This window comes from Lathamus discolor, chromosome 4 (genome assembly GCF_037157495.1).
Source record: "Lathamus discolor isolate bLatDis1 chromosome 4, bLatDis1.hap1, whole genome shotgun sequence".
NCBI classification, from domain to species: domain Eukaryota; kingdom Metazoa; phylum Chordata; class Aves; order Psittaciformes; family Psittacidae; genus Lathamus; species Lathamus discolor.
This window is the reverse complement of record NC_088887.1, coordinates 35,371,770-35,506,674: the sequence shown is the minus strand read 5'-3', so window position 1 is coordinate 35,506,674 and position 134,905 is coordinate 35,371,770. Positions and strand designations below refer to the sequence as shown.

Genomic DNA, 134,905 nt, shown 5'->3' with positions numbered 1-134,905 from the left:
TAGAGAGCAGTTATAACTACCGTATGGGGTCTGTGCTGGTATCTGTTCTGTTTTAATATTTCCATCAGTGACTTAGAGGAGAAAATGAGTGTGTCCTCATCAGGTCAGTGGATGACACCAAACTGGGGTGGCTCACCTGATACACACAATGGCCAGGCAATCATCCACAAGGACAGGCTGGAACCTTGTGAAATTCGGCAAGGACAAAGTCAAAGTCCCACCCCTTGGGTGGACCGGCCCCTGGCAGGGCACAGGCTTGGCAGGGGAGCAGCTCTGCAGGTAAGGCCCTGGGGTCATAGTAGGCAGCAAGCTGGATGTGGGGCCACAGTGTGTCCTGGGAGCAAAGAGGGCCAACTGCATCCTTGGTGGGATGAACAGGGACAACCAACAGGCTGAGAGAAGGGAATCACTTATCCCCCTCTAGTCAGCACCCATTAGACCACACTTAATACTGTCTATTGTTTTGAGCCCCTGGTATGGAAAAGACATCAGTAAATTGGAGTGAGTTTGGGGTGCTGGAGAGGACTTCCAAGACAGCCAGGGGTTGGAGTGGTGGCCCTGTGAGAACAGGCCGGGTGAGCAGGGCTTGCTTAGCATAGGGGAAGAATGACTGTGGGGGAATCCAACAGCCGTCCCTGTACCTTCAGGGAGGTCAGCAACAGGAAAAGTCAGGATCTTCACTTGAAGTCTTAAATTGACAGAGGGGACATACCAGATGGGTCTAGGAAGAGCACTTTCCCTGTGAGGACAGTAAGGCACTGTACTGACTGTGCAGCCTCTGTCCTGGGACGCCTTCAAGACTGGACTGGACAACGCCTGAGCAACCTGTCTTGCTATCTAGATGGACCCTGCCTTGAACAGGAGGCTGGGCTGCAGATGGCCCGAGGTCCCTTCCAGCCTGAGCAATGGTGGTGTTCAGATGTTCAGCCTAAATCGTTACTGCGGTAACTCTGACCTTTTCCACTTTCTCCTGCTCTGAAGGAACATGAAAAATGGTTCATCCCCCTCCTCATTTCCCTTTAGCTCAATGAAGGCAGTTCTGCCTTTTTTCAGACTTCCCTTTTCTGAACAACTGCACTTCTTCCAGCTGTTACTCCAGGGCCACGTATCTGCCCCTTCTTCTTGTGCTTCTCGGGCCATGTCCCACATGGGCTGTATCTTATTTGTTAAATGCAGCACTCCAGATGGGACACGGTCCCTCCCCAGAGCACACCAGTGCTGAGAATGCCATGTGTCCTGCAGGCTATATTCCTGTTTGCATAACCCTGCAAAATGTTTGCTCTTTTCTCAACAGCAGGGCCTTGTTGACTCACATCGAGTTTGCCTGGCACTGCACTCATAACCTGCTCTCTACACAGCTGGTGTTCAGACAGCGGCTACTCCAGCATTGATTGCTCCTGCCTAGCTGTAAAATTTTGCATTTATCCTTCCAACAACTTCCTATTTGACTTTCTCATCTCATTTCTCCAGTCCATCAAAGAGCATTTTGAACTATGATTCTGTCTTCTGAATTGTTCGTGGCATTCCCATGCAGTTAAAATGTGGAGCAGCTCTTCTTGGGCTGCTTTTTCCTCCCTTTGTACAAAAACACTTCCCTGAGCTTGTATGATAACCCTGTGTTCTCCGTTCCAATAAGGGCTCTGGATATCACCAAGTCACCATTGCTTCTTTGGGTAACTTCATTAGTTACTCCCCAAAAGCCTCCTTCTTCCTACCACAACAGCATTTGCCTTTTTTCCCTCTCCCTTTGATCATTGATTGCACTTGTCCAACCTTTCAGTCCTCATCATTGACACAAGAAAAACATCCTCTGCTTGCCATTCCTAAACAAGCTCTTTATTTCTATGTTAATATTCCAGTCACTGTCACATTGATCAGGCACTACACTGTTGGTGTATACCAACCCTCACCACATCTGCTCTTGTTCCTTAGGAAAAAAATAATTGTAAGTGGTGTCAGATCTCACGAAATGGCTTAAGTGGCTCCACGTAGGAAATTGGTGGTGACCTGCTGCTTTATGGGAGTTATTCGAAAGGTTGGGCTGAAGAGCAGTTCAAGTATTCCATTCATTGGGCTCAGCCATAATGGGTCTAATTAGTGGGCAGTGAGGCAGGGAAAAGCTTTGTGTGTTCCTACCCGGCCACCACGGCTATTTTTAATGCCACTAACGCCAGTGGCACAGTGTTGGGTCAGTGTTGATATGGGTATCTTTTAAGTACTTTTTTTTAATCAAATCTCATTTCTCCCATAAGTGTTGCTTGTTCACCTTCACCTGGCTGCTGCCATGGTGAAGGAGATTGAATTTTGAGTACAGAGTTGTGGTGCAGTTACAAATCCTTCCCATTAGCCTCACACATTCTGTTCAGATAGTTTCCAACATGCCTAGCACTGTCACTTGGTCTTACAAGTCTCCTCTGAGGTATCTATTTTACATTTTACAGGATCTAGCAAACCCATCTGTGCTGCCAATTTCACGTCTCGACACCCATCTGCCTGAAGTTGCAGCGGTTGATGCAAGGCTGGCACTTCTATGCAGAACATCTGACTCAATGCCTCTTCCCTCAGTCCTCCCTTCAAGGCATACAGGTATGGTTAACCCTCTTTGGCTACCAACTGTGGTTACTACTGCAGTTTCAAACATTTGCACTCATTCTGTTCCAAATATTCATGATTTTTAATTTGCTGCGCTTTGTGGCCAGGTCTCATGTGTGTCCTCGTGTCTCATGGTGTTTCTGGTATCCATTTCAAGGGTCAGGCATTCTTAACTGCACCCTTTTCAAGCTCTGTATTCCTCTTGTGCCATTCTGTAATTTAGCTGTGCCAAATGCAAGCTAGAATCTCATTCTACGCACTTTTCCAATCAATGTTTTTCCAGTGGGGCTAATGGTTACTTGCGCAAACCTCACTTTACGTGTATATTTCCAGCATAATTACGTGGGTAAACTGTGATTTAAAGTAAAGAATTATCCTGTTCAACAGCAGTATTGTCTAGTCAATCACACCTTGTCTATGGTATCATACTATGTCTAGTAAAATTTTAGGAAAATAACAACATGGAATTCAAAGTAGGTTTACATCGACTTTGATCCAAAAGAGGCAGGGAAAAATCAATGTCATTTGTCAACAACATGGATTTTTCTAACGTATGTGGATTTTTATCATGTGTAATGAAGCAGCTGCCTCAGTGTTGCTGTTTATTTAAGGCCAGTATAAAATACCTGGCTCTTCTCTTGATTTATTTTGAATTGCTCAGTGTTTTTCCTATCTTCTTTCATAAATTTCACAGTACAGTCTAATCATGGTCCCTTTTCTTACCACAGAGACTTTGCTGATTCTAAGACTGGTCATTCAGCTTTAGACCAGTCACTTCCAATTATAAAAATCTTATCTGTCATTTTTACCATTTGATTAAAGCATCCTGTTCCTTTTATTTTTATACTGCATGCAATACTCTCCAAATAGCTATGCTGTGTGGTATCCGTATGTACAGATGGAGACACACAGTTGTCCCTACTCCTTCGATTACCTAAAACATATGGAATACTTCAGGGTGATTTATGTTCTAAACTAAACCTACCTTGAATTGCTTTTCTCTTTATTGGTATTTTTTACAGATACAGAAGATACTGCTGCTTGGACTTTTTAGAGCAGCAAGCTACATTCTGGAGACATTTCTCTCCTGTAAGCCTTTTCGGTTTCTCTTGCTTTCATGCAAGGATTTCTGTTTTGTTTTATAACTTCCTGTATAATCTGGAGTGTGTTGTAGTTGCCAAGAATTGCTCTGAGACAATTTGCACTGAGTGTTATTAAACAGACCCACACCCCCTGTTACACATCATAAAGCTCTGTTCACAGCAGTGCAGGTGCAACAGTTGTGACACTGAGTGACTTTCCAGGCAGATACCTCATTATCATATTCTCAGACACCATCAGAAGTGTAATAATATCAGAGTATAATAACTATTCATTGCACTGGTGCTGTAACGATCATGTAATGGATAGTTGAAGCCAACGGAAAGATGAAGCCAATTCGGCTAGGACGCAGCCCCACCATGAGGCTCAAGATGGCTGCTACTTCTTCACAAGCAGTAATCACAAGCAGTGCACAGGCTATGCCTGTGCCAGCAAGTGCATCAGCAGACAAGTGCTAAATTGTAGGCAGCAAAGGAGCTTCTAGCAGAGGAAGTTTTAGGTGTTTTCCAGAGCCATGCTTCAGGCTTGGCACCTTTTAGGATAAACCCATCTCCTGATTTGTGTCCCAGCTACTGATAATGAAATCACGGAACCATGGAATTGGTTGGAAGGGACCTTTAAGACCACCTAGTTCCAACCCCCCTGCCATGGTCAGGGACACCTTCCTGTGTGGGGCAGCCACGTCTTCTCTGGGCAACTTGTTCCAGGGCCTCACCACCCTCACAGGAAAGAATTTCTTCCTAATGTCTAATCTGAATCTACCCTCTCTCAGTTTAAAGCCATTGACTCTTGTCCTACCACTACATGCCTGTAAAAAGTCCCTCTCCAGATTTCTCCCCCCTTTAGGGACTGGAAGCTGCTCTAGGGCCTCCCCAGAGCCTTCTCTTCCCACAGCCTGTCCCTGTAGCAGAGGTGATGCAGCCCTCTGATCATCTTTGTGGCCTCCTGTGGGCTTGCTCAAGCAGGTCCAAATGACCAGTGTGGGTTTGTTTCAGTGGGACACTTGCACTTACTTTCCACAGCACCATTTCAAGCCTGCAGCTGCCAGCTGTGGGATTCACCAGCTCCTCCATGCCTCCGGCTGTATATTTACAGGCTTTGACCTGAGCCTGAGAGATGCTTGGGCCCTTTTTACCCCTCGATGCCAACCCGGGCAGGCTGGGGCAGCCTGCAGTGCTGGCAGCACAAGGCCCAACCCAGAGGCCTCCACAGGGGGTTCAGGGGATAGAGATGCGGACCCAGCTGTGGAACTCCCCTCACAGCTGCTCCTCTGCAGTGGGTATGGTTTTGGTGGTTTTCTGCCAAATTATACAAGTATAATGGTGTTGCTTAAGGTTAGCGCATGAGGACAGCATTTTTGTCGGCAATACTTGTGGTGGCTTTTTTGTCTCTCTCCTCACTTTTGTTCAGAGTTGTAGTGCCATTACTGAAGCTTCTTATCGCCATTCTAAACACGAGAGAATCTCACAGCTCAGTTGAAGGCAATAAATACAGCTTTTCCTGCTTCTGCTGTTCCTAGGTCAAGAGGTGGAGGGTGTTATTAGTGGGTTGTGGGGGTTTTGCCTTCTGATAGAGGAAGTGAGAGTGAGGTGGTGTTGTCTTGTGTAGTCGAGTGAATCCTTCACAGGGCAGCTATTGGAAAGCCATAATTCTAGGAACAAATACCTGTTTATTTTTTTTAACCCGTATGGGGTTTGGTTTTTTATCCACAGATTATACAAGCAGCGCTCGGGAGCGACCAGCAGCTTACATCCCTGCACTCCCGACGGCCGGTGCCCATGGGCCTGGGCACGCCCCCTCGGGCCCGCACCCCGTGGCGCCAGCAGGGACCTCAACGCTGTCCCGGCGAAGCCCGTTCGGGCAAACCCATCCCTTCTGCCCCACGTTTCCCCGCAGCGCTCCAGCCGGCGCACGGCCGCGAACCCGCAACCCGGCCATCCCCGGCCTGGCCGCCACGCCTCTGCCAGGAGGCAGCGCCCCGTGGCCCCGCGCCGCCTCCCTATTGGCTGTCTCTGGCTCGCCGACGCCTCCGTGGGTGCCAATCGCCGTGTGCGCTCCCGCTCTCTCCCCTCGGTGGGCGGGGCCGGGCCGGGACACGCGGGCTCTTCCTCCTCCTCCTCCTCCTCCTGCTCTCTCCCTCTCGCCGCCCTGCCGCAGCGCGGGTTGTCGCTGCCGTCCTGCGGAGCGCCCGTGGGTGAGGTGGTGGCCCCGTGTGGGGACAGGGAGGGAGGCGGGTGGGTCCCCTCCGCGCCGCCCTGGGCATCATCCTTGCGCTTGGAGTGGGCTGCGCCTCAGCGGCGGCCGCCTTGAAGCCATAGCTCTGAGGGGGCGCTACTTCAGGCGCAGGGAAGGACGGCGGGCAGCGGCTTGCGGGGTGGATGCGGTCCTGCTGCGCGGTTTCTCTTTGTACTTGGTGAGGGAGGTAGGGATGGGCAGCTCGGAGCCGTGCTGGGCAAGCGGAGACCTGGAGCCAGCGCTGGTGCCGGTGTGTCCGCCGCGGGAACCGCGAGGGCAGCAGCCCAGGGGATGCCCTGGGCAGGCCGGAGGGTGGCTGCGGAGTGCCTCCGCCCGGCAGGGAGCGGGAGGAGGGAAGATCGGCTTTCGGCTTCGCAGACGGGCTTGCGAGGTGACGGTGTGCCTTTTGTTTGTCTTCTCCGGGTTTGGCCCCAGCTCTTCTACTGGCACAGGCTGCCCAGAGAGGTGGGAGATGTGCCATCCCTGCAGACATTCAAGGCTGGATGTGGCTGTGGGCAACGTGTTCTAGTTAGAGGTGTGCCTGCTTTTTGCAGGGGGGTTGAACTAGCTGGCCTTTGAAGGTCCCTTCCAACCCAAACCATTCAATGATTCAGCTGTTCTTGGCCTGTCATCCATTGTTTATTTGAGCGTCTCTTGGCAATGTTTTCTTGTCAAGTCTGGCTAATGCAGTGGAGCAAGAAGCTTCTTTTCTTCATGTTTTATTTCATATATTGCCCTTCTCCTGTTGGGAAGGGTCTGAACTTGACTAAAACCTGAGAGAGCAACTCCAATAAAAGCATTAGTAATGCTGCTGGCATACTATTGAACGAGCCACTACTTGAAAAGCAAGTGGTTCTTCTCTTGTTCCTGTTTGAATAACTAGTCTTCTGTGTATCTCCCTAATCCTGAAGCCTTTGGCCATAGAGGTTTGGAGTGCTGGGCCCTAATCATAGAATCATAGAACAGTTAGGGTTGGAAAGGACCTCAAGATCATCTAGTTCCAATCCCACTGCCATGGGCAAGGATACCTCACACTAAACCATGTCACCCAAGGCTCTGTCCAACCTGGCCTTGAACACCACCAGGGATGGAGCATTCACAACTTCCCTGGGCAACCCATTCCACTGCCTCACCACCCTAACAGGAAAGAACTTCCTCCTTATATCCTATCTAAACTTCCCCTGTTTAAGTTTTAACCCATTACCCCTTGTCCTGTCACTACAGTCCCTGATGAAGAGTACCTCCCCAGCATCCTTGTAGGCCCCCTTCAGATACCAGCAAAGTTGCTCAGACTGTTTACACTTTTAACGAGTCTGTTTGCTGATGTGAGGCATGAGAGCTCCGCATTCTGCAAAACATGTGCTGCAGAAGGGAGGGAAATCTCAGAGTATGGGAATAGGCAAAATCTGGGATTTTATGTGAGGGAGGAAAGGTATTTACTGGGAAACTGAGGCTGGCCCAGAGCCTGGCATTTCTTGGCAGGAGAATGGCTGTAGTGAGGTCACTACTCATGAAGTACCGTTTAGGGTGCTAGGTTAGGTCCGGTACTTATGGTGTTTGGACAGATCATCCTTTTTGATATTAGTTGATAGCTCTTTAGTACCCTATCGTGGCCTCTCTGAGTGCGAGTTAATCGGCCTGCTTTCCGGGAGCTGGAGCAGTACTTCTCAAAGTTGTGGTTGGTAGCCAGGGTCATGGGGAGCCAGCTTCCTGGAGCATACATGCTGGCTCAGGTGTGTCACTCTGGCACTGGCAGCTGTCAGGATAGGCTGGCCTCTGGCTATTGGCAGGTACCTGCTGTCTGCATGTGAGACCCACAGGAACTGGGCAGACAGCAGGCTGTACCGTGCTCTTGGTTGCACCGTGGATGCCTGCCAAAACCTCCGCAGATGTAGCCAGAGTGGGTGTCAGTTGGTCCTTCCCATGAAACATGCATGGGCCAAAAAGCTGGCTTCCTGCCCAGGCAGTGGTGACTACTGGTTTCCTGCCAGCCTTTATGAGAAGTCCCTGACTTGATCAGAGGTCCCCAGGCTAACAAAAGGTCTTATGCCTCGCAGTGGGGCAATGTAATGCTGGGGAAGGGGAGCTGTGCTTCCGTCTATTTCATAGTCCTGGTTAGAAATTGAGAGCAGAGCTCCCTCTCACTCTTTTGTCATGATGGGCAACTTGTTCAGTCTCTGAGCCTCTCTTACCCTACCTGTAATGCTTCTCTCCCTGTACTTGGTGAGCTTGGCAGATCAGGCGCACTGGGCAGGCTATAGTGTTGGTCCCTCTTTGTGCTGGCTAAAGAGAGGGAATTGGAAGCAGGGAAAGAAATAAAGAAAGCTTCTGACTGCAGCAGGTAAAAATGCAGATAAGGTATTCTCTGGTCTTTAATACCGTTTTGCTCCTTGGAGACGTCAGTCTTCCCTTAGAATACCTACCAGGTGAGTCCAGACAGGCTTGAAATAAGCCTAGAAAATGGGGATGTCAGAAGACACCTTTGCTAGGGCTGCATGCACAGCTTCCCTCATCAGCTCTGTAGAAGAAAATGGAAATAAGACTTTCCGTTCTTGAAGGATCTTTTCCTAGAGCCACAGTGTTAATTAATAACCTGGTTACTTTGGGTCACTTGATGCCTTCTGACACAGGAGCTGCCTGCCACTGAGGAATTAGCAAGGGAATGGACACACACACACTCTCACAAAAACCCAACCAACAAACCAAACAAAAAAAACCCCAAATGTCTGCCGTCTCCTGAATCACTTATAACTATGGTGTTTCTGAACAGCTTTCAAAGGCTGGATGGGTACTGCTTCATCTGGTAACCTGTAAAGATCCTAAAGCTCTCTAAGATTCTGTGATACTCAGAGTAAGCAGAATAACTGGTTTGTAGTGGTTTACTTGTTCACACAGTAAAGTACCTGCTTAACATCAAAGTTTCCCATTCTCAGGCCACAGCAAAATGCAAAATAATCTCCTCTCTTGCTGAGCTGTCAGCCCTTGGGGCATCTCTCTGATTCATCTTTTACATGTGCCTTTTGGATAGCTTCATGTCTGCTTCAGACAAGACTCAAGTTAACTAGCTTCTTACATGCATGATACTCTTTAAATATCTACATTAGTGCTGACATACACTGTAAACAGCCTTAGAAACCATAGCTCCTGACATATCTATAGTGTGAGTTCAACTGAGGCTGTTTGAGGATTAATTTCACTCACTGGCCTTCAGTCGTGCTCTATAGGAGCTGAGAAATAGTTTATGTCTTGGGTTGTGGAGATGGATCCAGAGATGTGAGCCTTGCCCATGAGGCTTCCTGGATGTCATATTTCTGTCTATGTCTCAATCCCGTTTGTGACTTAGTTTTAAATGGATCTGTGAATTCTCTCTGCAGAGCATGAGGCAGAAAAATCAGATTTAATGACAGAAGTTAGTCAGGCTTTTCTAGTTAGACTCTGCCCACACCCCCAGCTAGACATGGGAGTGTTCCTTTTTACAGCAAACTTAAATTCAGGCTGGTGGAATTTATTTCCTGAAAATGGGCAACTCTTCCTGCAGCTTATCTCCCTCAAACTCTTTGGAGTGGCACTCACTGCAGTTAGAAAAGCAGAATTGCCATTCTTCTGTCCTGTCTCCCCAGTCTGTATCTCCAGAAGAAAGACTGAGGAGAGGGTCAGGCTAGCAAAGAAGTTGCTGTCAGCTTCTGTTTCAGTGATTTCTGATCACCCCTTTTCCTTTGTTCCCCAAAAGTCTCCCCAGTAGAAAGATGCACCAGCTTCCTATGGCCTGATTTGGGCCTGTGGGCAGGATCATGGGGGGAATAATGAGTGGTGTCCCTCAAGGATTGGTGTTGGGACCTGTCTTGTTCAACATCTTTGTCAGTGACATGGACAGTGGGATTGAGTGCGCCCTCAGCAAGTTTGCCGATGACACCAAGCTGTGTGGTCCGGTTGATACGCTGGAGGGAAGAAATGCCATCCAGAGGGACCTTGACATGCTTGTGAGGTGGGCTGGTGCCAACTTTATGAAGTTTAACCATGCTAAGTGCAAGGTCCTGTTACACCTGGGTCGGAGCAATCCCAGGCACAGCTACAGGTTGGGCAGAGAAGAGATTCAGAGCGGCCCTGCAGAGAAGGATTTGGGGGTGTTGGTCAATGAGAAAATGAACACGAGCCGGCTTCAGTGTGCGCTCGCAGCCCAGAAAGCCAACCGTATCGTGGGCTGCATCAAAAGGAGCGTGACCAGCAGGTCGAAGGGGGTGATCCTGCCCCTCTACTCTGCTCTTGTGAGACCTCACCTGGAGCATTGTGTGCAGTTCTGGTGTCCTCAACATCAAAAGGACATGAAACTGCTGGAACAAGTCCAGAGGAGGGCCATGAGGATGATCAGGGGACTGGAGCACCTCCCATATGAAGACAGGCTGAGAAAGTTGGGGCTGTTCAGCCTGGAGAAGAGAAGGCTGCGTGGAGCAGCCTTCCAGTATCTGAAGGGGGCCTACAAGGATGCTGGGGACGGACTCTTCATTAGGGACTGTAGTGACAGGACAAAGGGTAATGAGTTCAAACTTAAAGAGGGGAAGTTTAAATTGGATATAAGGAAGAAGTTCTTTCCTGTTAGGGTGGTGAGGCAGTGGAATGGGTTGCCCAGGGAAGCTGTGAATGCTCCATCCCTGGCAGTGTTCAAGGCCAGGTTGGACAGAGCCTTGGGCAACATGGTTTAGTGTGAGGTGTCCCTGCCCATGGCAGGGAGGTTGGAACTAGATGATCTTAAGGTCCTTTCCAACCCTATTCTATTCTATGATTCTAATACGGGTGTCATAGGCTGGCTACCTCTGCCTCCCGATTTGCTGAAGTTACACCATTTAGGGCTGTAAGCAATATTTGGATGTTCTGGGTGGCGTGCCAGGAATCTCATGAGTAGCACTGAAGGAGGTGGAAGACCTGAAGTCTTCCTGTTGGTCCTGAACACGACAGGTCACTCTTGAGCTCTTGACCTGTTTCTTAGGTATAACTGTAAGCCATTGCAGGTGCTATTCTGTCTCTGTTGACTGCTGTAGTGAGAATTCCCCTTGTAGAACAATGAAGTCTGTCCTAAGATTTTGCCCTTCAAAACCATAAGATATTAGGTTGACCATAGCTGGTCAACTTTATCATAGCTGGGACTGACTATAGACTAGCATGATTAGAATTTGGCTTAATAAATGTACATGTTTACCTGTTTACTTTATGCTGGATGGGCGTGGGGTTATTTAAAGTAATGTCTAATAAAATTATTTAAAAGGATTTATTGAACAGAAGCTTGTGTTCCTTCCAATGAATGATGTTGCTTAATGTTAGCATCTGGGGACAGGATTTTTGTTGTCAATGCCTGTGGTAGCTTTTTTCCTCTCTCCTTACTTCTGTTCAGAATTCTAGCCCCATTGCTGAAGCTTCTTATTGCCATTCTAAACATGAGAGAATCTCACAGCTCAGTTGAAGGCAATAAATACAGATTTTCCTGTTTCTGCTGTTACTAGTTCAAGAGGTGGAGGGTGTTGTTAGTGGATTGTGGGGGTTTTGCCTTACAATAGACGAAGTGAGAATGAGGTGGTATTGTCTTGCCCAGTTCAGAGGGAATTCTTCACAAGGCAGCTTTTGGAAAGCTGGATTCCAGAACAAGCATTTATGGAATGTTAGTTTTCTCCGACTGATGTCTCTCAGTCTAGTCCTGGTCAGTAGTCTAGGTCAGGATGTAGTCCATCTTGGCTTTTAGGCATGTATTAACCTAAGTAAAGTAGAATTGTATCATTCTGGTGGCATGGAAGTCTTTGTATCTAGAAGGAGAATTATTTTAAGTCTTAGCTGAGAAAGCTGGCACTTCTAAAGGCTTTTTGTTCCTAAAGGAGGGCAATTTAAATGCCTTAGTCATTTTCTTCAAATCAGCACGGAAGAAAGGAATTGGTGCGCATAAGGTAGTAGTGGTTACTGGTGCATACTAACTTGCAGAATCAAATGCTGAAGTTCACTGATCCTGTGATTCAGATTCTATTTTCTTTTTTAAGTATATCACCAGACCATCAACTCTGTCTGATCTAAGCTGTGCCTGGTTTGTGTGCACTTGTCAGAAGAAGGAAGAAGGAGGGACTGTTTCCAGGCTTAGTGCAATTCAGCAATGGAAAGAGCTGAAGCTTGCTGCAAAAGGGTGATTAGAAAAACAAATATTGGGGGGAAACACTACACTTTCCAAGTCTTCAGCCAGGTCTTTGTCTTCAATGGAAAGGAAGCAGGCAGGCTGTATGCACTGGCTAGGGTAGGAGAAATGAAATCTCTGCTTGCATTTTATATTTGCTAATTTCTGAAACAAGAAGCCTGATAGAAGATTTCTTTGCTTTTTTTTTGGTTGGAGTGTTTGTGTTATATCCAACATCACTATGTTTGTGTGTGCAACAACAACTCAGTTTGGATAGGAACTTGTGAGATTTTGGTCTTCTCAAGGGTAGAGAGGCCTTTGAAATTGTTTCTGGATGAAGGAGTTTCCTAAGATGTGTACAGGGTCTTTTGGTGGTAGCACCATAAAGCCCTTTCACCTTGGTGTCTCTTAGAAGTACATATCATGTGAACTGGAGTATTTGCTATTGCTTTATGTAGCTTTCAAGTTTATGGAATTGCAGTCAGTCCAATAGAAATTTTGTTTTTGCTCACTTCCCTGGACCTGAACTATAGAGGGCAAGGCAGAGGGAAGATAAGGTAACGTGGGAAGAGCAGAGTCAGGATACCCTCCATTGTTCTTGTGCAATACCTCTGCTGCATGATTGTTATCTTTTTTAATCGTATTTATACAGGTCACTTTTACTTTGTTTTCAGCTGCTTTTTTTCCCTAAGAAAGCAAAAGGTGTGTTTTGCCCCTAGAAGAGACTCTTTCCTGATTGATTTTGTTCTGTTTTTCCCCTAACTTGCATGATCTGCAGCTTTGAAGAGGGTTCCAGTCTCGTGACCCACAGTACTCAGTCTTCTGAAGAAAGTCCAGTCTACTGTGCTGTCACCTTCACCAAAGAACATGGAGAAGCTGACGTTCAAAAGGCCCTTTGTTCTGCCTAAGGTACTCAGTGGCTTCTGGGGAATATTGTTTTCTGGGGAATATTCTTTCTGTCTCCAGAATTTGGGAAAGTGAAATCGCCAGAGGGATTTCAATGTGTGTTTGTTTGGTGTGGGTTTTGCGTTTGGTTTTTGCCCTTTTTTGTTTGTTTGTTTGGGTTTTTTTCTTCTTTTTTCTGGAGGTAGGTGCTATTGAAACCAGAGGCCTTTCTGGAAAAGTTCTTCATGACCACAAGGAACAATGCAGGATCTTCTGGCACCATTTTCTAATTAGTCACCCAGTAGCCTTCCTGTGTTCCTTTCTGCTTGGAGTGGGGAGGTTTTATTTCAGAGAGCTGCTTTTTTCAGTGTGGGAGGGGCGTCTCCCATGAGACTGGTCCTGTTTTTCTTGATATTTGTGGAGCATAGTTACAGTAAGCATATGCTTCAGTGTGTTTATCTTCACGCAGGGTACTTTTGCACTCAGTGTTGCAGGGTAAGATTCTTGTTTTGGCAATAAGGATTTAGCAAAGCAAAACTATTCTGAAATGCTTTCCCATCTTCACAGTACGATGGAAACACCAACTGACTGTGAAAATACTCATTTGTTGTGACCTTTTTCATATAAAGGGAAACCAAGACTGGGACACTTGATAACTGTAACTGAGACATACTATGCTTTTTCCCCTACTGCCTGGGTCTTGGGTACAAGTGGCAGGATCTCTTGTACCTGTTCTTGGGTGTTAGCAGTAGTTAGTTAGTTAGGGTGTTTCAGTACTTATTCTTGGGTGTTAAAAGCTGCTTGTGTCCATTTTAGCTTATAGGCAATACTGTTCTCCTGAAAACTGCCACCAGGGTAGTTGCTGTTCAGGCTTCCCTCAGAAATACTGCATGCTGAAACACTAGGCTGACAGTAGATATGGTGGTGAAGGGGCAGAGACAGGAATAAGGACTCCTTATTAGTAAAATGATTAAAAATCATTTTAGGGGGGGCAGTGACGTGAATGGGGGTTCTCCCGTGGTGCAGAACTTTGATAAACTCAAAGGATGCTTTGACCTTGTTACAGCAAGGCATATGAATTACTCTCTCCCTGTTTTTATTTATTTTTTTCCTCCGTCCCCAAGGATGAAATGCCTATGGTTCCTTCCCAGGAGAAGCCAGATACAAATTCATGCCCTCATGCACCTGGCAAAAACTGTGTCTCTGGTGAGAGGAACAATGGGAACTGCAAAGCTAATGAGAAGGAAAGGGAGTGGATCCGCCCTGATACACCTAGCAAATGTACATGGAAGCTGGGGAAACCCCTCTCTGCCTCACCCCATCGTCACACTACTCTGTAAGTATTACATATAGTTGATAATTTTCAGTGCATCACTAATCCAGGACCCCTCAGAGCTATGCGGATTTAACAAAAGGTGACTGATTTAAATTGATGCTGTTTAGCCTGTATGCTAGTGCTTTTAATTTCCACGTATAAGCAAAGCTAAGAATTCAGATTAAGCATACAAGGGGCCTTGCACCAAAAATGTAAACCTACATGGACTAAACTGCCTTATTTTAAGTAACCTGGCAAGCAGTTCCCTGACTTGATGAAAGATTGCACTGTTAATGCCTTTTGCTTGTAAAATAGCTGCCTCTGAGCAGTGTTAAGCTACTTCATGCCATGAGGAAGTACAGAGCACTTAATTCTTGCCTCAGCACTTGGCTTGCTGTCTGGTTAATCCTTGTTTTGGATCAAGGACTGGATGTTTTGTGAATTTGTATCCAATGGACATTTTTTTAAACTAAAATATCTACAAAAATTACCCCTCATGAAAGGGAGGGAGAAGGGTGATTGAAAAAGCATTGGAAATACAGTGTTACTTTTGTGTGACCTGCCTGTGGCTCCTTCTGTGAATAAACTGACTTGGTTTGTATGTGTACCAGGCCAGAGCCTCTGAAAATCCTGCCAAGCATCCTGGATAAAGTTGGCAATACACCTTTGGTGAAAATCAACAAGATTGGGAAGCAGTATGGGCTCAAGTGTGAACTCTGTGAGTACTGCTGCAGGCTCAAATTCAAACGTATGAAGTTTATGACTGCTTCTCATATTCAGAGTATTCACCAGTGTGTGCAAAATACAGATCTGTAGTTATCACTGAAGATCACAGAAACAATTAAAGTAATGAAACTGTCAGTGAATGGTTTGCTGTTTGTTTAAACCCCAACTATGCTGGAGATACCTGGAGGCTCTGATCAGAATCCTGAAAGGTGGTGTTTAGCACCACTGAAAGGATTAATGCTGGGAGTACTGAAATGAAAGTGTAGGCTGAACAAGGGGAGAAATTTCCAGTTTGATCAGAAACTCTTTGGCTGAAGAATGTACAGGGGAAGAGGTGAGGTGTGTTGGTGGAATTCTCTTCCCCCATGCTATTGCACTAGAAGAGCCAAGGGGCTTTTTATCTAAATGACTGGACTGTAATAAAGAGTAAAGATTAAAGGAGAGGTCATATTTTGAGGAGATTGACAGAATATGAGTGGCTTGGCTTCTGTGGCCAGCATCAAGTACCAAACTTGCCATGTTGTTGTGACCCATAACAGTGGAGATGCTGTGAACTGAATCCCCATCTCTGGTGGTGTGAAGCAGGGAGGTGAATTGGACAGACATGTTAACGTTGTTGCTCTTGCAGATATTTTAGGCATAAGCAGTCTATTTAGCAAATTACTGCTCTTTAAGAACTCTGCTTGGTTTCTTTGTTTCCAGTGGCAAAATGTGAGTTCTTCAATGCTGGGGGCAGTGTGAAGGACCGTGTCAGCCTGAGGATGGTAGAGGATGCTGAGAAGGCTGGGATCTTGAAGCCTGGGGACACGATCATAGAGCCAACCTCGGGAAACACAGGTAGGGAATGGAGAGATCTTAGCAAAGTGTGGGGGAAAATGCTGGGATGGTTTTCCTGGAAAAGGCAAGGCTTGAGATTGGAGCATGGAGCCTGTCTGTGCAGGGAAGAAAGAGGATCTCTTCCTGCTTGCATGGTGTAGGGAGCAGTGCCTCTTCCATCTCACACAAGGAACAGTTCTGCAATGTCCCGTGCTGACCAGACTATGCAGGTGGGAAACAGGCCTGCTCAATTTGCAGGGGCTCTTTGCTTTAAAATAAAAGAAGTGTTAGCACAGATTCACTAGGATATTCAGAAATTAAAGTCTGAAATTATTGGGGAAAAAAGCACCTAAAGACTGGTGTGAATCTGGATCTTCCCCTTCTGAGGTCATACTATGATATCCTGCTTTCTGGTCTATAGGTTTTACATGATTCTCCTTGCCACAGAACCTAAAAGATAGAAAGAAGGCAGAACTGAAGCAGATACAAAACGATTACTTCAGAAAGCTGTCTTTTCATGTAAAAGCAAAGACCAGGGCAGACAGTAACCTGAGAGAACTGGCTTTTGCTCTAGACAGCTGCTCAGAGTTACTGAGTATGTTAAATGTGAGACCTAATGTATTATATTTTTGTCCTCTCTGCATCCCACTTCTCCCTCAGCCAAAGTCCTGTTTTGATGTTTGTTGCATTTGCAGGTGAGTAGCAGAACCTACAAAGTGGTAGAGTTCAGGTCTCAAAATATTTTCTTCATCACAGACCATAATGGAAAGAGGGAAAGTGTTGGATGGCTTCTCTGCAATCCTCAGCCTTAGTGAAGCCTTTGCTGTCTTTTTTTTTCTTTTGGCATCCTTATTTATCTGTAATATGCTGGGAAAAGTTTCTTTGGGCTCACCCCCCTAGTATTTGACCACTACTTGATTTACTTGAGGTGTAAGTTATTCTTCTCTTACAGGAACAGTTAAAGACTAATTTTTTTTTCCCCCACCCCTAATCAATCCAGCCCAATCTAGAAACAGAGCCAGCTTTGAACAAGCCAGTCTCTGTGTGGGGTGAAGTGCCTGTGAGGCATTGTCATGGGCATGTGTTGGTATTGTGCCTGGTACCCATATCAACTAACTCGATCTGTTTAGCTTATCCAGCAGAAAGGTTATCTGATGACAAGTGTAAGCTCCTCTTCTACAGGGGAGGCAGTTCTGAGCTTAGCTTTTCAGGTAGGCAGACAATGACAAGCTAGAGGGCAGAAATCAGGCTGGAGGTGCAGATTTTTAAAGTAGAAATGAGGTGTCTGTCTCTAACTGTCAAGGTACTTCACTGTGGTAGCAAGTTGAGGCAGTGCATTAGAGCCTCAATCACAAACAGCATCTAAATCACATCTTTTCTGAAGGACTTAGTTTCAGCCCATTGCAGACTAGGGATTTAATGCAGAAGTGGGTCTCTAATGCTTGTCTGACAGTATCAAAATGGTTGCTCTAGTCTTCTTTAGCTTAAAGCTCATTCCTTTACCAGATGAAGTGGCTGAGACAGGAGAAAGGTGATAGGCATGTGTTAAAGCTAGCAGTTTGTACAAGTCAAGTTTTCACAGCCTTGGCTAAACTTTATGTTGGTTGTGAGCCTCAAAGAACTAGCAGCATCTGTAAATCCATTTCTCCTCAATAGCCAGCAACGTTCCTTTTGCCACACCTCTAGAGACACTGTACTCAAGCCTCTGGTGAAAAATCTGATTAAAGCCAGGGCATGCCAAAGCTAGCATTGTGGGTTTTGCTCTTTGTTGCTCCTCACTGAATACTCTACATGTCTCTGCTTGCAGGAATCGGGCTGGCCTTGGCTGCAGCAGTGAAGGGTTACCGCTGTATCATTGTGATGCCAGAGAAAATGAGCATGGAGAAGGTCACATCTGTTTTTATTTTCAAGAATTTACAAATAAGCAGGTTTGCACTTGCAGAGTTCCTGGTGCAGATGAGTGCTGTGCCTTTAGCAACCAAGGTTTAGGCATTTGGTCTCCCAACTCTGCTGAGGAGCTGTTGCCAGAGCCCAGAGAAATCCATGGACAGAAAATATCTTTAAGACCCATCCCCACAGCACTGTCACTTTGAAAACGGACATAGCTGGTTTAAATACAAATATCAAGGGAACTTGAGATTTACCTAGCCCACTGAAGTGACTACATGTCCCTGGATTAGCTCTCTGAGCAAAGGAGGATGAAGGAAAGCAATGCTGAAGCTTGGAATGTTCTGTTCTGCACTGGGCTGAGCAAGGCTGTGAGAAAGCCTGTTGAAATCCTCAGGTTACGCTGAGCGGTAATGGCAAGCATCTGAGTTGTGTCACCACAACAACAAAGGGGAAGGAAAAGGTGCCTGAGTAATGCCGACTTACCTTCACTGTGGAAATCACAAAACATCTAGCTCTAGACCAAGCACTGTCCTGTGGTGCTACAGCTGCAGCCAGAAGAATAGTAGAGAGTAGAGATCCCGCGTGACTCATAGTTGAGGCAGCAAATTGTCAGTAAAACTGCTTATCTCCATTCAAACACTTCCAGTGTTCCAGCTGAAGGGCAGTGTCGCAAATAAGAACAATATCCCCTGAAGGCCTATACCTATTGTTTGCTCTTATGTGCTGCGGAGGGAGAGGTACTGCATAGCCATTGGTGGTATGCAGCACCAAAGGCCTCCCTCCTTTCTGAAGACAGGCTTTGCCTTATCTCAGTGTCATCAACTTGCCCTTGTGAGTGGTTGCAGTTGAGTGGTGCATAGGGTCTTGGAGGATTTAGTTTGCTGCCTGTGTCCAAAGGATGAGGTAGATATGCATAATTTGCACTTAAAATACTGGGCTAACAGCACTGTTGGAGTGCAGAAAATACGTGACCAGCATGAGAGGAGATGGTGTTTTGCCTCAGTAAGTCTTCTTAACATGTAATAATAGTCCCTACAGGCCTGAAGGCCTAGGATAGAGGCAGGAATTTGACATCTATATTCCCAGTAAACCTTTTTTTAAGATCAAGTGACATTAAGGATTTGGATCCATGTGATGTGAGTGATGGGATTTAGGAGAACTCTTAAGGAGGCTGTTGCAGGCAAGGCGAAAGGAAAGATGTTTTCTTTCCCCTGTATCCTAGTGAAGTCTCTGTGCGGGGAGAGTGTTTTCTGGAGTTGTGACCACCTTTATTTGCTACAGGTGGACGTCTTGAGAGCTTTGGGTGCTGAGATTGTGAGGACCCCGACTACTGCTAGATTTGATTCTCCTGAATCTCATGTGGGTGTAGCATGGAGACTGAAAAACGAAATCCCCAATGCGCACATACTAGACCAGGTAAGAGCCAAGGCGTCGGGCATGGCATGGGAAGAGGTATTGCATCCTTGTTCTTTAGTGCCCTTGGCTGACTGTTGAACGCGTGAAGTGTGTATCTGGAGGAAAAGATGTCTGAGGTCTGAAGTTGAGCAATCGCCATGCTGAGGGGTAGCAAGTTTTTATAGTCATTAGAGGGCAGCAACGAGCCCATGTTTGCAAAAACTGCAAAACAGGGGTTTTGCTGCTGAGTAGGGACTCCTCTGCAGAAGCATGGGCACAACGGTCATGCCGTTCCTAAGAGAAACTGTCCCACAGACAGGACTGATCATGGCATTAGTGGGTGCTGGCACGTTAGAACTCTTAAATTAGGTCACTTAGGAAGGTTGTATCTCCCCTCAGGCACTCTGCCTAGGTCCAGATAATAGATAAGGAAGCAGTCTAGAAAGGGTATATGCAGCTGTCGTGGGGCTTTGGGAATTTTAACCATGTTTCTGAAATACCTCACAATGTGAATTTTGTCTTTCTGGTCTACTTAATTGGCTATTTTGTCTTTCAATATAGTACCGTAATGCCAGCAACCCCCTGGCACACTATGACACCACAGCTGAAGAGATCCTGCAGCAGTGTGAAGGTATGCTTGCTTTTCAGTGGGTCCCTAGTAGTCTCTTATTGTTAGGTTCTTGGAGAATGAGTGCTGAGGTGGATGAGAAATGCATGGATTTTGATATAGCAAATCCCATACATATGCTGGGTGTCATTAGAGAATTACCTTATTTGGGTAGTTGTAGTAATGATTTTTTTTTCCCCATTAAAGAAGGATGCTTTAATTTTTAGACTCCTTTGCTTGTGATCAGGTGGAGAAAACAGTGATGCTTAAGTTATCCTATAAAAAAAAAAAAAAGAAAGCCACAGATAGACTGGCATGAATGAATAGGGTCATTTTTCTCAGCTCAGAAATACAAATATAGGTACAGCCTCAGACCAAATACTCAAGCACTCTGGAAGCTTCTTCATTTCGGAGTCCTCAGGAGTAGAAACTTCTCTGTGTTGCAGATGTCACCAGTAAGACCTTTTTAGTCTGCACGGATGACTTCAATGTTAGCTCTAGGCAGCTGAGTTGGAGTACCAGAAATGGTTGAAGTGTGGCAGCAGAGAGCTTTAGCTGGGCTGACACCCTGCTGAGGAATTGGCTTGACAGCTGTTGGAGGCATTCAGTATGATGAATGGGCTGCAGCCTGCTATGTAAGCATTTGCCATAGCCGGTAGAATGAAGTAATATAAGAGGCTAGTGAGCTGCCTTATAAAATAGTGCTCATGACAATGACCAAAACAGTATTTATCACGTGAAAATGAAAGAGTAGTTGTGTTAACAGTTCTCTAAAATGGTGTCTATCCCATGCACTTGGCACTCATTCAGTAAATTAACTAATATAATGGGCTGTCCATTTTAAGTTAGAAAATTAATTATCTGTGTCAGGAAATACAGTAACAGTAAAACTACAGGTGTCTGCTCTATGAGCCACCTCCATCTGTGTCCAGAGTACCACAGATTGGTGCCTTGCCAGCCCAATGGATGTTTCAAAACCACTGCTGAGGTTGAGAAAGGTGGTCTCAAGGTAGGTCTCATAACAGCTCTTGGGAAACAAAGAGCCTTTTCTGACCCTTATTGCATTTTGTTGAAGAAAATCCATACTTGGAGTAAGTGGGTTTTTAATTCCCCATTCTTCCCTGGAAGTGTTTAAGGTTGGATGGGGCTTTGCGCAACCTGGCCCATGGCAGGGGGATTGGAACTAGATGGTCTTTAAGGTACTTTCCAGCCCAAGCCGTTCTATGGTTCTGTGATTCTGGGGGAGATTTTACAACTGCTTTCTGTCCTTGAACAGGAAAAATAGACATGCTGGTGGCTACAGCTGGCACAGGAGGCACTATTACTGGCATCTCCAGAAAGCTAAAGGAGAAGTGTCCAGGTTGCAAAGTAAGTGGCAAACCTATTTTTCTGTAGTGGGGTGAACTCCAAACTGTTCCACTTGGCCCATGCCATTCCTTGCAAGCCTCCCCTGGGTCTCTGTGGGAAGGTCATGGATGTTCTCAGTTAAAAGGTAGTTCTAAGCAGCAAAGAAAAGTTGTCAAGCTGTCTGAAATAACGACAGGTCGGTCTCGCTGGTGACCAGAGTTCAGGTTTGTCTCAGCAGATGAAAACTTGCCCTCGGATCCCTTCATGGGGTGTCTGAGAATCTTCCTTCACTGGTGTGTATTGCAGTTTTGTGTCCCCTTTCAGACTGTGCCTTCACTAACTTATCTGGAGCTGCCCAGGTTCTACCCAGTGAAATTTTCTCTGCACGCATCAACCTATGTGTCTACCTGTGTGCTGTGTTAGATTTCCTCACAGAAGTTGGTATTGTGTTTCAATTGTGAATATTTGCCTACAGACAGGGAGTGGTAAACAAAATAATAGTTACCTGCTTACACTTGTCACAGATATATCGGCTGCAGTGGTGCCTGACATGTGAAGAAGGATAGTCTTGTTTCACAGAAACCCCGTCTTCTGTTTAAACCAAGCAGAGCCCATGTAAAACAGGATGGTGCCCTTCACTTAGTGTCCACAGCCTGAGGAAACGGGATGGGTTGCCAAGGGGCCAGAAGCAGCAAAGCATTTTGCTCACAGAGGAGGTGAATGTTGCCAGGAAGAAATGAATAGGAGACTAGCTTGCTGTTAGCTTGGCTGTGTGTGTAGCCAATGTGACACAAACAGCTGTAAAGAGGCCAGTGCTCATGAGTAAATAGCTGTGCTCTCAAAAGCAGTGTATCATAGTAGCCAAAGTGAAAACTGCTTCTTCAGATTATAGGTGTTGATCCTGAAGGCTCCATCCTTGCTACACCAGAAGAACTGAACAAGACTGACAAGACAATGTATGAAGTGGAAGGAATTGGATATGATTTTGTCCCCACGGTGTTGGATAGATCTGTAAGTCACATTTCTTGGTTTACTGACTTTTGTCCTCTGTTGGGATGCAGAAGTGATGTGAAAGGTGGAAGTAAAACTTGGAGAAATATTTCTTTGAGCTGAAAGGTGAGGGCTAGCAGCCAGAGCTATTCCCGTTCTTTCCATCAGCAAAAGGAGTCTGTGGAAAGTTTCTGCAATGGCCACACTAGTTCACAGATACTGCGAGCAGATAACATTTTCCTAGAACACAGAACCTTTCTTTTTTTCTTTAAACCCAGCCCAGTCAATCAATTAAAATAAACCCAGAACCCCAAGCCAGAACCAACCAACAGAGCACCCCAACCCCTCCTGGCCAAAAGTGGTATGACTGTTGTGAACAGCTCTTGTGTTCCCGGGAAGCCCTCCAAGATGGGAGGAAACTGATGCTCTTTGTGTCTGTCTCGCCACAGCCTGTTCTCACAGCGAGGTTTCAATAAGGAGTCTGTTGTGTTAATGTGATCATCTTACCTTGGCGAAAAAAAGCCACTTGGCATTTGAAGGATGGAAACCCAGGCACATGGCTAGGGCTCAGTTGAGCAGCTGTTACCTCAAAGAACATGAGTTGAATTCACACTAGTTGTGTAGCTCCCCTAGTCTTCCTCATTTAAATACATCCTTGTTTCTGTCATCCTGCTGCTTCCCAGACAGTGGACCAGTGGTACAAGAGCAACGATGAGGAGTCGTTCGCTTTAGCACGCATGCTGATCCGAGAGGAAGGACTGCTGTGTGGTAAGAGCAGATGAGAATCCTTTGAGTTTCTCTGAACAGCGTGGGAGGCTGAAGCCTTGTGCAGGCCCGGGAGACCTCCTGCCACTTCAGAAGCTGTCTTCCTCACCCTAGGCTCCTCTGTGGTCTCTCTTCTCATGCTTTCTCATTTCACTTACAGTTTGACAGTTTTGTTTTTGATCTGCATTTTGACAGGTGGCAGCTCAGGCAGTGCCATGTCTGTAGCTGTGAAGGCGGCCAAAGAGCTGAAGGAAGGTCAGAAATGTGTTGTTATCCTCCCTGACTCTATCAGGAACTATATGTAAGAACCTGCTTGCTTTCTGTCTGGGAAAAGGGTGAGGCAGTCCTTCAGACCTCCTTATAGCAGTGGCAAGTTGAATACATATTTTTTACAGTACCCAGTTACCCAAGCAAGGAATGTGTCTGGGACGCAACTTCTGAGGTATCTGGAAAGGATCTGACATGAAGCACAAATGAGCTTAGGCCTCTGAAATCTGAGCCACTCCTTGTGACTGACTTCAGTATATAACCATCACTGGATAGGATCTATCACAGCAAAAAGCTTGCTTTCACTGTTTACCATGGGTATTGTCCCATTACTGGAAGGGTCCCTGTAAGGCTGTCTGCTCTCTCTGCCTGTGTCCACAGCAGAACACAGCACTATTGTAGCAGCAGCCAGTGTTGGAGTCAGTTTACAGGCAGAAGTGTGAGGACTTTGAGCTGTGCTAAGAAGTTTCTGTCCTACCACAGTGAAACATATCCCAAACCACAGTGGTTTTAGTTGTTTTTCCTGACTTCCGTTGCATCCAACACAACACTAGACAACTAAAAACTAAGATAGACCTTGCCTGAGTACAGGTTGGCACTTCACCGTTCCAGGCTATAAGTCTATCATATTGCAAGAGGCTCATGTACTTGAAACTGTTTCCTATGGGATTCCTTTTTCTTAATGTCCCTGGCTGAGTGGGTCAGTGTCCCATAAGGTTGGATGGCAAATGGCAATATGTTTTCCATTACACTCTAGTTGTTAGTGGTAGTGAGCTGAAAACAGTTGCCTCTGTTCTAATATGAAGTTTGCTGTCAGATGTTCAGCCTGCTAATGAGCTTTTCACTTCCTGATACTTTCCAGGTCCAAATTCTTGAGTGACAAATGGATGATTCAGAAAGGGTTCATGAAAGAAGAGGACCTTGGCAAAAAACCTTGGTAAGCATGTCAGATCCATTTGGATTTTCATGAGTCTATTCAGTTGACTTCATGGCAGTTGCTAATTTAAAGCTATTTCAATTTACACTACCTTTGATTTAGCTAATATTTCATGCTATTGTGTTGATGCATAATTGCAGCTATTAATCGGGTCTGCTTAAATTATTTGATATCCTTCCTTGAGTTGCATGGCAGCAAAGGAAAACTTGGTACTTGATGATTTTTTTTCCACGGAAAGGGTTGTATCTGAAATGAAAAAGTAGTTCACAGAGAGCCCTTCTGAGATCAGCATTCTTGAGTGCAAAGCACTGTGAGTCTACGTAAGTGGAAGAGGATCTGACCTAAATTGGTACCTATAATGACTGTAAATATGGCTGGCTCTTGGAGTAGGAGCACAAAATTTTCTGTTTAAGGTATAAATAATGAAACAAGAGAGATCAGTACTCTCCACCAACTATCTGTAATCTTAGGAAGTAGATGAAATGAGGAAAAGACTTTTGGTCTTACAGCCTTCTCACACTGCAGTGACTTTCTGATACTGGGGAGCAAACTTGAGAGCCTTGAAGCTTGAATCCTGACTCTTCCCTGCAGCCTCTTGTCATCTCTGTAGTGTTGAAGGCCACTGTACGTGGATAACTGGTTTTGTTCTCTCTGTAAGATTTGTGTGGGTTTGGTTTTTATTTCATCCCCAGGTGGTGGAACATCAGTGTTCAGGAACTAAGCCTCTCTGCTCCCCTTACTGTGCTTCCAACTGTTACCTGTGCAAAGACTATCGAAATTCTGCGGGAGAAGGGATTCGACCAGGTACCAGTTGTTGATGAATCTGGGTATGTCCACATATATCATTATTCATCTATATGTATCACTTCCCTCACCAGGTCCCAAGGGATGCCTTTTAAGTGGTTACAAGAAGTATAATATCCTGTCACTCATCTTTCTTCAGTTACAGTAACACAGTTCAGAAATGCTACCTTAAACACACCAAAGCTGGACTTAATATGTTGCCATGCCTGGACTGTCCTCCCCTTCACGTAATAAGCTTCTAATGATTATTATGATATACTTACTGACTGCGTTTCTGCAGGATATTTTCATTGTTTCTTATAACAGCTGTTTAACTTAACAAAGCAAAACTCCATATTTAAAACAAACAACCCCAAACCTACCCATCTCCACAACAGCTTTCAACTAGTTTCTTCAGAACTGCATTATAGTGCTGATTCAGAGAAAACTCCAGGAACAAACTTGCCAACAAAGTTTTCAAGCTGACAAACAAGTATTCTTTATTGCAGCGCCAGGAGACACGGGGGATAGCTCCTCCTAACGTGTGTCCCCGTATTGCTACACAAGCCGTCCTTCTATAGCCACTGGGCACACATACATATTCATGAGGCTATGTATGGATTACATCATTTTCCAGGAAGTTCCCCGCATGCGTACAGAATTGTGGTGGTGGTCTCTGAGGGTCGTTTACTTCTTACAGCAATCTGCATCACTTCTGGCAGCCTTCGAAGCATGCGCAGTAGATGCTCGTACCACCTTAATTGGTTCGTTAGCACCAGAGACGTAATAATCCTCCTATCCTCCTACTTATCAGTTAAACTGTAGCCCATCCTGGACACCTGCCGTTCCCAGATACTCCATATCACTGTGTCCTATTCTTCTAGACTGTTTTTCTTAAAACTATGTCAACTACAATGGTTTATCTTGCACAAGAATTCTCGGTATGTTCTCTAGCTGTACTCTATTTTTTTTCTGTGTATCATGCACCTCAGTAATTTTCCATTGCTACTGTTACAAAGCCATCAAACTTAACATTACTTAAAACTGATTCTAAAGGTTTATATATTCCATTTTGTGATTTTGTGCCCCCCTTGTCTCAGTACAATGTTGTAGTGACCCCTATAAAGAGATGAGGGGTTAAAAGAGTGAAGTTGTGCTTTTCAAAAGCTGTCTTGGATTGCAAGAAACTCCAATCGCAAGGACTAGAGATACAAAGGGCCTGATGTTCAGAAGGGCCAGGCACCCTGCTGACTTCTATGTGACACTTCAGAGCTTCTGAGAACTGGACTTTGCCTCCTGCAGAGGCAAAGAATCCAAGTATACCATCACTAATGTTGCTTTATATCATGAAGCAGTTGAACTGACTTCTCCAGGCTGGCTGCGAGCTGATGCTTTTATCTACAGGAATACCTGAGGCTTTTATGTTGATTATCCTTATAATGTTGATTATCCTTATCTTCTCTCTCTCTTTCCCCAGGGTGATTTTGGGCATGGTTACCCTGGGTAACATGCTTTCTTCACTGCTTGCTGGAAAAGTTCAGCCTTCTGATGAAGTCAGCAAAGTAATCTACAACCAATTTAAACAGGTAAGCAGGTATATTCTACAACTCCTGGTTCTATGGTTCAAAGTACTACTATTGTACATGTCCTAACACTACAGTGGCATCGGGTTGGGTAAGGTTACTGAGCACAGATGTACTAGGTTACTTAATAGCTCCCAGGTTTGTGTTGTGTCTCTACATAATTCTATTCCATTACTTCAACAGGGCTTCTTCTAGCATGCTTGTCCTTTCCTCTTTCCCCCATGTCGTGATTTAAACCCAACCACAAACCTCGTTCACTCACTCCCCCCCCTTCTTGCCCTCCCCCTGCTCCTGGAGGGACAGAGGGGAGAATCGAAAAGAATGCAACTCCCACGGGTTGAGATAAGAACAGTTTAGTAACTAAGGTATAACACAGATCACTACTGCTACCACCAATAATAATAATGCTAAAGGAAATAACAAGAGGAAAGAATACAACACCTCAGCACCAGCTAACTGATAACTTGCCCCACTCCCCCCAGCCGAGCACCGACCGATACCTCCTCCAACCCTGCAGTCCCTTCCCTTCCCGGGTAACTCCCCGTTACATCCTGGGCATGACGTGCTGTGGTATGGAACACCTCTTTGGCTAGTTTGGGTCAGGTGTCCTGTCTCTGCTTCCTCCCGGCCTCCCCTCCTCCCTGGCAGAGCAGGAGGCTCAGAAAGTCCTTGGCCAGACCAAACATTTGAGCAGCAACTGAAAACATCGGCGTTATCACCACTGTTCCCAGGCCAAAAGATCAAAACACAGCACTGCACTAGCTCCTAAGAAGGAGAAAAATGACTGCTGCTGCTCAACCCAGGACACCCCAAAACCCTGGCACAGATCTGGCAATGTAACCAGGAGAAGTGAGAGGGAGTTGTTGAAACAACTCTTCTAAATAATTTCTGTATCGGCCAGAAAACAAACAACTGTTTGCCTTTTGCATCAGATGCCTTCCTGAAACACAAGGTGGCTGCTGAGACCTAATGTCAAGCTATGTGAATTTTGATGTTAGTCACTTTCACCTGTTCATCCAATGTGGTATGCCAAGATACCACAACTTCCCAGCTCTATGGGTGCTCTTCTAAAATACATTTGTTGTTACTGTTGCTTTGCTTCTCTTGCAGGGAAAGGATTTTGTTTTTAACACAGAATGCTTGACCTAGTTTTCACCAGGCTTTAGTTTCAACACTGTCCCACACTAGATGAGGTGCTGTATTCCAGAAGTATATGTAATGTTTCCATTCAGTCCACAAACTACCAAGTCCCTGAGGTTGAGAAAGGATGCTAGTTCTTTATGGACAAATGTAAATATATTTTTTTCCTTCCCAGACAGATAATCAAGCATCAGGTGGAAATGTGGTGCGTAACAAAACTGCTTAGTTCATATTCTCCCTCAACCTGGACACCTTAAGGGTTTCTGGGGCTGGTGGTGTGCAGTTTTGTAGCTACACTGGTGTTAGCTGCAGTAGCCAATTCTCTGCACTTCTGAGGTTGTGGCTTTTTTCCATGGGCAGCTTGAAGTTTCTTATGCTTCTTCTGTAAAGAACAGCTTAACCTTTTCATTTGCCTTTAGTTTTGACTTTTCCTTGGTGGAGGATGCAAGGGGAGTGACACAAAAGTGGTGTTATTGCTAACATGCTAACTAGAAGTGTCATTCTGTGCTTATTTTCCATTTGAACTGATGATATAATGAAGCAACACAGTTAAATGCGCATAACATCAGAAGTATTGTGGATTTTGCTTTTCTTACCACTGCAGTCAGGCTTATTTGACTTGTTTATTGGTGAAATTGGGAAAACAGATCATGTCATGAAATGACTTTTGATGTGCTACAGTTAGGATCTGTACCACAGCCTGCACCAGTAAGAGGCTGGCTTAACCTGTGACTACCAAGGCAAAGCTATTCTTTGATGTGACCACCACAATTATTTTGTGGAGGTCTTTTAGAATGGAAGAGTAATGGTTATAACTTTTTTTTAAAGTCTCCAGTAGAATAGAACACTAGGGCTTTGAAACATTAGCCACAGGATAATTTGCCAATCCAAACAAGTGCTGTATGTTAAAGGAGAGGAGGGCTGTTCTTGTGTTGTCAGGTGTTAGTTCCAGTTTATGTCTTCGTAGTTGTCCCAGTGCTGCCTGTGGGCTCCTTGTCTTGGTTATCTTTAGCCTACCCTGTCCCTGAAGACAGGTTTATTGATTATACACAATCAGATGGCAAGGGGCTCTACCCCTTCAGTGACCTTTGAACTTGAGTTCAAAAGCTAGGCTTTGCATGCATGATTGCACACAAAACTGCTTGTCTGTCAGTGGTGGTGACTGACAGTTGACTTGATGTGGCAGTAGGTCCAGATTTCCCTCCACCCTCACCTGGTCCACAGCTTTAAGGACTGGTGTTTCGGCATGCACTGTAGCCTGCTCGTCCCTTAAACAGGCTACTGGGGGTCCTTTTGATCTCTTCAACATCTCTTACAGTATGTTAATGAGAGCTCTGTGTTCCAGTGCAGCCCAACTGTTTATGCTGCGGCACTTATTCCTCAGTTACAAGCTGAGCTCATGGCAGGATAAAGGCATTTTAATCTGTGGTGCAATACTTTGCTGTAAATTCTTTTAATCCCCTTTAATGAAAGTATGTCAGATGGTGGGTGCTGCTGTTACCTGGGAGAGTCACCTGGATAATGAACCTGTTACTGCTGCTTCATACATTAAAGAATGTAGGAAGAAGAGTTTTGTACATTCTTCCAAATGATTCCAGCAGGGGATTAGCTAAGTATTTTAGAAGGATCTGTATTCTTTCTGTAGAGTCAACACAGGTGCTTTCTTGTCTAGCCTTAGCAATGTCGGACCTCACTAAAAATGAATTTTTAATTCCCAGTTCCTTGCTTTGCACCTGAATACAGTGTTAGCTGAGCAATCTTTACTCTTGGTTTCAGCTCGTTTGCGCTTTTCTCTTCCCCTGCCTCCTTTGTAGATTGTATTCGCTTCCACAATGATTGACTGACAGATTCATTCACTTTTTCCCAGTCTTGCTAGAGTAGAATCACCAAGTATAATGAGTTTTAGGGTAACTTCTTTTGTGAGACACGTGGAACACTTGGCCTTCTTCCATCATTAACATTTCTCAGATGTTCAGGGTGTTCGGCATATTCATTATGTTTACAGAACCAGAATGAAAAACTTCATGTAGTGCTTCAGTTTTTGTTCTATATTCTTGAAATCAAAACCAAAGAAAACTGATCTTGTAAGTTGGCCTTGATTTGTTATTTTGCAATTGCTTTGCAATACTCGAGATGGGAGCAGTATATAATGCTGATGTATTGTTTTAATACTACATAAAGTATATGGGGGTATACTTTATGTATAAAGGACTGTTTTAAGTTTTGTAACTCTCTCCTCAGATTAACCTGAAAGACAGCTTGGGGAAACTCTCTCATATCCTGGAAATTGACCACTTTGCTCTAGTGGTTCATGAACAAATTCAATGTGAGTATGATGTTCTGCGGCTTGTAAGAGATAATCTTTGAGTAGTAACAAAAAGCAAGTACAACTGTGAAGGTGTAAACAGGTTCTGAAGAAGCCAAATTCTCTTTCCGTGTATGGAGCTATGTGCTACAAACACTTAGTACGACAGTAGCACTTTAGTTCTTGCAGAGTAAATGTTAAATCCATGAGTAACCTCACATCCTGTAATTGCTTTTGGAGCAAGTTACTGCTCAAAACTGAATGCCTGAGTCTAGTCTGTTGTACCACAGGTTTGTTAGTAGCAGTAAGCCAGTGAAGGAGCTCCTGCAGTACAATTGAGCTGTGCTTCTTCCTACTCCTGTCATACAACTTCCAGCAGTTCCACCACACTGAGTGCCCCAGGTTAACTACATTTGTTTTGCCTTTCTAAAGCAAAACCTTTATTACAACTTCATGAAGTTTGGTAAGATCTGGATGTCAACACTGACATCACCATTACAAGACAGCTTGGTATTTCTTATTCCTGCTTATTTTGTTTAAACTAACTTGTTCCCCTTTACTTTATGTTTTTCCTCCAAACTCTACTTTTCGTCAGCCTTCTCGAAACTCTTTACACTGCCTTCTTGATGACTAAATAAATATTCAAAGCTAGAGTATATGTGAACAATATTTTTTCCTGGTTTATCTTTATAGTGGGCAACTTGCAAATTAGCAAGCACTGAGAAACTAGACTAAAAACAGTATTAAGACTCACCAGATAAATTTATCTGACACCTGTCTCAGTTATAACTGTGAATGAAGAACAGACATCAAATCTGGGCTTGTTCCTGATAATCTCCATAAAGATGTGCTCTTGACTCTGTGCTAACTATTCATAAACCTAGAATCTCCCTGGAAGCTTGCTATGGAACAAAGATTGAATAACTGAAAAGTTCAGGACAATCCAGCTGGCTGAACAACGGAGGATGCAAGTAGGCTAAACATCTCAAGACAGCTAGACTTTAGGAACCGGCAACTTAAACCACAGATAAAGGTCACTTGGCCACCTGGCTCCCAGGTCAAAGGCTTATGCTCACAATGAAATATCACTTGAACCTGCACTCTCAATGCAGCAATGATTAGATGGTTAATAAGTCATTTGGATATAAATGGAAAAATGTTATATTGTGATTTTTACACTAATTCTGTACTTGGTAGTAGTGTAGGAAGATAGATGGTAATGTTACATGTCCTCAGCTAGTGGCCTGTGGTTCTAATAGGATAATATCAGTTTGCAGCTGTTTCGAGTAGAGCCACAGAAACTAATGGATGAGGAAAATATCTTTAATAACAGAGGATTTGGTTTGAATTTTCATGTCAAGAAAAATAAATCTGATTAACCCTTATCCTTCCTCCCATCACCAGTTTCAGTTTCTGTAGCTTTTTTGCTGAGGAGCCTTTCTGAAATGAAAATCCTTGCCACTTCTCTGTGACTGTTGGTCAAGGTGCCCATTCCCCCTCGATGTACAAGGGTCATCAGTGATGACAATCGCGACCAACAAGCCCTGACACGTGGAGCTGGGATGGCTTGGCACGTGCCTTTACAAACAGTGCCATTAAAGTCAAGCGGGATGTTTGTGGTTTTGTGGCTCCTAAAGCCAGAATCCCCTCTTTGTTTCTGTGTAGATCACACTGACGGTTCCTCTAGCAAGCGGCAAATGGTGTTTGGCATCGTTACAGCCATCGACCTGCTTAACTTTGTGACTGCACGAGAACGGGAAAGAAAGTCCACCTAAAGACAAGCAGCAACATGGAGCCTCTTCAAGAACATTTTGCAATCTCCAGCAAAGAATCAGGTTTATTTCCGAGGTAGAATCGTCTGTCCTTATGGTGTTTATTTTTTCTTAAATTCTGAAAATAAGCAGTCAGCTGTTCTGGTGTCAGCTACACAGCCAGTGCATTTTGCTGTATTACACAGCTTCTGGAGGCTTGTTTCTTAGGTAGGTTACACAATATTTCTCACCAAGACAATTTATTTTTTTTACTTATATATATATATGTAAAAATAACACCTAAATTAACTGGTATGTTCCTTACTTGCTACGTCTGAAGTCTGGTTTTTCAATACTTGTTTCAGATTCTCAAAATGTGTTCAAATAAAGAGTTACAGAAGCAAAGAAGCAAAGGCCCAAGAAAGCTAAACTTTTCTTTTGTTCTTTTTTTTTTTTGGTGCAAGGGTCTTAAGTTAGATAATAGCTGTATGGAGACAAAAATGGGCCTGGGGTGTGCTGAGAAGAAAGAGGGGTTTCCCCTTTGGTGGTGACAGCAGAGTAAAGAGGAAATCTTGAGGGCTGGGGCTGAGGGTTGTTTCAACCAGCTGCTCTGGGGTAAAACTGACCTGAGTGGAAGCCTGGCGCTGAAGTGACAAACACAAACTAGTGACTTTGTTTTACACGGTGCACCAGCTTTCACTGCAAAAACAGACCTTTCTTTTTTTCCAACTGTATCCTGACTAGTAAGCACAAGTGAAAAGATTAAAAGGTAAGATCAACCTTCTTGCCTGAAGGTTTTTGAAAATCACACTGTTTCATCTAGTACCCTCCCCCTAGCTCCCCACCTTCTTATTTATCTTAAAGTGCTTCTTTTTATGCCTGCATTAGAAGAGCCAAAGGTAACCTGTCAAGAGCTGTAAAATCTTTCAAGTCTTGTTCAAGTGCTCCTATGCTGTAGTGCCTTATTCCAGGACAAAACCCTGTTAGTATTTGGATTCACTGGAGGCAAGCTTGGCAAAAACTGGAAAACATCCTTTGAACTGATAGTGTCAGAAGTACACAAGAGTAATGCACAGTAGGTGTGTGCAGCTACAATTTTTGGCCAACTTCTGTAACTCTGGATCCTTCAGTAATGTTTGACATGCATAGCCTTGGCACAGTTTGGCACTAGCAGCCACATCCCTGCACTGCTGTGCTCAGGCTACTTACTGCTGATGAATGGAATCACTCCATGGTTACAGGAGAAAAGTAGTGGTTCCTCATCTTCATTAAAGACTACTCTGGTCATTTTCTGACTGGCCTCTTGCCAAGTATGAATGTTTTAACCAGCAAGGGTGACATTTTTTTCAGCTTGTCCCTTCACTGAAGTAACAAAAAAATACTATTTAGTCTGGGGTTGTTGCTGTTAGGATATCAAAGTTGTTGGGTTTGGGTTCTTTCTGTGTGTGTTGGGTATTCTTGTGGTTTTTTGGTTTTGTTAAAGCTAAAGGCAGTTGTAAGTCAGCTAAGAGAAAACAAAATGGTTATTTAAAAATCACAGTTACTACCTCATTTATATATAGATTTCTTTCTACCTTGCTGGCCTCCCTGTGGCAGTGAAATTTGCTGTACATTTTGGAAGTGTGTGCTCAGAGGAGAGAGGTGGCGGAAGCCATCCTGTCCCATGTCGGTGCAGAGCAAAGAGCATCAAGCAGAGCCTTTGCAGTTTTGCTGGCCTGGAGGAGGGAGGCAAGAGCTCAAAGCCAAAGAAGCAACACCAGTGACAGTGCCTGCCTGCCAGCAGTGTGACAGCCTTGTTTGTTTTCTAGCTGTTTCTATCTCACCTTAAATTTGTGAAAGTTAAGAACTTTGTTGTAATAATAAAAAGCCTCAGACTGATTTCTGCTAACTCTTTAATGCCATGCTGCTGAATGCAAAGTTTATTCTGCTCTTGTTCAGTTTATTTCCTTTGGCATTGACTGTCCCTTCAGATTAGGGCTATTAGTGAAGTAATGTGACTCATACTTACCTTAATCTGTGGTTTAAGCATTAAATTCGTATACTTCCTTAAGATTTAAGACAACTTTTCCCAAGGCTCTGGAATAAATCACTAAGTCTAAAATGTGTGACTTTAATAATGTTTCTAAAGGACGGATGATTTTTTTTGTTCGGTTGGTTTCTTGTTCGCTTACCCTTATGCTGTGTAGTGATTTCTTCCTCACTGCTCCCCCTCACTGTAGTAGCAGCCCCAGCTTGAGTGCCGTAACTTGTGGAAGGCTGAACTAGTGGGAGAATCAGATGTGTGTACCTGTGTATTAAAGAGGCTGTTTTCAAATCTGGTTTGGCTTTTCTAGGCTGAACAGCTTTGTCTTACCTCTGTTGCTGCTTGGCAGAGCCTAATAACTCATCTTTCAAACTGTACTTCCGAGCTGCTTCCCAAGAGGTCATAAATAATTTAGCAGAGTTAAGGGCATGGTCTTTGATCTTAGCACTTTTAACATCCGTGATGTTTCTTAGTGCAGAAGGAGTCAGTGAATGGTCTTCCTTGAGACATCAGTATTTCAGACAAGTTCCTAAATCACTTTCCCAATCATTTCAAATACTGTAGACAAATATATTTTCATATCTATTTTTAATCTACAGGGAAGGCCAGGAGAGAGTTATTTCTATGATTACTTCTATTTTCGCTGCATCCTTTGATTACCACACTGTCAAAAGAAATGTACTTGCACTGCTCTGCCTGTGTGGTTTGTCAAGAGCAGGAGCTGTCTCCTGTTCTGCTCTGGCACAGAGAGGTAACAATGGCCACCAGCCACACTTGTTCACAGCAGCAGCCCTGTTTGACCAGAGAAACTGGGTAAATAAATGCAGTTGCTGAATGGCTGAAAATCTTTCCAGAGATCTTTCCCATAGTTGAGAAGAAGGCAGCAAAGAGAAGGGGACAAGAATTATGCAGGGTTGAATTTCTTCTCATACAAAAGCTTATGAGAGTGATGATTTTTCTGCATGTGTGAGAATGTTGTTACTAGCCTAGTCTTGGCTAGTAGTAGTAGTGTTTTATTAACGCTGGACTCCTCTCCTTGTTTGAAACACTTTGAGGACTAAGAAAGACATTGCAGGGTGGGTGGTTGGTCTTTGACCTGAAGTTCAAGCCTAGAGCTTGAGTAGAACTGTACTTTTTTTCTGAATTAGGTGCCTGTATCTTCTATTTACCTGTGCTGGTGGTATGGTTTAACCACAGCCAGCAACTAAGCACCACACAGCTTCTCGCTCACTCCCCTCTGCCAGGATGAGAGAGAGAATCAGAAGAGCGAGAGTGTGGACTCATCCACAGGTCACAGTCCCTTCAACTTGGGCTCTAACCTGTTGAGTACAGCAGCACAGAAACAGTAGTGATGCCCTGGCCATCTGCCAGCCCAGGTGCATCGCCACGGCTGTTATCAGAATGTTCCCAGGCACAGCAGAGGAAGATAAGAAGAGCAGCAAAAGCAAAAAAGCAGCCACTAACAAGCATGGGACTCCTTTACAGTAAGCCAAGCAAGCCCTGTGGCAAGCACAGAAACCTGCCGATTAATGGCTAAACTGCAATAACGCCTACAAATTTGATTTAGCATATTCCAGTCATGTTGGGCACCAAAAAGGACTGCCATGGTTCAACCCCGAATGGCAACTAAGTCTCACCCAGTTGCTCACCTCCCACCTGTTAAGATGGGGGAGAGAATCTGAAGGGTAAAAGGGGGGACACTCTTGGGTTGAGATAAAGACAGTTTTTAATAGGTAAAGCAAAAGCTGTGCATGCAGGCAAAGCAAAACAAGGAATTCATTCACACGTCCCATTGTCAGACAGGTGTTCAGCCATCTCCAAGAGAGTAGGGCTCCATCACGTGTGACAGGTACTTGGAAAGACGAACACATCACTCTGGACATTCCTCCCCTTCCTTCTTCTTCCCCCAGCTTTACATGCTGAGCATGACCCCATATGGTCTGGGATATCCCTTGGGTCAGTTGGGGTGAGCTGTACTGGCTGTGTCCCCTCCCAGCTCCTTGTGCACCCCCAGCCCTTGCTGGTGGGGTGGTGTGAGGAGCAGAAAAGGCCTTGGCTCTGTGTAAGCAACTGCTCTGCAGCAACTAAAACATCCCAGTGTTATCAACACCGTTTCCAGCACAAATCTGAAACATAGCCTGTACCAGCTGCTTTGGAGAAAATTAACTCTATCGCAGCCAAAATCAGCACAGCTGATTACGGAAGTGCTGACTAAGCCTGAAAACTATTTTGCACATGGATATTCATATCAACAGTTTTGCTGTATTTGTTTGTCACTGGAAGACAATATCAGTACTTTTGGTCTAATGTTGGCTCTGCAAAAATACTTTTATTTTCTCACCTGGAGGCAATTATCCAGTAAATTCTGTATAATATTTTGCAAGCAGTTATCAGGCAATGACTTCGGTATCATTTTGAAGCTGTTGCACCCAATGTTACTTCCCACTTCTTGCACAAGCTGTGGCTGACTCTAGAGCTCTGTCCACCTGAGGTTCCTCTAAGCAGCCAGACCAGTTCCATCTACTGCCCTCCGAGATCGTCACTGAATGGTTTGTGAAAACGTGGCCTGTCGTTATGGATTTCACGCAAGCTGCTCGCTGTCAGGAGTTGCCCAGCATGGCCACTGCCATCCCAAAGGCTTTCTTTGTGGTGTCAACGCATGACCATGACAAAGGTAAGACTTATGTGTTAAGAAGCTGGGAAAAATCAGTACTATGTGCTGTTATTGCATAGATATTCACAAAAGTGCAATGCGAAGAGTTCAGTAAAAGATGTTTGATCGCACAGGGACTCTGGCTTTTTAATGCCAGTTCAATTTGACAGTGTTAGTCCACAGGCTGTGAAAAATATTTGTTGGATGCAGAAGACCTCTCACGTTCAATGTGTTGACTGCAAGACTGCACTTCTTCTGTCTTCAGAGAGCTGCCAGTATGGCAGGACTGATGGGGGGCTGGCCCAGCATTTGCTTCCCATGGCTGGCATCTGTATAGGGCAGGAAAGGAAGGATGTAGAGCTAAGGCTCAGATGCCACTGCTGAAGTTCCTATAAGCACCAGGTGTCCATGGGGTCAATTGGATAATGTTTCTGAATAAATGCAAGGGCTACAGGCCAGCCTGGGTTAAGGCAATGTCTTTTGAGATAAATGGTGAAGCTGTAATGTTAAAAGGTGTACAAATTCAAGTGAGGTGTATGGGTGTTGTTCTGTGGATAAGGAACAGCTGGGAGAAACCATATGGGCTGGCTGTGTTATTTCAGAGCAATGTATTTGTGCTGTCACTTAGCTTCTTGGTCAATTGCTTAAGTCAGACTGCAGTGAAGGCTGTTCATGTCTGCTAGGCGAGTGAATAAACACCTTATCCCTTGGTTTTCTTCATGTGGTCAGCCTCATCCACACAGCAGAGGACCATGTTGACCAGGGTGTTGTTCCATCTCCGAGACGCAGTGATAGGCCAGTGGGCAGAGAGGTGCAGGGGGGCTTCCTCTGCCAGCCTCGGGTGCCAGGCCAGCCCCGCATGTGCGTGGCATGAACTCCTTGCTGGCTCACTCGCCTGCATGCCAAGCGTTCATCTACCTCCTCAGACAGCGTTCTGTTCTCAGCTTTATCTTCTTGCTCCTGATCCAGTTCACTCTTCAGCAGGAAGGGGTGACTGACACAGCAGGCAAATGGTACACTAAACTTTTTTTGCCTTGCACATCCTTTCTATGTGACAGTTGAAATGCTGTTGTTGCCAGCAGGAACTGCAGATCATCACTTTATCTTCACCTTTTGGCAGAAAGGATCCTGATATTGCAGTCTGATATGTAGAAGGCTGATGTCGCTCCCTGGCTCACCCGTGCAAGGAAAGAGCATTCTAGCAGAAAGGCCAAAGGCTAACCAACCAAGCACAGAGAGCAGCAGGCAGCACAGGGGATCAAGTTCCACCTACCAACAGGCTAAAGGCACATGCCTGCCCCAGCCACGAACCCTGCTCTGTGCTGCGGGCTGCCATCCCGAACAGGGACATGCACTGGTTAAAACCTACCCTAGCGAGGCAGATCAGGAGAGGTTTTAGCCAGTGCAGCTACTGAGAGAGACATCCAGGGCTCCTCGGTGTCATCCACTTAGCAGCAGCCCCAGGGTTTGAGCATTGCCTGCAGGGAGTCATCATTTTTGGGGACACCCCATTTTTGCAGGAGGAGGCTTGGCTTTGCCTGGGAGCTGAGGCAGTGCCTGGCAGCTAATGGCACCTCTGGGAGACTGAACTGGCCCCAGCTGTGGAGCTGCCCCTCCTTGTGGGTCACCAGCACAGGAAAATTACTGGGTACAATCTGCTGTTCTGGCTCGGGAGATAAACGGAGGACTTCAGTCCAGAAAGGTACCTTACAGAAGCAATAAATTCTCATTGGGAACTAAAAAACAAACAACAACCACACTTGTATTGCTGATGGAAATGCACTAGCTTTTGCCACTGCAAAGTAAAGGTAGATCTGTCTGAGCTTTGCTCATTAAATGTGCCTGAAGGCATTCTTTATCTATATGGGCTTATTGGAAATGGAGCTTTGTAGGGAAAGTGGCTGTGTGCCATGGCTCAAGGAGCCCAGCCTGCACCAGGGCGCTTGTCCTGCTTGCTGTGGGGTTAAATACATACACTGGGGATGTTCTGTTTGTGTGGGGGTCCCACAGAGCCCAGGCCCTCCCCCTCAGTTGCTGCCAAAGCTGTGCTATAGCCATGCCCATGCCCAGCTGGGAACGCAGTCACCCCGTCTTGCCTGCTGGGGCCCCAGCTTGGCCTCAAAGCTGCCCTGACTCCGCACAGTGAGCTGCACTGCAGACTACACCCAGCTGAAACACGGTTTTCCCCACACACCGCTTCATCAGTGAAGTCAGGTTTGTGGTTTGTTTTTCTAGGCATTTGTTATGGAGGAAGCAATGTATGACAGGGGTGGCTGGAAGGGGGATAGGAGGGAGGACTGCAGCTTCCTGCTCAGCTGGGTATAGCCACTACATCAAGCAGCAGCTCCTGCAAATCTGGGCCATCCCTGTGCCTTCCTCAAGGTTGGGGGGAATGATGAGGGAGACCCACGTGTCATGGCTGTGTCCAACCACTGCTTTGGTTGGTGCCAAACTCTGAGTCACCTGGTGGATGTAGTGCTAGAGGAAGGTGAGTGAGGGGAGAGCCTGCAGGACCTGACCCATGATGTGGCAGTAAAGCACAGCCAACTCCCCTGCCATCACTTGTGCTCCCCTGCCATAGTCATAGGAAAAAACCTACCCCTATTCAGGGGAAAAGCCAAGTGCTGTTTGCACTACAGGTTACACTACTCTTTCCCCAGCTAAAAAGACACCGTAGCTGCTTCAGACAAATACATCTTCTTTCACACCTGCCAACTCTCAGGCTTCGGAAAAATGCTGCCTCTTCCAGTGGTAACCAGCTGGATTTGTATGGCCAGACAAACAAGCAAGTGGCCTGCATGCACCAACCACCCTTATATTCCCTGCATTATGTGGTTTGTAACAGACACTTCATATCCATGGGAAAAGGGGAGTGAAGGCCACGTGCTGATTCACAGTCACACCACTCTGCTTTTTGGACTCATCAGGATACAGGAATGTGCTGACCAGGGCAAGCAGAATAGGTCTGACCTGTGAAAGGTGTGAAATCTGGTGAGTTTGGAGCTGCTTGTGCCTTGGGCTCCTTCTACTGTCCTCCTAAGCATGCCTGCTCTCCCCCTGAAGAAAAGCATGTCTGTCTCTGATAGCTCTCTTACAGCCACCAGCAGCAGATGTACTCAAAGTGTTTGTGGGTTGCACAAGCAAATGCTGACCTCTTGCAAAGCAAGAGGGCCTGAATGGCTTCCTCAGCGCAGTAACGAAAATGTAACTTTTTTAACCCATTTCAGTCTTGGACTGTGCAAAGCCATTTTGATTTTCAAATTACATGGAAGGGGAAAACACGGATTTCTTCCCACTTGGTAGGTACATCAGATCCAGGAACGTGATTTAAAACCTGAGTGTCCCCAGATAAAAATTCACCGAAGGGGTGCCTCTGTGGTCACAAAAGATGTCCCAAGCACCCAGAAGTAAAACCTGAGTGCTGTGTCCCTTCCTGACCCTGCCAAGGTGAGTTCCATGAAACCACCTCTGCAGAGTCTTTTTGATGACACTTTAAAAGCAGAGGTTCTCTCCCAGCGCACGGGCACGAACTCTCTGCCACACCTTCCTGGGAGAGCAAGGGGCCATCCCAGTGTTCCCCGCCACCCCTGTCACTCCCTATGCCTCCCTCCCTCTCTTTTTATGGCCCTGGCCAGTTCTCTCTGGTTGCTGCTTCCCAACCTGAGGATGCTGCTGTTTAGTCAGCGGGATCCCGCAGGGAAAAAGCCGCAAGGTAACTGTTCAGATAAAGGGCAGTATGGTGCAAGCTGGAATGGAAGGCTGTGTGATGTGCTCTTGTGTGCTTTTTCATTCGTAGCGCTTACACAAGCACCACAGGATGGCAAGGTAGGTTTAAGTACCCACAGGACATGTTTTTACTATGTGCACAGGCTGTGATGCCCCTGGTGTGCCTGTGTGGAGTGGAGGCATGACCATGGATGCCAGTGCAGACCAGCCAGTCCCCCATGGGCCAGCTCCTCCTCTGCGCTCAACCCAGGCACAGGCAAAGCAGGAGAACCCATGTCAAAATGCCCGCTGTCCTCACCTGCCCGGGGCAAAAACCAGTCACTTGTGCCAGAGCAGCTGATGATGCTGAACACAGACCAAATAGCAGCTCCAACAGCAGCAGGTGGCAAATGACTTGAGCATCCTCATTGGATGTAGCTACAGCTTTTACCTTGCCCCAGATAAGGGGAAGTGGGGGGATTTTCTATTTGCCCCAGTCTCCAAACTTGCTATTTACACCTTTTCTGAAAGAACTTTCATTTAAAAAAACTACTTCTCTAAACAAAGTATTTTATCTAAAAAAGATCTTCTGTCCCTCCAATACCCATCTAAATCTGGGTTTAATTTTAGGTTGAAAAGATCACCATTTCTTGCTGTTTGGTCACTGAAGGGAAGAACCTTAGTTTTCAACGGGGCCTCACTTGGAGCACACGCTGCTTCAGGAGGTAGCCAGGAAGGGTGTCTGGGTTATTCTGTAACTGCAGTGTCCAGAAAACACAATTCTTGCAGGGGTTAGGGTTATTTGCAGCCTCTTTACAAGAGACCTCCATGCTCTGCGTCACATCAGATAGCCCGCAAGAGTCTTCTGCAATGGATTACCTCTGGCAATGTTTTCCAGAGAGTTCATGTATTGCAAAAAGACCAAAGGTAATGTCATTCCTGTGCTAATACCGACACCAGTTGTGTCTTTGAAAGGTTTAGTTCCAAAATAAGCATTCCAAAAAGCCTTATTCTCGCCTGAATGTCTGAATAGATGTGAAGTTTCCTTCATGACTGTGTTCTGGGGCTGCACAGCCCCAGCCTGGGCCATGTGGCTCTGTGCACTGCCCTGGCTTTGGGAAGGAGCAGGTAAAGGAGGGATTGAAATTCCTATGGGCTTTTCCTCTTTCAGTAAATCTGCACTCACACAGTGTCCTAAACACCCAGCCAGCATTCAGGAATCACCATGGAGCAGAAGCTGTTCACTGCTCTTGGCTCTTTTAATGGTAAAGCAGCTGCATGAGGAGCTGGAGCTAGTAAGACAAAGAGGTTTTTAGAGCTGGAGTTGGTGTGGAGACTAACCACAGGTTTCCAGAGGACACAGACAATCTGTATCAGACAGTGTCTAATGTAATATGCCATAGCTGTCATTGCTTATACCTGATTCAGCAAGGCACATGCTGACACAGACGAGCAGGGTTTAAGCACAAGACACGGAATCAGATCAGAGACTAAAGTATAAAACCACAACAGGATCACTGAGAGATGGGTTGACAGCACTTCTGAAGATAAGTGTGAATTAAAACTAACCATAAATTGCTCATCTTTTTTTATACCCCTATTATTCACGCTTGGAGAGCAATCAGGTGCTGGGTATTCTTAGGCGTGGGGCAGGACCCAATCAGCGTCCTTGTGCAGGGTGCTTACCGCAGCCCATTGGTGTCCCCTGCCACCGGGTGCATATAAGCTCAGCACTGGAGTGCAGCGAAGGCACGCAGCTGATACACTGGAGGTGGTAAGTATGGCTTAGCTATTACAGAACACTGCTTTTCCAATGGCAGAGTGCATGGGAGCCATGCCTACTAACCAGGTAACCTTGCTGTGGAAAAGCATGCTAACAGGAGGAATCTGGTAGCCTTCGCTTCTCAGCCTGTTCAAAGGTTGACGCTGATCCAGGGAGTGTCTGTGCTTTCAGAGAGGTCTGCATGAAGCTGAAATGTGGGGAGGTTCTGGCTTTGTGCTACAAGGCCAGCCGGGTGGTGGAGGCGGTTGTCTGGGGAGCTTGTGCAGCCTCCATCCATGGAGGTTTTCAAGGGAAAAAAGCCCTGATCAACCTGGGCTGAAGGTAGCACTCTGAGCAGGAGGCTGGACTGGCACCTCACAAGATCCCTTCCAGCCTGGGTCACTCCATGATTCTGTTGAACTGATGTTGCGTTTGTCTTGCCCAGTGACAGCAGTGCTGGGGTTTTCTTTAAACAGAGCAAGAAAATGTCATTTCGCTTTGGACGGCGCAGGTTCGCCTGTAACTCTCTGTGCCCTGCTGAGTTCATCTTACTTTCCCTGCATTTGAATTAATGAGTGCCTTGATTTTCTTCCTTTTGATGTTATCAGTGCAGTCTGATAACCTAATAATTACAATCTGCTATCTGCAAAGTACTCTATAAACATTAGCCTATGCTCTTTGTCATATATTTTCAGTGAGCAGCAACAGCTACAGGACTGTTACATGCCTGGTATCTTGGCTTGCCTCCCAGCTCCAATAGATATTGCCATTTATCCTTTGTCCAGTGCCACATCAAGCTTCTCTATCTGAGAAGCAGCAAGGCCACCTACCACAGGTCAGATGTATTTGACAGCCTGATCAGATGATCAGTTTCATCAGATGAAGTTTCAGGCAGGGGTTAGGAGTAGTACTGGGACAGGGCGGTTGGAACTAGATGATCTTAAGGTCCTTTCCAACCCTAACTATTCTATGATCCCATGGTAGGTGAAAGTTTTGGTAATCAAGAGACGACGTATCGTTGATTTATGGCATAAAGTGACTTAAAACTGCACTGGAGGCAGTGTGGGGAGACGTTTGCACTGGATATTGCTCCTTTCAGCCATTCCTGGCTGCAGTCAGATTGTCCATGCCCCTTTCTGCCCACATTTGCTACCCAGCCTGCATGTTTATGGAAGTGACTGCTGAGACCATCAGCAAGTGAGCAGCTCACTGGTGTCATGTCAAGGCCTCCAAAAGATAGGGGAAAGTCAGATTCTTCCCGTTGGTACTGTACCAGGTCATCTGCCATCTCATACAGACAGTATTGGGGTTCCTAGAGTTCAGGTGATTTCTAAGGTTACCTTCAGAACCACAGTGGTTTCAGACACATCTTAATTCAAATCCAGACCCTGGGCACAGTGATGCAGAGATTTGTGAAGTGGTTCATAACTAGGAGGAGATCCGTGCAGTGCTGCAGCACCACACCAGGAACTGACCAACCCTCGAGGAGATACATGAGAAATCCTCCAGCGGAGAGGAATGTAGGTGTTGACAAGAGCCAGGTCTTGTTTCTTTGCTCTCCAGGCATCTAAGAAAGCACATCTGTATCTGCTTTGGGTGAGCAAACAAATGAGAAGCCCATTCTCGCCATTTTTTTAATATCAGATGTTAAGGGAACTGAACACAATGAGCAGAATACAATTGTTATTTTAGAAGGCAGAAAGCCGGTAATGCTCTTCCTTCCATGCAGTCCGCCAGGACCAGCCACCTCAGCGTGGCATGGTGGCATGCTGCCTCCATCTCTTGGCTTGTGGGCCAGGATGGATGCTCCAGGCAGGGGCAATGCTGCAGCCTGTGGCATTCTGGGTGGCAGCAAGGTAGGAGCTTGGATGCTGCTGTCTTCAGGTGGGTGTGTGAAGGGCTTCAGTGTGCTCCTGAGCCCTCAGGGGAGCCCCTGGGGAAGATGGGGCACAGGCAGCATGCCCACATAGTTGGGGCTGAAGGGAAAAGGGGGCTTATGTGGGGCCCCACAGACAATGTCAGCCTCCCTTGGGCTGATGATGTCAGCAACATGCTGGCAAAGAGGGAAAAACCCCACAAAAGCAGCTCTAATAATGTCAGCCCCCTGCCTTTCCTCTCTTCCCGCCCCACCGTGAAATGGTCAAGATGGGCATCACCAGGAAAAAGAAAACAAGAGAAAGAAAGATACTTGTAAACCAGCTTGCCTCCAGTTTGGTTGGTAACCAGTGACCCCAGTTGTGAAAGTGTGCAAGTGCCTCTGACACACTGCGGCTTATCCTTTCTTTACCCACAGATGACTTTTGCTCCTTCCCAGTTAATTCATTAGGTAAACACGGATTTGCCGGGGGAGGCACACTCAAGGCCAGCACAAATCCTGGCTTGCAAGGGAATAACATTTTTATTGTTTTTCCTTTGATCTTCCCAAGAAGGAGCAGATTCTGGGAGCAAGAGCACTGGGAGATAAAGTTTGCTGGAAGAGTTGTTGTTGGCTGCAGGGCCCAAGCCATTTTGGCATGAGCATCCTTGCACCTTTGTGGTCTCTCTCTGCTTTGTGAGACTGGGGTGGTGTGTCTGGAGGAGAAAAGGCAGCTCAGTGCCTGATGTGAAGGCAATCCAGGGTCTGCTGCCTGCTGCCCTGCTTCAAGCTGCAGTCGTGGGGCCAGGCGGCAACATGAGGTTGTTGACGTCCACCCTCAGGGATTCCCTAGGGCTTCCGGTTGAGAAACAAGCCCGACCACAGCCATGGTGCTGCTCGAACACCAGTGTGGTGTACTTTGTGTTTCAGGGACAGCCCAACACCCAGGAGCAAACCACAGCCACATCCTCCCGGCCAGTGTGGAAGCCACCGGGAAAGCACGACGTTGACCTCAGGTAGTCCTGACGTGCCACTTCCAAGGAGCTCCAGCCAAGTGGGTGAAACGGGCAAGCGAGCAGGAGGAGGATGGCAGAAACGGTAATTCAGGCTGCCCTCGGGCTCACGTGTGGAGCCACAGATAAATTAGGTCATGAGGACCCAGCCACAACAGCGCGCTGGCTTCTGGTCTGGCCGCTGTGACTTAGCTGGGCTCTGCAGGCACAGCAGGCAGCCCGCGTAGCCAGGGGCGGCAGAGCCGTGCCTTTATGGCCTGGGGTGAAGATGATGCTCCGTGGAGCTGTTGGCCTCCACTATCTGAGCTGCATGTGTTGGCTCCAGCATCCTCCTGTCAGTGGCCTGAATTCCCTCCTGCAGGGCAGTAGCCAGAGTGGCTTTCCCACACCCACTCCACTTCAAGTGGCTGCAGACCTGGTCCTTCTGCAGGCAGCCCTCTGCATTTAGAACTTGTTTAATCCTTTTATTTTTCCAGTTTTACCCGCTCTGCTCCTATAGTTGTTCCTGATAATTTTCTTTTGCCTTATTATTCGATGCTGAGAACCAAAAAAGTGCTTCTCAGTCACCCAAAAATTCCCCCAGGATCTACAGCCTGCTCTCACCACCAGAATCATTCTCTAAGCTGTTTTACTGTGGAACTTGCTCTGTACCCCTGAGCACCTTTGCTGCCCTTCCCTGGTGTTTTGTTTCTATCAGTTCTCTCTTTTCTCTTTTAACACACTAAGATGCCACAGTATGGGTGTCCTCTGCTGCTCTGAGGCCATTCACTACCTCCACACAAGTATTCTCAAATGATTGCTGGGTAGACTTACCTGCAGTTTTTTCAGTGTTAGAGTGAAAAATGCTGCTCTTGACAGAATAATTAATTACAAAGCATTAAATTTTCTAGTGGGAGGAATGCTTCCATGTACATTAGAGCAGCGGAAGACTGACTGGAGATGGTGGCCAGATGATTATTTACCATGTACATGGCCTAGTATACCACTCCGAAAGAGCAATTCTACTGTTAGAATCAGGTGTTTGAAATGCCAGTAGCGACGCCCCATGCAGGCTGCCTTCACACCCAAATGTCACTTCTTGCCTTCCACAATGATTGCCAAGGTGCCTGCCTGCTTTTCCTGCCTGCTTGTCCTCCCAGGTGATGGTGGGTCTCTATTTCCACAACACAGGAGCTGACCAAGCTGTGTCCGCTCATGAATGGCAATTGTGTGGGAAATCATGAAAACAAAGCTGACAGCTCCTGGATCCTTCCCAACTTGCCCAGTAAGTGCACGTGGACACCTACAACGCCTGCCTCCAAGTCTCCACACTCCTGCGTGCCCTTGTAAGTAATTCTTACATGCTGGTTATTTCAGAGTGCAGACAGTATCTTTTTCTGAAGATGAAGTATTATTGTTACACCAGGATGGTCATGACCTGAAGTCGGTAGTTACTTGTCCGTATGAAGCAGTTTGGAGCATCTTATTTTAGAAGAATTCAGATGAACATGTTTCAGAGGTAGATTTCAACCAGGGTCTTGTACACATCTGCAAAGTGGACTCCACGAAGTCTGGTGCTGCACAGCATAACTGAAGGCACTTCCAACACGCTGGAGGAGGTGCAGTAATGGCTCTCCTGCCTGCAGTATAATGCATGCTTAAGCCGCGAAGCTGTGCACCCATCCTGCTGTAGAGCACAGTCAGTAGCAATCACGCAGTCATCAGCTGAAGGGTTGCGGTTTAGCTACCCTTCTTCATTCAAGCAGTCTGAAGCTGTGTGTCAGAACATTTCAGATCGCCAGCAATGTCTTTACTGATGGCTAAGAGACTTTCATGAAAACCAGGGCCTGGGCTTTAAAATACGCTGAAAATGGTCCACACGGAGGATGCCCACTATGTGTAAGCAGCACAAGAGTGCAGTGCAAAAGCAAAGTCATTGCTCTGAGCGGTTCTTGTCCTCACAGCAGCGTGTTTCTTCCCAGGGTGAGATAAGCCTGCCAAAGTGCTCAGACTAGACTCAATGAGAGGCGCTTTAGTAGCCTGGCAGAGCAGACACAGACAAGCTATTAAAGATAAGGCTGTCTTATAAATGTCCGGGGAGCAGCAGACACGTCCCTGCGGTGCCAAAGATGTAAAACATGACTTAGCTCAAGCATGTGAGGAACCGGAGTCCATGGGAGGTGCGGCTCTGCTCTGCATGGACGCCTGCCAGCCAGGAGGCAGCTGGAGGAGCGTCACACCACGTGCCCGGCAGGACATGGCCAGAGCACAGCCACTGGTGTGTGTGGAACCCAGAACCACCTCTGGCTCTGGCTCAGGAACTGCAGAAGAGTGGAATCCGCAGCCTTATTGCTGATATGGTAAACATGCATCCAGGCATGCACTCGGTGCGATCCCTGTAGCTGCTGCCCAAGGATAGGACCAGCTCTGTTTAGTCAAACTGGGGTTTTTCTCTCAACCAGCTAGGACAGCATTTCTGGCTTTTAACAGTTAAGCATTAGGGTGACAGGAGACGGGCAGCTGGAGGAGGGGGGCACTGCGGCAGCCCCAGGTTCAGGAATCAGGCCCTGGGGTCTGGATGAGGGGCCCGTGCAGCATCGCTGGGGCAGGGACTGAAACATAACGCAGTGTACAGCAGTGAAGAAAATACACCAGGACACATCTCACCATTTGGTTTACGTTGCAGCAATGAACGGAAGGGGTGGTTTGGTTTCTCCTCTAGCACTGAAGTAGCAAAAATCTCTGGATTTTCTGAGATTCCTGTGTGAAATTTGGTTGATTTTTGGGGGTGAAAGCAGAGGATGGGGGCAGAGGGACATGTTATTTCAATTAAGAAGACAAGATGTTATTTTAACTAAGACTATTAATTATTTTTTTCTTTTCCAAATATACAGAGCTAGACTGGCTCTGAAATCCCTCAAGTCAATTCTGACCCACCATAATCTCAACAATGATCACTTTGTTTGCTGGGATTGTTTTTTTTTCCCTGGACATCTTATGGAATAACATGCCACAAGTAAAAGCAGGAATCCTGGGAAAATAACATCCTTGTCCTCTGCAATCCTGAAAGGATATCAGCAGCTGCAGGACTAGAGTGTCTGCACTGCATCCTTCAGGAGCACCAAAGGCGTTTGCCACAGTCACTTGTATTCCCATAGACCTGCTGCCTACAGGCACATGCAGCTGGGGAAGGAAGCTGACCATGCTATGATTATTTATCATCTAGTAAAATATGGTAGTGATTAGGAAAGGTATTTGATGGGAGCCGTAGAAAATCTGCTGGTGGCAATGCAAAAGAGCAGGCCAGTGTCTGCTTCCCACCTCCAGCCTCCCAGCAAGGCTTACCCCGGCATGCATCCCCTTCTCCATCCCCTTGCTAGGGTCCGCCACTGCAGACCCCGCAGCTGCACAAGCGTCTCACCGTGCTGTATCACGTCTTGCTGGGGTTCACGTCTTATTCACCACAGTTATTAGGTGAAGGCAAATAAATGGCCTTGCTTTCTTCTCTCAAGCTGTCTTCCTGCAATATAGATGTGTAGCGTAATACACATCACTCTCTTGAAAGGCCGTGTTTAACTCTCTAGTTAAACATAGCCTGAAGGAGCTGGAGTCTCCCCTTACTGTGGCTCAGCCCCACTGAAATCGCTGAGCATTTGGTGGCTTTTAGAGCAGATGGGAAATGGCTGCAGCAGTGGGGGAAGCTCATTTACTTTATTGCCTCACATTTATCAGCACTCGGTAGAGGTTGCAATGTGTGCAGTAATACTTTTCACAGAGGGAGAGGTAACAGCACACGAGTAATACTCCATCTTTTCTGGGCTTGAGATGTAAGAGGGCTGGCTCCTTTTGGTGGTAAAGACCTGCACTAAGCCACTACCCCTGTACTCTTGCAAAGCAAGAAGTGTTTGTTTCATTCACTGTTGCAAAACCCAGAGGGAGGTGTGTGTGTCTTTAAGTAAATCTGCACGTCATCCCTGCACCACATGGACTTTCTCAGCAGACAGCCATCTGCCTGGCTGTGATAGCTGACAAGGATAACTTGGGTTCAAGGTTCAAAGGATGATAGTAGGCAAGAGCTGTGCAAAGGAGAGCTGAGCAGTGAGGGAGTGGGGCTTTGCACCCCACTGAGAGAGAGACATGCTGGCTCCCAACCAGGGGCAATACATTCATGGCCTCAATAAAAGCAGCCTTCATCAGTCTTTCCCCTTTGTCTTTTCAAAAGCTCAAGGACACGAGTCCTCTCATTGCATGGCAAGATGCACTGGCTTTGGGCAAACAAGTCCTTCATTCTGGTTTCAATTGCTTTGACGTGGTTCTTGGCTTCTGCTGGAGCCTGAGACTGGCAGAACTGGAAGGCTGGACTCCACTGATCCAAGGGGTTGGTTTAATTATTTGCAGAAAGTACCCTCCGGAGTGTTCTGTGGCTTGGGCCTCTCAGATGGCTGGGAGCCATCCATGCATGTGGCCAGGCAGCAGCAGATGGCCCTGAGGTAGCTGAAAATGTGAAGAGCAGAGGTGGCGACGGGGCCGGTGGAGGAAAGAGGAGGAGCCTTGTACTGTGCATGGCCTTCTGGCCATCTCACCCACTGCATCGAATCCCAGGGCTTGTCAGCTCTTCTCACTGCTCTTAACTACAGGCCTGGGCCAGGACCTTGCAGAACAAGGCATTTCAGAACAGCCCTGAAAACTAATTACCTTATTTTTTATGAAGAAGAATTAATAACTCACTGTAGGAGTGATGGAAAACTATCACTGGCTCCTGTTGCCATTAATTGTCAATGGAGACGTTTTCTCTTGGAGTCAGGCTGTCTGTCAGTGGCCTTGCTAAAGTTGCAGAAACTCACTCAGATTTTATGTTGGCTCATGTCACATAATAGTTGCTTTGATTTGATGTATTTCTTTTTTCTCCATTTCAGACCAGAAGAAAAAAAGATCTTGCCCAACATCCTGAAGAGAATTGGCTGCACCCCAATGGTCCGAGTCAACAAGATTGGGAAGTCCTATGGGCTCAAGTGTGAGCTCTGTGAGTGTCCCCTTTCCACCAGGTTTTTCCATGCCATAAGGTGAGGGTAAGGGGTGGTGTTGGAAGAGGGCTTCAGAAGAGGCTCTGTGGAGAGCAGACACAGATGGGGAGGGCCAGAGGTGGCACATGTTGGGTTCTCCCACTAATTAGGTTACACCACAGTCATCTGTCAGACCAGATAGGATGGTTTCAAGCTGCAATGAATGGGGCTAATGGTAGCAGAGGCATTTCTCTTCCCACATAACTGAAGCATAAGCTCAGAGCAGATCTGGGCTGAACTTGTGGGTGGGTGGATGACATCCTGGCAACAGGCAGGGATGCTGCAGCACCTGCAGTAGTGTGCTGTGTGCACAGAAGACTGGCCAAGCCTTCATGAAACGTGGTGGCAGGGACGGGGTGAAGGGCACGGTGGGATCCTTCCCACAGCCTAGCCGGGCAGAGGGAGCATCTCAGGTTGCAGGGACACACACCAGCATAGCCCCTGGCTGCCAGACTGAGCTCCCATGCAGCAGGGACTCTGCTCTGCTGCGGCATCATCTCCACCAGGTCAGCTGGAGCCGGGCCAGGCGCTGCTGTCTGCTGCATCTCTGTCTGCGGAGCAGTGACAGCTTCCCTTGGGGGCCTTCCCACCGTGCAGCCAAGGGGCTGGTTGCCAGGCCAGGTTTTCCAGCAGGACCCAAGTCTTCCCTCTGTTGGGATGTTAGCACAACGCTGCTGCTATCTCATGTAACAGTTGGTTTTAACCTGGTTGCCTTCAGACATCAGGAGAGTAAGATTAGGCTCTCTTTGTGAATACAGACCTCCCAGTCTCCTTTCCGACAGCTTTTAATGCTATTAAATAATTTCAGACAAATTAGGCACAAAGACAGATGTTTTGGAGGCAGTCGGATTCATGAGTATTACATAGCTGGGTGTGAAGGAGTGACTTGATGAGTGCTTGCAATAAAATTGCACAGTGGGACTTTGCAGTCCTGTCTGGCAGCTGGGAATCCACACACAAACCCGCTGCCACCGGGCACATGGCTGTGTGAAGCGTGTTGTGCTCTTTGACCAGATCCTCTCTCAGGGTCTGAGATCTTCGGGCCCATAACCCTGCAACTTCCCCTTTGCACCACCTCTCACTTCCCAGAATGAGACCTCAGGGCATGTTAGGGGACAGTGGAACAGAGGTGCTAGAGGCAGGAGGACAGGTCTGCAGTGTCTGGTCCCCCTCTGGAGAGGTCTGTCCCTTGGAGGATGTCGCCTCAGGGACACGGGAAGCTTTGGTGCCAACAGCAGCCGGGCAGCCAGGGGGGACCCCGTTTGCTGGGACGGTGTCTCCCTCCCCTGGCGCAGGAGGGGAAGGAGAGCAGGGCAGGCAGAGCAGCTGCATGGTCCTCCCTGAGCTGCAGGTCAGCACAGAGCCTCTTACCAAGCAAATGCACGAATGCAGCACTGCCACATCGAGGGAGCAGTGACGGTTGGAGGTAATTACCTGGTAATCCCTGTGCCTCCAGGGATCCCTGTGTGTAGCTGGAGTTCTGGCACTTTGCATTACAACATGTAACGATGAGCACAAGGGGTTTTATCCCCATTCTGTCTGCTCAGGTACTGGGCTGATTTCTCAGCCTCACGCAGCTGTCTCTGCTAGGATGAAGTGAATGATGCCCAAAAGTACCCATTTCTCCCTGTTGTCTGTAAAACAGAGCTCAGTATCACCTGTTCAGATGTAGATGCTCATCAAAACATTGGTAAGAAAAGCCCTGCCACAAGCATCAGCTGTGTGGGGGGCCTGAATAGGAACTGCGGTGTGCCTTGTGGTTTGAGCGTGCCTTGGAAAGTCTCCCTTTCTTGTTGGTAGCTTAGTGAAGAAGTTATAGTTTTGGCTGACACTTAAAGGTGCTCTTTCTGTTGTTTGTTTTTCTTTATGGCTCCCCTAAAGGGGACCTTTTTAGCCATGCCCCAAGAAAGATCCTGAAACCTTACTGTTAACCCTGATAATACTGTGCTCAGAGTAACCACTTATGTCCAACTGATTTTAAACCCATCCTAGACTTACCAGCACTGACTGCTGCCTTCAGGGTGCTGCAGGTATATGAAATGTAGGGGAAAGATGGACTTTGAGCATCCCATAGTGGGTGATTTAATGGTGGGTAATGCTACGACAAGCTGTGGCACCCTGTAAGCAGATGGATGTGCTCACCTGCACAAAGGCCCATCCTGAAGGGGGGGAATGGGTGTCTTCAAATGACTGCAGCAAGGGCTGGGGGAGCAAGTAGCTGGTGCTCCCGGCTTCAGCTTGTCGCTGATGGAGCCCGCTCTTTCATTTCCAGTGGCAAAATGTGAGTACTTCAATCCGGGAGGCAGCGTAAAGGACCGCATCGGCCTGAGGATGGTGGAAGATGCAGAGCGAGCCGGGATTATAAAACCAGGAGACACGCTCATTGAACCCACTTCAGGAAACACAGGTGGGAACAGCAGGGATGATCCCAACAGCTGGGTACCCAGCAGGGTGGCATGTCAGAGGGGCAGGAATTCAAGGAGGTCTTGCACTTCGAGTTACGTGGTCAGCCTGGGACCCCACAGCGCTGGCTCCATTCCCAGTGGCCATGGGCATCTTGGGGTACTGAGGTGCCTTGCTGCTGAGATTAGCATGTACACTTGCACGTGTGTGCTTGTTGGACTACCTGTGGCAAGGAAAAGAGCCTCAGGAGCTGGAGGAACTCAGGCAACCCTGGATGTTTTCAGGCTGGGAAGTTCTTGAATACCCAGAGGTTCCCAGGGAGAGTTTCCCTGATGCACTAGAAGATAAATCATCTGTATTGTTTCACTGCCATCCTATTCAGGCACCAGATTACAGTGGGGTGCGAAATGAGGGGGGACAACAGAGGAGCCTGCACTCTATTCTGTAGCCTGTGCAGAACCATTGGTGCAAGTTTCCATGTCTCTGCTGCACCAGCATCCTCACCATGGCAGGGACACGTATGTGCACAGCATGCTTTCCTGCAAAAATGCCCAGTGGAGGCTGTCAAGGTGCTCTGGACAGAGTGGAGACCATGTCCCTCTCTGCACTCCCCACCTCCTGCTCACTAGCCATGCAGAACAGGGTTCATCTATAGCCATTTTGCTCCTGACTGGACCCTCTTGCTCTGGCCACCCCCAGCCTGTGTGTCCTAGAGCTGTTCCCCAGTGGCTTCATGCCCAGCCAGGGCAGGCGGGGTTGCACCATGTCCCCTACAGCCCCCCGCAGGGACACGCTCCTCCAGCCTCACCTTCCTGCTCTATGTGGGGAGCAGCTGGCTCCATCCATCACCACAGAGAAACTGAAGCAGAGGTCCCCTTCGCCTGCTCGCCATGGGGTGAAATGTGCAGCTTTGTGTGTGTGTGTCCCAGCTGAGGGCATCTGGGGGAGGGGGAAAGGCATTCCTGTGTTTCGGAGAACAAAGGAAGAGGCCTGAGCCTTGGGTGGGGGGGAAGGGTGGGGGCACAAGAAAGCTCTCCCCAGCTTTGCCATTCTTTCTGTGCCATGCTAATAGACCTCTGTGGGCAGGAGTGATGCTGCAGCTCAGCCCGCTTGTTCCACATTTGCCCATGCTTCCTGGCATTGCTGGCACATGCTGAGAGGCTCATGAAGGATGCCCTTGCTTGTAGCTCATCAGTGAACATACCTAGGTTATATTCACTGGCAGCAGAGATGAACATAAGTGGCAATGCATGTCAGTTAGCCTTGCCAAATGCTGTTATCAACCATTTCCCTTTCCTCCCCACCACCTAGGAATCGGGCTGGCAATGGTGGCTGCAGTGAAAGGTTACCGCTGCATCATTGTCCTGCCGGAGAAGATGAGCACGGAGAAGGTCAGAGCACTGTATGGTATTACCCCGCATCCAGGGAACATCTTTTGCCCTGTCTCTCTCTGCCTCTCCCTCTCTAGGGCTGGAGTACTCTCTCCTTTAAAGGGTAACGAGCCTTACTGCACACACTGACATAGCTCTGTAGTTATTCAGAAGATTTCCTCCGTGATGGCCTGGCTGATTATCCGGTGTATGTAGTCATGTCTTAGCCAAACACCATGTCTGGCTGCAGAGACATGAAGCAGTATCTGCTGTCTGTGAGGGCAAGGGTTGGGTGGAGAGCAGGAGAGGCAGGCAGGTCCTGCTGACCCCCTCTCTGACATCTGATGTGTCCCTTGGTCTCTCTGTGTTTCTGTGGTTTTCTGAAACCTGGAGACACCGACGGTTGTCTGAGCTGCGTTCTCGAGATGGTGGAAGGGAAGTCACTTGCATGAGAGCTGCTGATCAGGTGAAACTGCTGTCCTGGAGATGGCAGGAACACCCGCCATGGGGAGCCAGAACCCTCACAAGCTGCTCAGCTGAACTCCTGCCAGTGAAGCCAGACCCTGCCTTAGCTCAAAACTGATCCTTTCTCCAAAGCACCACCCTCGTTTCAACCTAAATCTCACTTAAGCTCAGTCTGGATCAGATGCCGCCTCCAGCTGCTGTGGGCTTCATCTCCAGGTGCCCCAGCACTTACCCACCCTTCTCTTTTGACCACCTCTCCCCAGCAGCTGCATCTCCCAGTGGATTAATACCCTGGGGGTGATTTGTAGTTGCTCCTTCCCTGTTCTTGGTGAGCAGACAGAGGGATCTGGGGCAAAGACAACCTTAAGACCTCCTCCTTGCATGCAAGGGCTCAGACCACAGCACATAGGAGACACTGTTCCCTGCCCTGGTTCCTTCTACCAAGGAGCAGCACGGTGGTAACCTACCTCTGCCATTTCCAGCCTGCCCTCTGAGTAGGACAGGGCACAAAGCCAGGCTTGATATCTGTGCCAGCTTTAAGCAGAAGTCCCTGGCGGCCATGAGGATGTCAGAGATAGTATAACTGAGAACAGGACATCGTATCTGCAAATACTAAACACCTCCTGCATGCAAAGCTCCTCTGGCATCCAGCGCTGCCATGAGCCCGCAGGTTCAGATTACTGCCTCTATGTGGGATCAGTTGTGTTACATCTGCTTTCTTCCCTCCCAAAGGTTGATATTCTGAAGGCACTGGGTGTTGAAATTGTGAGGACCCCATGCACCAGCTTTGATGCTCCAGAGTCTAACATTCGTGTGGCCTGGAAGCTGAAAAGTGAAATCCCAAACTCTCACATCCTGGACCAGGTAAATGCCATTCCTCCGCTGACTCTCTTTCCAAACACGGCTTACAGCGTGTGCTCCTACAAGTGTGCCTCTGTTTGGGGACTTCATTCAAACTGGCAACAGAGAAGATTTTCACAGTGTTTTATGGTGTTTGAAACATAATTGTAAAGCATGGGGTGGCAGAAACAAAATAAGGGACCCTTCCAAACCTGTAGTACTTCTACCAGTGCTTGGATGTGGGTAAGGCTGGGTTTTCCTGCACACTTCAGAGACTCCTTCAGATTTACTTTGCTTCAGATTTAACTTCGACCCGAAAAAAGTCAGTTCCTGCAGTGCTGGGTCTTGCACAAGACGGCACTTCTGCTTTCGGTCTGACCCCGCTGTGGGAAGGCACTCCCGGAGCAAGCAGGGATCTCCTATAGTGCAAAAGAGTCAGGGAAGCTCCTTCCTTTTAAGAAAAAGGGAGCTCAGTGTCTGAATACACTTTTCAGAAGCAGCCTGCTCTATGGGTGTGAACATGGGGCTGCCTGTGTACCCCTGTGGTAGATCCCTCTGTACAGGCAGGACAGCTACACTGCCCCACAGCTCCCAGCCACCTAACTGGCTGCGCTGCCAACCACAAATGCCTCTAAAGGACAAAGCAGTTCTCAACATCGCATCTGCATGTATGATACTCGAAAGAAAGTTTTTCAATACAGCTTTTGAGCAGGGATATTTTTTGCCCCCAGGTTTTTTAGCGGTGTTGTGGGGCTGTGTTTTCAACTTTTTCAAGGCAACAGAAAAGGTTAAAATGCTTCTATGCTTAGAGCAATAGCTAAAATACCGAGGAGCTGTCTTCCCTCTGGCAGCTAGGGCCATGACAAAACCACCAGAGCCCACAAAACCTGGGAGAGCCACACTGAATAGGCACCGCAGGTCCCAGAGTGAGTGTCTGTGGGCACATTTAATCTTCCAATGCGGACAAATCCCAAGTGCCCTTGGAGATCTGCCCCAGAGTGACAACCAGGAGCAAGACCTGTGAGGTGGCCTGGCCAGGCTGCAGTTCACCCCTGCCAGGGAGAGGAGGGGGCAGTCGCATGCTTTGGGTAATGCTCGTCAGGAGCTATTGCTAGTTTGGTATTTGACCTGCGCTTCACACCACAGTAACTCATGCTGTTCTCTGTTGAAACAAACAGTACCGAAATCCAAGCAACCCCCTGGCTCATTACGACACCACGGCTGAGGAGATACTGGAGCAGTGTGAAGGTACTGTCTGTGCTGTTGTTTGTACATTGTACGTGCTGAGGATGTGCAGAAGGCTACAGCCCCCTGGAGAGGCTTATTTTATGTCATTTATCGACCCAAACGTCTAGAAACAGCCAAAAGGGCCTCTGTAGGTGAAAGCACCCTCAGCAATACTGACAGGTAACTTCTCAAAGCCCACTCCAGATACACGTGAGCCTGCAGGGCTTCCCTGCTATGGCCTCCCATTTCACAGCCCTGAGGGAGCAGCCCAGGCGAATTCAGGCTGCTCCCAAGGAGGAAGAACCAGTCTCTTTGTGGCTACAAAGTCTCTGCGACCTGTCAGCTGCAAACACAAGATGGCCCAAGAGGCCTCACAGGGGAACATAAATCCATCAGGGCATGGCGGGCTGCATCTGATCCAGCACACTCATCTGCAAACCAAAACAGACTGGAACTTCACAGACTAATGATGTTTGATGTGATAGCTGGTGGAGGATGAAGGAGCCCATGTCTGTGCAGATAGGAGTGAAATTTATTGCCAGTACTGGGAGCACTGCAGAATGTAAACAGGACTCAAGGGTTTTAACTGGAGAACAGTTATCATAACACTAAAGCAGTTGGGTAGCAACAGGAACAAAGGAGTCCCAGCCTCCCCTTCTGCACATTTCAATTTGCTCCCGCTGGCTGCCAGCATAGTGAACTACAAGTCCTTTTCCCAGTGCAGATGAAGCACAAGTCTCTGTCTGATTCTGCTCCTACCAGTCTTAAATCAGTACAATTTCACTGACGCCACTGGGGCTACATCCAACCAACACACGTGCCAGGGCAGAGCTCTGCCATCTCTCCACTGTGGATGCTAAAACTAGCAGAGAAGTCGTGCCTGTTATTGATACGTGCTGTTATTAATGCAGATGCTTTCCTTCAATGTGGTGTGGTTTGAAAGGGCTGGAAGTACTGAGATACTCCATCCCCCTTAAGCCCGTGGACAACAAAGACACAGAAATCATGAAGACCAGTGGGAGATCTGGAGGTCACCTTCAGCCTCCTGCCCTGCAAGCTCATCTGAGCTTCTGCACAGGACCATGCTTTGGCCACTAGCATGACTGTTGCCTATCCTAGAACACGCGGGGTTCTAGCAGCTAAGGGGCACAGGCTCTGCCTCTGTGCAGGGTCCTGAATAGAGGGAAGACCATGCTGGAGGCCATGCTGAGTCCCTGCAAGCTTCTCTCTTCCCTGACCCGCAGGCAAGGTCCACATGGTGGTGGTTGGGTCTGGCACAGGAGGCACTGTCACTGGCATCGCCAGGAAGCTGAAGGAGAAATGCCCAGAATGCAAGGTAAGCTGAGCGGCAGGGCTGCCTGCTGGGAGCTGCGTCTCCCTGGGTTTTCCTGACTGCGATTGGATCGAACCTAACCCCACGGCCCCCCTGAGCTAGCAGCTGTGGTCTTCACCTATGTGTTTTTCCACAGCGAGCTCGCCTTTTGTTGGAAGCAATTTGCCATTGCAAAAGCCTCCCTGCTCTATGCTTGACAGCAGTCATAGACGCTCATTCTGCAGTTTGTGTTTCAGGCTGGAGGGTTGACAGTTACTGCCCCTCTGTGTAGCCAGTGTGTGAGAGATACCTGATTCACCAGAGGCAAGTTGAGATGGTGTGCACCCAGCTGCTGCAGGAGCTGGGGATGAGGTTACCTCACTGACGGCTTTCGCCAGCCCTTGTTATGCCGTGTGCTGAGGGAGGAGACCTCAGCACAGACGTAAAGCTATATGCAGCCAGGGAGGTGTCACTGGCAGCCAGCACAACTAGATCCAGAAAGGATGTTTGTAGCCATGGGTTTCCAGAGGTTTGAGCTATCTGGCACTGCAGCAGATTAAGGAACACTCACCCTATCCTAAGGGTTGGGCTTTGGAAGTAGCAGTCACTGCCAAAGAGGTGAGGACAAACACCTTAAGAGTGATAACATTTTAAGCCACCAGTCACTTCAGCAGCTGAACACTACCTAGGATCTATTTAAAGGGTCAGTGCGAAACGGTGTCCTTTTCTCCTGTAAGCTCTCCTTGCTGCCAGTGGGTGGAATATTAATGAATGTTATGGAAAGGGAAACATTGCTGATAAGGCTGTGGGTAGTTCTTCCTGTGAGGGGTTTAACAAAACTCCCTTCCCTCAAAGGTCATTGGTGTGGATCCTGAAGGCTCCATCGTCGCTCTGCCCAGTGAGATGAACACGACAAACACCACAAACATCGAAGTGGAGGGCATTGGGCATGACTTTATCCCTACTGTCCTTGACAGATCAGTAAGTAGCCATGTGATGAGAGGCCTCTATCCCATCCTTGGCTTTGCATCCAGCCTACCCCAAAGGTCAGAGGTAGTCAGCTCTGGCACCCAGTTGTATCTAAGGCTACCTGTGTGCCTTCCCAGTGCAGAACAAGCTGATGTGGGGGGACTGGGACCCCAACACTAAAGCATCTGAGTAAATCTGATTGTAACTGACCTACAATGAGAAGGTAAACACAGGGGCAAATGAGGAATATGTCACAGTACCAGCCTCCTCAGCAGCCTCTTTCACTGTAATCACACAGAAGAAGTCAGTGCTAAGGCTGCTCTTCATCACCCTAGCATTTCCTGAGCCATCACTGTCACAGGCACCACATGCACACAGCAGAAACCTCGCACCATTTACGGGCTGGAAGACAAGACCAAGCCATATAACACAACAGACTATGAATGTCATTCTGCTTCTTGTCACGTTTCTTCTTGGTGTATCTGTGGCACCAGGTACAGAGCTTTAAAGCCCTAACTCAAGCTGCCTGTGTTCCCCCGTCCTCATTCTTAGAAAGGTCCCCCACAGCCTCAGACCTCAGATTCTTTCTGCTTTCAGATGCTGTGCTAACTACATCTCTGTTGTTGGCACATGGCCTTAGAACTGGGACCTGTAATAACCTCAAACTTTTTGTAGTTGGGTCTGGTTTTGCCTTGCAAATATTGACCATTAGTGTAGTATAGCCTAGGGCATCATGGACATCATTCCTTCTACAGCACCCTGGTTCTGGACCTTTCAGACATCCCTAACTCTCCAAGGAAAGGGTGCTGGCTGGACAGCCTAGAGTGGGTGCCTGCAAAGCAAAGGCATGCCCTGCAGACCAAGGATGTCCTGACAAATGTATTTGCTTTCAACAAGTATGGAAAGCAGCTCAAAGCTGCCAGACGTTGTAGGCATCAGCACCATGGAATGCGCCAGAGGGTAGGGACAGCCTTAAATAACACTACCAAGACCCAACCTTCTTGCTTTTGTCTTCAGGTGGTCGATCAGTGGTATAAATGCAACGACAGAGACTCGTTCCTCATGTCACGCAGGCTGATCAGGGAGGAGGGACTATTGTGCGGTAAGCACCAACAGCAGCTGCTTCTCTTAACACATTTTCTGAAGCTCATCCTTTTCGGACCAAAACTCTTTGGTGTGGGTGCTCTCTGCATTTAGTGCCTGCTGGATGGCTGAACCCTGAGCTGGTGTGTAGGGATGTGTCGACTGCAGAGGTATGGCAGTGCGCCTTGGGTCTGGGATCTGAGTCATCGGCCACAGTAATTATAGAAGCAATAATTCTCCTCTTACCGGGGCGCTTCTGCACATGGAACTGGATCTTCAGGCCTAACCCCGTGTGGTGTAGTGTTACAGGGGCTGAAGAGAGGATTAATGGGGCTCGGGGCAGGACAGGTGGGCTAGAACTGTTGCTCCACTGACAGCTCTGTGAGGCAGTACACTTGTTGAACCATTGCCACACACACAAGAGGTGCCAGGTTTGGACCAAGGAAAGCCTGGAAGTAAAGAAAGTGTAAGATGTTCTTACCGAGCATTTCTCCCTGTGCCAACAAGCTGTAAGTGATCCCCCCAGCTTTCCAAAATGAAAGGATGCCCTCAAACAAACCCTGCCTATGCCTGAAGAGCCTCTACAGGGCATCATCATTTTAGTCAGCTTTCCCTGCCACCGAGCAGCTAGCCATAGGTTCCCATAGGTTCCCATATAGCCATAGGTTCAGGCAACACGTAGGCTTATAGTTACAGCTGATAAAAGCCCTGAGTGCTCACATCCAGGGAGTTTTGGAAAAGATCAGGCCATTTGTAATGAAACACTTAAATGTTGATTTAACCCAGCAGGCACAGTCACTGTGTTTCACCAGAAACCACTTACTGACCCCAACTATAATTTGTGAATAGCTCCGTGTTCCCCGAACTGCATTTTTCAGGGCCTTTCGCCATTTGCTTGAAAAATGTGCTAATTAACCTGCTGTAAAATACGTGCTGCCTTGAATGCAGTGCGTAATTGGCACACAGATAGTGGAATGTGCTTGACTTCCAGTACTTGAACTACTGGTGGAAGAATTGCCTCTGTAAAGCAGGGATCTGCTTTCCTTACGTGCAGCAAACCACATGTGTGCACACAGGCGCAGGAAGCATTCAAGTCTTCCATCACGTTGGCTTGGTATTCTAAGCACGAATGTAATGTTTATGGATTTTTTCAGTCTTTACAATGCATTTAAAGCCAATCTTTGATTGCCAGATATGTCAGTTAGAAGGTCTAGGTTTGGCGTGGTCTTCTCATCATCCAAAGGAATGGTACGGTGTGGGCAGCAGAATGTCCCTGTGTTGAACCTTTCAGACCTTGGCCTGCCCACAGACTCACCACAAGAAATGGTTCATGAAGTTCATAAGATGACTTTTATGCTGCCACAAATGCCGATTGCCAAGAGCCATCATATGAACATATCCCTTCAACCCCTACCTCTTCCTGATCATAAAGCCTATGGGGCTGTGGGGCTGATTGTTCTCCTATTCCCAGTGTCTTGAGCCTGGTGTAGGAGGTGCCACCTCTGCTACTGCTTTTCCTGGGTGCCTCTGTTCCATTAGCCATGGCAGTGCTGTGCCCCACGCACTGGGACTGTGGTCCTACACCCTGGGCAGCCCTGATGTTTGTCTCTCTCTTCTTGGTACCCACCCAGGAGGCAGCTCAGGCAGTGCCATGTCTGTTGCCGTGCAGGCAGCCAAGGACCTGAAGGAAGGTCAGCGCTGTGTTGTCATCCTGCCTGACTCTGTCAGGAACTACATGTGAGTTTCTTGCTTTCTGGTGTTGGGTGGGAGCTTCCACAGCCTTCTCCCCAACTCTGCATATGCCATGGCTTGGGGCCATGGGGCCCTTCAGGGACATGAGCTTAGCACTGCTGAGCCCTGGTGGCATGCGTTGCTGGAGAACACCCCATCACCTCTCATTGCGTGGCACCCAGTGTGAGCCCAGAGCTGGGATTCCCCCTGGAGCAACTCATAGCAAAAACAAAGCAAACAACAGGGATAACTAGCATACTGCTGTGGCAAGCACCACGGGCTGGGTCTTGGGATGCTTGGGTTTTATTTCCTCTTGTCACTGACTGACTGCACGGAGCAGGAATCAGTCAAGCTACGGTTTTTGAACTTGCATGCCTAAAGTGAGGAAGGCAAATAGCTGACATGCTTCCAAGAGTTACCGAGCACCCGCAGCTCCTGCTGACCTTAAAAGGGGCTAAGAGCAGCCAGCTGCAAAAATCATAGGAGCCCCGGGGCAGTGCTGAGGTCTAGTGCATGAAACAAAGCACGACTTCTTCTGGAGGGCTCACAGACTCGCTCTTTGTCGGTCATTTCTAGGTCCAAATTTCTGAATGACAAGTGGATGATAAAAAATGGTTTCCTAAATGACGCCCAGGAGCACAAGCCTTGGTAAGACAGCTTCCGCCGGTACAGACTGTGCTAAGGGAGCCAGCTTTCTGAGCCTGGAAATGAACAACTTCAAAGGAAAGCACTATCTGTCAGTATTTAGAAAAACTGCAGTTAAGGCTGGATCCCTCGGGTAGGGGGGGCGCGTAATGTCAGCTGCTCTCTTTTGAGTGATCAGAAATCCCCATTCTGCAATCAAAGTCTATGAAGGAGATGTTTACATCCTGAAGTTGCTGATCTGCTCCCACATGACAGTCACTGTCCAGACCACCTAAGCCCTGCTGAGCAGAACAGTTGAGGGGCACATCTAGCTCCACTCACAACCTCCCGTCCTACTCCACAGCTGTGTTCAGAGGAACATGGGGCTGGTGGGGAGACGGGTCTCTCCCATAGCGAGCACCCTTTCAAACAGCTCTGAAGGTCTTTTCAGGCAGGGAACAGTAAATTTTCACTTTCCAGAGCTGCAGGCCAGCAGAGATGAGCACCTGAGCTGTCTCTTGGATGCCATGGAGAAAGAGCCCCCTCAAGGGAGGGAATCACACTGCTGATGCCAATTGACATGCATTTGGGCTGATGCCAGTTGTTTAGAAAGCACCTAGTCTCACTTTGGAGACAGCAGGTACTACTGATGTCACCTGCTCCTGTAGGTTACTATAACCAAGGGTTATTGCAAAATATTTCCTAAAACCTCAATACATTTCCAAAGGCTCTTGTGCCTGTTTAGAATTTCTCTTCCAGCCTCTAGCAAGGACGAAGTTGGGAGTTGCCTGTGGTCCCGAGCAAACAAATGTAACTTGTCCGGTATGAATCGCACGAGCATCTCTGCCAGGCTGTCTCCTGGAGGATCTGCAGTGCTGCATTTTGAGGATCAAAGTTGCAGACCAAAGAAGTAAAACTGATAGTCCTCACCACTCGTGAGCTTGGAGCAAAGCCCTCAGTAACCTCCTTGGATTCAGGACAGCTCCACACTTTGCCAGCTGCTGGCCTCAGCCCTGCCGCTGGAGTTGTATGAACACTGGGCTTGGCTTCAACAAGACCTGGCCATGATGAACTTGTAGCATCACTGCTCTGGGGATAGAAGCAGGGTGATCTTTGCAGGCAGGAAGAATGTCTCTGTGTGGCTGGTCTCATCTCTGCTGGCCTTGCCCCCCTGAGCAAGGCCCACAGCCATGCAGCAGAGGGTAACAGCCTTGGTGCTGCCATTTGTCTTTCAACAGGTGGTGGAACATCAAGGTGCAGAAACTGAATCTCTCGGCCCCTCTCATTCTCCTCCCTGAAGTCAGCTGTCAAAAGGCAATTGAGATCCTCCAGGAGAAGGGATACGACCAAGCTCCTGTTGTTGCTGAATCAGGGTAACTATTTTCACTCTTTACAAAGATGGCCATTCACATAGGAAAAAAGCAGCCACAAGGAAGCTAAAGAGAAAGTGCCTTTACTGATACCGTGATGGGGCTCTTGCACTGGACTCTGTGATGCATAAGTGTTGTCTCTGTAAATGAGCCAGTTAAAGTCAAAACTGAATCCAGGGCCCGCCAGACTCAGCAGAAGTTGGATCAGTGCAAAGGGAGGCCAGAGGAGAGGCGAGGGCTGGGTGGAAAACCCAAAGAAGCAACTGGAGAGACTGCAGGCTTTCCTTCTCCCAGCTGCTAAGTCCTGCTCTGCAATAGCTTACTTTAACCACTCTTACACCAACAGCTTGGGGAGGACAAGAATCTTCCTGTCCCACTAAGATGAGGAAAAAGTTGACAGCAGCAGTGATTTAGTCACTGACTTTGAGGGGAGCCGTTCAGCCCCTACATAAATCATGTGCTCTGTCTCAGGCCTGACCTTTTGGAAAACTCCCTGTTCCCTTACAGGCTTATTTTGGGAATGGTGACCCTCAGCAACACCCTTACCTCAGTGCTGGCTGGAAACGCGCAGTTCTCAGACTCGGTTACGAAGGTCATCTACGACCAGTTCTCAAAGGTACCGCTGTGCCTGGTGGCATCCGCTGCACAGGGATGGGGACACGGGGAGAGAAGCACGACCACCCTGAGGTGTGACAGGAGCTGGGAGAAGAGGTCAATGAAAAAACAGAGAGGTGAAAGAAGAGAGGTGGGAGGGTGTTGGGAACATCGTGGAGATGAGAGTAAGGACAGGCACCAGCAAAAATGCTGCTGAGCCTGTAGGGTTCAGACATGGGAGTTTTCATGCCAGTAGCAAAGTGTGTGAATGTCCATCCCCAGTCTTACATTGTCAGAGGATTTTGTCCAGCTGGGGATTCAGCACCCTCCGAAATCAGAGCCCAGGCATTCCCAGGGCTCAGCAGGGCTGGGGCAACAGGCACGGGCTCTGGTGGGTGTGCAGGAAAGGGATGCCTGGGTTGGATGTCCATCAATGGTCCAGAGAAGGGAGTGAGGTAAATGGATGGTGTTTTAGGGGAGCTGGAGCCATCTCCTAGCCCATGGAGGCCCTTTGGGCTGGGGGGAGGCTTAAAGGTTGGACTTGATGATCTTAAAGGTCTTTTCCAACCTAGTTGATTCTACAGAAAAGCCTGGTTTGGAGGTGGCCGGCATCCCCTCCCATCTCTGCAGAACAGTGAGAGTGGGTGAGGTGCACCTGATCTTGGGCCAGCTGTGTGGCACCTTGGCAGCTCATGGCTTAGAGGCAGGAACCAGGCTCTGCTACCACTGTCCTTTAAATGTGAAGTGAAACTTAAAATGTCTCTTTCTGTCCTGTTCAGATTGGCCTGGAGGACAGCCTTGGCAAGCTTTCCTGCATCCTGGAGAATGACCACTTTGCTATTGTTGTACATGAGCAAATGCAGTGTAAGTATCTTCAGCAGCACTGTGTGGGCTTTGCATGAATGTCTGAGAGGGGAAAGGCAAATTCTCAAACTGAGCTTGGTAGGTATCAGCCCCTACAGGAAAGATTTCTGCCCTTTGGCTCTGCAAAGCCCTGCAACTGCCTACTGTTCACCCACTTCCTTTCCTGACACCACAGAGATGAGGGGAGAGAAGGGAAGCCTTAATCAAAGGAGTCCAGGACTAGCACCAGGATGTGCATCCTGCAGGAGCCCTTCCCAGATCCTGACTATAGGAGCTGTGTTGTCCTCTTCATGCAGGGGTGATGCTGAAGCACCCATCCTCTCAATCCCCTCCCTTCATCTCATGGTTTCCAATAGATATCCACCTCTGGGGATGAGAAGTACTCATTAAGGGATTGATTCCATTTGGCTCCCTCTGACAGCCAAGGTGGACTGTAAGTAGCACCTTTGGGTGCAGTGCATTTGCTGCACAGCTGTAGGCTCAGGCCTCTAGTTCTTGTTTAGCCTTTTGGCCTTGAATTCAAATCACTGCCTTGCTGGTTGTGAGCAACAGAGGAAATGAGGGAAATGAGAGATCTCTGCAGGCTTAGTACTCAACGGCAAGGTTGAAAGGAGGCCTACAAGAAATCTGGAGAAGGCCTTTTTACAAAGGCATATAGTGGTAGGACAAGGGGAGAATGGTTTTAAATTGAAGATAGATTTAGACTGGACATAAGGAAGAAATTCTTTACTGGGAGGGTGGTGAGGCCCTGGCACTGGTTGCCCAGAGAAGCTGTGGCTGCCCCATCCCTGGCAGTGTTCAAGGCCAGGCTGGACGGAGCTTTGAGCAACCTGGTCTAGTGGAAGGTGTCCCTGCCCATGGCAGAAAGGTTGGAACTGGATGATCCTTAAGGTCCCTTCCAACCCAAACCATTCTGTGATTCCATGATTCTATGAAAGGAGCATTTATGCACATTCGATAAAATTTAGGTGGAATTCAGGCATCTAAGTGCAAGGAAACAAGCGATACAGTCTGCATCCCATTGCTTAAAGACCTTCCACTGTGCATGCCCAGAGGCTGTACCATTTTCTGAACACCCCTGTTCCCACTTGCCGCCCCTAGAGATGCAGCCAAGAGACATCCTTATGTCTGTGTGCCCCAAGGAGCCTAGGTCAATTGATATCCTGAGGGACCTTAGGGTGCTATCTGATGCTGGTGCTATCAGACACCTACCCTGGAGGTCCAGGGTAAGTTGAGAAAGATGAAAACAAATGTGTTGGACCATGAGCAAGCCCTGCATCATAGGCACATGACTCAAGAGGCACAATATACACTGATGGGTACAGCCTGGGGCATCTGTGTGTGAGCCTTACCTGGACCACAGCTGGCTGTGGAGATGCTCTGCCAATTCAGGAGCACACTAGACCAGTCCAGTAAAGCAGCTGTACCATCAGCCTTGGTTTATTCTCGAACCACTGTACAGCCACCCGCTCCTCAGTGAAGCAAACCACTCAGTAGTCACATGCAGTGGGACCACATGAGGGTTGCTGACACATCCATACCAGAGGGATCACACCTTGCTGCTCCCCTGACCACAATAGATACGGTGGCAGGTGCTGTTCTGCAAATCTGACCTAACACACCCTTCCAGGGCAATTATACTGTAAAACCTCTAGAAGTACAAATCTGGCCTTATCTCAGGGGAGTTGCTTTGTTTAAAATGCTAACAGCATGAAAAAGCGGTCAGAAGACTCATGCTTAGGTCTTCTAAATTAGAGCTGAAGGGTGTATCTGTACCAATTTTATGGGATTACACATGCTACATGCAGAGCATTCCTACAGTATTGTGCTGTGTTGACTGCCAGCAAAGGGCTGCCTGTTGAACCCAGGGTCTCTGGAACCAACCATGTGCAAACATCCCAACCCCTTTGCTTCCTTCTCTGTAGCCTGCTGCCCCAAAGCTGGCTCTAAAGCTGGCTTACAAGTCTAGACGTGTTCCCGCAAAATGTTGCAAGCAAAAGTCTGGCATTCAAAGCTGCCTTTGATGCACATTTGCAGTTCACTCACTGAGAATAACGCTGGGTAGAATCTCCTTTCCCAGCTTTGTTGTCACAAAATAGTGAAGATCCGTTTTGTATCACATTTCAGTATGAATTAAATGGTACCCACAAATTGAATGGTACCCACTGAAAAACATCTGCCAGTTGCATGCAGTGCTTCTTGTTCTGCTTTTCAGACAACACCCATTTGCTTTTCCAGAGCTGCTGTTTTAATGCCGGCACAGTTACCCCCGTGTTTATTACCTTAGTCCCACACCTTCAGAGCCTGCATTTTATCTCGTGTTTGGGCTCTGGTGGCTAGTTCTATTTTATTTAAGAAAACATTTATCAGATAGTTAAAGCAATTCTTGCAATCCTGTTTTATTAATGGCGGTGTAGGACGTTATGAGAGCAGAGTAGAAAGTGCCTCAGTGCTGCTTTCAGAGTCTCATTAGTTTGGCCTGAAAAGCTTTGAGGTGATAGAAGCAAGACTGGAACAGAGGTTGGATAAAAACAGCTGGGGAATTAAGCTTCCTGCTCTGGTAAAAGGTGCATTATTTGCAGCTAAAACCTCCGTGATGTGATCCCAGTGACCTGACCGAGGCTGCATCAGCCTTTCCTGTTGAGACAGAGCAGAGACAGCTGCTGTTCTGTTGAGGTTTTTGTTTCATAAACAAACAGCAGCCCCTGCACAGCTGGGTGGAGGGTTCTTCTGGTTGTATTTCCACCAAACTGGTGTTTTCTGTGCTTGCAGTCAATGGGAACGGCAGCTCCTTCATGAAGCAGATGGTGTTCGGTGTGGTCACAGCCATGGACCTCCTCACCTTCGTCAGCAGAAACGAGAAGAAGTAGCAGAGTGGCTTGGCTGTACCCTCCTCTGCTCCTCCGGCAGGGCCAGCTGCCCCCCGAGCCTCCACCTCCTGGCGAGGTGCTTTCTGGTCTGATCCGGCTGATCGTTTCTCAGAATGACTAGGTGAAAATCGTACTGTAATGACCATTTGCCCACTAAACGCCATCCCAGAATGCCACTAACAACAGGATAACTAATGAAATTGTGTTTAATAACCACGTGTGGTTACACGGAGCTTCCCAGGGATGAAGGGGTGACACAGGGAGGGGTGGGGATGGGAAGGGAAAGGGTGCTATTGCACAGATTTTAGCAGGTGGGGGTTTGGTGCCAAGAGGATGGTGCCAGACTCGTTTCAGTGGTGCCCAGTGACAGGACAAGGAGCAATGGCCATAAACTGAAACACAAGAAGTTTCACCTCAGCACGAGGAAGAACTTCTCTATGTTGAGGGTGGCAGAGCACTGGGTCAGGTGCTGGAGTCTCCCTCTTTGGAGACATGCAGGGCCCGCCTGGACACGTTCCTGTGTCACCTGCTCTGGGTGCCCCTGCCTTGGCAGGCGTTGGGCCAGATGATCTCCAGAGGTCCCGTACAACCCCAACGATTCTGTGATTCTGTGATGTATTTGCTACCCGTAGCTACCAATGCATTGCTGGTGCTGCCACGAGCCACCCTGGCCACACCAGTACCGGAGCCCATCTCTGCTGTGAGAGATGCAGGGCTGGGGCAACCCACATCATGGCTGCTCCCTTCTGCCCCTCTCCACCCCTCACAGGACAGCTGCAGGCACCCCTGGGAGACCCTCCTGCTTATCCCCAGCTCTGTCTGTGGACCAAGGAGGCAGCAGGAGAGGCAGGGCCCCAGAGGGGTGATGAAGAGTGAGGAATGGGTGGGACGTTGCACCCCGGTATGTGGAAGGTGGGGACCTGGGCAGGAGAGATGTGAAGGGAGAGCCAAGGGCTGCGATGGGCTGGGGAAGGATGGCTCCCATAGTCGCAACTGGCCTTTGGAAAACATTTTCCTTACCTCTGAGGGAGCTGGCAATACTGGGTGTCTCTAGCACAGTCCCACAGGATGGGGCAGTGAACCAAACCTGTTCAAGAAGTAAAGACTCATTCACACCATACAGTGACTGGGAGAGGGAATATGGCTTCATCCCTGTGTCCTGTAACAGTCATCTCATGGATGTGCATCCTGGGAGCTCGTTATTGAGGGGAAGGTGAGGTTGATCGTAGTTTTGCTGTCAGGGTACTGTGTTCCATGAACTGATAATGAAGGTCATAAAAGCCATTTGCCATGTCTGCACTAAACATAAATGAAAGCAAAAGTGAAAGGAGGGTGGGCTGTGGACCAAACCTAAGCACCATTGAAACCTGGTTTGGGGGAGTTGCTCTCAAAGACACACTGAGCTGTGCCATAAGTCTTTCCATAAGTCTTATGAGCTGCTCCAAGGTGTCAACAACCAATTCCAATTCTGGTTTGCTGCCAAGTGTTTCATCCATACTTTCAGCCTAATCTAGTTTATACGAGACTTTTATTAAATTATAGAATGCTGACGTATTTATATTTAGGAAGGATGTCTCTGTTGTATTTTGCTTCCTGAACACAGGCTGTATCAAATCTTCTGCAAGTTTTTGCTTGAGTAATAACCATATTTGTCCAGAAAAGAAGTAAAAACTGATTAGCTGAACCTCATTGTGTTGTATTTATTTTAGCAGCTCTGTTGCAAACCGAAGGATCTTAGTCTGGGTATGTATTCCAAACTCACATGAGTAAAAGTGCCTCGTAACTCCATGGAGTCCAGACCTGAGCATGAATCTGGACTACCTTAAAGCCCAAGGCTGTGGGGGACAAGCCTTGCTAATGGGCTGTCCTCTAAGGAACTGTTTTATGCTTTACTATTTATGTAAAAGGTGTGCCATTACTGTGAGTCTGAACAGAAACAAATACACTATTTAATGCATTTGAGCTGATGCTTGCTTGCAGAGCAGGCTCCTGCCCGGCACGCTGAGCATGGGCGTGCAGAATGTGTCAGCTCTCAAACCCAACCACCTGAAAGCCCAGATGACGGGCTCACAGCACGTAACAGCAGCCCAGGTACCAGCTGCCCTGAACCTCTCTGCAGCCTGCACAGCCCCTATGGATTAGCCCCTGTGTCCCCAGCAGCAGCAGCACTACAGGACAGGCAGCTGCACTCAGCAGAGGTGAAGTAACTGCTGAGTATTAGTCACAAACACAATGGCTTTTGTGTGTTAACTGAGTGTGGGAACCAATAAAGTTGGGTGTGAGCCCTGGACATTCCGGGATTGCTCCACATCCACATTGCAGGCACATCCAGCAGTGGCGTTTCCCTGGCTGGCGATGTCAGTGTTGCATCTGCGGTGTTTTGACACAGACTGCGATCCTGAGGATGCAAACACACTCCACAGCAGGCACCAGGGCAGAGCAGTGGCACCGCAGGGTGCTGGGTTGGATGCAGGAGGGGGTGAGAGGGAGTGGCTGGTGCTGTTCTGCCCACACGTCTCTGGGGAGGAAAAAGCCTCGGGAAGCAGGGGATGGGGTTTCACTTGCTTTGTCTGCAGGACCTGTAAAGACGTGCCTGTACAGAGCACCCGTGGTAGAGCAGGGCCAAGAGCCCAGTGTATCACCTGTCACCCGCTGTCCCTTCTACCCAAGTCCTCAGGGCTGCCCTTGACAGCAACAACCCCTTCAAGATAACTGGTCTTTCAAGTTCATTTCCCTCCCCTTGCCACCGAGGCCATACCAGTATTTTACATGTGCAGTGAGACACAGCCACCCAGCTCAGTGTATCTGAGTGATCTCGGGCTTTGTGGGACATGGGGGTCCCACACATCTCCCAGAGAAATGGGGATTTTCATCTTAAGGAGCTGTGAGAGGGTGGCAGGAAGAGGGTGAGGGCTGAGCAGCATCCCACCTCACTATGCTATGCTCACTGCCCTGAGCACAGCATAGCTCCAGTGCAGGAGACAGACTCTGATCCTGGAGCACCGGCCCATGCTCTTCTGCAGCACCTCCTGCTCTGAGGGGCACACACATGTACATGAGGGAGCTGCTCTCCACAGTCCCACCTGCTGCAAGGTATTCCTGTTTTTCATCATCCCATTCCTCTGCAAGGTTGGGGGGCACACTTCCAATGAGCTTATTGGTACATCAGGCTAAGATGATTTCACACCAGAGAGCAGATGGGACCCAGGGAACCTTGGGCTGCCTGTGCTGGTCAGGGCACCTGGATTATGCCTGCATGTGGAACTCATGCCTACCTCCTCCACTGAGATATGTGGCCTTGGCTCCAGGTGTCTTAATCCAGAGGGAAACAGCCACGCAGAGCCCAAAGCGCTTTAAATGGTGTGTGTCAAGCATGCCCCAGAAAGCTGCGTGGAGACAAGGATAAAACATGTGCCCTGAGAAGGTCCATGCCCGTGTCCAGCTCCTGAGCGGGAGCACTGTGGGGTGCGTCACCCCAGAGCTGGCTGCCCTCCACCCGTGCCGCCTCACTAGACTTCAGTTTATTTCCCTCTGGACACTGTTATCCATGTTCCTGGCAGCCTGCGAAGTGCAGGGAGATGCTGACGCTTCAGAAACCCTGTCTGAAGCCTGCCAAGAGGGGCGTGGGGAGATAGCCCAGACCTGCAGACAGCTGGGAGATGCTGGATTAGTCTGCAGCCAGACAGACTAAGCCAACACCACCAGCAAGATAAGCATCTCCCTGGCCCGGCCCTGCCCACCCACCTTTTGTGCTACGGAGCCTTCCCCGCCTCCTCCGTCTCCCCCCACCAGTGCTTCATCGTGGAGCCACCACCAGCAGCACATAAATAGAGGATCCAGGGCAGGCTGTGGGGCGAAGACCGGAGACACCACTTGGGGTCCTGCGCCGCACCCTAGCACCCGTCCCGCCTGCCCAGCCACCCTGCAGCAGGTAACCAGCGCCTTGGGAAGCCGAGACCCCGGGGACTTGGCCTGGGACAGGAGGGGAGCGCCCTGGGCAGCCTGCATCCCGGCTCTCCAGAGCTGAGGGGGGATGAGCTAGGAAAAGTGGCCGGGAATGGGCAGGAGGCAGCTCCCGCTGCAGCTGCTGGGGGACAAACTCCATGTAGTGGTTTTGTGGGAAATAGGCTCTGTTGGAGAAGCCCAATTCCATTGCTCGGTGGGGTTGGAGGTTTCAGCAGTGAATGGGTCTGTAGGGGCTGGACAGAGATTTGGGTGTGCAAAGCCTTTGATAATGACAGTTGCCAGTAATTTAAACAAGCAAGAGTTTACTTTAAACCCAGGAAAACTTCAAAGGCTTTCTTTTTCCAAACTGAAGATGAATGGAGTTTGTGCTTTCAAGCTTTTTCTTCAGAGTTATGCAATTTTGAAATATTATTGCTTAAAGAAATGTTAAGAAGCAATTACAAGTAGTTGCACGTCTGCAAGAGTAGGAAATTCGGGCTATCAAATGCACAGCACAAAGGTAATGATGTAATTGTAATCAAAGGTGGCACTGGGGCAACTGGAGAAGAGACCCAACCTGGAAGGACCCGGTGCAGGAGGGGACCAAGCGTATTTAATACAGCAGCATATAAGGTCAATCGGAAGAGGGGAGGGATCCAGAACTGTGGCTGTACTTCAGGAAATGTTGGGTCTTGAAAAGCTGGAGTTTGGAAAGAGTCCTTTAAACAGAGAGGGGAGTGAGCATGAGCTGCCAGGCACTGCTGTGCATCCTAGGAGCTGCAGGTGGGAAGGAGCGAGTTGGCACGGAGGGAGGGGATTTCATCCTGTGAGAGGTTCTCTGCTTGAGGACGTTTGAGAAGGCAAAGAGCAGCATCCCACAGGAGTGCCTGACGCTGGAAACTCCTTACTTAGAGAAGTAGGGTCCCAACTGCGGCAGCAGCCACAGGGATGTGCCAGCAAAGCAGAGAGTGCTTCTTCAAGTCCTGTAAGTGCCCATGCCTGAATGCCTCCCAGGGACAATTAGTCATTGAAACATGAAGTATCAGTATCAATATAGGGGTGAACACGTGCTGTTTGCCAGCCAGGGCAACCACAGCAAAGCTCAGCGTGTGCTGCGGTGTGGACTTCGCTGCCACAATGCCCATCTTGTGCTGTCTGAACTGGACAGCCACAGCTGGTGGCTGGAGGTCATCTCGGTATAGCCAGGATGGGCTTTTGGGCGCAAGACTTCATGTTTTAAGGCAAACAATGCTGCTCCCAGCACACTGCGGATGACCAAAACTGCGGGAATGGGTTATGGGAATGCCATGGGGATGCAGGCCTTGTGGGTTTGGTGTGCCCCTGCCCAGCCTGACGCCTGCGCTGGTCTCCCCTTTCTCTCCCCAGAAGCATGGCTCTCACCAGCGCCCTTCGCCTGTTGCTCGCCTGCCTCCTGCTCTGCGGTGTGGCCCCAAAACCCACGTGTGACCCCAGCGCCTGCACCCCGTGCCCTGACAGGGACATGGAGGAGCCAACCACCGCCGAGGGCTGCTGCCCGCCGTGCCCCGCACCCTGCGCCTGCCCCCCTTACCTGGAGAGCGACTGTGAGATGCAAGGCTTCGCCAGCCGCCATGTCCCCGTCGGCCGCTCCTTCTACATCGACTTCGCCCGCAAGCTGTGTACCTGCCACCCCGGCGGGGACATCGCCTGCACCCCGCTGTGCCCCAGCCTGCCCCCCACCTGCCAGGCCGTGGGCAGCCCCGTGGCTGATGGCTGCCCGCAGTGCGTGTGCTACGACGAGGAGGAGATGGCAGTGCCCGCCGGCACCACCACCGCCCGGGGGGACCAGGTCTGTAGCTGCCCAGCCCAGGGCGGCCGGCTGCAGTGCGAGAGCAAGGAGTGAACTGCGCTGTGCCCTCGCTGCTCCCCAAGGGCAGAGGGACAGGGGAGCCCCTCCAGCAGCAGGAGGGCATCCTCACTGAGAGGTATTAAGTGCTTCAAACCGGTCTAGAGGACTTGGCGATGGTTCTGGCCGTGCCAAAGAGCGCTAGAGAGGTGCCTCATTGTATGTCACATATACACCAGGGCAAAGCGTCTGTAGCGGGTGAGCTTGCTTCGTTGTAAGGCTTGTTCCATGGCGGTGGGCTATGAGAGCTTAGACTGGTTGCTGCTAGCATGTACCTGGAGCAAAGGCAGTTGTTTATTTATTTGTAAGATGGTTGTGCTTTTGTATGTGTTTATGCAGTCTGTCTATATAACTCGCTGGATAAACTTCCTCCCGGGAGCCAGGGTTTTGCTTCCTGTCATTCCACCACGTTCAAGGTGATGGGACTAAACTCAGAAGGCTGGCTGACATCCCGCTCTCCAGGCTTTTTTTGAGGTGGGAGGAGTAGGTGGGTTAGCACAGGGCTGTGTTCTTAGAAGGAAGCAAATTCCTCTTGTGCCTGCATCCTCCAGAGCAAAGCCTTGAAGACTCACGTAAGGATGTTGGCAGTCTAGGGTCAGTCCTTCACAGCCACCTCAATGGACTAGTCACGCAGGGCCGATCCCGTTGTCAGTCCTTGCCATGTCCCAATACCTTAGACTGCATGTCAGTGACTGTGTCCTCACTTGCGCTCTCCCGTTACCACTGGAGACAGACACAGGGTACAGCAGAACTGCGTCTTCTGAATTCTTTGATGTATATAGGTATATTACACACACACACATATATATATGCAGAGATACTTCAATAAAAACCGCAGCTTCCTCGGGCTGAGACGTTAACCAGTGTTAATTGTGTTCCTTCAAGGGCTTTAATAAAATCAGGTTTACCAATAAACTTCTGAAACCTACTGATAAGCACGCATGCAATTTCCTATGTGTCAGCTGGTGTCACTCGGGCCAGGCGAGCCTTTCTTCGGCCGCCTTGCCCCAGGTATGCCTGAAAACATTATACGTGCCCCCTGGATTTTTTCATATGCCTCTCCACTGCTCTGTCTGACCGCGATAAAAACAGCGAGCGGATGAGATTCAGGGGGAGGGTTAGAGGGAGGTTGGAGGAAGGGGGGGAATTTGCCTTTCAGGATGAAACACGCGTCTCTCGATCAGGGCTGTCAGAGGCTGACCCTGCGCAGGGCTCTCGTGAGCCTCAGCCAGGGGTGTAGCAGCTCAGCGTGCCCCCAGACCACTGCGCCTCAAAGCTGTGGCATAAGAGCATCCGAGTGACTGCGCTGTCCCCCTCAGCCCAGCCACCCCACTGATGGCGCTTGGCTGGTCGCTGCGGGCGGGGACCCCCAGCCTGGACTCTCCCCGTGGCTGGAGGGCTCTCAGGCATTAAAAGGGAAAAGGGTTTGGGGCCTTGCAGAGGACAGTTTGAGAGCACATGCTGGGGACATGTTCTGTGTGGAGCTGGCCGCTGGGATACTTCCATGCACTGGTCCTGCACCAGCTGCTGTGGGGACACAGAGGCAAGGGAGCAGGAGAGGAGAAAGACACATTCAACAGGGAAAACATCCCCTGCCGTGTGCCTGGCAAGCTCCCCAGAGGGGCTGGGACAACCCTTGCGGCCATCACCCACCCCACAGAGCCGGAGCGCTCGGCGGTTTTGCCTCCAGCCTGCGTGATTCATAGAAAACCACAGAGAAGCTGGGGCTGGTCTGGGTGAGGAAGAGCCCTCACTGCAAACCGAGACGTGAGGCGGCCTCGCAAAAGAGACCGCAAGCACAGGAGGCACCGGCTCAAGTTGGCTTTGGGCAGTCAGCTGAGAAACTTGTCACTTGCAACACCGGGCGAGGTCAGGAAACAACACCTAGGAAACAACCTGGTTTTCTGAGGTACGTGCTGTAAAGGAAGGTAGACGGTGACTAATACTGAGCGTGCAACAGCAAATGCACACCTCTTCCACCGGTGACTTTACTGAGCGATGGGGAGGGGTCACAAACCACCCTCCCCAGGCAGCGAGGTTGCTTGCTCCTCTCTGCCCCAGCAAAGGGAGCCCCGGCCCCCTCTGCCCTTCTCCATTTGGTTGAAAACATCTTACTTTTCACTACGGCCAAAGCCCACTTGTCACCCCCAGACCAGACAGCAGACATCCTGTGCTGCTGCTGGAGCCAGCAGCGTGACCAATTCTGCCCATTACAGGGCAGTAATTACATGCTGTCCAGGTATTTACAGGCAGCTGAATTAGTTCACACCCTGCATATAGAATCATAGAATGGTTTGGGTTGGATATGACCTTAAGATCATCCAGTTCCAACCGCCTGCCATAGGCAGGGACACCTTCCACTAGACCAGGCTGCTCAAGTCACCATCCAGCCTAACCTTGAACACCACCAGGAATGGGGCAGCCACAGCTCCCCTGGGCAGCCTGTGCTAGGGCCTCACCACCCTCACAAGGAAGAATTTCTTCCTTATATCTAACCTCAATCCCCCTTGTTTGTTTGCTTTATGCTTGCAAGGTGTGAGCATTTTAGTCCTTGGGGTTGGCTCTTTTGTGTCTGACAAGCAGTTAAGGAAAGAAGAATGGGCTTGCAAGAGGAGTGTTTGTTCAGAGGGAGTCACGAGTGACTTGCCTGGGCAGGGTGGTGGTCTGCTGGGGCTGCTTATCCTTTGTCACACATCTTATCTGTTGCACTACACCCCCCTCCTCCTCCCCACCCCCTGCCTTGTGTGACTGATAACCTTAGAGGGAGAAAATGGCCAACAGACAGCAGCGCCTGGGTTGCCACCGTCTCTGATTTGAGGACAGCTTGCATGTGCAGGCTCTGCCTGGAAGTCTCACAGGATCTCTGTCTACGTTTCATCACCCTGAAGTAGCTGCATTGTGTTACTTCTTCCATGAACAGCACCAGCAGAGGGGAGAAAAGAAATAAGCCTGTTCGAACACAACACACTGTTCAGTCATCAGAATTTATTCACTCAAGTTTAATGTCTTGGGTTTTGGCATGCTTTATTTGAATGGGTGTTGCCCTGGATTCTCCAATATTAATCCCCCATGTGCTTGTCTACATTTTGGACAGAGCATTGCTGGTATCATCAGTTGTATTTTTCCAGCTCAGATTTTCCCCACGGACTGGACAACAGTGTAGTTTTGTGGCTCCTTATTTGCATGGTCACTGTTGCTTTGCATCACAGCCAGGCACATGTTCGCAGGTTAGGAGCTGTACTTGGTTGAGGCGCAAAGCGGCATTCACCCTTGTTCATCCCTGAACCAGCCCTGAAAACTGAGTCAAAAGCTGAAATTTGTAACTCCTAAAAGTAACTCATTTTACACATAGTGCAGTCAAGTTTGGGGGGGGGGGGGGTGTTTGTGTTCTTCGTGTCCCAGAACTTGTAAAAGATTGTCATCATTGCTTTATCTATGGAACAGACAGGGCCTTTCTTCATTGCGCTAATGATTCAGTCCTTTTGACATGCCCTGTTTGTTCCTGCCTCATGAGGCTGTAAAATAGTAAGCTAAAGCATTCATTAGTGAAAGCCTGTTAGGAGATGTTGTTTCAGCACAACTATACCCAGTGCCAGGAAGTTTCAGTGTTTCCCCCAGTCCTTCTACCTTTACTGACCATCTGCCTGCATTAGTGAATTCCTTCTGGGTGGTTCACCAAACAGCTTTAGCATCCCTGCTGCTCCATTCCCCCAGCCTGCATCTGCAAAGCCGGGGTGTAGGTAGGCGGGTGCCTGTCATTTTGTCTGGGAATTATTACTGCGTCCCTGCCCATGGCAAGGGAGCTGGAACTAGATGATATTTAAGGTCCCTTCCAACCCAAACCATTCTATGTTTCTATCACTATGCTTTTATCATAAATCCTGATCCTGTGGCAGGTTCTGCACCTGTGATTTCTGATCAGGGTGAGAACAAGGTGACAGAGGTTTCCTAGAGGATGCCCTAATTAAACTAAACCGTACCCACTCGATGTTAGTAATGCATTGAGTACATCACCCTAGAAATACTTTTAACATTTCAGGGGCAGGAAGGGAGGTAATACTCAACACCATCTTTTGAACATGTTCCTCATCAGAAATTTTAAGCATATGTTGTTGCCCTGGATGCCTCCAGGCGTACCAACATATTAACCAGCAAGTAGCACAAGGCTGAGAACTAAACCCACATGCACAAACAGATCAACATAAAGATATTATGAAGTGAAAGTTGACCTACGACAGGATGCTGAGCTGAAACACACTTTTTTTAATGCAACTTCTTTCCCTATCCCCTTGGTTCAGTATCACAGTGAAAAATCATGGAGGTATTTTAGAATAAATTGCGAGCAGTATCACATGGAATTAAGAGAATCCCCAAGTCTTAGATGTTCTCTGTGTTACCTGTGTTACACAAGTAACAGCCTTCCCTTCCTTCCTGTAGGTGGGCAGGGGGGACCAGAAGTGTAGATTCAGCACTTAAAACAGATGTCCTCTGGGAAGAGCAGAGGAGCCAGCACTGGGGTTTTCTCAGTCAAAATTAGGGAACAGCAAGCAAGGGGCTGCATAAGAATATGGATTTAGTGCTCAGGAGTTTCAGGGCAAACTCAATATATGCACACTTGATACAGTAGATGTTTTCCTTCACAAATTGAAAACAGAAATGGATTTTTCTGACCACTAAGTGTGATTTCTTTAAGTTAAGAATTTACATGATTTAATCGGGAGGGGTTTTGCATGTTTCCCTAAGATGTGCATATTTTGTGACACAGAGTATTACAGTGTGCCTTTCTATGGCCAAGACCTTTCACTGGAGCAAACACGTATTATTAAAAATAAAATTACCAACAAAAACAAACCCCATAGAACAAAAAAACCCCAAACACCACCAACCATGGAGACAAAACTGACACACATTGATTTGGGAAAATAACATACAAATTGCTTTAGGCTTCAAATTATTTAGCTTAATGTTGTGTATCTTTGCCAGATATAGCTTATTTTCAGTTGTCATTCCTATACTGCATTCATAGCACATCCACAACTCAGTTCAGGAAGGTTGTTGGGCTTTTTCCAGCAAAGCTGGCTTTGAGTCTTGGAGCGATTCATGGAGTCATTATTCAATGCTATTCACAGTTCAAGAGACACAGAAAAAGCCTAGGGTGGGTAATCAAGGATTAATTGTTGCCAGTTTTCAAAGAAACGAAAGGCGAGGAAAACCAGAGTAGGAATACAAAACCAGTTGTTTGGAAGCAGACTGGAGGATCTCGAGGAAATGATTTCTGTAAGTGCATAAAGTGTCACAGCATTTACAGGCAGCATTGTTTCCCCCAGTATCTGAAAAGGCAGCACAGGTAGTATCTAACAATTGCTACCCAGCTCCTCAAAATCCCTGGTTTTACAATTCTGAGTTCCATTTGATGATGCTTCTCAAAATTCTCAAGCCCTTTCAGGTGTCAATCCAGCTCTAGTACTGAGTTAATCAGAATCAGCTGTGCAAAACAGCCCTTCTGTGTGTTAAAGCAAAACCAACCACCCTCTTGTTCCAGTATCAAAAGACAGACACCAGTAACAGAAATACCTTCTCCCTCTTTCCTGGCCTTAATTCAGATCTCACCCATGGAGCCATATATGCTCTTATCTTAGAAAAATCAGTACCTGGGCAGTTAACTGAGTTTGCTTATATCCTTATAAATAAGTCCCCTTTTCTGTGTGCTAGCCCTGCTAAAAGTGGTCTAAATCTTCAAGACCAAATAAACCAAGCTATTTGGTTTATTTACTATTTACATGCAGAATTGTGTAGTAAACGTAATTTGATGAACCTTAAGACATTAAGATAATTATGAACCATAAGACATCAGGTCTCTGCACTCCACAGCTCATAGAGAAAGGCTGCAGTGGGAGGGGGGAACAGCAAAACTGGCTTTTCAGTCAATCATTAGCTTTTAGGTATGATCTGCGTATTTTTCATGACTATTAAAAATCTAAGTTTAAAAATGCTTGGATCTTGACAAGAATGTCTCTAAGTTAAATTTTATTTCCACATTCACATTTAGTATATGCATCAGTTTATATTTAGGATTCAGTGATCAACTTAGCAAAGTGTGCTAGGAATAAAGGTCAAGAGCAGGTGCAAGGGCCTAATCTTCTGACTTGTGCTACTAGTGACACAAAAGTCCAAAGACCAACAGAGAAGATAAATACCCGCAGAGTCTCCCTAATTACTTCATAAGCTCTAGACCACATCTCAGCTGCATTGGGAAGATCAACCAACCCCCAACCTATGAAGGTCCCATTGCTTTCAGGTAGGGTATCTAAAAGGTGGTTTCACACAGTGATTTTTAAATACACCACAGGCTTAATCCTGAATACCTTGCAGATGCTGAATTTGCAGGATTTTAAACATGGATTTTAAATAAATAATACAATACCTAATATGTGTCCTGGCCTGATCTGTTACTTTTTGCAGAATCCTCATTTTACACTACTTGTGGAATGTATTTTTCCTCATTTTAGTGTTGAGAATATTGCTCTGGTTTTCTGCAAAGAGGGGTATTTAGAAACAGCCCTAAACTGCACACTAAAGCAAGTACTGAGGGAAAAAATTGTGCCCTGTCAGTAGTGGAGTTAGAACTATTCCCAGTGATGCCACCAGGAGTTAACACGCACTAGTCTCAGGCACTCTTAACATCAGACAAAGATCAATTACTCCTGTGTCTAGAATATGTACTACTTGGCTAATCACAGATTAACCCCTTAAAAATACGATCCAAATCCTTGGGGACATGTTCTGGAGTAAGTTAACAGCTATAATAAGACCATTTTCTAAGACCATCAATTATGCTTAGAACTGCACGTTCTCCAGGAAAATCCCATACAGGAACTCTGCCATGCAGTCAGTGAGAAAGCTGACAGAGCCTCTGATAACCTGAACGTGGCCCATGAAACCCAAGGGAAGGTGCCCATACCCTTGTCACCACCAGGTCCACCTGTTACTCAGGGGGATGTGCTGCCAGGTGAGGTATCACAAGGCTGTACCTGCTGTAACCAGTACAGTCACACACACAACTCCTGCAACCCAGTGTATGGGGCTCTGGGTTGTACTCTTTGTGGACTGAACTTGGATGTCATCATGCCAGATACCAGGGAAGCAAGAGTAGGAATAAATAACATTCCAGTGCTAAGCAGAAGTATATTTTAACTGTAGAGCACCCATGTCTGTCTTCACCTTTGCTCAGTAAGAGTCACACACACTGGATGAAGTGAGTGTGTTTCTTGCTACAGAGGAATCTATCCTGTAATAAAAAGGCTGCTAATTTCCTGAAGATTTCTGATCTAGTGGAACATGACAATTTTAGAAATGCATTTCAATCTGTCTGGCTGAACAAGTTAACACATGGGACTTACACAGAGGACGTCTTTATAAGTACATCGCTATCATACATGCTTGGAACCATTACTGAAAGTTTCACGTCCATGCCATTTTAATGAACCATTTTGGAACAACAAAAAAACCCTCTAAACAAAACCAACCCCAAGTCACATCCATTATGGTCTATTTAGCTGCTAATTCTTGCTTTCATCGAAGCTGCTTCTGAGTTAGGAAAGCACAATAAAACCCGCCGTACTGCTAAGAACTAGTAAACATTTTCCTTCATTTGCATAAATAAGAAAAACTAACCAAACAAAAAGGCCCAGGATTGCTTCTGGCCAAGAACTGGTTAACTAGTTTGAAACCATGCTCAAGATTTCTTGAAAACATATGTCTTTCAGCCAAATAATACTGTTAACTTTAAAGTAAAACAAATGCTTTCCTTAAAAAACATGCTTGTGTTCTGTTCAGAGAACAGTAGTGTAAAAAACAAATCATCCATGAAGCAGATTCTCACTTTGAATTTTATCCTTTGACAGATCAGTTGTTTCAAAAATCCCTTAACAACCTAGGGGAAAAAAAAGTTACAGGGTTCACATTTTAAAGACTGTCAATTGTATAGGCCAAATGCTGCTAACCCATGGGAAGATTTATGGGCCGTTTCTGTCATGATCTGGAAACACTGGATTCTAGTAGTGTTAAACAAGTATCTTTATAGTAATCTACAAGGTTTGTAAGGCATTTCACTGCTTTCTCACACCTTGCTTTTCTCTGACAAAGACAGCTGTGATCACTCAGCAGGTCCTAAAGAGCTAAGTCACAGAAAAGGAACAGATTTTATATTGCCAGGTGACAAGAATGAACAAATAACATGACCTGGGCAATCGCTTAAAAGCATGTTAGTGCCAATTTCGATACACTTTACATGGGATGATCAAGTTACTTTAGGATTTGAAAATTAAACAAGTCAAAACCTATTTGAAGGAACTTAGCAAACCAAGGGCAGGGAGAAAGAAATCCACACTGAGTCTGAGTTGGCCAAAACGAACCTGCTCTACTATTCAGCTACACTGAACAGTAAAGAGCAAAGTGTATTCAGCATTAGGCTAAGATCTGATCATTTGCACGCTGCAATCAAATGTGCATTTTCATGGATATGCTCTGGTTTTAGCAGGTGGTGAGAGCTTGAATTTATTATTAGGAAACCAAACCATTTTACTTGTTTAACGTGACATTTTCGTGAAGGAAGAGGTCGGTTACGTTTCCAACAGGGTTTCAGAACTACATTTTGCCTATTCAACTCTAAAAACTAAGCTGAATATATGTCTGAAAGGATTAAGAGACCAATCAAAGTCAGAAAACAAGTAACAGTACAGCACGTAAAAATGGGTAATTCGCATATTTTTGATATTTGTGTCTTGCATAGACAAATAATTATTTTTTTTCTCCCAAGACAACTCGGCTTCAGAAAATGAATCAACTTTACAATTAAATGCACATGTTCCAATTTTTCAAAATACCACGGTCTTCTGGTTTTCTGTTTAAATGCCACAAGACTAATGGTTTTATGAAACTATCACCCCTTGGAAAGGCTTTGTTTCATCTTTTGGGCTGTCAGGTTCATAAAGACAGGAAGGTGGACTGCCTTCTCATTCTTCCAGAAACAGATACATCGTTCATGGATTAAAGCTTAGTGGCCCTACTCCACTAGAATATCCATGAACTGGATATTGGCACAGGAACTGGCCAGAGTTTGAACGTCAAAATGATACGTGGTGGCCACAGGTCAATATGAATTCCTGCCCTCCAAAGCCCTTTGTCTATACCCTGATCTTCACTGGAAGAAACCGCAGGTATACAGGCAAGATAAAACTGGAGGGCTCTACAAAAGGTTCCTAATAGTGATCAGGGACCAGAACAAAGAACCAATTCTCTCGCGGGTAAATGCAGCCTGATTTGCAGCTCCATATGAAACTCCATAGAGTTTCCCTGTGGTTGGCAGGACTCCACCTTGACCCAATATCCAGATCAAGGAAAATCTCTGCAGAGCCAGAGTCACGCCCGTCTCTTCTAAATGCTTCCCAACATGGTTATTTCTTTGGAACAATAACTTAAAAATATATCCTGACTGATTTGGATTTACTAAAATGCAGTATTACTGAAGTTAAAAAACAAGAGGAAATTGCCTTGCCTGTTACAGAAATCTTGGAAAAACCGGTCTGAGAACCTTGTTTTAATGACCTAGATCACACTGAAAAAGAATTAAAAGCTTCAAAAAAAACCATAACTGCGGAAGAATTAAATTTATTTTAAAAACAGATCAGTTCTATTGCATATGAATATGACTTTAATTGGAGGCGAGGAGGAATTATACACGGGTTTTAAAGTTAGGCCCCCTATAAAGACTTTTTAACTAATGTAAACATGTACCTTTCCTGAATAGTGACGCTTTGCTTAAACCACCAATATTTTTTGCACATCAAGAAATGAAGGATATGGTATTTTTTTTTAATTGTGAAAAGAGCAAGTACTTGTGTTGGGTTCACACCCACCACCGAATTCTGACTGAACTAAAAGTCAAGGTTAGAGTTCCATATGTTTAAGCAATACCTGTGATTACATTGGTAAAGCCTTTTCAGTTTTAGGAATTGACATCCATATGTTTTTATGTTTCTAATTTGACAATAAAACTATTCCATATTCCCCCTTTCACAGTAAATTCTCTCAACTTCACTTTCCAGGTATTGAGAAATTAACTGAAGACAAGTTTGCAAATGTTCCAGAAGCATAAAATGTCTGCTGCGTGTAAGGTGGGGGGAATAAAAAAAAAGCTAGTAACAGTTTCTTTCTGAAAGATAAACTTTCAGAAGTCTGCAAACCCCGATACCTGGTTGTTTCCAATTGAATTCCACGTGACACATAAACTAAGTACTCCTGAACCCTAATCCGGCAGCTGTACAGGTATTAAATTGTTCTAATACCCTCTCTTTTTCAAATCTCAGTTCTCATAGTTTCGAAATGCGGGCAAATGCCCATTGCCACATTATCTCCAAACCACAGAAGTTTTGTCCATTTTGGTTTACCCTTCCCTTCTCTGCTGGCCACTTGCTACCACAATAAATCTGCCAGATGAGCTGCTTCCCAGACTTCCTCAAAGCTCTGCTGGTAGATCTGAGGCAGCAGCACTGGTCAGGGAGGAAAGGGGACAGTGAGAAATAGCCTGTTCTTCTAGCAAAGGTTGGTTTAGAAAAGCACATTTTTGTCCATAGGCCTGTACACACTGAGAAGTGGACTGTACATCTGCCTGTGTGCTGGGGGCACAAGGATTAATGCAATATTAAACATCAAGAAGGGTAGCTGAGTAAAAACCCCAAACAAACCAACAAATATACCCTACCTTGTAATGGAAACTGTGGGGGTGATGAAGCACTCAGAGTTGAATCAAAAACAACTAAAAATACAGAATTTGCCTCTCAATTCTAGCCATTTCAGGTATCCTTTGTAGGAGCAGTAGGTTGAATGTTTCCAAAGGAGCATGATTTGTACATAGTATCTGCCTTTTTCAACGTTTTGATGTCAAACTGGATTTGGTGATAGCCTTTGAGACAGTTATGCTATGTCAAAGCCTTCCTAATTACAGTTTTCACCATTCATTTACTATATTCTTTAACAAACATGTCACATTAGTAGCAAAGCAGAAGAGTCTGAAGTAAACGAATTCTTTCGAAATTACCACTCCAGCTGGAGGAGATCATACAGCATTTGAATTAAGCAGCAAGATTCTCAGCCAGGAATCAGTGAAAACCATACCAGAAACATCACTTGTGTTGATTAATACCCAACACAAATTGTTCAAAATAGCTACTAGCCACTGAAAACTATTACTGTTCTCCATGTAGGTATGCCAATGCTACTGACCTTTCTTAAATTTTTCTTCATACCAACTTACACTTGTCTTGGAAGACAATCTTTAAAGACCAGCTTCCAACCATTTAAGCATGTTAAAAAGTACATGCATTAATCCTACTGAAATCAATGGGACCTAAGCACATGCCTGAGTGTTTTGTGAAGCAGAAATTAAGTATTCAATTAAATATTTATATCTGACAAAGGACTTTGTTCAAATACAATGTCTAAAGAGTCCAAAAGCTATCATCTTTTTCCCTGTCATGTGAGAAACGCAACTAGATTTGGTCTAAATCAGAAGGAAGTTCTGGCTTTGATCTAATCCAACACTGTGATGAATGGACAGGGGGAAAAAGAGGACATTGATCATACCATGAGACTCTTGGAGTCTGACATTTGTACTTAACAACAGGAAATACAAAGCTTCGAAAGTGTTAAAGTGTTCATGGATAGACAGATTCCAAACTTCGGGAAAGAAGAAATGAACTGTTACCACAAAAAAAAAGTAAAATTATCACTAGCTCTTAGTTTTTAAATGACACACGAGGATTTTCTACTCTAATAAAGCCTGCTGTATATTCTGGTAGCAACCTTCATATTTGAAGAAATTTTATATAAATCCTTAAGTTATATTTCTTTTTGCATTAGGGGAAAATATTTCAAATGCAATAAAATAGCAGAGTGATTGCAGAATTCATGACTGTATAGTAGGCACCTTTTCATTTTTCAGATTCAGATGTACAAACAGTAAACTGTTGAATTGCTCTAAAACTGGAAAAGTTGCGGGTATTTGAATTTACTTACCTGAATACTCATTTAGCAAGTATCTGCAGATACAAGTCTAGATACAGAGTTAATGCAATCCGAGTATTAGTTTACACATAATATAAATCAATGTTTGACAATATCAAAATCCCACCAAACACTGGGGCCTTCTTATGCTATTATCAAATATAGTATATCACTGTGGGATAGCTGACAATCATAGAATGCTAGCATAGGCTCATTTATTAAATTGGGTCAGTTTTTCAGACCTTCCAAATAGGAATACTAAACATTTATTTTTCCCCTCTGGAAATTTGTTTTTTTACCTCCTGCTTAATACAGTCGTCATCCCAATTCCTAGTGAATTTATAAAAATATTTTTTTATCCAATAACCCCGGCAAGGTAAAAATAGGAGTTTTCATAGCAAATGATAAACAGGCTCACAGACTATGAGAGAAACTAAACTTATTTAAATTGCCATACATTCGCTACCGAATCACACATCAGCATTTTCTTTTTATGTGTGTTGCTGTCCACCTCAGACTAGCAGTTTTTAAGGTGCAGAAGCATCTTTCAAATATATGCATCTAACTTAATGATCAAGTTCCACACACTAGTGTCACATGCTTTAAATTTACATTATCTGCCCATCAAAAGCTGTGTTAAAAAACAGCACTAATTGAAACTGCATAATTCTTTAGAAATGGCAGCACTTTCAATTCATAGAACAAAGGGGTGCTTATGTGGTTCTTTATATTACTAGATATAATTTTATGAAATAAGAAAAAGAAATGAAGAGAAAAAAAAACATTTGAAAGAAGTTGCTGCACCTGCAAAAACACTCTTTAAGCTTACTATGAAATACAAAAAAGTGCACCCTTCTATATCTACATATAAAACATATTAGAAATAAAACTTGTGTAAAATGTTTGCTGTGCAAACTATAAAAAGTCAGTCAGTCAGTTTATTCTTTTTCCTAAACATCTTGTCACACTCTCTTGCTTCCTACTGCAGAGAATCGCTGTTATCCAAGACCAGCCCACTGATGTTTGTTGTTGAGAGATCTCCTCCATCATCTTCACCGCTGTCTACAGACTCATCCTCACTTTGCCCTGCCATCATAACCTGCTGAACAGCCAAAGTAGCACCATCGGATGACAAAGACTGGAGACTGTCTACATTCATGTTGACTGGAGCTGTAATTGTTACGACAGCACCTGGAGAAGCACAATTGCAGTACTTTAGTATCTTTTTTGTTTCTAATTTTAAGTAATACATATTTATATATAATAGCGTTTGTTTCTAATCAACAGGGAGAAAATTTAAGGAATGAAATGAAAATAAAAGCCATATAGATTGTCAAACACTTAAATATCAGGAAATCCCAGAATTAAGTTGGCCAGAACAGCTGTGTTATGGACACATATTACAACAATTTTCCAATCAAGTCATCACAAGACCACTTCTGCAAAGTATTCCGGCTTAATTCATTGCAGAAAAATGCAAGGGTTCATGGAGATTCAGGGTGACTTAAATGGATAAAGCTGTTGTTAGACCCAGGAGATGCTGAGGGAAAAGTAACTACAAACTGGGAAAGAATAAAGCAGGAGACAGCAGGACAGAAAGGATGATCTTGAACCTAAAGCAGTTATTTTTCTTTTTTAAATTGAGTCTATTTGATCTGATGCTAAGGAAGTTACTTCAGCCAAAGTCTTTGGAAGCTTTCTTACATTTATCTGCTTCTCAATGTTCAACTTGAAACATGAAGCAGATATAGAATTGCAGATACTTAGTCCCTCTAGGAACAGTGAAAGGAATGTGAACAGGATGGGGAGTCATGAAACTGAAATTGCAGTCCCATACTGCTAATCGAACAGAATGCTACTGATGTGCATTACACATACTGAAAGGACTTAGTTGTTCATCTAACCTTTGTTACATAACTTCTGAAACAAAAGCAATTTTCACATAAATTCCAATAAAATACTCCTCTAAAACGCAGAAACTTTTAAAAGAGGTATAACTTGACACATTCTGTTGTTTTTCTAGATTAAAAAACACATCTATACCAAAATATCAAGAACTTTCCTTCTCCTCAAGGGCATCAAACCCTTCATTTCCCTGTTACAGAGGAATCAACTTCAGCATCTGTGGTTTAGCCAGTTCTCCTTACCATCTGACATTGTAAGCTCATTAGACTGCTGCTGAGCAACCCCGGATGCAATGGAGTCAGGCCAGAACCTCTGAACCGGTCGGTTCTGAGCTGTTTTCTTCTTTGTTTTTGGAGTTTCGGAACAACTGGAATCCAGCATTGGCTGAAGAATTCGCCTTCTAGCATTGATAAACCTAAACACAACCAAACATAAGCAGTACTTATGAGCAGTTGACTGTAAAATCTCTCTCAGATTCACAAAGTGTGCAGTGGGGGTGGGGAAGCAATATAAAAAGTTCTTTCTAACATGTAAAACTGCCCCTAGAACACTGACATCCTTTGCTTTTTGGTGAACTAGCTAAAAAAGTACTTCTATAGTTTTGCTGCTAGCAGCAATTTTTCCCCTACCTCAGAAGGGGAAATTCTCTAGACAGCATGACAGATGTACATTTCAAGATGTTATTGAAAACTAAGCACCAGAAAACTTGCTGACAGCACAGCTCAGAAAGCTGATACTCCTCTCATTAGAGTTCACCTAAAACATACCCCCTTGCCTAACCTAATTTGTTTGGTCTGGTTTCATTTACCTCCTTAAGCTCCTGCATTACTTATTTTATAGGCTCCCTGGCTTTCCAAGGTCTGGTTCTTGATCCAGGAGACAACAGCAAACACGTTTTTCAGATCTTTCCCATTTCCTTTTCATTCCCTGATTTTCACTTGTTTACTTTAGCATGCTAATTGCTGTCCTTCCACTTTGTGCTAGTAAATAAGGACATACTTAAACCACGTCTTGTGTAGCTACCAGCAGTGAGGTGAACCAATTTCAATGTAGCTAGCTGTGGCAAGCTGCTGTGACTGAGGACAGCATCGCTTGCTAAATCTGACAAAACACATCCAGGACTCATTTGTACCTGCAGTGGAAGGAATTATGGTGCAGCTGGTAGGTCCACATGATGTAATGCAATACTTTGTAGAGATACTAGTTGGATCCCAGTACCATAAAGCTCAGTTACTGCAGTGTCACAGAGGCATAGTTACACTGTTCCACTTCTGGAATCAGTGTATTGCTACTATCTTGAGTATTTCTCTGCAGCCACACAGCCAGTATCGTCTTTGAAATCTGAGGAAGATCCCTGCTGGACTTAGCTGCAGCAATTTTAGGAACTAATACCACAAGCAGAATAGGATGCCCACTGGCACCCTTGATCCTCTTTTCTGCAGGGCAAGTATATTACCTCAAACCTCTAGTGAGACATGCTAAAACATGGTGAACCATGAACTAGAGTAGCTGGAGTACTGACACTCTCCATTTGGACATCACTGCTCAGAGAATAATATCCTTCCATTGAAGAGCAGAATGAATATCTGTGGACAGTAACTTTTTGAACATTTGCAACCATGATTTTCAGAGAACACTTTTCAGAGCTTCAGGTCACTAGATGCCTTTAAATTTCAATTTACTTGCAGGAGAGATATGAGAGTACTTCTGTCTCTTTCAGCAATAGAAAAGAATGTAAATCCTTAATGTTGCAAAGTTTTTTGGAGTCCTTATATAATCTAAATGGCAGAAGTTAATGTTATACATAAGATAATATCTTTGTGTATCAGTGCGTAATTCTTGTATTTTTATGTATTTTGTAACACATGTAGAACAGTAAGTTCAAGTCCACAGGTCCAAGTTATACTCTTAACTACTTCTCTATGTTGCAAGCATGTGGGGACAATGACAGATGCTAAGTAAGAGATTCTGCACTTACCAGTTGTTAACCTGGAGTAGTGTCAGATTTGTTTGTGCTGCAATCTGTTTCTTCTCATCCTCTGTTGGATATGGATGCTGGACAAAACAAAACAAAAAAAAAAAAGGAAGAAAAAACCAAAAACAAAAAAAGGCATAAGCTTGTTTCATCTCCTCATCAAAAATAAGGACTCCTTTATTACAACTGATTAAAGCTGCTAGATTAAGACCACCTGACTCATTAAAAACAAAACTTTAGAAACCTGTCAAACTTTCATATATGAAGATAATTTAACAAACAGCACTTTACTACACAAAGCTGATTTTATCCTTGTAAGTGATACTACCATTAAATTGCTGATGTGTAATGCAGAATAAAAAGCATCTCATGGCTGACAGTCTTTATTAAACAGCATGATCCACAGGCAACACAGCATGTGATAAGATCTGATTAGTTATGCTGTCTAAAGGCACCGTCGTATGAGAGTACTGACAAGCACTTTCTAGTTAAATAAAGCTACTCTGAACAGATGAAAAGCATATGTAATACTAAAGAAGTGCACACACATTTCCCCTGTATCATTTGTCTGTTGTAAAATATTTGTAAAAGACAAAATATCACTCAACTAAACATTGTGATATAACTTGAGACCTATTTATCCTTTCAGGGATATGCAAAGGAAAGACACACTCTAAAGTGCACACTTAAGTCTAAATTAGAAGGATTGTTGGAAAGGAGATAAAGCAAAAAATTTTGACATTCTCCTCAAAAAAATAAAACAAACCACAAACCACAGATGGAATCATTTTTTCTTGTGCCATGAGCCAGGGCAAAGAGATCATTAAGTTCTCAACATAATGAGATGAAGAAAGATCCTTTTTAACAATGTTTATTAAGATCATGAGGTACAAATATAACATACTTATTAGAACAATAATAAAATCAACAGACATTAGACTGTGGAACTACTCCAAATGACTTCAGGGAAAACTGAACTGCGATTACGCAAATGACACCAGAATAAATCCACCTTCTTTACGATGCAAAATCCTAAGAGACCACATAAAAGAGTTACATAAAAACCTGTGACTCCTGATCATGTTCAGTCCTTACCCCTATGTGCTGAAAAAGCCAAGATCTCATCACATTTGTGGCGTGCTTGGGAAGAACTCCTCTTTTATTTTTCGATGAGCCATCATCTTGATGCAAGATGCCTAGATCTTGGTTTAATTGCAACTGAAGCTGCACATACAATTTTAGAAGAAATAAAGCTGTTAACACAGTAATAGCATTCTGTATCAATGTATGAATAACTCGTTTATAGAAGGAATGAAATTAGGCTTGATGCATGCTGATTATAAAAAGCTATTTTATTTGCTAGGGAAGACTTACAATAGTAGCTCTCCTATAGTAGCATTCTAAGATATCTTTATCCAAGAAGAATGCCATATCAGATTCCTATAATTTTCACATAGTCATGTAACTTCTGTTTTAAGAAGTATAGCTGTTACCAGGCTACGTCAGTGATCTTATGATAATGCAGATGCTAGTTTACTAGAAGTTAGAATAAAATCTACCTAGGTAGCACATGTCAGGTTAATGATCCTCTGTACTTATCTACACTACCCTAGGGATCCAACTGCTTTGTCAGCCTATGAAGTCATTTGCATATGTGAAGAGCAATTAAAAAACACAACGCTGAATACACTGTGTGCAAATACTAACAACAAAGCAAGCTGTAAAACAGTACTGATTAAAGACTTAAAGTAGAATTAATTATTATGCTAGCGTTACAAACTAAGATGCTGAAGGTTCTTCTAAAGAAATACATCTAAATCCTCAAAGAGCAAGAGGATACATATGGTAGAACCCTCAATGCATTTTACAACACACTATTTTCCTAAAGGGTCCTATTTCTTTCTTACTTTTACTTTCTTTTCCACTTCCTATGGGTACATCATTTACGTATCAGCTACCGGAATATGACAGATGCATTCTTAAATGCTTATGCAGAGATAACACGAAGAGTAAACATTGGAAATAAATCTAAACCAGTTTCTTCAGACAATACAGAGCAATCTTTTCAAGCCAGTCATTATGTCTATCTGTTGTATGAAACGAGTTTTAAACAAGGCTTAAGCTATCAAATTACAACAAATGTATATTTGGAGCATACTTTTTTTTTTTTCCAGAATAATGCTTTACATTTTAAATAACCTGCTGGTGTATGGAGGTTTTACAATGAACTCAGGATAGCTCTTCCCTTACCTCCACAGCATTCTGAAACACTGAGAAAGAAGAATTTCAAGAAGGGTTTCCTATGGGTGACAAGGAAAATAGGTTCTAACCCATAGGTGGGTTTCAAGATTCCTTCTCACATCAAAAGTAGACAGAGATACACACATATATAAAAAAATATATACATGTATATTATATATATATACACATAAGGTCAAGACCATTTTTATTTATACGCTATAGGAATTATTTTCCAGTCACTATTTGTTTTTTTTTCCATCAGAGGAATAAAAGACATTTTTCTTCAAAACCACTTCAGTCTAGGACAGTAATTTTACACATTTCTTTCTTAAAGGCATCTGAGGACAGAACTGCATGCATTCAAGGGAAAAATATAGGCAAGTACATATATGCTACTGCCAATGTAAAGAAAGTAAGGATATTCTAAGCATACTTTTTTGTTTGGAAGGTCAGAATAAGGAGGATGAGAAGACACTGCATCAGGGATCACCACCAGATTTTATACTGTGGAAATGGTAGCTTCTCATTCACACTTTTAATTGACTCCAGATTCCTGGAAGACTTATTTACCAGTTCCTGCTCCAAGAGAAAGCTATCAAGGTTTTCTGTAACTGAAGATGGTTTAGTTTTTATGTTTCCTTTTCCTTAGTTGTTTCTTTGAGCACTCCAGATCCAGCCCTTAAGAGCCTCCCCAAAAAAGTGCTGGCCCTTATCTTTTAGGATATGATGTAACAAGCCCAACGTAAGGATCTCCCATAGTCTCGTCTGAGATTTTTGAAGGTTTTATGGCAAAATGCTTCTCAGCATAAATAAATTCCAAAATACATACAGTTTCACAATACTGGTGGTTGTCATCATGATAAACAGCCAAATTTCAGACAACAGCAGCACCGCATCGTTATGTGGCACAGTAAATCTATCCAGCCATAAACCTAACTTAACAATTAGAGAAGTTCTAATCATTGAAAAAAGTGTCTATTTAATTCAGAGGGTTTTTTTTTTTTTGTTCAGTCTGGGGGGATGTTTGTTAGGTTTGGGGGGTTTTATTAATTCCTTTTTTTTTTTTTTTCTTTTTTTAAATCCACATACACTTTACTGCCATCAACAACAGGTAGGAGCTGTGATGACCTGCCATAGTGAGGGAGATCTGTCTGGGAATTTATGCTACCTTATACAACTTGTAATTCCTACAGGAGTGATTGCATTAATTCTACATTAGTTACTATATGTGTGTACACAGAGCTCATTCTGACAGTGTGTTAAATTTAAACCAAACCTCTTAAACCCAGTGAGATTTATTTGAACCCAGAATAGTATTCTGCGAAAGCACATGAAACAAACCTGAGAGTTCTGGATCCGAATAGTCCCAGGTGACAGTGCTTGTGTCACCACTTGACCTTGTGGAGTGACCACAGTGACTGGCTGATACACTGTCCCTCCTTAATATAAAACAGCAACAAAGATTACAGGTAAGGAAAAGCCCTTCAAATGTTACTCTTTTTAAACACACAGACACACCAGCACTGTGGACAATACAGCAGTTTTGATAACGTATCAACTATTATCTTCTAATAAGCAAGTAAGATACACTCTTTGCTACACTACATTTTTTTCCATGCACAAAAAAAATAAAATAAAATTTCATTTTATTTCCCTGCATTTTAGGCATTCTGGATCCATTTTCAGAGGACAATGCCATGACTATGGCTATAAAATAGTTCATAGTTTTGTTTTAGCTAACTCTTCAGCCAACATAAGCCTCAACTGCAGTACCACACCTACATGTGTCAAGTGGTTAGAGCAGTCAGCTTGGTGACACCTTGATATTCAGATCAACCAAGGTGACTGAAGCTTGGTGAATGCATAGAGGGTCCTGGACACCAAAGCCACAAGGCACATATGGTGTCTCAGGATAACCTCTCTCCAAGTATATGCTGCAGGAGCAGACTGCACTGCTTTGTTGTCTTTGTAGTCAAGGTTTTTCTCTGTTTTTCATCTTGCTTCTAAGCTTAGATAAAACATTTCGGTTCAAATGTCATCTCCACACAACAGCAAAACAACTTGGACATCCAGGATTTGACAGACTTGTAGGTGTGGTTCCAAATTCCACAGGACATGAGACAGCTAACAAGTGCAGTATTTTAGGTAATGCATGTTTTTGTGTTTTTGACAAACAGAATTCCTTTTTTTTTTTTTTTTGAAGAAGGAAAAAAAAAAAAAAGAAAGAAAAAAAGAAAAGAGTAAACCACTCCAGTTTCTGAAATGCCTTTTAACAAAACTAGTGTTGCATAGAAAGATCTCTTAATATTATACATATATGTAAACTCCACCCACATACGCATACTTAGTACACATATAAATTAAACAAGCATTCAGAAACATTAAGGCATTTAACTGTATTGTAACAGCTTTTCAGGTACTGAAGTTAAAACACATTTTTGAAGTATTTATGTGCTTTTTACAACAACTATAAAAGAAACAAAATTAAGAGCAAGGTGCCAGTTTTTCCTTACTGTGTCATACCTGCTACTGTTGCCATAGTTACATTTCCCTGCTGCAATGCTGATGCTGGCACCATAATCCCTTGGGGACTGAGTGTGCCTGCAATGGCACTTGGAATTTGCTAGAAAAAATAAAACAATTAGTTGCTTGCACTTTTTTTTTTTTTTTAAAGGGAGATAAAGCATGCTTGTGTAATTTTGGATCTAAAAATTACATTTGGAATTTAATCACAGGATTAATTTCAAAGAAAAAAAGACTTCTATTAGAGGTTCATCATTACCTACATTAAGTTTTTCATTATCACCAACCACTACCTTTGCAAACCCTCAAGAAAGCAACTGTTAGAAAAGACATAAAACTAGCTTGGGGAAATTTTAGGAGAGAAATTATTTTAGGTATACAGATACTAAGAGAAACATTTTCTAAAGGTACAACGGAAAGGAGACAGATGAGATGAACCCTTGGTGGTTTTATTACAAGCATCAAAGCTTTAGAATTTTAGTTATTACCTTAATTCCTTCAATTCCAAAATAATGTATTAAGTATTCAAGTTGCCAAATATATTTTATTCTGCTCAGCATAGTTCTTACTCAACCATGACTATGCAAACTGTTACATTGTCCTGGATTCAGCAGTAGCAGTCATTTTTCTCCTTCTTAGTAGCTGGTGCAGTGCTGTGTTTTTGACTTTCAGCCTGGGAACAACGCTGATAACACCGATGTTTTCAGTTCTTGCTCAGTAATGTTTACTCTGACCAAGGACTTTCTTTATTATTCCTTAATATGGAATAATCTCTATTTTTACCAAATGGTAAATTCAGTTTCTCCTGTCTCTACGGAAGACTGTAACAGATACACAAAAATCAACTTTTAAAATAAGTTGCTTTTGTCCGATTTTAGACTCTCCTTTCCACACTTCCAGACACCAAAACTTCAGTAAAGAGTCCAGACAGTGAAGACTACGTCCCTGAGGCTTTTCAGAATACATAGCATCGACACATTAGCAAGTCAGAGAAGGGCCATCCCTTAAGACTAGATACATAGCAGGCACTCTGATGACAGGACTCTAACAGCAGAAGTATCAACCATAATGTAGTAACTGTTGTTAATTAACTGTTGCCAATTTACTACAAAAGATGCAATTGGTTATTGCATTTAGGTAATGTAAATAATACATAAAGCGGGCTTCACATGTATAAAAATGGGTTCTGTTCATAACTGCACAATTACGCCAGGTGATATGCAATGATGTATCTCAAATATTGCAACTACAACCCATCAGACATTGTCTATTTGTTCCAGAATACAGATGGTGTATAGAAAGTACCAGTCACCTCAACATTTTAATGAAGCAGACTAGACTTAAGGAGACCTTCTTAACAATGAATCTTTTTTCTTCTCCTTTGTTTATCCTGTTTCCTAGCCTTTTTCGAGCAAATTAGAAAATCCAAGCTATTCCGAGTATTTCCATTTGCTGAACTGACATAAAAGGAATCATAAAAGGAAAACAGACTAAAAAAAAGTGACTCCGTGCTTTGGCACATGTCAAGAAATTTGTCCACCAGGCAATGGCACACAAGGGTGCACAAAAAAAAAATTACAGCTCTTTCTACTCCTAATAACCAATTTTAAGAAAGCAAAAGAAACAGCAGAAACTCTGTTTGCAAACTAATCCATCAAAAGTGTAGTTACAACTTCCTAAGGAAATCTGAGCAAAAATACACATAACTATTTGAAGCATACCTGAGATTGCACAGGTGAATAAGGACTTCCAGGCTCCCCACTTAATAGAGTTTCACTGTTCATTTTTGTCTTCAGGCAGGCAATGTAACGACTACAGAAATCCTTGCAGAGTTCATTAACCTTTTCTAGCTCCAGCAGATGGATACGTAGAACCTGGATTGCTTTTACCATCTAGGGAGGGAATTGGAGAAAAAAAAATAGAAAAAAACCTGAACTGTTATTTAAAAAAGTATTTAATGTGGATTTAAGCAAATACTACTTTCCACTAACAAAGACTATCCAATGAAAGCAGTATTACTAATCGCTAAGTGTTGACTAGAGTTCTCTAGCTCTGACCCTTATGCTCCTGAAATGTGAAAGGATCATATTTACACACAAAACCTGTATATTTCCACTGTATAAGTAAACCACCACAAAGAGGAAACAAAACACAAAAACAGTGTAACCTTTGTCGCATGTGACTCATTAGGCAAACAGAGCACAGTTAAGGTGTATATGGATCCTTTGTGGTCTTTATTCTCATCCTACAGCTCTGAGTCATACACCACACAAGACTGAAAGTGAAGGCAAGTAAACCCCCACACATACTATTTGGAAAGCATGGCTGAAACAGGCTTGATAAGCAACAATCGTCTTGAGCCTCGTATCAAAAGTATCAGGTTCAGTTCCACATTACACCCTGACCCAAGAAAACCAAAAGTGTACAGAATAATTTGAGATACACTGCAAAGATCCCTTCTGTAACTTAGCATGAATTTGTCACACAGATTGTTATAGAGGGTAAAAGGCCTACCATCTGACCTATAATAAAAACACAATAGCTTTTCTTTTTCTATAAAATTAGAATAAAGAGGTCCCAAAGCGTGTCACATTGCCCAAAAAGCTTGAAGTAATCAAACAGTTCTTCAGTCCTAGAGCTCTGAAGTTCTCCTGCAATTGTACGTCAAAGATTAGCAACTCTGGGGTAAAATCTTGTAAGAAGGGAGACTCTTTCTGAAATACAAACCACTAAATACAAAGCACTAAACTCAGTAACAAATCCATGTTTAAACAAAAATCGAAGTACAGGAGATATGCACGTGATGAGAATACTTATGATGCTTCTGTGAGAAAAATACTCGTAAGCTTGGATAGCTAATGGTATTACATACTGCATAAAAATAGCTTAGGTGATTGTAAGGGTCATGGCAGAAGATCAGCCGCTAAAATCAAATCCAGATGGTCTAAATTTTCATGAAGCAGTAGGAAATTGAGGACATTCAAGTATGTACATAACACATTGGCAAAGTAATTACTTTTTATACAGCATGCTATCCCCAACATTTACTTGCTATGTTAGATCTCAAAGAAAAATATTCTTCAGTTTTATGAAACTGAGCAGATTTTAATTTTGAAACACAGTGTAGAGCTTGCTTTTAGCATTATTTGGAAAAATTTGTCATATGTGAAGGGTCGTTTACTGACCAGAGCTCTAAATCCAATGACCAGCTTACTAAGCAATCCGTTCAGCACACTTCCTACTAAAGAAGGCAACTGGGAGCTGAAGGTGCCTTTGTTCAATGCACCTGAAGGAGATCAAGGCAAACAAACATCTTGGTGTGCTGCCTTCTCCACCATGATGACTTTAGCTTTAATTGTGACAGATCTTTTTGCCATTTTTTCCAATAGAAGGTACACCAGTAGCACTGCAGTCACCCAGTGTAGACAACTGTATGTTAAAAATCATAGAATCATAGAACAGTTAGGACTGGAAAGGACTTTAAGATCATCAAGTTCCAAACCCCCTGCCATGGGCAAGGACACCTCACACTAAACCATGTCACCCAAGGCTCTGTCCAACCCGGCCTTGAACACTGCCAGGGATGGAGCATTTACAACCTCCCTGGGCAACCCATTCCAGTGCCTCACCACCCTTACAGTAAAGAACTTCCTCCTTATATCCAATCTAAACTTCCCCTCTTTAAGTTTCAACCCGTTACCCCTTGTCCTGTCACTACAGTCCCTAATGAAGAGTCCCTCCCCAGCATTCCTATAGCCCCCCTTCAGATACTGGAAGGCTGCTGTGAAGTCTCCACGCAGCCTTCTCTTCTCCAGGCTGAACAGCCCCAACTTTCTCAGCCTATCTTCATACGGGAGGTGCTCCAGTCCCCTGATCATCCTCGTGGCCCTCCTCTGGACTTGTTCCAGCAGTTCCATGTCCTTTTTATGTTGAGGACACAGAACTGCACACAATACTCCAGGTGAGGTCTCACAAGAGCAGAGTAGAGGGGCAGGATCACCTCCTTCGACCTGCTGGTCACACTCCTTTTGATGCAGCCCAGGATACAGCTGGCTTTCTGGGCTGCGAGCACACACTGAAGCTGGCTCATGTTCAGTTTCTCATCAACCAACACCCCCAAGTCCTTCTCCACAGGGCTACTCTGAATAAACAGGGAAGGAGGGAAGAAGGCACTGCACTGCCTGGAGGATGGAGGCAAAGACATTCCCCCTTCCTAGCCATCCCACCCCCAAAGCGTCAGGCCGCTCACCTGCCTTGGCAGTCACGGCTCCCCATATTCTGTGGCAGCTTTTGGCACAAAAGGGCTTGATTTCTGGAGCCCCCTGTATTAAGCAGCTGCAGTTACTGTATGGCCACTAACACTACCATGGTAACCAAAAGCTGAGGGGCTAGCATAGCGTCTTTGGGGCTGATCAAGAGGGAAAAAAAAAAAAGTGATAAAAAAAGGGAAAGAATTCTTACCCTCCTCTTCTTTCTCAGGAGTAAAAAGAAAGAATAAACCTCCATGTATCTTTATAAGCACAGCTGCAGAAAAATCTGAGCTGCAGACTTGAGGCAGTTGATCCATATTAGTATCTGGTAACTCATACAAACTATGACACCAGAAGTCTTCTAAATATTAAGTGCAATGGCCTAGCACTGAGGTATGCCTTCTAGAACAGGCCTCAGCAGTGATGACTGTTTAAACTGTGTTTAAGTACCTTAAACATAACCAAGTTAAACTCCGCAAATTTAACTAGGTTTTAAAACAAAACAAAAAGGACATCTATCTTTAAAGATACATTACCTGTGTTTCAAAGACAAAAAAGCTTAAATTATAAAATTCTTCATGTGTGGCAGACCAACAAAGAGCACATACATTAGTGAATGCCTTAATCATTCAGCTTCAACTGAGGTAACAAAAATAGATGCCTTTGGGCATATAATATTTGACCGTATCAGTGATTAGTTTTGCTCAGTCAGGAGTTTTTTTTTTCTCCCCTCTTAAACCAGAACCCACATTTATACTATTTATTTATCAGCATTTGTTCAGAGGAAAAATAAAAGTCCTTTCCTCAGCTTAGTTTCCAATTGATGGTTGGTACTTGAAGTGAAAATTGAATGAAAGTCAAAACTAACCATAAGCCAAGAATTAGTAACACTACCCAGGTTTCTGCAGAGCCACACACAGTCACACTACTCTTACAGGAAGCTGCGCTACTGTGGTTAGGAAGGCAAACAAAACTTTGTAAATATGCCATGCCTGTCACCAGGACTTACTTACTCATTTACAGCTATGCTAATTGTGGCCATATGGCTCCTGCTCTCTTGCAGCACGGGTGGACCAAACCTGAAGTTTGTTGGCAAAGTTCAGTTTTTCCTTGAAATAAAAACCCAAACCCCAAACCCCAGGAACTCCTGATAAAATCATCCTTGTTGAACGAATGTAACACAAATAAATGTTTCCAGACAGATCACAGCAGCAGTAATATTTCATTCCTATGTTCTCAAATTTCACACCTTAAAAATCTACAACAACCATGAACAAATCTACAACAGAACAATGAATTTTTATAACACAACTGATTCAGCCTTGCCAGCTGCAGAAATAAACCTGGAGCATGATTTCCACAGAAATGCACAAAGACAGAAGTAACCATAAGATATATGGAAATCGCTGGAACTGTTCTATTTAAATAAAGGTAAACTCCTTAGCAGGGAAAAAAGATTACAGAAAACCTTCCAGTTATTGCTAAACCTGCTATCTAGAGCATATTCTCATATAAATTTATCATGTATTAATTTTGGAGACATCTTTAGCCCTAAAAATGCTTTAGATTGTGCCTGCATCCTGTCCTTTCAGTGCCTCAAGCACATGATGCAAAGGGCATAGAACACACTATGCACTCGGTCATAATCCCCAGATCACCTTCATTTATCTAAAACATATACCCACCACTTTTTACAAATTTCAGGGCACACGACACAAGCATATTGCAAATACAGATGGGGACAACATATATGGAAGAATCTTCATATACTGACAACTAATCTTCTCACTCAAATGACTCTTCTTATTTGCAAAAAAACAACAAAACAACAACAACAAAAAACCACCAAAAAACCCAGTTAAAATATGTACATTCACAACTCCCCTACATTCCTGAGCAAACCCTTCTGGGGCAATTTAGGTCTTCAAGGGAAGAACAGGAATTCTGGGAGGAGGGTATTTTGTTTTCATTTGTTTTGAGTTGATAACCTCTCTCCTATGTTTTGAGACCCCAACTAGGACTCAGACATTGCTAGGAAAGGTATGATTAGAGGTTTATGAGACAGTTGTGCACATTACAATAGTAAGAACGCTTTTCAGAAAGGTAAAAGCATAGCTTGTTCAGTGAAGAATATCCATACGACATCAGCTGCCTTCACCACTACTAACACTTTTCCTGACAAAACTGAAAATTCAACAGGATAGTCTTTGAAAAGAAGGTACTGAACCAGAAAACTCAGGTGTCTTAAAAAAAAAAAGTAGTGTCCTGTTCAAATAGGAAAGTGAGAGTATATTTAATGCCCCTTGTTTTGTATTGCTTCTTGACTTGATAAAGCCGTAAGATATCTGATCTGACTTCACAGCTGGCCCTACCTTGTGTAGGAGGCTAGACCACAGCTCTTGAGCTCATAATCCAACCTGAAATCATCCTGTGGTCCTGTGAATGTGGGGAAATTTAAAAAGCCACCCATGTATGGAAAGAATTTCTGAACAGAAGCTCTACAAGAGACGGGAACCATCCTGAGGCACTGTGCTGTTTCTGCAGTGGCTAGGTTAACAGTAAGCAATAAAGAAGTGTTAAGTACTGAATGCCCGAAGACGTAATTTGTGAAAGCTCTAGAAGTTATCTGCACACACTCATGCTGAACAACTTCATGAACATGAAGGAACCTGTCTGTGTTAAGTCCTAAGCACAAAAGGATACTAATGGAGAGCAAAAAGAAGTTGGTTCATTGGTTCATTCCAAGATCTGTTTTACCTGTGAAAATGAGATAAAGATGTCAAAGGGTAAGGAGCTTCAACAGATGATACTCCATGTTATCCAGGCTACAGCTGAGCATGCTTCCAGAAAGAAGCATATTAAGAACCAAGATCTGGTTCTTAACAGCAAACGTATCTCTTCTGGTACTGCTGCTTGATATAAGGACTAAGCTGGATGCAAAATAACAATCCAAAAAGATACGGAAGTAGTAAAAGCTCAGTGAAAGAAAGTGTATTTCCAGTCTAGTAAATAAAACCTTAATCTACAACATGAAGGTTTTTGCAGAAACCTTCAGCTTTCACTTCCCTTCCCACAGGGACTAGAATTTGAAAAGGGGAGATCTGCAGCACTTCTTGCAGCTAATCAGCACTATCAAGTTCAGAGAAGATCAATGGAGACACAAACAGCATGAACGACCAAGAATCAGAAAAGAGAACTGAACTGATGAAAGCCAGAAGAAACCTACAGAAGGCATTCCAAAATAGAGGAAAATTCTGGCTCCAATTACATGCTGTGCCATGCATATCTATAAGAACTAAATATTTACTGCACAAAATCGTAACTTGTACCTCTCTCTTTCACCCCCCTGCACAGTCTAACCATTGTAGCTAGAAGTCAGTGAAGCTGCAAGGGAAAAGTTTCAAAGTTCTGTTTTTAACCATCAATTCTTGAAGTGCGAACATGTAACTACCACAGAAACGTCACTTTCTTTGTGTTTTTACTAGGGATGGACTGAAACTGCTGGGAGAGTTTCCGACCAAAGACAACTACCTCTTCTGACTGCAAAATGAATCTGCATTAAAAGTAAAGACATACCTAGAATGTCAAGACTGCGTGCATCTCAGAGCAAGCTGATAAAATCTGTCCAGGAGCTAGAACTGAAGCTTCTCAGTTTTCTTTCAACAGATCTAGAACTGAACTTTGCATTTTCCTGCAATATGCTCTTCCTAGGAAGGAAAAGAGGCATTATACACCTCTCAGACAAAGGAAGAGACAGTAACTGAAGCGTCACACTTCAGGGATGTCATAACACAATTTTCTGGGGTTTTCACTGCTGCAGGTTTTGAACATAAACATTGCCAATCCCTTTATATGAATGTACATAAACAACAGGAACACAGCAATAAATAAAAATATGCTTAATCCAGGTTGTTTCACAGAGTACCTTAAAAATTTGTCTAAGGTGAAAAAACCTTCCATAAGAAAGTGCCATTTTTTTTCAATGTTTTTCCAAATTCTTCAAATCTCTTCTGAGAAATTCTTAAGTCTTCTAAATATGCTGCAACCTAGTATCAAAGTTCTATCCCAACCCAGAAGCCATCATTATTTATAGAAATGATTTCTTTCATTTCACTTCAAACACCTATTTTGACAATGTGCTTGACAAAGTCAGACTTGGGAAAGACAGTGCAAAAGTAAAAGGCCTAGTAATGCTATTTCTGTGTTGACCATTACCCCTTGCCATGCTGCTTCAAGATGACCAACCGACACTGTTGGAGTGGTTACCTAGAAAGAATGGAACTCCTCCACCTAGATAACAAAAAAGGATAGAAACTTCATCTACAGGCCAAACTCAGCAATACATGGATACCCTTAAAATTAAGTTTCAGGTGAATGCTACTTCTATTTCCCCACGCCAAACTCCTTTATACTACAAATGCAGGAAGCCACCAATTAATCTAGAATGGAAACCGTAATACCAAAGTAACAAGGCAATATAGACTGTAGCTTACTAAGAGCTACTCAAGTTAGAAAAATCCCATACACTGCTCTTAATAAATGTCCTTTCTAGTCAAACTGATCTAATGCCTGTGCCATCCAGATTAACATTAGGTCATTCTCTGGATGAAAATTAAACTATTCCTTTGGAATATGCAATGCATTTCAAGTGAGGGTGCAATGTCAAACATTGCCAGGATGGCCTACGGACAGTAACTGTGACCCTTCATGATTTCTAGCGAAAGGTGTTGTCTAGTCAATTAGTCTATAGGCAGTATGGAGCCTGAAATGATATTCTGTTATTTTTGAGCCATTAGTTTAAGATCAACCACAAAAACAGTGTAGTTCAATTCTATATGCCATTTCCAAAATAAGTAAAAGGAAAAAAACCCAAAACAACTGAATTAGTGGCCAATTGCCTTACTGTATGCAGGCCTGCGACTCATTTTAGACAGGACTTGAATTTGGCTCTTTATAGTACTATTAATGTTCAATTCACCTTAGTTTAGCTCCAAGCTGAATGACTGCTATGAAACAAGCATTCACACCTTATTTATTTGACTCTGCTGGGGTCAGATTAGAGCACAAGTGGAAAGCAACTGGTTGTCAGGCCTACCTGCTCCACCTTTCTGGCTCATTCCAATTAGCAGTCTGCACTACCTTCTCCTTTCAAAGGGATAGTTGACTTATACTGGAGTTAAAAAAGGAGGAACAGCAAGAACAGAAGACGTAACAAAAGTGCACAATATTACAATCCCTCTCTACTATAAAGAGATTTGAAATGTATATAAAATGTATATAAAATGTATATAAAAATATATATACATTTGTGTGACACATGGCCAAAAAAACTGCCCAGCTACAGCCTTCTCTGCGCAAGCACCAGTATTTCAAGCTGAAAACCATACCAGTTATTCCACAACTTGACAGAAACTCTTCTGATCTTCTTCTTATTGCCCCTGACAAAATGAACAGCCTGTCTGAGCGTCAGCTGTTCAGAGTCCTGAGCCTTCAGGACAAGGCAGAGGAGAAGTCGCACTCAAGTTTCATTTGGTATCTAGTAATAGAAAGTCATAGCTAACAATATGACTACAGGACAGGAGTTCAATGCCAGAGATTTTTGATTTTGCAATGTGTTTCCAGTTTAAGATAGTAGTGACCCCAGCAGCCATGGAATACAAGACATAAACAAATACTGCCTCATCCATCCTGAGTAAAATCAGTCAGGTCCATGCAGCCCAAAGGTGAATACTGCATAAACCAAGAGACTTTGTCACTGCTAAAGTCACAAACAGATCAACTGGCAGGAACGACTATTTGAACACAGCAGACCCATCTACAACCAAAGCAAACCCATCTACAACCAAAGCAAACTTGATCTGAGGCAATTTTTGTGTACAACCAAAAGCATTGGGAAACCAATTTCTGAAGGCTCACAGAAACCACAAAATAGCTCTGAGACTATTGGATGGAGCCTTGGGTGGGATGGTTTAGTGTGAGGTGTCCCTGCCCATGGCAGGAGTGTTGGAACTAGATGATCTTGAGGTCCTTTCCAGCCCTAACTATTATATTTTATGATTCTAATCCACCCACATTACCTAAAGCACGGTCAACTAGGGCAGGTGGCTCAGGGCCACATCCAGTTGCGCTTTGACTGTCTCCAAGGATGGAGATTCCACAAACTCTCTGGACAATCTGCTACAGTATTCAATCACCCTTACAGTAAAAGTGCTTTTTATGTTTTAATGAAGCTTCCTGTATTTCGATTTATGCCCATTTCCTCTTGCCCTTTCACTGTGTGACTCTTCTCAGTGGCTATAGACAGATACATTGCTATCTCCCCAAACCTTTATGGCTGCAGGCTGAACAGTCTTAGCTTGATGAGCCTGTCTTTCTTCATGAAAGATGCTCTAGTCCCCTAATTGTCTTTTTGGTCCTGTGCTGGACTCATTCCAGTATGTGTATCTTTATATCCAGTAGTGGGGAGCCCAGCACTCCGCATGTGTCTCACTAGTGCAAAGCAGACAGAAAGGATCATGGTCCTCGACCTGCTTACAACTCTTTCTAACACAGCCCAAGTATGTTTAATTTCTTTGCCAGAAGGATGTACTGCTGTCCCATATTTGCCTTGGTGTCCACCAAGACTGTGAGGTCCCTTTCTGTGAAACTGCTTTCCAGCAAGATGGTCCTCAAAGTGTACCAGTGCATGGGGTTACTCCTGCCTAGTACAGGACTTGATATTTCTCTTTGTTGAACTCCGTAAGATTCCTGTTTGTCCATTTCTCCAAAAGAAACTAAGTACCTGTCCTGGGTTCAGGAGCAGCAGTTGTTTTTCTTAGTAGCTGGTGCAGTGCTGTGTTTTTGACTTTCAGCCTGGGAACAACACTGATAACACCGATGTTTTTAGTTGTTGCTAAGTAATATTTACTCTGACCAAGGACTTTCTCAGCCTCATGCTCTGCCAGGGAGGAGGGGAAGTTGAGAGGAAACAGAGACAGGACACCTGACCCAAACTAGCCAAAGAGGTATTCCATACCAGAGCACGTCATGCCCACTATATAAACTGGGAGCAGTTCCCCGAAAGGGCTAGATCACTGCTCAGGTTGGGCTGGGTATTGGTCAGCAGGTGGTGAGCAGTTGTATTCTCTTCCCTTGTTACTTCCCCTATCATTAGTATTACTGGTGGTAGCAGCAGTGGTTTGTGTTATACCTTAGTTACTGGACTGCTCTTATCTCAACCCAAGGGAGTTACATTCTTTCCATTCTCCTCCCCATCCCTCCGGGAGCTGGGCAAAGAAGTGGGTGAGTGAGAGAGTGGCTGCACGGTTCTGGGTTGCCGGCTGGGCTTAAACCATGACAGTACCTCTGAATGATGGCACAGTCACCAGACACTCTGCCAAGTTTCGCAACATCTGCAAAGTTGCCAAAGGTACACTCTGTCCTATCATCCAAGTCATTAATGATGTTAAACAGTATTAGGTCCTTATCAGCCCCTGAAGTACACTGCTTACAACTAGGCCTTCAAACTGCTCTTCATGCTGCTAACCACAATCCTTTGAGCCCAGCAGTTCACCCAGTTTTCAGTCCCTCTCACTGCTCATTTATCTAGTCCATGTTTTATCAGTTTGTCTAAACACTTGACACTCTAAAATTGATTTGCAGAGTCAACCTGGCTACAGCAAGCATGTGTTTTCTTTTTGTCTCTAATACACTGACCTCAACCAGTTCAGAATGGGAAGCTACTGTGAAGGGCCCAGTGTAAGTTTATAAATAAAAGGGGGAAAAAAAGAGGTCAGAACAACATAAAAAAAAATAAATAAAATAAAATAAATGTTTCTTAGCATTAACAGAAAGAAGAATCTTCTGTAGGAAGAAAAATTTGAGGAGAAACAGTAAGTACCAGCTGAGATCAGAAGTTAGGAAGAAGATTCGAATGCAATGATTGTTTCAGAAAGAAACAGTTTATACATACCAAATTATCAGTTTCCGGATCTTCACAAAAAAAAGGTTTTCCTTCTTTCTCCTGCTTCCTTACAAAATTTTCAATGTCTACATCAAAACTAGCAGAAGTTGTGCCTTCTGAGCCTTGTGTAGATTGTTCACATTTTTCAAATAATAGTGCTAGCAGGGGAAATAGTGGGTGCCTAGAATGAAAATTAAAACACATGAATAAGTACTTTCACTTACGTGTACACCACTGAGAAGAAAGATCTACCTCATGTAATGGACAGTCACTCATGCATGCAACAGAAAGACAAGCCTTGGAAGAGAGTGCAAAGAACATCACTAGCTATAGAAAAACATGATGAAAGTTTGGATTTTTTTTTTTGGGTTTTTTTTTTTTTCATTTTTATTTAACCACACAGTCTAGAGGCAAATAAAGCAGTGAAACAGGCATACTTAAATAAAGAGAACAATCGCAAGCCAAGAAGATATGACATAATATTTAATTCACTGTAACTGAGTGGCAAGAAATATATTAATACAGTAGATTAGAAATTAGGATTAAAACTAGAATGAATGTAGATTTAAAACGCTGATAAAAATCATTTATTCTTAAATGTGGCCCATACTTAAACATCACAAATAACTTTACAGAACAGATACTGTTCTTAGTACTGTACTCGGAGGCCTCTTATGAAATCATGCTCAGAGCAGAAGATGATTTTGTTAGCACAAGTCTGAAAATGAGTGGATACATCCTTCTGCTTCAGGTTTTTGGCTAGGATTTTTTTTTTTTTTTACATGCAAACTGGTAATACTAAAGCACTTAAAGTGAGAGAACACTTAACCTCATCAAAACTAGGCATACTGCTTAGCACAGCACTTAACATGGGAAAATCTCAAATCAGTGTATTTATACATCAACATTTAATCCAGTTTGAGCTAATTACCGGGCAACAGATTGCTATCCCTAAAGAAAAGAGGGTAAAGATTGACCTAATTACAATAAACTCTCACATTAAACATTAAAAACTGCAGCATAACAAATAGTGACCATAGTTCAAAAGTCTGAGTAGCCTGATAAATTTCACTTGTGCTTTAAAGGCGGCCACCCTTAGAATATCCTTTAAAACTATGCTGAAATTGAACAATCCCACAATAGATGGAAGGTTTTTTCTTGGCTGAAGACTCACAATGTAGCTAATTTGATCTCATTCTTTCCCTGCAAACTACTGAGACAGCTAGGCACCTAATTTTAAGCTATTTATTAAAAAAGTAAAAATATCCTCTATTACCCTTCAAAAGACAGAACACAAGTCCATTACTACCTGTAAATGGCCTGCTTGTCCGCATCCATTGGAGTTTGAGATTCTACAGGGGCAGGACTCACCCCTTCTGCATCGGTATCTTGCTCGGTTTTTAATTCTGTTACTACTTGCATCTGTAGAAAAAGAGTAACTTATAAGGAAGCCTGCATGCTTGACATAAAATAAGTGTACTGTTTTCTAGCAAAATAGCAATGCAAAGGGCTACTAAATTGCCAGAAGGTTGGCATGACTTGGCAGCTGCACAAAAAGCTGCAGCAGTAACAAAACCCCTCTTTTAATCCTTGACACTTTTTGATGGGTAAAGGTCACTTCAAGTTTCAGCACTCAGCTTTAAAATGGGAATGACAGATATCAGTAAACTGTTAAAGCATGCTGTCTCCAAAGTGGCTACAGTTGGAATACAGGTTACAGTACATTGCTCCAAAAAAATCATGGGGATGTCTGCATAAAAATCCTTTAGGATGCAATCAACAGAAAGGTAAGTTTCTACTTTTTGGCTTTCCTTCTTACTTCTTACTGTACATTGTATCAGTATACTGAAGAAAAGAGATTTTGAAGTGTCTCTTCTCCATTAAAACGTGTATTTTCTCATAAAGAACTGAAATAGTCTGTGTATTCTGTGTCTCTCCAATCTTCAGAAGCATAACCTCCCCTGACCTTTACCACTCAAATTTACATATTGTAATTACCAATTATTTTAGGAATATCAAGCTACTGGAGAAGACAGCAGTAACTGCTTCTGTAAATCCATTTAACAAGTTACACAATTTCCCACCACTGGAAAAACAACATAGAACCACAGCTTCTACAGAGTAGCTCCAAAATTGCAGTAAATGGCTGGTAATGCCTTTGAGGTGCTTTGAATGTATGGTTTTTAAATTGCCATAAGTATCTTTTGGACTAAAAGGTCTTAAAGGAACCCGACCTGTGAAAATCATTGTTTCTGCCCCCAACATAGGCTCCTATTGAAGCACTGGGAACATCTGTACAAAGAACTTCCTGCAGTCTTTTTTTATTACTTTAATCCTAGCGAGTTCTGTCTCAAGTAGAGGACAGGCAGTGTTACAGATACCACCAGAGAGACAGAATTGACACCTGCAGAAAGGAAATGCACAAAATGCAATCCTCTGCCTTCTTTTCCCATGAAATGTACACATCACCCACAGAAACCCTCCAAGAGGAGGGCTGGCCTCCAGAAAATACTAGAGAACCTGACTCTGACAGAACTGAGGACCAAAAGGTGATGTCAAGCCACCTCCTAGCACAATCAGAAAGTGAGAAAATGCCAGCATATCCTACCCAACAGAGCAGCCTGCCTTGCAAAGCTGGTCCTCATCAATCACAGGTAATTTTTAAACCAGAATGCTTGCAAAAAAGATGCAAATAATGGAGTAATTTCTTGGTTAATGACACAAAGGAGGAGCAAAATAAAGGGGATGACTCGTACAAGTGATTGTAAATGTTGAGCCATACACCTACAGAGTTCGAAGGAAGAGAGCATGTTCAGCTAGGGCTCCATCTCACTAGGGGGAAATAGTTCACTTAAAACTTCAAATCTATTTTCTGTGGGCCATTTCCGAAATACAAAAGCAGCAGGCACCCAAATTACCTGCCCAGGTCACTCAGAACTTAAAATACAAAACAAACAGAAATAAAATTCTCTCTACTAATCCATTCCTTATAAAAAGATGTATTACTTTCACTGATGTGTTGTCACAGGATGGCAAGGGGAAATAAAGTAAAAGATGTAAAGTAGGTGAGAGAAGAGAGAGAAATTCGAACTGCAATAAAAGAAGCAAACAACAACAAAAATCAATAATCCCAGATTGCATTCAGGTAAACACATTTTCATAAGACATGGGAGAAGCTGCTTTTTTTTTTTAATTCTTCTGATTGTTCACCATTGTTTCCATCTGCTGACAGAAATACTCGTATTTACTGCTTAGGGCTGACATAAAGTAATGTAAAAAAGGGTCTTCAGAGTACAGGCCACTGCATTACTTGTCTTCAGTTAACAGTATTTTAATGTAGCAATTCAAATAGTTCCAATATACAGCCTGTTGTACAATGAAGAAACAACACAGCCAGACATATCAGAGTATGTTTCATTATTCTAGCTGTTTGTTACTGTAAGTAAGAAACTGGAAGCTCACTGACCAGCTTCCTAATTAGCTATTTTAGCAATGACTTCATTAATATTAAGTATTTTTCCAGTTTTCAGCCTGAAGCATAATTGCGTCAAGTTAAGTGTAGGCTAAGTACCATACAATTCTAGGTAACTAAACTTATCTTTCACTTGCTCAAGGCCAACAAGTCTATGACTGCACCAGTGTCATCCATCTATTGTAACTGCAGACACATAATAACACTGAAATATCATCTACAGAGTATTATAGATGCCCATTTGACTTTCCTAAAAATAGGAACATTGGATGTCCCTCAGGCCACACAAGTGATCTAGAGCAGATTCAGAAGAAAACCTCTTATCTAACCATTCTTTCACGAGTTAATTGAAGTCATGCAAAGATTAGGAAAGCCGTTAGTAAGTATCCATACTAAATAGCTGCTTATCACTTTAAAGACCTCGTTATGCAAACAAGAAGAGATACTTATAAGAACGCCAAAGCAGGCATTAAGGAAAAAGTCACAACCTTATTTTTTCTTGCGAACTGTATTTAGTTCATAGAGAAAGAAAACCACACCTACCTGTTGTCCATCTTGATAATTGTCTATACTTAATGTCTGTGTTGCCATCATGGTTAATAATACGTTAATTATGTCAAATCATCATAAGTATGAGCAAATATTCTTAAAAAAAAAGAAAAAAGTCAGTTACAAAAGTGACAACTTAGAATCCAGGTATAAAAGATGAAACTATAATGGTTTATGCTGCACATCTTCCCCCAAAAATCTGCGAGTCTGACAATGATAGTTAGGTGCGTATTTTTCAGTGTTGGGGAGGGAGGACAATGATCAAGTTGGAAAATGTGTCAACATTTCATCAGCAAAAAGATCCTTGTATAATTTTATGTTTTAACGTAAGATTTTTCATGAGTGGCTGCGGTTCTTTTACAAACTTCAAATAAACTTTAGCATTTCTTTCTGCACTATTTATCTAAGTTATTCTATAGTAATACATAAAAATCTAGGACAGAGCAAAGATTTACATTTCTGTGTTTCAAGAAGGCTAACAAAACATTGAGCCATTACTGTAACTGAAATAGTAATAGACTACAAACAATGAATCAAATGTAAAAAGTATTTAGGAATACCCTATTTACTTACGGGAATCCTATTCTAAAATTAAGGCCTGAAATTACTTTTAGAAACCAAAGTCTCAAATTGCCTCTAACACCAGCCATTTAAGGCTAAACAAAGAATAGAAAGATATCTAACAACTTTTGAACACTTGGGCCTATGTGATTATACAGTTTCAAAAGTGACCCAGGAATTCAGAAGTCTCATTTTCATAGCCACTTGATACTTCGGGAAATATTACTTTTAATAGGATTTATAGCACAAGTAAATTTATGCATATTACCCCTCTAAGCATTAGCTAGAGTTTGGTGCTCAAATGAGTTAAACACTTTTCCAAGTTAGACATTAAGTAATAATAAAAAAAATTAGCATAGCACATCGATAGAGTTTATTCATCATATTACTAATTTACATTTCATTTTCTTGTCAGATTAACAGCCATTACAACTGAAATCGTATCATTCATTAAGCTATTACCATTATTACCACAGAACTCAATTTACCTTGACATGTAGGAGCCCTAATGTTTAGCAACTATAAAAAATACTTGTATTAAAAAGGAAGACAGCTCATATCTTGAAAAAGATTATATCCCAGTATTAATTCCAGGTTTTCTGCTCTCTTCCACTTATATCAGTATTGCAGAACTAAGTTTCAGCATTCTCAGCAGTTTCAGATCTGAAACAAAACCTTTTTTCTTTGTAATATGCTCAAATAGTAAATTTTTTTTAAACAATTTTTAAACTACATTCACTACTGCATACTACTAAAGTATGTGGCCATTTTGAATAGCAATGTTTACATTTCTGGATATCTTCCCCCACAGATAATAGTCTCAAGTAAATGTTTCATTTAGGAAAAAGAAAAAATTTCAGGATCCTCTTCTTTGTTTAACAGTTTCAAGCACAGAGACAAACCTAACTTCTCGGGACAAGCCTCAAGCCTTACTGTACATCAAGTCCTACCCCTTAGTGCAAAACCTAATCATTATTTATTTGTTCATTCATAGATTTTTTAATATTTTAATTAGCTTTGAAGACCAGAGAAATTCACGAGGATGAAGTAAGCATGACCTCCGCTAAAAACTAGGTTATTGACTTTCACTCACTCATGCTTACATGGAGCTGACACTCTTTGGGAGACTATGCCCTTTTACACATGCAGAGGCATCTTTGGAACCACAAGTATGAGCAGACAGCAGATCTTGGTTCTGGTACTGGGTCATGCGCTTGCAGAGCTGAACATGTTCCTATCTGTAGACAACATGCACATACCACCTTAAGTAGCTTGTGGAATACTAGCTAAAAGGTACACTACAGTTTGGGGACTCCTATGCTAAAGTATATTTTTCTTAGGAATATGATTTACAGAGTAAAAGAGTAAAGACTCTGTTCAGAGTTCTCCTAATAGCTTTAATGAAAGTATTTTCTAGTTTGTCTTTACAGAACATCAGTAGTTCTTTCTTTGAAACTTCATGATTTCTTCACAAAAAATGAATGACATACATCCACTCACTGATAGAAGTACTTCAGCTTTTTTTTTATATAGTTATGAATCATTAATGTTAAAGTTACCTCATTTTCCTGTGGCAAATGATGATTTATCTTTCAAAATATTTTAAGAGGGGTACATGCTGAAACATCAGTCCTGTAAGCATTTGTTTTACATTTAAACATTTATTTTCTTTAAAAAATGATAGCTTGCAACTGGGGCATTAGCGTCTTTCTATACGAACAGAATGAATGGGCACATACAAAATGCTGCTTTTTTCCTTCTCAAAAGGCATACATTTAATTTCTGACTGTGATATCCAAAGAACAGACCAGACTACCCCCAAATTAAAAGTAGAACAAATCAGCAAAAGAAGAGTAAACACTACTTAATAATTCTTTTAGAAGCTGAAGAAGTTCCTCACAAAATGTGGGTAAAGAAACTGTTTGACTGTGGGAGAAAGATTAAGTTCTTAGTCACAAGTGAAGAAATAAGAGGTAAAACAGTCCTGGAAGAGAAAGAATGTCTTAAGAGTTAGCAAGAATCTGAAATCACATTAGTGACACAAAAAGCAACAAAGAGGGAAGCAACAAAGATAACACATGCAAACTGGTGAAGACAATAGGACATTGCAAGAATTGCTGGAGAATCTGACAAGCTGGATCAACCCTTCCTTCCAGATTTCCATACAACCCTTCCTTCCAGATTTCCATAAGGAAAAGACATTCCACATCTGGATGTCCCTCAGGCCACACAGAGAAAGAAAAAGCTAGATCTATAGATTATTTCATCAAGAAGGACTTTTGCCCTTCTGTCATCCAGGAGAACAGCTGAAAAGAATGCTACATGGGTATATCCTTCATTTCCTGCAAAAGCTTAACCTCTGACTTATAATTACAGTAGAAGATTAAGTTATTAGGCAAGATAACAACTGATGAGATTTAGTGAAGACAACTACTGCAAATCAAGAAGAACAAATTGAGCTCATCACATACTTAAATGGAGGCAATTAACTGAGGAATTACTTTGGTTCACTAAAGAGAAACATCTCATTACCCAGTACTGGTAAGAAACAAACTACATTAAACTGTAAGAAAAATAACTGAAAAGGTATTTACACATTCGGCTTTTATAACCTAATTTAGGCTACAGCACCCAGTTCTAGTTAACAGATACACAGCCTAAGCAGATGTTCATTCTGCTAGCAACGATGCTAGATGAAGCTGGTATCACACCCAGATGTTTATCAGTGCCACCCTGCCAGAGCTGATTACTTCCACAGCTCTACCACTGCGCGCACAGAACACATGAACCATTTCTGATCCGTTTTACACAAAGTCAGCTAGGCTAGTTCAACCCACTGTTAAAGGTGGCTGTGATGTAAACCAGCTGACTTTGTCTGAAGCACATTGCCGTGGACTCATACAACCCCTGCTCTTGGCTGACCTATTAGTGTGGTAATTTCTGCTCATGTGTGGCGATTATCAACTCACAGCAGGACCATCTTTAACCAGCACAGCTATACCCAAAACTATATAGCCCACGGTATCTGAAGTGAGCCTAACAACACATGACTTCTGAACAATTTAGCTTTAAAAATGCCAATTATTTTTTGTTAAAGAAATCAAGAGTAAACAGGAGTAGAAAGAAAACTGTGCATTTGTGTTACAGTCAAAGAGTTACAAATAACAAAAATAACTCAAGGGTGAGAAAGTGAGCCAGCCTGCTTCATGCAGAACAGAATTAACTCTGATTCTGTTTATTTTGAAAACAAAGTGCGAGGAAAACCCAAGGAAATGTTTAAGGTCATGTAAACTGGAAGCTGATGCACAAACTGCAATCAGAAACTCCACTGAGATCTGTGGCAAAAGGGAACTCATAAAGCATTGTGTTCTGGAAAACAAAGCAAAATGAAAAAAAATAATCAAGCCTTTAATAAGTATGAAGGCAAAATGCAGGGTAGAAAGGAAGCTAAATTAAGAGGAATAATCATAATTAGAAATGTGGAGACTCTGTGAAAGTTAAGGAGTACCAGAGAGAGGAGATTAAAGGTGAGATGAAACATGTACACAAAGTGATAACTTCAACATACATCACTCTTCACTTGCTCTACTTACTCCTTCATAATTAAGAGCGAAGGGACCACCCAGTAACATTAACATCAGGTAAAACCAAGCTGTTGGAGTTCACTAATATAATTTTTAACATATACAAGCTACAACAGATGTTTGTAAGAGATATAAATAGTTATGCCTCAGGGTATAAACTAACCACTAACTGTCTTAGGGTTGTGAAGAAACTACCTACCAGACTTGTTAACAAGTAATCCTTCCTTCTAATTTTCCCCTATACATGCTCCTTTGAAGTCCTTCAGAAAGAAATGAAGGACTGGCAGATTCAGCTAATTGTTCATTCATTGCTCTATAACATGCACCCTTACATTCACATACAAAGTTAAAAAGAAACAAAAATCAAAACAGCAAGCCTGTTTGACAGATTAAAAGTACCTAGAACCGTCTTCACTTTTCACCAAAATACGTAATAATATTTGCTTCTAGGGCACACTGCTTTTTTAAAGGAGATAAAATACTGGATGTAAGAAAGCTCACCCCTTTTCTTCAGTGGGTTGAAGATGACATTATCTTGTTCCAGTAGAGTGATCCCACTAATGTACAAAGTAGACAACAGAAACCTAAAAACCAATAGAGAAATATTCAGGAGACAACAACATAGCACATACTTTCTGAGACTGAGTATGACCAAAGAAAATATCATGGCTTATTACCCCCAAGTTGAAACTGACAGGCGTTGTTTGTTTGCTTGCTTGCATGTTTTGCAAATCCCATTTGTTTTTTGGTTGGTTGTTTTTTTGGTTTTTTTTTTTTCTGTGTGTGCGATTTTGTTTTTTTCTGGGGAGGGGTGTTAAATTTTAATAATTTCTAATCACCCCTATTATCTCATGTTATTATTCGAGCTTTCCCTCAACTTATTTCATTCATTTGCCATATTTACCTTTGTCTTTGCTGACACCTCTAGCACAAGGCTGCATTTGGACTGCTAACTTGCTTGTAGTTCAACCTTCATATTTTAGTCTCTGGCTCAGTGTCTGTCTGCTTAGACTAGACAAGACACATCCCAGAAATAAAACTATGAAATGCAAATAGTTGTAACTCCTCAGTGTTGTAAGAATAAAGCATGAAACCAAGAAAGGTTAAAGTCTTTTTTATTTATTTAAATTTTAATCTCCTTCATAATCATACTTTGATTTTACCATAGAATGTTTTCTAACAAGGGCTATGACCAAATAACCAATTACTTGATATAAAACTAATAGACTATAGGAAAGGGCATGAGCCACTGTTAGGGTCACATGTTCTGTGAAGACAGGTTCTGCAACAGGATTATTCAGCAATTTTTTTTTAAACTTTAAAATTATTTTAATCACATTTAATAGCACCCATTTGATGTATGAAAGCTACTTTTAAAAAGTAGTAATGATTGTGGAAGCGAAGCAGCAGAGACTGTGAAAATTCATTTAAAAAAACTGCAACTGCTGAAAAGTATTAGAAAAAAACCTGCAAAGCTATGTAAGGGGAAGTTCCAGACACTAACGCTGCACAAAGGCCATCTGAAATTATATGATGGATAAACACACAGCTGAGATCTTGAAACAGATTCTCTCTTTTTCCTCACATAGACAAGTTCCTGCACTCTCAGTTCTGTCAACTGGAATGAAAGGAACCCCAACATTTTTGAAAATGAGATGAAGTTGGTATTTGGATTTGAGAACCAAAATTTATCCATGTGTAGTATGGAAGTAATGTTTTTCAGACAAGTTCACAGAAAAGCAAAATGCTAAGGGCCACTTGCCACCTCCGGTTCATGAAACCTAGTTCTAAGAGAACAGGGAAGATACTCTGATGAGTTACAAGCTTCAGCCATTGGTTAGAGATTCAATATTGAGCTACGAATTTCAGTCCAAACTGACAGACACAGTCTTGAAGCTTCAAGGGGCAGATGACATCTTAGAAGTTCTTACCACTCTCTTAAACTGTTAAAGACCTATGTCCCCAAAGAATGGGCTTTTCTCATTTTTTGCAGCTTCTTAATTCTGTTCGGAGGCAGTGTACCCTCTTCCTCCCTTCTTCACAAGCCATTTGTCGTCTATAATTTTGATAATCATTTTCACACAGCCCAACTTATTAGGCTATTTTCAAATAGATGAATTCTCATTATTCATAGCATCTTCTGAATGCAGGTCACTGCCAGGTAAATTTTGATTATCTCTTCCTTGCCTGCTGAGACATAGGGAAGGACTCCTTCAACACAGCAAATCTGAAAAACCAGTTCCCTCCATTCAGAAACAACTGCAGGAAAGAACTGACTGTGCCACTGCTGCCAGATCTGGTCAGTCCGAAATATTTAATGTATGAAGAAGTAGCTCTTCATATATTAAATGTATGAAAAGTAGGCCATGAAGAAAGCCTTCAGCTGAAACTCTGGAAATAGGCAAGTTTCTGGGCAGTGCATGAGAAGTCAGAATTAAAGAGGTACTGAAGAAATGCAGGCACAAGTGAGAGATGCTGCAAAGTAAAAGGTTTGGCTGGGAAGGAGCCATTGGACATTGCAGTCATACTGCCTTCTTCCAAGAGATATCTGGCAGCAATTAAAATGAGAATCTACCCTAAAACACGTCAGACAAGAAAACAAAGAGATCTAAGCTTGCAAGTCTCAGTGGGGCAAGACAGGGAACAGATACACCTGCTAAATAAAGGATGGAGACAACATCAATTCACTATTGAGCCTAAGCTTAGAAATGCTATTTCCAAGTTGGTTCTTCCTTTTATTCTTCTTGCAAACAAGATTTAAAGTCATGTTACCACAATAAAGAAGATATTTAACTATGAAACAAAAACCAAAGGCAATTTGCTTTGTCACTTAAAAGAAGTATCACCATTAAAGTTTTTACTATGAAGTAAAATATGACCTTGTTCATTCAATCACTCAAGAACCCTCTTTTTGTTCTCTCATTTTGCATATCAGCTAGTAAGAAACAAAGACCTGTGCATATATGTATAATAAATATTAGCAGACATTAAGATCAAGACATTTATATTTTTATAGATTCAAGTAATAACAAAGCAACATGTAGACAATATACGACAACACGCCATCAGGGATTCATTCTACCCCTGCTGCAAAGGTAGAATGGTTATTTATCTCCATCAACCTGTCTACAAAGAGACATTCAGTAAAATTAAGACAAAAAAATCAGTATGAAGTTGATGCATACAAGTTTATTAAAACTGTGCTCAATGAGAATATACTCCTCCTTCAGCAGTAAGGTGGCTTCCATTTCCTCTATCTTATGTACTTACAAAGTACAGTCATTATTTAGAATATTACACTTTCAGAAAGATGATGTTCCTGCTCAGGAATATAACGCCAGCCTCAGGGAGCTGCACTACCCACTAAACAGTTATTACACAATAGCTACACTGTCAAGTTCCCTAGGAGACAAGCCCTAAAAAGCCACAAAAACATTTTTTGGCTGCACTAAAATGAGATTTACTTTGTGTCAATTTTTCCCCTTTGTTGTCTGGTGGCGCAATAGAGTTATTTATATATTATTTCTGATGACTATGAGATTACATTAAAAAACCTGAACACATACTTTAAGAAACTGAAAATTAAAAATTAAAATCCACCACTAAAATTTCTTTAGAAATACAACTTATCATTAAACTTTCTTTGCCTGTAGGATTTTGAATATCTATACTGTTACACTGACTTTATTCAGCAAGACCTCTCCAACACTGTATTTACCACAGTTGTCCCATTAATCTTTCCTAGCATCACCCCATTTCAGAACTTAACAAGCCATACAAAGTATTTATATCATAGACTATCTTCCAAGCATCAACACTCAACATCATATCGCATGGCAACCAGCCAACCACTCATAAGATTTGCATTCCTTTAGCAATTCAATCTTTGTGCAAACTCTACTTTTGGTATTTTAAAGGAATTTTGGGAATTCTCCTATTTGCAGGTACCAAATATGAAAAAAAGTATAAAAAAAGTGTCACTTTACAAGCTAAAACTGCACATGCAGTAACTGGTTAAGTGGATATCAAGGATGAATAACAAACAACACAACAACACAAGCAGAGCACAACAACAAAAGCAGAATTAAGGGCATCTGGGTCTTTTGAAGAACTTTCGCACCCTAATTCTGTATGCATCCCTATGCTTACATCAGCATATTTCTTGGGAAGCATGTGTGATCATGGTTCATGTTCATGTAACCACCAATTTACCATAGCTCTTCCTAACAAGGGAGAGAAAGATGAAAAATCCTATTCAATCTAGTCATAAAATAATGTCACCTCAGTATGCTAGGTATCCTGCCTCCAGGTAGCTCTTGGCATTGCAGAAATTCTCAGGTTGCTCTCCTACCCTCTGCAAAATGAAAACCTCAATCTTCCAACTACTAAAAAATTCTCAAATTCAAGAAACCTCCTGCAGCATCTCAGTTTCTCCTTCCCATTTCACACTGTTATTTGATCCTGCTTCATTAGCTCCATAAAGCAAGAGTACAGAATTAAGGGGACTAAACAGAAATTTTGGTAAAAGGAAAACAAAACCTGGGGGAAAGGAAACCTTCCTTCTTTAATTGCTCCAAGACTCCTGAGGGATTAAGGTACAAGGGAGCAAAAATATTTCCCATCACTCCCTCATCCACCTCCCAGCATTCAGAGAGTGAATGAAGATTCCCTTAGTTTTGGTGGGTTTAGTTTTTGTTTTGTTTTGTTTTTTTCCTTTGTATTCTTAACACTGCAAATTGCAGAACTTTTTACAATTATGGCTTGTGAATTCTAGCATAGGTATTGTGCATCCCCACCATGAATACCTACTTGCCACAAGACACAGCAGCATTTCTTTTCCCCTTAGTATTACCCAATGTGCTAGCATTGTGACATTTTAGACCCAAAATGAAGAAGATGCACAGTACCTGCCTTGCGACTATCATAGTAAGAGGACTGCATTAGAAAGACTGCCAAAACCCCCTCGCATACCAGAGGACGTGTATCAGCAATTCTACAGCTGGAACAGATTCTAGTACAACCTTCCTACTTAATGGTATTTAATTACTTTTTCAAACACAATTTCATTAAAAACAACAACAAAGAGAACTCCACCCTCACGTTTCCCCAGCACTCCCCACATGGAAACATCACGTTTGCATATGTACTAGACGCAATTCCGTTCTTTTGCCATCAAAGCCGCTGGAATATCCGTGCAAGCGTGCAGTGAATCTCCTACTTCAGGAGACACTCCTTTAATCATATCCTTCCAGGCAAACTAAACCAAAGCAATGGGAAATCCTATTTTAATCATGATTTGTATCAGCACCCAATAAACTATGACTGAAATTAATCTTGTCTTGTGTTTATATTTTGCAGTTTCATAGACACAAAATAACCACCTATCTCACTATGCCTTTATTGCTATTGAATATATTCCAATGTTAGTAAGCAGTTTATGTAAGCATATATGTTTTCTAACATTTTTATTATTAAACCATAATTCTCTAATGATTCTTTCTATTCAAGACTCAATTCTTAATGCTGCTGAAGCACAACTAAAACATGAAGTAGTTTTATTTAACTAGTAACTTCATTTAAAATGTACTTAAGACGTTGAATGCACAAGAAAATCCCCTCTACACATTTTTGCACTTAAAAACTTCAAGATTTAAGATGTTTCATTGCCAGTTATTTCATTTTTAGGTCTTTCATGATTTCAGAAATAATAGGCCTGTCAATGAGCCAAGCATTAACTTGGATTAGCTGAACAAAATCCTGGCCCTGCAACCCTCTGTCAAATCCAGTTCCAATTGGTCAGTAAGTTTTCCAAAATCTTCCTTCTTTTGACCTTAATACCTGGACAAACATGAACAGCTCTGCTCTGCTACTAAGTTTAGGCCCTAAAATGAACTTTCTCTCCAAAACGCTAATAAAAATTCTTCCTTTCCCACTCCACATTGTCCACAACTCTTTAGTAGCAGGTGACCCAGAAGCAATCAGTTCAGTCTGTTTTTGCAAGGAAGACATACCATGTTCTAGCCTCTTCTGCTCCTGCTGCCAACACTCTTTATCTTCTCTTACTTCTCTGCCCATGTTCTTTCTGCTCTTCAGCCTTGCACTGCCCTTCCCCACTGTTCTTGCGGCATCAACATACAGCTTGACCTCTTTCTCACCTCTTGCCCTCTCTTGTTCCTTCCCCCCACTCTGACCACTTGTAATTTTGCTAGCATCATCCTTTTCAGGTTCCTAGGCCTACTGTGCTTTCATCAGTCTCTAGTCCCTGTTCCCCACCACTCCCTGAACACCAGCTTTCATCCCTCAAGGAATATGACTGCTGACTAAGCCTGAAGCAGGTTGGGGACAAGTACATATAAAGACTATTTAGGATTAAACTTACCCATCACCTACTGCTGAGGGATGCACCATGCTTAACTGCTTGGGTCCAGATGATGACTGCACAGTCAGGTGACATGCAAGGACCAACAAACAGTAAGATACTTGTGTTACATGGAATATTCAGATAATACAGTTAATAAGTACTTGCCAAGTAACATACATGAACCAGCTTTTCAAGAGCTTGTGATTAATTGAAGTTTCTCGAGGAACAGCCATATGCTTCGTGTGAATGCTTATGCTCTCTTCCCCTTCTCTCTTCTGCAATGCTGATTTCCAGGACTGAAGTGCTGATATGCTCTTAAATAAGGCAAACAAGCATTTTCCTTCTCTTAAACGAACCTATTTACTTTCTCTTAAAACTAATTTTCAAAATGCTGAGTCATTTTATCTTAAAGTTTCCAAACATATTCATCACAGCAAATTTCAGTAAGACTGAGAAATAAGCTGCTTGAAACCACCACCTCAAAATGATAATAAAAAAACCCAACCAGGTAACCTTACTCCTGACATCACTACTATCATGACCTGTGACACAGAAAAATGGGCTAGAACACAAACGAATGAAGTGATCACAGACTGACCTGGAAGTTCATGCCCTTTAGTTATAAAAACATACAACATAGCACATTTTCATTCCCCTACTCTCCAGGCATGTTGAACATGTATAAAGCTCCAATTTGTTTTGTAGTCACCTCGTTTCCCTTGAGCATAAAAGTCTTGGGCTTTATTTTTATATTTTTATTTTTATATTACAATATCCTTTTCCCTTTGCTTTGTTTGCTATGTAAATTGAAAAAAGCTAAGCAGGATATGAAGTATAACCATTTCCTAACTTCCTCTGTCCTCAAGAAAAAACACAGGCAACTCCTAAAGCTCACAAATAAAATATAAATTGGAATTTGGTGGTTTGAAAAAATGGATTCCTCCTTTAGTACACCAGCAGTAAACTATTCTACTTCTTTTGCCTGAATTTACTGTCACCTGCAGAAGATGACAGTTACAGACTCATGGGTATGTTCAGAGGACAATACAAGGCTATCACAGTCCATTAACTCCCATTTTCACAAGTCACCTTTTGACTGCCTAAGTACTTGGATGGCCTTCCTGTTTAACAGCAAATACCGCTTATGCATGTATGTATAGAAAAAAATGAGAACATCATGGCCTGGAGTAGCTGCTGCATTGAAAACAAACAAGTTCATATGAAGGATGATAAGCAAGTACGTAACAATGAGCAAACCCAAATTTTATTTCCACTTCCAACATCAACATCCTTTTTGTCCTTCAGTAACGTACATGGTTTAGTATCTCCAAGCTGCTGGTGGGGGAACCAAGTTACTGCTTTTCACCAATCCCATAAAAACGCGCCAGCACACCGTAACAACAAAGACTGGTATCTCCAGATTCATGTTGTTCTTATTCCACTTTCCACCCCACCCCCAGCTCCATCTGAAGATACCAGTGTCCCACAGTTATGACATGAAACAATCTTACTGAGCAATGTGAAGAACCTGCTAACAAATGTGAACACTTCAGCATTCTGCTATCTTGGGGAGAACTATAATAGCCTGGGTAAAATACTCTGGTAACATCTGGCACTAATTAAGTGGAGGAAAGAACTCTTATCAGCAGCTTTTTTCCTTGCTCTTGGAATCCTCTTGCTTAGAAGAGCAGTGAATTATTTTACATTTTGTACAGCACTGAGCTGTGGTAAAATAAGCCCTCCCCAGACTTCTCACTTGTAAGCCTACAAACTCTTTCAACAAGTGACACTGAAGCAACCAGAAGTAACATTTGTGGAATTTTAAGTTTCACACACACAAAAAATTATTGTCTTACTTACACCGAAATAAAAATATTAATCTGATTTACTGTTAGCTTTCACGTATGTGCCAGTTTAGCAGAGGTAACATTTGGCTCTCAGACCACTACATAATATACTGAAATACATTTTGGTCTACATCTCTCTCCCTTCAAGACATTAACAGGGCCATTAGAACAAGCAGTTCCACTATCACAGTAGTGCTTCTGTGGATCATTCACCCCTGGCTGTTAGTACAGGGCTTAATAACAGCAAGTGTTAAATCTTTTCCAGGAAATTGGATTGCTTCTAAACATCTCTAAACTTGCTGTGGTAGCAATCAGAATTATCATTACTTCATTACAGCACTGCATTGAGAGTACAGAAAGTAAAATTCTGAAAAAGAACATACAGCTTCTAGAACCCATATCCATTTTATAAGACTGAAACATTTAAAATAATCATGTATCTTTCATCCATTCTAAACTTTCAGTTGCACTAACAGAAGACTGCAAGGACTTAGCTTGAAAAATGTTATTTCATACTCAAAGGATAATCCAAATCTTCAAAACTGTACCTAGATTAAGAGCACAAATCAAGGCCAGAAGGAAGTTAAGATTAGACTAAGTTTTTACACGCCAAAGAGAAATTTCCAAATACAAAATATAACCTAAACCAACCGTAACAGCAACAGACACAAAATCAGAAGAATCCTCAGTTTTCCTATTAGAACATAGGAAATGGTAACAAGATCAATTCCAATCTAACCAAACACTTAATTGATAATAAGACCCACTTCTGATACAAGACAGTTACTAGAATTCAGTTTACATAGAGAAGGATACACAGACATAAATCAAAAAATGCATGCTCCAAAATCACTGAGATCAAGGCTTCAAAGTCTCAGTGCAATGCAATAGCCTCTACACTACCCCTCTTTACCCTGTGAACGAACTGAATGGAGCTACGCCTTCCACTGCTTAACCGAAGCTTAAGAACACACAGTGAAACCTACACTAGGTTTTCCTGTGGATACTTTAATCATAACACGACAAGAAAATATATAAAGCTTTAACAGTCAACAGTAAAAATGCACTATACACGTCATAAAATAAATTGAAAATATGACACACATTAAAAATAGAAGCAGAATTATTTATTTTGGATAGATTAAAAGTAATGACATACTAAGAAGTGTTGAACTGTTTCTTCAGACTGATCAAGTGTGAAACACTTTGGGGTTTTTTCCTCCCAAGTTTTTGAAAACTTAAGCATAACAATTATATATGGCTATACATAAACTCAAGAAAGAATAAATCTGTCAATTTTATTTTACAAAGCTGTTTAGAAAATGCACTCAAAATGCATCTGCTGTTCCTTGATACTCTAGCAATGACACATTCTGGAAATACATACAAGAATTCCTGATACAACCACAACAATTTGTTTCCTGGTCCAGGATAAGCAATAAAACTTGTACACACAGCTAACAGGGACTAACCAGGTCTCATTCTTAATCAAGACTTCGGTGCTTGCCCAGCTGCAGATGCTGTGTTGCTTTAGCTGCACATATATAACTAAAGGGATATTGCCACAGCACCGGCAGACCATAAACAGTTTATATCCCATAGAAGAAAGGGAGTAATCTGCAAGTGTATTCACAGTACAGAAAATAGCAAGGTGCATAAATTTATTGAGCTGTGTTACATTCCCCTAATCAAACAACCTGTACTGGTGAAACTTTGCACAGAGCATGCTCTAGAATAAAATTAGGAACAGTATTATGAACTAACTATATGTGAATGCTTTTTGTAAAGAGTAAGAATTATTTAGCTTTTTAAAAGAAAAGCAATTAGAGGAGACATTTAGAATACACTGAAAATGATCTACACCCTCCCACTATCCTCCATAGGCTCAAGTGTTCCCCAGCATCCACAGATCAGAACATAGTGTCCATGCTCCCTATTCCTGTCATCTGTTTAATGGAATGCACACATTACACTCCAAATAGGGGCAAGGACAAAAACGAATCTTGCCAGGACAGCTCTTAGCTTCATGAGACCAAAAGAAAATAAAAAAAATCATTGCATGATATAAAAATTCACTTATAAGGGTATCATTCCAGATCGGGCCATTCTGCCCCCTGCAAAAAACCCCACACTCGTCATTTACTTAGATGTAACTGACAAAGAGAGGTCAAGAACCAGAGCAGCAGATTAATAAATAAATGTCTGTGTCTCGACAAATACATGGTATGTTCCCATTTAGGAAAACACAAAGTGTTTAAGAAATAATATTTTTAAAAAGATAGCGATAAGCTAAACAGAGCCCTATCACCCAGATGCGTTAACTACTCATACTGCTAACTGATGAAGTCGGGGCCACGGCAGCTGGTGCTGTGGGAATGAGGGAAAGCTATCAACTATCCCACGGAGACCCAGGACATGCGGCTAATTGAGGCAATATTTCAGGATAAAACCAGCACTTGATTCATTATTGTTTACACACATCATAAGCAGGGCCTCTGGGCAATGTCAAGTTTCAGCTCCTAATTGCGGCTGTGTAAACACTCGAAGCCTCGGTCTGAGGTGTCAAGCACTTCCACTTATAACCGAGCCAAGAGACAATGAGGTCACATCAGAAATGATAAAAGTACTACTAAAAGGAGGAAGACACCACCAGCTCACGCCAGAACCGCGCACACTGCCCCAAGTGCCAGCCGCTGACAGAGCACGCTTCCTACGAACAAGAGGGGAGGCGGAGGCTGGGGGGGTTACGGCCGAAGTCGCGCCAGCACCCGCTCTCCAGGGGGCTACGCCGCGCTCCGCCGGACCGCCCCGCCGCCGAAACGGCAGCAAGGCCGGGGGCAGGGTCTGCGGGGCGGGTGCTGGCCGCCCTACCCCCGCCAGCTCGGGGCCAACTGCCGCCGGCAGCCCCCATCCTCCCCCCGAGGGCAGGTGCGGAGAGGAGGCAGCTGCCGCGACGGTTTGATCGCGGCCACAGCAGAGGGCTCCCCGTCTTGGGTCGAGTCGACAGGGGCCTGACACGGGGGGGGGGACAAGAGGCAGGGGTGAGGAGGACCCCGGAGAACACCCCCACCCCCCCTCACCCCAAGGCACGCCTGCCAGCACGGCGCTGCCCCTTTAAGCGTCACGTCGCCGCCCCCCCCTCCCGTCGCCCCCTCTCCCTCCTCCTCTTCCTTCTTCTTTTCCTTCCCCCTCTCCACAGCAGCGGCTGCCGCCGCGTCCTCGAGCACCGACTCGCGCTCCCTCACGCCCGCCGCCTCTCCCCTTCATGCCCTCCCCGCCCCTCCGCGCGCACCCGCGCGCGCCCCCGCCGGAGACAACGGTTACACGGCGGCCGTTCCAGAATCTTCCTCGCTCCCTCCCTCCCCCCGCTCTCACTTTCCCCTCCTCCCCACCCACCCCCCCCCCCTTCCCCGCCACCGCCCCTAACCCCCCTCTGGGGCGAGTTGCGGAGTGCGGGTACCCCCCTCCCCGCTGTTCCGCGTTCCCTTCCTCAACCTTCCCCCCCCTCTCCTCCCCTCCCCGCCGGTGTGGTGGTACGGCTGGGCCCGTGCGGCGGTGGTGGCGGCGGCGGCGGGCGCGCCGTGATGGATGGCTGGCTGGCTGGCTGGGAGCGGGTTTGAGTGACAGCGCTTACCTTGGGTGCCAATCTTCGTCACACTGACAAGCGGCTGCAGCAATCGGGACCCGCACCGCCGCGACACGCGTCACCGCGCACACACGAACACGGCCAATCGCTGGGCGCGCCGCCCGACACGACACCACGCCGCGCATCACGCCTCATCAATATTCACCGCGAGGGGCGGGGCGCGCGGGAGGTGGAGGGAGGTGGTGCGCGGTAGCCCCACCCGCCGCGAGGCGGAGCTTCCGCGCACCACATCCCTACGCCTCCCGCCTCGCGCTCATGATTATGGATTAAGGGGGCGGGCAAACAGCTTGACCACGCCCCTCTCCGGCTCTTAGATGGGGGGGACGCTGAAACCAGCTCTTCAGGGGGGGAGGAGGGAGATACCAAGTGGCGGGTAGAGGGCTCGGCCGAGAGGCGTGCAGCTGTCCCTCTGATCACCTCAGGGGGACCCTGCCGAGCCCTGGAGCCTCGGAGAAGGTAAGGCAGGGGTCTCACTCGAGGCGTCCCCGAAGGCTGTAAAAGCCTGAAACTATGTGGGGGAACATCTTCATCCTGTGTGGAGTGAAACTGGCTGGTGAAACATGGTAAGCACTTGCCATGCTGTGACTCCCAGAGCTGCTCTCACCTTCCTCTGAACCCACGTCTTGCAGTGCTCCAGGATCCTGCCCCGAGGTCCTGCCATGATCTGAATTAAAACAGATGTCTTTCATTCAAACTCCGATTTCCACACTTGGAAGAAACCAGCACTCTTCCCTCATGTTTTACCACCCTGTTTGCCTAAACCGTTCCCCAAAAGCAGGACTATCAGGGAAATGTGGTATCAGACAGACGGGTCTTAGCCATTGTGGCTAGCCATTTTGGTGGGATATTACAAGTTTCTCACTTGTGGATTCTCTGCAGTTCGAAAGAGCTTGAATGTGCATGTTTGGGTCCCATCACTGGGGTGACTTGTCATCTCTACCTTGCTCCTCATTCTTAAGGCATCTAAGATCACCTTAGAAACCCCTCTCCCTCTCTCTTTGAGGGCAGATGTTATCAAGGGTGGGGGAAGAAGCTGATATGTACAGAGCAAATCTCATTGTAGGTAGCTCAGCTTAAAACCTAAGCCGGTTTAGTTTCAGGTTTTGTAGTCCCTCTGCAGAACAGCAGCTGGGAATATACTTGCTTATCCTGTACCCTGGTAAACAGGGAATGCCCTACTTTTTTTTCAAGGTCCATGCTACTCTTCCTGTTGCTTTAACAGCAGTAGCAAGCTGCCTAGTTGGTTTTACATAGTACTTTCCTGGGCCAGGACGCTTAAAGAAGAGCTGGCTGATAGTCTGGCAATAGAAACAGCTCCTCCCACAAGCCAAGTCTGCCTCCAGTCCTCTGAGCATAACTGCTGTGTCAAGACCCTGCTCTGCCAACCCAGTTGCTCTCCGTCTTCAGGGATCTGGACACTGTGCACACTGCCACCATTTGTCCACTAACAAAACAGTCACTTCATCCTCCTGCTAGACTGCTGGGAGCCTTTATGGGAGTTTGCTTTTGAGCCATTTTCCCCCCATACAGACAGAACCACATGGACGTCAGGCTTGTGAACAGAGAAATAACTTGCACACCTAGCAGAGAGTGAGAGAGAAAATGAACTATGCTAATCCAGAGTGCTCAGATGTGTGAATCCAGTCTTAAAAGTTCATGTGAATGGCTTATATAAACAAGATTAAAAAAAAATAAATACAACTCTTAGTTTGTCTTACTCACAAGAGTCTCTCTGTTCTTGCACCGTGTTAACACCTTTAATAGAGAGGAACTCCTGTGGCCTATGGCTGGCTTCTTTTACCACAAGTTTCATCTCTCATTATCCCTGACACATTCATTAGTGACATATTCACTAAACAGTGCTTAAAATTAACTAGTTCCCATGTCCAGACCTGCCTCTTCTTCAAATTTGATTCTCTCTGCAAACCCTTTGGTCTCCTTCTGCCTTGCTTGTACTTCTTTGGACAGGAGTTAACTGATTTCTTCTGAGAAAGTACAGATTAAATTAAGACTAATTCAGTTTCTGTTTAATCTCTTCTCCCAGTGATGTTCAAAGCCTTTCTTGATGCGTTTCCCAACTTGCATTTTCCTTTTTCCTCCTGCTTCCCTTTGGTTTTCCTTTCCTTCCTGCCTGCCACTTTCTCTTCCCTAGCTCCCTTTCTCACGCATTACAGCAGCAGAAATTCCTCATCTGCTGTCTCCCCCTCACCCCAGTAATCGCATCTCTTGGTCTCCTTTGTAAGTAAGGTTACTCCATCCTTTACTCTCCCCAGCCCCTTATGCTTTTTGTGATAACAGTAGATGTTCTGAACCCCTCAATCTTAAAGCATGTGACCGCCAAGCAGCAGAATTAAGAAAGCCTGGTTCCCGACACATTTGTGGCTCACAGTTTGTTAACCTTAGGGTCTAAGGTGCAAGTTTTAACTGAAATATCTTCCAAAGTTGTGGTGTACATAAGGTCTTTCTTTAGTTAGTAGATGCTGTTGCCTAAAAGCTGGTGTTGCAGACTTATCATTGTTCAGGGAGTACATGATACATCCTCCCTGTTTGACAACTTATTTTCATGAAAGCTACAGGAACTAAGTTATTCTGACAGCTTTAATCCTGAATGTAGTATGTTGAAATGTTATTAAATGACATGGATACACCCCCCAATATACCTGTACCTACATGACATGACCATATAAACCTTGTTCCCATAAGACAGTAACCTGAAAATCAAGCTTGATCTGACTTGTGTCTTCCAGCTGCCCATCTCTAAACTCACTGAGTGCACTGCTCCCAGCCACTGTTGAGAGGTCCGTGCTTTTCATTTGATCTTCAGTTTTGTCTGATGCAGCTGCTGCAGGCTTGAAAGCTAAGCTTAATTTTTTAAAATATCATAGCTAAAATGACTCCAGGAGATGAAGTTTTAAGATAAAGCACTAAAAATTACAAGGCTTCTGAGAGCAGCCTGTAACGTTTGGAAAAGAGCTGGGAGGAGAGGAGCAGCAAGGGAAAAGAATGAAGAATAATTTCTTATTCAAAGAAATAATATTCTTTGAATAAGAAATTCAAAGGCAAACAAACAAAAACAAAAAGGGAAAGGATAGGTACCCTTTTCTTTCTTTGTTTCTAACTGTCTAAGCAAACTGTGCTGTCCCTCATCAGTTCTGCAAAAGGACAAGGGTCCAAAACGTAGGACAGAAGACAGCAATCATGAAGAAATTCTCCATGCTACACATTTTATAAGGATTATTACACAAGTGATGTAGGTTTATGTTATGAACTCCCATTGGTATGGGTGTATTCACTGAAATGCAATGGGGAGAGAGCTGCCTCTTTTTTTTACCCTAAAAAACCAAAAGCTACATGCCAGGGTGAATGAAATGCCATTTTTGTCTTTTGTAATAGCAAATTACAAGTACGTAAACCTGAGGTTCTGTAATATTTAGGCTTGTAACTGCAAATAATGGAATACTCAAATTCTCAAACCTCTGTTACTTTCTTAACATTGTATGCATTAAATAGGCTTATTAAATATAGCTCGTTACTCAAAGTATGCACAGATATGTTTGTAGGGTCAGGACCTTACTTGGTTACTGAGAACAGTCTCAGATGTATAAGAGCATTCCCCACAGCTGGACCAAATATTTGCAAGCACTAAACTATGAAGGTCCCCTCTCACCAAATGAGAAAAGCACTCCCAAATCTATTCTCTGAAACACACTTTCAGTTCAGTGCTAATAGGATTGTGTAAATTTATTGGAGGGAAAAACTGTATCTACATACAGTTGCTAGACAAATTAGGTTTACCCTGACATCCTTTAGTATTTTCCAAGTTCTAAATAGTACAACTGTGTGCATAATATAACATTGACATGCATTTAACCTATTCACAAAAAGGCTCTTGATTGTGTACTTTGCAACTCTTTCATAATTAAGCTCTCAAAGGAAACATTTACATAGTGGTGAAAGGATGGGCTTCCATGCGGGTGGCAGTAATCCGCACTCATAACTTATTGAATAAGACTGTAATTGCAGTGATAAGACTGGAATAATTTAAACAGAGCAGGGTTTTCCCCAAATTCCAATAAAAATCAGGTAAGTTTTTAAGTGCTGATCTCTTAACAATGGGAGGCCTCTGCAGCAAACCAGTTACTTCTTTCATCACTCACAGTGAAAAAAGTATGTAACAAGACATGTCAACAACTTGGATGTCCTCTGGCTGTTTGGAGAGCATTCCAGAAAGCAACCTCTCTGTGCCCTGTTTGTAGGCACAGCACATTCACATCTGCAGCCACAAATTTATGTGGTATAGGAGGAGCCTGGGAAAAATGTGTGACTTATTTTATAATGGATATGGCTTTTAAGATTTTAAAGCTGAAATTAATGAGTTAACTCAGTCTAAATAAATGTCAGGCTTTGCTTGAACTGGATTATGGAGATCTGTGTAACTCAGCTGGGAACACTCCCTCTGGAGAAATTAAGAGCCCGTGTCCCACAGCAGGACTTGGGCTGAGACCAAGAGCTGGCACTGCAGTGCAGTACTACTGCAAGGAGTTTCTGTGTGGGGATCAAGATGCTATCCTTTTGATGAGCTGTTATTGTCCTATGCTTTTCTACCCTTACTGTAGAAAAAACAACATACTTAGAGCTTCCTTCAAAAATGGAAAAATTATAAATGTCTTATTCAACATTTCTCCTCTTGTTAAATCAAATTTGAATTTCCAGAGCTGTACATTAGCTGAATCACTGGCTGCATACTACTCACTCCATCTGTTTATATGCTTGAGTCATTGCATTACCAGTATCTTAACACATTACTTGGAAAGAATTTTGGGTGATCTGGAGAATAAAACCCCAAAGCTCTATAAGATAATGTTCCCTTCTATGTCCTGCAGTACTGTATTCTACATTGCTCCCTTTCTGCTATCAGAGATGTTAATTTGAATAAATTGCTATTTTAGGAAAAAGAGTTTATCATAAAAGTACAGCTTCTACTTAAAAGCTGAAAATTGAGCTGTGATGTAGAAATCCACTGTCACCTCCCTACATGCAATGCCTTGCCCTGGGAACTGTGTGAGGAGTCCCATGGTGATGGAACAAACATCTTTCACAATCCAGCGTACCCACTTGATACTTGTTCCACTTGAGATGGTATAAACAGATTACCTTCTGAGGGCAAACCGTCTCCTCTTAACAATGCAAAAGTTGAGAGTAATTTGTTGTGTGATTGCAAAATTTCTTCAGAAATGTGTTACACTTAAAAATATGTTCTCGTTTACCTTGGGGCGGGGGGGCAAAAAACAGTGCAGAGGGGCATAAAAGCATAAAAGGCATAAAAGGAGGACAGAGGTAGAATTGCTAATGCACATCTTGATTTTTATTTTACAAAAAGCCTAAAAAGAGTATTTTGTATGAATCTCACCATGGAGCACTATTAATGCATTCATGTTACTCAGGGAGTTGAGAAGTAGAAAATGAAACCAATTGAAATAAAAGAAAACCAGTGAGACTAGTTTTACCTTTCAGACCAGGGGCTAGATCCAGCTCTCACGGAAGTCAGTGGAACAATTCCCACTGGCTTCAGAGGGATTTGGATTCGGCAAAGTGAAATGCAGAAAAAATAACCAGGAAGCATTAATGAGAGGTTCTCAAACACTGATCTACAGAGCACTTTCTTCAGCCCATAGAGACATGCCTTTTCCCTCCATTACTCATTTACTTCCAATTGCTTTTATGGGTTTCTGCATTTTGGAGCCTAGAAGAACCGAGGGGCATTGGTAACAATGAATGAGAATGGCCGGCCAGGCAGCCTGCTCACAACACTGTTTTTCAGATGGAAGAGGAAAGAATTCAGTTGCTGAGCAAATAGAGAAAAAATAAAGAATAGACAATCTGAAGGAGTAGAAGGCCATTAAGCTGAGAGGATTAGGTGGCCTTCAGCAAGGATTAGGTTCTTTGCTGCCTAGTGAAACTGTCTAGCCAGGCACCTGAGCTGCTAGCACAATGCAAAAGAAAAGCTGAGCTCCACACAGACGTCTGCACTGAGCAAAAAGCAAATAGGAAATGCCAAGGGCAGAAGCGTTCCACAAGCATTCCTCTTCTCACCTTCGACAAGCTAGGATTTGTGGAAACACCCATGCACACCCACCTCTGGGCTGAAAGTAGACAAGCCTGTTTCTGATGGTCCACGCTGCAGTACTTACACCACATCCTCCAGGCCTACATCCACACTGTCATTCAGATGTAACACACATTCCTATTACCCCATCTAGCTGAAGCCATTCCTCTTTGGAGCTGTTAGGCATCTGGACAAGGCTCTGGATATCTGATGGTTGATGTTTGGGGCAGCATTCCCATTAGCGCTTTCAGGCTCTCCCTCAACATGAAGGGCTGTTGACAGCTGAGTACAAGACTAACTTGTGCACACATGTTGAATGCACACATAGCCTGGATGGACCTAGCTGGCACCCACTTCTTAAATGCAGGGCAATCCTTTCTTCCATATGTACATGTGGGTCAAACTACCTTGAGTCCAACAGTGGCCAGAAGTAGGTGCTTAGTGAAAGAGTGTAAGAAACATGAAAACAACTGGGTCATCCTTTCTCTGATGTATTATAGGAGCTTCTGGGGTGGATGATTTAGCACCTTTCTGAATCAGACCGTCATATTCAGTGGCCACTGGCAGACTTCTCCATCATTCCTCTATTCCATTTTTTTAATCCATTTATAGATTGCAATTCTTTAATGTCCTTTTGCCTACCAGTGAGTCTTTCCTGGAAACAGACTACCTAAGTCAGCCTTTTCCTCGCAAGCAAGAGGAGATACGGGAGACTTTCTGGACATTTTTTCTAAAAGAAAACATACAAAAGAAAGGATGTGTCGACATTTTGCAGAGCAATAAGGTACAGAGAACCCTGCTCTGGCTCTGTATGAAATAGCTTTGGATCGGGAAGCAGGAGAGTAAGAAATACCAACCTCCTGCTGTGCTCAGGTTAGCTGGTGGGCTAAGAGGCAAGGCACATTAGCTGGAGACTGAACACTGTGCTACCAAGGCAATACTGCTTCTGGGATCCAAGATTATATCTCTGCCAAGGTCTGCTCCTTTGAGAAAGACCTGGGCTGGGGATCTGCAGCACAGATAAGTACTGTGCCATGCTGGCACATCCTGAGAGGCATGCTTCTGAAACTTTGCAATGCCTGAGGATACAGGTCCACCTCCCACATCAACCATCTAACCGGGAAGATGCAGGGCAGTGACTTTTTAGCTCTTCTAAGTTTGCAACATCATGTTTATTTCCCAGAGCAGGTGCAGATTCCCAGGGGTAGACTTAGGCCTCCTCCCATAGAAAAGGCACATGAAATCCCACAGATCCGCAGACTATAGTCCCATACCATTGCTGTAGGGCCTCCTGGGACAGGAGCTCCACCCACCCATTACGGAGATTCTTCCTCATTGCATACAGTATTTATTGGCCAGCACAGATGATGATGGAATGATGCTCTGTAGGATGATTTAAACACATCTGATCAAGAACCAGACCAGAAATAAAATTTGCCTTTTACCGTGCCCTGATTGCTCTCATGCCCCATGTCCAAGCTGAGTCACATCCTGCATCTGTCAGAAAGCCCTGTATTTTAGATTGTGCTCTTAGGAAGCAGCTGAAGCACAGTCCCTGAGCAGGGTGAATTGCTTGGTGTGCTCAACAGCCCACTGCTGTCACATACTGCTTCCCACTGATGGGACCTTGGTAGAGCTCACCAGCAGACCTTGATCTGCTGACCAGGACTTGTCCAGACTAAACAAGTAACCCTGGTCTAGTGAGCAGCACACTTACGAGGGAGAGGGGAGACCTAAGCCCCAGCTAACAGCTTACAACACAGTCATGCTGGCTGGCTTCTTTTCCCTTGTCCAAGGAATTTTGAGCCCCAGAGAAGGGAGCTATTAGCAGCTCATTCGCTTTTACTCATGTAAGGCATAAGTCACATCAGTAAGAGTTGGAATTTTGGGGGTTTAAATCTAGTAAGTGAAGTTCGTGTAGATTGTACCTCTTTTCTAATAATCTGTATATTTTGATAGCTTTACTTTCAAAAATATGGCATTGACCAGGGTCATAAAGAACACACTGGAATCGGCAGGGGCCTTTTTAAAAGAGCCTGTAACAATACTGCTTATGGCTTAACTGTTCAGAGAAAGCACGAGTCAGCATTGCGGTCTGTAAGTAGTTTAAAGCCTCAGAAAAGGCAGCAACAAAATCCACTCTCCACTCTTCATTGAGAGGCAGCTCTCGTTATGCTCCCTCACCATTTCAGAGATTTAGACTTCAGCTGCCGCAAGGCTTTGCTTCCCACACACCCACTTTCTGAGTATTAGTGCTGAACCCTGTCAAAATTGCGCTTTTGTTTTGCACTGCCTTCCCCAATTCTCCTCTAAAAACGATCATGCTTCTGCGTTTGCAGTCACACAAGAATCAAAATGCCTCATCAAACCCAGCATGTTCACCTTAGTATGACATCCCAGATATAAAATGCATGCCCATTTAGGATGTCAATCTTCATTATTCGCTTTACTTCAATTAGAACTAAGAAAACAATTACAAAACATGCAGGGGACTTTTAAGTTTTCTTCCTCAGTACTGTTTCAGAGTACTGTGTGCATCTGTAGGATGGTGGCACTCCTTTGACTGCTAAGTAAGCATATTCCATGACTGCACAGTCTCCACGGGCAGCAAGCAGCCAAGCTCCCATGCTGCACAGTTTGTGTGACAGACTGCGTTTGCACAAGTGAGATTCAATTCTATCTGCTTGTAGGGACTAG

The 134,905-nt window shown here is 44.4% G+C and overlaps 4 protein-coding genes across 11 annotated transcripts; 3 read left to right on the top strand and 1 right to left on the bottom strand.

The window, feature by feature from the left end:
- Positions 1-5,777: 5,777 nt before the first annotated feature.
- Positions 5,778-33,679, top strand: LOC136013326 (cystathionine beta-synthase-like protein). Of its 4 annotated transcripts, none has more exons than XM_065677043.1 (17): positions 5,779-5,887; positions 12,855-12,985; positions 14,086-14,297; positions 14,888-14,994; positions 15,705-15,839; positions 17,626-17,705; positions 18,990-19,124; positions 19,665-19,734; positions 20,987-21,078; positions 21,943-22,068; positions 22,731-22,815; positions 23,008-23,113; positions 23,942-24,016; positions 24,709-24,843; positions 26,277-26,385; positions 29,764-29,848; positions 31,493-33,679. In XM_065677043.1, the coding sequence occupies exons 2-17, from the start codon at positions 12,944-12,946 to the stop codon at positions 31,600-31,602; spliced, it is 1,704 nt and encodes a 567-aa protein (XP_065533115.1). In that variant the 5' UTR covers positions 5,779-5,887; positions 12,855-12,943; the 3' UTR covers positions 31,603-33,679. The 4 variants fall into 4 exon arrangements, with proteins under 4 accessions (XP_065533119.1, XP_065533115.1, XP_065533118.1 ...); XM_065677046.1 differs by having other exon boundaries at positions 5,782-5,883; XM_065677045.1 differs by having other exon boundaries at positions 5,782-5,892.
- An 8,039-nt stretch (positions 33,680-41,718) lies between these two features.
- LOC136012609 (cystathionine beta-synthase-like) lies at positions 41,719-67,588 on the top strand. 2 transcript variants are annotated; one of them, XM_065675702.1, is made up of 17 exons: positions 41,719-41,733; positions 44,507-44,592; positions 45,760-45,914; positions 49,485-49,591; positions 51,904-52,038; positions 53,346-53,425; positions 54,602-54,733; positions 55,888-55,957; positions 57,181-57,272; positions 58,104-58,229; positions 59,235-59,319; positions 60,932-61,037; positions 61,608-61,679; positions 62,894-63,028; positions 63,533-63,641; positions 64,399-64,483; positions 67,256-67,588. In XM_065675702.1, the coding sequence occupies exons 3-17, from the start codon at positions 45,784-45,786 to the stop codon at positions 67,351-67,353; spliced, it is 1,563 nt and encodes a 520-aa protein (XP_065531774.1). In that variant the 5' UTR covers positions 41,719-41,733; positions 44,507-44,592; positions 45,760-45,783; the 3' UTR covers positions 67,354-67,588. The 2 variants fall into 2 exon arrangements, with proteins under 2 accessions (XP_065531774.1, XP_065531773.1); XM_065675701.1 differs by having other exon boundaries at positions 44,507-44,674.
- Positions 67,589-71,066: 3,478 nt separating this feature from the next.
- LOC136012608 (fibulin-2-like) lies at positions 71,067-74,201 on the top strand. Its single transcript, XM_065675700.1, has 2 exons — positions 71,067-71,284; positions 72,685-74,201. The coding sequence occupies exon 2, from the start codon at positions 72,689-72,691 to the stop codon at positions 73,178-73,180; it is 492 nt and encodes a 163-aa protein (XP_065531772.1). The 5' UTR covers positions 71,067-71,284; positions 72,685-72,688; the 3' UTR covers positions 73,181-74,201.
- A 1,947-nt stretch (positions 74,202-76,148) lies between these two features.
- On the bottom strand, positions 76,149-126,212 carry PKNOX1 (PBX/knotted 1 homeobox 1). 4 transcript variants are annotated; one of them, XM_065677040.1, is made up of 13 exons: positions 120,787-125,511; positions 120,628-120,683; positions 114,750-114,832; positions 110,098-110,199; positions 107,392-107,504; positions 106,092-106,263; positions 95,612-95,782; positions 93,891-93,990; positions 92,709-92,806; positions 90,222-90,350; positions 89,130-89,206; positions 87,394-87,566; positions 76,149-86,437 (listed from the first exon to the last, which is right to left on the bottom strand). In XM_065677040.1, the coding sequence occupies exons 4-13, from the start codon at positions 110,146-110,148 to the stop codon at positions 86,226-86,228; spliced, it is 1,296 nt and encodes a 431-aa protein (XP_065533112.1). In that variant the 5' UTR covers positions 110,149-110,199; positions 114,750-114,832; positions 120,628-120,683; positions 120,787-125,511; the 3' UTR covers positions 76,149-86,225. The 4 variants fall into 4 exon arrangements, with proteins under 4 accessions (XP_065533112.1, XP_065533111.1, XP_065533114.1 ...); XM_065677039.1 differs by lacking the exons at positions 120,628-120,683; positions 120,787-125,511 and adding an exon at positions 126,091-126,212; XM_065677042.1 differs by lacking the exons at positions 120,628-120,683; positions 120,787-125,511 and adding an exon at positions 125,749-125,767.
- Between the last annotated feature and the right edge of the window lie 8,693 nt (positions 126,213-134,905).

Bases quoted from the DNA above. Each gene is read 5' to 3' on its own strand.
- LOC136013326 (XM_065677043.1), top strand. From the start codon at position 12,944: ATGGAGAAGCTGACGTTCAAAAGGCCCTTTGTTCTGCCTAAG. The intron at 15,840-17,625 runs GTAGGGAATGGA...CTCTGCTTGCAG, and splicing joins GCCAACCTCGGGAAACACAG to GAATCGGGCTGGCCTTGGCT. The intron at 21,079-21,942 runs GTAAGTGGCAAA...CTGCTTCTTCAG, and splicing joins AGAAGTGTCCAGGTTGCAAA to ATTATAGGTGTTGATCCTGA.
- PKNOX1 (XM_065677039.1), bottom strand. From the start codon at position 110,148: ATGATGGCAACACAGACATTAAGTATAGACAATTATCAAGATGGACAA. The intron at 93,991-95,611 runs GTATGCTTCAAA...TATTTTTTCTAG, and splicing joins ATTCACCTGTGCAATCTCAG to CAAATTCCAAGTGCCATTGC. The intron at 87,567-89,129 runs GTAAGTGCAGAA...GGTTGTGTTTAG, and splicing joins CTACTCCAGGTTAACAACTG to GTTTATCAATGCTAGAAGGC.
- LOC136012608 (XM_065675700.1), top strand. From the start codon at position 72,689: ATGGCTCTCACCAGCGCCCTTCGCCTGTTGCTCGCCTGCCTCCTGCTC.
- LOC136012609 (XM_065675701.1), top strand. The intron at 57,273-58,103 runs GTAAGCTGAGCG...CTTCCCTCAAAG, and splicing joins AGAAATGCCCAGAATGCAAG to GTCATTGGTGTGGATCCTGA. The intron at 58,230-59,234 runs GTAAGTAGCCAT...TTTTGTCTTCAG, and splicing joins CTACTGTCCTTGACAGATCA to GTGGTCGATCAGTGGTATAA.